Below are 116,762 nucleotides of genomic sequence, written 5' to 3' on the forward strand. Positions count from 1 at the left end.
TTGGATGATATACAAATGTATTTACATATGTTTTAGCCTAAGGCCAGACAAAATTGATTCACTGTTTAACGGATTTTCCCCTCAGAAAAGTGTGGCGGGCAAGCAACAAAACAAAACAATTGTTAAGGTGATAATGAATAACAGTACTTTACCACATTGTGGTAGTCTAACAAATTCCAGAGTGGTTAACAATAAATCATTGTAATAAAATTAAAATGTTGATGCATAATAATGAGTTCATTACCTGAATGCATCTCTATAGCCTATAGGTGTTATCAAAATATTCATACAAATATGATTAGGCCTCTCATAGACTAGGCCTTGTAGAAAGAGGGTCAATCAAGTTAGGTCTGCCAAATGAATGTAGCATTGGAAATGTATACATAAATCCAGCTATAGAGTATAACCTATCATCAAAGAAAATGTTGTTTATAACATGCACAATTGGAAGCATCAATCTATATAGATCAAGCGTGAATAAATTTGAGCCCAGTAACTTCTCACCGCATCCTCCTTCAATTGTCTCGTCTGGTGGCCACGAAAAGCCCCCACCTGCTGATTTGTGTGCGTGCCACTGGCGATGTACTTTACTGGACATGCTAGCTGTTCTTGGCGGTGCATCATCACTTCAAACGCATTCCGTCGCGATATTATCGGTTGGCCTGCGTCTTTGCTGATGAATGCCCTAATCTCTGGCCAGCCAATTGGTTAAATTACATTGTTTCATCTATTAATCGCTTCCAATAGATCTGAAAATGATGCAATAACCATGGATTTAATTGACTGTTTGTTTATAATGAGGGACGTCCCACGTTTAACCTGGACACATAAGTAGTAGGACTTTGCGCTGACTTCCGTCATGAGAGAGAAATGAAACATCTGCACGTTGCCTGCAGGTGCCAGCGTGTGTTTCACTGTCCAATCCGAGGCTCAAAACATGATCTGAGGCTGTTTGGTCTCTTGGGCATCAACTTGGGAAAGCCTCAAGGGAGAACGGACAGTGCATTATAAACAAAGTGCCGCATACAGTTGAAGTCAGAAGTTTACATACACTTAGGTTGGAGTCATTAGTTTTCAACCACTCCACTAATTTCTTGTTAACAAACTATAGTTTTGGCAAGGTTAGGACATCTACTTTGTGCATGACACAAGTAATTTTTCCAACAATTGTTTACAGTCAGATTATTTAACTTATAATTCACTGTATCACAATTCCAGTGGGTCAGAAGTTTACATGCACTAAGTTGACTGTGCCTTTAAACAGCTTGGAAAATTCCAGAAAATAATGTCATGGCTTTAGAAGCTTCTGATAAGCTAATTGACATAATTTGAGTCAATTGGAGGTGTACCTGTGGATATATTTCAAGGCCTACCTTCAAACTCAGTGCCTCTTTGCTTATTATTTTTCTATTTTGGGGGGGTGGAGAAAAGTGAGGCGGGGCATCCGTTGAACAGTAATTCAACTTTGTCCGGCCTAAGTTTATTATGAAACATAAACAGGTTTGTATTGTCTTGACCTTTTTATTAGGTCATTCTATTTTTAAATCATGCTCAGTCTCTATGCAAAACATATGTTTTTGTTTTGATCTACTCAAGTATATGCTATCTTGACTGGGTTATTGATTAGGCTTTTATTACAATGTTCAATGAATAACATAAGTTGAAGTGAAAATACAGCGCATTGTTTGAGTGTGACTGTCAGTTAATCCCCTTTCTTTCTGTTCAAATTCAGAGGAAGAGTCTAGACCTCAACCTTCAAACTGCCACAGCTCCTTCCAGAGGCAAAACTCTCCCCACGCCGGTACAGCATCAATTTACCCATTCTACACAGCCATGATTAAGACCTGTTTGGTCCACAAAGTCAGAATGGGTTCATAGCTACACTTGAATAGTAACGACAACAAACACATTTATGTAAGAACTCCTACAGTTGTATAATTGTAAAATCAAGGAGAAACATCTTAAAGTAGATGATTTCCAAGTAAGTGATATTGATAACTGTGTGGGGGGGTTTGTCCCGGACCTAGTATATGACTGTTTGGTAATGTAAAATATAGCTAGAACACCTGTTATGTCTGTGGTGTGGTTGGGATTTGAAATCCCATCAACATAATCTTTAAATATTCATTATTTTCAGTTGCTCCAGAGCTTTTTCTCATGTCTGCCCATGTCTCATCTCTCATACAGAAGAGGAAAGCAGAGTCTGTGTCCCTGGCAACACAAGTGTCCCCGGCAACCCCCGTGCCATCCTTGCCAGGTTTGGCTGAAGCCTCCCAGGCATCTGTTTACCCTGCTGTAAGGGACACCAACACCTTCAACCTCAAATCCAACGCCCGCGATGACCATGAGCAGCTTACCTCTCTCACCACGGTAAACCAACATTTGATAACTTTGCGTTCCAGTAATGATCAATCGCTAGTCTCCCACTATTACTCTGTTGGTGTTTGGTTTCTTATCTCCCCCCTTTTCAAATGATCCCAGAATGGTACTGCCCGTCGCCCCATGCCCAATCAGCCAGGCAGGAAGAGGAAGCAGCCTCCCAACTGCGGGGGAACCGATGAGGTATGGAACACTTTAGGGATTATGGGAATTGCTTCTTTAACCAAGTCATTATTTGCCCTCATTTCAACTGTAGACCTCCGTATCTGCTCCCATCAGTCACATTTGTAGAGTAACACACTTTAGCAACATACTGGCATAAACAAGTCATTCTTCTGTTTTCAGACATTACGTCAGCATCCTTTTAGCTTGAATAGGTCAAAAAGAAAACAGATTTTAATACAGGACAAACTTCTTATGGATGTCACTAATACCCAGTTAGCGATAGAGCCCTTACTATGCTAGACTAGAATGAGCCGGGATACTAGATTAGCGTTGACTAACAGGATCGTACTTTCCTAGTCCTATACGTTTACCTTTCATGGTTATATGCTTTCAGTTAGACAGTAATCTGAGCAAGCCGAGTCAATTCAATGTTGGTATCAGCACAAGCACATTTTCAACAATGTTACTTGCAGCATTGTAGCTAGTGATGGTGTGAGAAGGCGGAACTGCATTTTACATAATTATGTGTGAATTCTGGAATTATTGACCATTGTGAATTATTGCCTTCCCCTTTCTGTTTTAATGTTAAGATATCCCTCCCAAATTAACAAGGAAATAAAGAACAGGTCAATATAATATATGCAGAAATATCCCTGGTGACCTTTAACTCCTGAATCTTCCCACATTGATAAAATTAGTATAAACAATAATAATTTTCCTTCCCTTTCTAAATCAGTGTCCAAAAGCCCTCGTCCGCTTGTGTTTTTCTGCTAGATAATAAAGGTTTTCCAGTATAACAACAGCCCTCGATGTGCCAATGTCTATCTGCAGCCAGGAGAGGTCCGTCTCATTTCCTTCTCATTGCCTGTTGGCCTGTCTCTTTGTTTATGGAATTATTTTAAAGGTTATGGCCTTCAATCAGACCTTTGGTATCTCATGTGAGAGCTTTGTAAGGAATGCTCCCTATTTTTAATCAGTTATTTCATCTTTATTAGTTCCCTTTTATTTTGACAAGATTCTAAGCGATGTATCAGACAATGTAATAATATCGTTCTCTTCCTTTCCGCTGCTCCCTTCCTACCATCTTGCATCAGGACTCGCAGGACAGCTCTGATGGCATCCCCTCCACCCCTCGCATGACTGGCAGTCTGGTGTCGGACCGTAGCCATGACGACATTGTCACGCGTATGAAGAACATTGACTGCATTGAACTGGGCCGCCACAGGCTGAAGCCCTGGTACTTCTCGCCCTACCCACAGGAACTGACCACATTGCCTATTCTCTACCTCTGTGAGTTCTGCTTGAAGTACCTCAAGAGCCTCAAGTGTCTGCAGAGGCATCTGGTGAGATACTAGATTGGAATATCTCAATGAAATGTATGTAACACCAATACAAGAGCCAGAGGGGAGAGGGTTGCTGTGCAGTCGTAGTATTGCGTTTGAACTGCAGAACATGTTGTCACATATTATTGTCCTCTCTCATTCAGACCAAGTGTAATCTTCGGCATCCACCTGGCAATGAGATCTACCGCAAGGGCACCATCTCCTTTTTTGAAATAGATGGCAGAAAAAACAAAGTGAGTAATGTCCATGATCCTCCCTGCTGCCTGGTCACACCTCATCACTGTAATGAGTTTCTCGCTTAACAACTCTTGTTTCTTCCATGTTTGCCAGACATACTCTCAGAACCTGTGTTTACTGGCCAAGTGTTTCCTGGACCACAAGACGCTGTACTATGACACAGACCCCTTCCTCTTCTACGTCATGACAGAGTACGACTCCAAGGGCTTCCACATAGTGGGCTACTTCTCCAAGGTACATGAAAGGCTTCTTATCACCTGCACCTTGCAGTTAAACCCGTTGCTCATGAAGATCAGCAATAATACTGTGTAATACTTGACATTACAACCAAACCCTTAGACATGTTGAAAATGTAGCCGACTTAGTCTTTTCTTCTTTTTTTTTCTGTGCACAGGAGAAAGAGTCAACGGAAGATTACAACGTGGCCTGTATCCTCACCTTACCTCCCTACCAGCGGAGAGGCTACGGCAAATTGCTCATTGAGTTCAGTAAGTGAACCAGAAAGAAGTTACTGACTTTAAACCGTGGATTTTAATAATAATTTTGGATCTAGGGCGTACAAACCCACTGGCTCCAGGTCATCTATAAGTCTTTGCTAGGTAAAGCCTCGCCTTATCTCAGCTCACTGGTCACCATAGCAACAACCACCCGTAGCATGCACTCCAGCAGGTATATTGCACTTGTCATCCCCAAAGCCAAAACTTCCTTTGGCCGCCTTTCCTTCCAGTTCTCTGCTGCCAATGACTGGAACAAATAGCAAAAATCTCTGAAGCTGGAGACTTATATCTCCCTCTCTAACTTTAAGCATCAGCTTATTGATCACTGTACCTGTACACAGCCAATCTGTAATAGCACACCCAACTACCTCATCCCCATATTATTACACCCTCATGTTCTTTTGCACCCCATAATCTCTACTTGCACATCAACATCTGCATATCTATCACTACAGTATTAATGCTACATTTGAATTATTTTCGCCTCTAGGGCCTATTTATTGCCTACCTCCCTACTCGTCTACATTTGCACACACTGTACATAGATTTTTCTATTTTTCTTTTCTTTTGTGTTATTGACTGTGCGTTTGTTTATGTGTAACTCTGTGTTGTTTTTGTCACACTGCTTTGCTTTATCTTGGCCAGGTCGCAGTTGTAAATGAGAACTTGTTCTCAACTGGCCTACCTGGTTAAATAAAGGTGAAATAAACATTTTAAATCAAACAGTCTACACAGTGTTCTACCTGTGTGGGAGTGTGTTGAAATGTGGCCATTCAGTATGCCATAACTGAAGGTGTTCGTCTTTTGGTCATCAGGTTATGAGCTGTCTAAGGTAGAGGGGAAGACGGGCACACCAGAGAAGCCTCTGTCTGACCTGGGGCTGCTCTCCTACCGCTCCTACTGGTCCCAGACCATCCTGGAGATACTCATGGACCTCAAGCCTGACAACGGGGAGCGGCCGCAGATCACCATCAAGTACGCCTCTGTCCTGTTCTCCCAGCTTGTTCTCTCTTACAGCTCAATCTGCTGTTATTTCTGTAACCTAATATCATGCATCTTGTGTATTTCCAGTGACATCAGCGAGATCACCAGTGTGAAGAAAGAGGATGTCATATCTACACTTCAGTACCTTAACCTAATTAACTACTATAAGGTGAGAAATACTAGTGCAGGGAACAGCACTTCACTTTTTATTTTTATTTTTTATTTTTTAATGAAAGGGCAATCTTGATCAGCATATTTGAACCTCTTCTCTCCCTGTGGCTTCTCAGGGCCAGTATATCCTGACTCTTTCGGAGGACATAGTGGAGGGGCATGAGAGGGCAATGCAGAAGCGTCACCTGCGCATTGACTCCAAATGCCTTCACTTCACCCCCAAGGACTGGAGCAAGAGGGGCAAGTGGTAGGACCCTATCTGGTTCTCCTGGTCTCTCTTTCTCTTTTACCGCATACTTTCCTGAAGCACTCCGGGTGAAGAGCACCACGCAGGTCTCCCCAGAGAGGATCAAAGATTTAAAAATGAACAAGAACTGTGTTTATATACAGCATCATTTTTTTGAATCATGTCCATCCTCCTATTGCCCTCACCAGATTCTCTGTCATTAGCAACAGTAGATCCATTTGCTTAGTCTCAGTTGTAGGAATTGTCATCTATTAATGTTGGATAGATGACTCCTACCGTCTGTTTCTTTGCCCTCCTGGCATTTGTTTTACTCCGCTTTCAACACTCTTGGACTAGTCAGTAATTAGTTAGTTATTTTTCACCTACATAAGCACATAATACTATTATTGTTTTGGATGTGATCTTGAATAATGACTGCACATATCCACAGTCTCATTGATCCAACGCACTATGAGAATTACAGATCTAACCCCTAACTGCTTGTGACCAGTAGTAATTGTATATACTGTGATATACTGTTTTATAAAGGATTTTTTTTAAGGTGTGATGCATTTCTGTATGTTAAAAGAGATGTGCGGGGATGCTCAGTACAGAAAATAAGCCATGTTGAACTCTTACAAGAATGTATATTTGGATACCTCTACAGTTGTTTGTCCTTTAAAAAAATGGAATGTAAACTTAACACGTTTGGCACAATAGCGTGTCATTTAATTTAATGAGACTATTTACTGTACATTTGTGTGTGTTCATTTGTAACAAGTGATTCATACTTTATTGTGTTCAATGGTTAGACAGCTATTCTATTTCCCTTCATATTTAAGTGTAAATTCTACATGGAGTCATCTTCTCTTTGTAAGTAGTTTAGAGTTAAGGAATGGGTGAATCAAATTGTTGAATTAGATGTTTGGCTATATATTGAAAAAGACTAAATCTGACCATCAGATGGGATTTGATATAAGAGCCTTACAGAGAGATGGCTTTACACATCTAATAAACCAGGACACTTTTACTGTGTTTCATGGCTTTAAAGAGTTCTCAAAGGATAAAATCTGACTGAGTTGTCATCACTCACATGGAGAAATATGTTGTTTTTTAAAGTTTCGTCCATGTCATTCCCCTGAATGTCCTCATTTGACTGAAAAGGAGGTCAAAACAACATAGTTTAGGAACTGAATCAAAGATCTATTCCTGGGCTGTTTAGACATTCTTAGGCAGCAGACACGTACATTTATATGGAAGTAAAATGTATCTAGTGTGCTCTGCTGTCTTTGTATACAAAGAAAAGAAGCTTAGTCTCTTACCTCCTTTCCATACTTCTTGTCACTTTAGGTAAATTTGAGGAACTCAATTTCATAGAATGAACTCCTCTCGTCTGTGGTTTACTGAAGCTCTACAGGCAGGTAACGTGAAGGGGAGTCAGTTCGGTCTTATGCCTATTGGTTGCATTTAGCCTCGCCCACGTGCTATGTGGGAGCCTTTTGAAATTGTAGGACCAACCTAACTTCTTCATTGACCGCATATCGTCCACATATAAGCTCAGAAAAAAAAGAAACGTCCTCTCACTGTCGACTGCGTTTATTTTCAGCAAACGTCACGTAAATATTTGTATAAACATAAGATTCAACAACTGAGACATAAAAAGAACAAGTTCCACAGACGTGGGACTAACATAAATTGAATAATGTGTCCCTGAACAAAGGAGGGGTCAAAATCAAAAGTAATAGTATCTGGTGTGGCCACCAGCTGCATTAAGTACTGCAGTGCATCTCCTCATGGACTGCACCAGATTTGCCAGTTCTTGCTGTGAGATGTTACCCCACTCTTCCACCAAGGTATCTGCAAGTTCCCGGACATTTCTGGGGGGGGAATGGCCCTAGCCCTCACCCTCCGATCCAATAGGTCCCAGGCGTGCTCAATAGGATTGAGATCCAGGCTCTTCGCTGGCCATGGCAGAGCACTGACATTCCTGTCTTGCAGGAAATCTCACAAAACAAGCAGTATGGCTGGTGGCATTGTCATGCTGGAGGGTCATATCAGGGTGAGCCTGCAGGAAGGGTACCGCATGAGGGAGGAGGATGTCTTACCTGTAACTCACAGCGTTGAGATTGCCTGCAATGACAACAAGCTCAGTCCGATGATGCTGTGACACACCGCCCCAGACCATGACGGACCCTCCAAATCGATCCCGCTCCGGAGTACAGGCCTCAGTGTAATGCTCATTCCTTCTACGATAAACGCAAATCCGACCATCACCCCTGGTGAGGCAAAACCGCAACTCGTCAGTGAAGAGCACTTCTTGCCAGTCCTGTCTGGTCCAACGACGGTGGGTTTGTGCCCATAGGCAACATTGTTGCCTGTAATGTCTGGTGAGGACCTGCCTTACAACAGGCCTACAAGCCCTTAGGCGTCTCACAGTACGGACGTTGCAATATATTGCCCTGGTCACATCTGCAGTCCTCATGCCTCCTTGCAGCATGCCTAAGGCAAGTTTACGCAGATGAGCAGGGACCCTGGGCATCTTTCTTTTTGTGTTTTTCAGAGTAAGTAGAAAGGCCTCTTTAGTGTCCTAAGTTTTCTTAACTGTGACCTTAATTGCCTACCGTCTGTAAGCTGTTGGTGTGTTAACGACCGTTCCACAGGTGCATGTTCATTAGTTGTTTATGGTTCATTGAACAAGCATGGGAAACAGTGTTTAAACCCTTTACAATGAAGATCTGTGAAGTTATTTGGATTTTTATGAATTATCTTTGAAAGACAGGGTCCTGAAATAGGGACGTTTCCTTTTTTGCTGAGTTTATGTCCTCTAAAGTAGAAAAGAATAGAGAAAGAATGTAATGTTCAGCTAAATCTACTCCAGTATCTGTCTTGCCCTATTGTTTGTCATGGTCTGAATAGCTTTTGGATCTTTTGACGTTATCCGTTTCTTGATTGTCAGTTGGAAGTTGTCGACAAGGACAGCAATGAATAGACTATGCAGGGAAAATCACAATGTAAAATAAACATACTGTAGTGTCTTTGTTGCAACATTTCTAAGCTTACTCACTTGAGGAAAGTGAAGTATTCCACCACAATGTACAGGACAGGGCAGATTAGAATGTGGGTGCACCTTTCATAAAAATTCAAGAAAATGTACATAATGAGGTATTTACATGGTGATGATGACTGATGATGCCCAACTTCTAGACCATGCTTCACACAAACAGTAGTGTTTCCTCACCGAGGTCTTGGCGGGTAGAGGAGATGAAAACCCAGTCATCCAGCGTGAGCAGCTGGAACAGGGTGCGAAGCTCTCCGGGTCAGGCTCATTGAACATCTCTCGGAAAATGGCAGCAAACATGAAAAGGAATGTGAACATGAGGATGATGGACTGGAGGCAGGTGGACATGATGGACTGGAGACAGGTGGACATGATGGACTGGAGATTTTGGAGAAAGATGTCAAGGAAAGGATGACGTTACTGAACTGTGATGAAAGATTTACAGAACACAAGGTTACATTCTGAAAGTATTCAGACTCCTTGACTTTTTGCACATTTTGTTATGTTACAGCCTTATTATAAAATTGATAAAAAAAATCATCAGTCAATCTACACACATTACCCCATAATGACAGAGCGAAAACCGGTTTTTAGACATTTTTGCAAATGTATTCAAAATGAAAACAGAAATACTTTATTTACACAAGTATTCAGCCCATTTGCTATGAGACTTGAAATTGAACTCAGGTGCATCCTGTTTTGATTGGTCATCATTGAGATGTTTCTACAACTTGATTGGAGTCCATCTGTAGTAAATTAACATGATTTGGAAAGGCACACACCTGTCTATGTAAGGTCCCACAGTTGACAGTGCATGTTAGAGCAAGAACCAAGCCATGACCTCGAAGGAATTGTGACGAGGCACAGATCTGGGGAAGGGTACCAAAAATGTCTGCAGCATTGAAGGTCCCCAAGAACACAGTGGCTTCCATCATTCTTAAATGGAAGAAGTTCCGAACCACCAAACCCCTCCTAGAGCTGGCCGCCCGGCCAAATTGAGCAATCGGGAGAAGGGCCTTGGTCAGGGAGGTGACCAAGAACCCGATGATCACTCTGACAGAGCTCCAGAGTTCCTCTGTGGAGTTGGGAGGCCACCAATCAGGCCTTTATGGTAGGGTGGCCAGACAGAAGCCACTCCTCAGTAAAAGGCACATGACAGCCCACTTGGGAGTTTGCCAAAAAGGCACCTAAAGGACTCTCAGTCCATTAGAAACAAGATTCTCTGGTCTGATGAAACCAAGAACGAACTATTGTGCCTGAATGCCAAGCATCATATCTGGAGGAAACTTGGCACATCCCTATGGTGAAGCATGGTGATGGCAGCATCATGCTGCGGGGATGTTTTTCAGTGGCGGGAACTGGGAGACTAGTCAGGATCGAGGGAAAGATGAATGGAGCAAAGAACAGAGAGATCCTTGATGAAAACCTACTCCAGAGCGCTCAGGACCTCAGAATGGGGCGAAGGTTCACCTTCCAACAAGACAACGACCCTAAACACACAGCTAAGACAATGCAGGAGTGGCTTCAGGACAAGTCTCTGAATGTCTTTGAGTGGCCCAGCCGGAGCCCGGACTTGAACCCGATCTAAACATCTCTGGAGAGACCTGAAAATAGCTGTGCAGCGACACTCCCCATCCAACCTGACAGAGCTTGTGAGGATCAGCAGAGAAGAATGGGAGAAACATTTCTAAAAATCTGTTTTTGCTTTGTCATTATGGGGTATTGTGATGTCATTATGGGGTATTGTGATGCCATTATGTGGTATTGTGTGTAGATTGATGAGGGAAAAAATGATTTAATCCATTTTAGAATAAGGCTGTAACGTAACAAAATGTGGAAGAAGTCAAGGGGTCTGAATTCTTGTACATTGTAAAATTTCAAATATTTTGCTGAATTACAGTTCATATAAGGATATCAGTCAATTGAAATGAATTCATTAGGCCCTAATCTATAGATTTCACGTGACTGGGCAGGGATGCAGCCATGGGTGGTACTGGGAGTGCATAGGCCAAACAACTTGGGAGCCAGGCCCACCCAGAATCAGGATGAGATTTTCCCCCACAAAAGGGCCAAATTCTCTGACAACAGCTCTGGTGGACACTCCTGCAGTCAGCATGCCAATTCCATGCTCCCTCAAAACTTGAGATATCTGTGGCATTGTGTTATGTGATAAAACGGCACATTTTAGTGTCCATTTATTGTCTCCAGCACAAGTTGCACCTGTGGAATGATCATGCTGTTTAATCAGCATCTTGATAGGCCACACCTGTCAGGTGGATGGAGTATCTTATTTTTTATTTAACCTTTATTTAATTAGGCATGTCAGTTAAGAACAAATTATTATTTAAAATGATGACCTACCTCGGCCAAACCTTCCCCTAACCCGGACAATGCTGGGGTGCCCTATTGGACTCCCGATCACAGCCGGTTGTGATACAGCCCGGGATCGAACGCTGTTCTGTAGTGACAACTCTAGCACCGCAGTACCTTAGACCGCTGTGCCACTCAGGATCGCCCCATGATTGCCATCCCAAAGGATAAAATGCTCACCAACAGGGCTGTAAACAAATTGAGAGAAATAAGCTGTTTGTGAGTATGGAACATTTCTGGGATCATTTATTTCAGCTCATGAAACATGGGACCAGCGCTTTACGTGTTGCATTTATATTTTTGTTCAGTATAGATAGGGATGTATTCATACAGTTGAAGTCGGAAGTTTACATACACTTAGGTTGGAGTCATTAAAACTCATTTTTGAACCACTCCACAAATTTCTTGTTAACAAACTATAGTTTTGGCAAGTCGGTTAGGCCATCTACTTTGTGCATGACACAAGTCATTTTTCCAGCCATTGTTTACAGACAGATTATTTTACTTAAAAGTCACTGTATCACAATTCCAGTGGGTCAGAAGTTTACATACACCAAGTTGACTGTGCCTTTAAACTGCTTGGAAAATTCCAGAAAATTATGTCATGGCTTTAGAAGCTTCTGATAGGCTAATTGACATAATTTTAGTCAATTGTAGGTGTACCTGTGGATGTATTTCAAGACCTACCTTCAAACTCAGTGCCTCTTTTCTTGACATCATGGGAAAATCAAAAGAAATCATCCAAAACCTCAGAAACCAAATTGTAGACCTCCACAAGTCTAGTTCATCCTTGGGAGATTTTTCCAAACACCTGAAGGTACCACCTTCATCTGTACAAACAATAGTACGCAAGTATAAACATCATGGGATCACACAGACGTCATGCCGCTCAGGAAGGAGACGGGTTTTGTCTCCTACAGATGAACGTACTTTGGTGCGAAAAGTGCAAATCAATCACAGTACAACAGCATAGGACCTTGTGAAGATACTGGAGGGAACGGGTACAAAAGTATCTGTATCCACAGTAAAATGAGTACTATATCGACATAACCTGAAAGGCTGCTCAGCAAGGAAGAAGCCACTGCTCCAAAACTGCCATAAAAAGGCCAGACTACGGTTTGCAACTGCACATGGAGACAAAGATCGTACTTTTTGGAGAAATGTCCTCTGGTCTGATGAAACAAAAATAGAACTGTTTGGCCATAATGACCATAGTCATGTTTGGAGGAAAAAGGGGGAGGCTTGCAAGCCGAAGAACACCATCCCAACCGTGAAGCACAGGGATGGCAGCATCATGTTGTGGGGGTGCTTTGCTGTAGGAGGGACTGGTGCACTTCACAAAATAGATCAAATCATGAGGAGGGAACATTATGTGTATATATTGAAGCAACATCTCAAGACATCAGTCAGGAAGTTAAAGCTTGGTCACAAATGGGTCTTCCAAATGGACAATGACCCCAAGCATCCTTCCAAGGTTATGGCAAAATGGCTGAAGGACAACAAAGTCAAGGTATTGGAGTGGCCATAACAAAGCCCTGACCTCAATCCTAAAATTTGTTGGCAGAACTGAAAAAGCGTGTACGAGCAAGGAGGCCTACAAACCTGACTCAGTTAAACCAGCTCTGTCAGGAGGAATGGGCCAAAATTCACCCAACTTATCGTGGGAAGTTTGTGGAAGGCTACCTGAAACGTTTGACCCAAGTTAAACAATTTAAAAGCAATTCTACCAAATACTAATTGAGTGTATGTAAACTTCTGACCCACTGGAAATGTGATGAAAGAAATAAAAGCTGAAATAAATCATTATCTACTATTATTCTGACATTTCACATTCTTAAAATAAAGTGGTGATCCTAACTGACCTAAAACAGGGAATTTTTACTCGGATTGAATGTCAGGAATTGTGAAAAACTGAGTTTAAATGTATTTGGCTAAGGCATATGTAAACTTTCAACTTCAACTCTAGGTTATGTACTATAGGTTATTTACATCCATTGAAGTGCTATGATGAGAAATCAAGCAGGGGTGGTCGGCCTGAGTAATGAGTTAAGGCTGGAAGACACCTACCGGATGGTACGCAGGACCCAGGACGCTCAGATGGTCTAAACCTCTGAAGATTTTGAGGATGCAGGAGACTGGATGCCTGGCCTCCACTGGAGCTCCCTACTCAGACTCAATGAGTGGCAGCAGTAAGTCAACAAGGCTCATGATAATGATGAAAAAGTGGGAGGGAGAAAGAGAAAGATGGGGAGAGTACAGAGGAGAAAAATAGAAAGTAGGTGACACAGTGGGACACTCTTGTTGTAAAACATTGGAGAGGGTTTTGTGACTGCCCCCAATGCAAACAGGGGGGGGGGGGTTGAAGTAGAGTCGACCCCAGACAAGCATTTTCAAGCTTCCAGCACACATTCCATGAAATAGATTACCAGGAAAGCAGGAACTGGCTTGTTGAGCCTGCATAACAGATCATGAATGATGATGGTCGTACAGTAGACATGCAAACACAACAGTGTGAGAGGTTTTATGACCGTGTGGATTGTAAATACTGGATTCTGAAGTCATTCTTCCATGTAAAAGTAAAATATTGTAGGTGAGTATGTAGGCTAAGTGAGTGCTCATAGGGTTATGGGGAGTCTTGACCTTTCCAGTCACTGCCTGTATGTTAGTGATGGTTGACGTTCCATCTTGCACTCCAGGCTAAACACACACACACCGCAGAGAAGAGTACCAGAGTATCATGAAAACATGATCAAACCAGTAATCTCTTATTGTAACAACCTCTAATGCTACTGATGCCGTGGCCACCAAAAGGGTCATAGTGGGGAACCTTGAGCACTTTCTGATGGCGGCACAATTATATATTGTATTGCTAGACTTAGAGGAACTTCCTTTTTCCCAGGGGAACATTACTTCATGCCATTACTACTTTATCTTCACAACAATTACCAGTTTCATTACAAACACTTGTAATTAAGGCATCTGTCAAATATTCATGAATACAAACAAGTAGCTAAGCATTTACCCGATTGTCTCTGGAAAGAAATGAAACCTTCAGCATGGAGGTAATGGTACAGAAAGCTACTGGAAAACATCAGTGCTTCATCAGGATTTATTTATTCTCAACACTTCTTTGACCATTCATTTGATTCCATGCATTCAATTCTACTCCACTATGCTCAAGGAGTAGTCTTTGCTTTTGGCAAATGACAGGAGTGGAATGTTAGCTAAAAAGACTGGTATCCAGGCTACTCAGGGAGAGGGGGAATTCCCTTTTTTGGGGCGTAAAGCAAGCAGCAGCAATTATTTGTTGTACCACAAGGGCGCGGGATGATACCAGTGTAGCTTACAACAATTGTTTTCAGTTGATATGAGAGGATCTCTTGTGGCCAAAATGGATGAAGGACTCTTCCCTGGCTTTTTATAAAGAGCCATTTTAATTCCAACCATTTACATTTATTTTGGAATAGCGTTAAAAAAGTAGGACCTACTTATGTGCCAGATTTCCAACATATTTGAAATGGTAATGTGGCTACATTTTCAAATGGATAATAGGCTAATCACTACGTTTTATGAAAACATGCGTATTTTCGTAAATATAGCCAAAATACTTATTCCTGACTTTTTTTTTTACCATAAGAATGCCCCTTCTGTCTGTAGAACGCTGCAACCTGGTCTCAGAGCATTTCGTATTATTCTGTTCGTAAATACGAGACACTCCATTTAGTATGATACAGTATCATATACATTTTAGTGTCCAGGATTACGTTTACTATGTTGTTTCTAGTCTATAAGACTAGGCTGAACTAAAGACAAACCTTTATCATATTGCACCTTACCCCGCTTCCCCTGAACTTGAACCTAATGACCACTGTCAAGGTCGATGCTTAAAGTTGGAAATGGATTTGTCGGTTGGGCCCATTCTATATCAAATGGGGACATGGGCATTGACCATGTTATTCAATTGTCTATCTATCATATCACAAGTAGACCTGATCCATCAACTCTAAATCAAGGGCATATTTGGTGTTGGCATGTATGGAAAGTAGATGTTGCAGAAATGGATGTAGCCTAACAAAAAGTAAACACAATAAGATATTTTATATAATAAATAGACAATTGCAGAGTAGATTTATACTTTATTATTTTAGGAAGAAGTTGGCATGATAGTATTGTGTTTCAAGGAAAAGTATACACATTTGGTCAGAGGTCATTTGAGGCAATGCGTAATTGTTTTTTATGTCATTGCTCACATCAACCTAGTCAAAAGCAACATGATTAATACAAATCTGGGCAGATAAATAAATAAACAAGCACATTATTAAATTAACAAATCAATAAATATCAAATAAATAATCGACTATAGATAAATATACATTTGTAAAAAAAGAAAAAGAGAAAACATTTACACAAAAGTAGACTATTCAGGAGGAACAAATGTTTACAATAACTCTTTCCAAACGGAATGAAGTCATTAATGCCGAAGCAAAAGCCTGAGGTCATTAAATAGTTTGGGACAAAACTATCACCTGTCTGCACTCCGTTGGGTGATACTTGTTGATGTGTCTGGTGAGGCCAGGGGAGGAGAAGAAATTATCCCCACAAAATCGACACGGAAACACCTCTCCTGTCACCTTTGTGATACGCTCGGTCCCTGCGTATTTTGCGGAGGGCTGGGGTGATTCCCGGCCGGACTCGAGCTGGCAGCTGTGTTGTTGGTCTGTGACTATGGCCAAAGGAGAGGAAGGAGTCTGATTCTGGGGATGACTAGCTGCTTTCCTGTTGTGCAAGGCCAGGTGTTTCCTAAGGTACGCTTGTTTTCTGAATTTCTTTGAGCACTGAGGGCAGCTGAACATCATTTCTTCATCCGAGCCCGAGTCTGAGGGTGGCGTGGAGGGTGGGAGTGTATATCTGGCTGTTGGTGTATGAGGTCGGCTCTCCTCTCTTTGTGACGAGACTCTCTCCACTTGGAAACCCTTTGGCTTGTGCCAACGTCGGTGGGAGGCCAGGTTAGCGGGACAACTAAACACTTTGTCACACTCGTCGCAGCGATATTCGACTCGGACGATGCGAGAGCACTTGTGGAAGGCCAAAGTTAGAGGGTCCGCGTACCGCTCCTTGCAAAGCTGACAGATAAACTCTCCGAGCGGACTACTGGTGTTGGAGCGCTGCTTCACCTCATCCTCTGCCTCCTCCGTAATGCGCAACCCGAGGACGGGAGATGTGGTTACCTCATGTCGGACGCTGGACTTCTTCTCTTGGTTTGGGGAGCTTGAGGACTTGCGCTTTTTAGAATTAGTATTTGGAGATCTGGCGTTGGAGAAGGCAGGCCGCTTCACTGCTGCATATTTAGCATTCCCGCACATGGTGTCCAGTCTGGTGGTCATCTCCGGAAGAGACGGCGACACTGGGGAGCCATCAATGGCAAAGCTTCCCAAATTTGCCTCTGGAAAGGTATCTGCTGGAGCAGGAGAAAGAGAGCTGAGCATTTGATGAGCGGAGTCCGCTGGCGGGTACTGATATCCCTCGCTGTCAGGTCGGGTCGGGCTCAGCGAGGGCGCGCAGTGAGACTCTGACATTCCACCAAAAATAACCCGGCTCTGAACTCTGATAAAGTTGTGGCACACCGAGGGCTGTGCATGAGCCGGGGCATTCTCGACTAGCGGTGAACAGTTGGCGACCAGCGCCAAGTCCTCCTCGCGCATCCTGTATGAAACAGGACCAGCCTTTTTAGAACGTTTTATAAGGAAACCCTTTGGCATGGTGACTGTCAGAAAGCACACTCGACGCGTTATCTTCAACCTCAATACGTCTTCACTGTTAAAGTCGAGGCCAGGGATTGTAAAGAGGCGTGCGTAATCGTAATGCGTCCTCTTCTCTCTGCAGTACTTGTCCACACTGGCCCTCTTTCGTTTGTCTTGGTCTTTATAAAGCCCCCAAGCTGTCATTGTGCGTCAGTTAGGACGCAGATGGCAGCAATCCAGCCGTCAATAGAAAGGCCCGGCAACATGATCCACCGGGAGTCTCTGAGGAGCACAGCGGCAGATGTCAGCCTCCCCCATTGCCTAGCCCCCCCCGACCACTTGCCCCGTCCTTGACGGTTCCTAGCCATTATGTAGATTACACAGAGCCATACCACCCTTATCCAGCCTTTATCTTCCCATGTCCTCTGAGACTCTATTCAACACACACGTGCCACAGCCGTCCGTCCATTCATCGAAACGCACGAATCAAAAGGAGGGGAAAAGTGCCTGTGGGGAGTCAGGTTTGTGTCAGTTTGGAGGAAAAGAAGCAGAGCAGACGAGGCACAGCACCAGTGAATCTAAGCAGATCAGTGTTCAATGCTCTGCCCAAATGCACCTTAGCCTACACTTAGGCGTCATGGGGCATTCAACTATTTGAACATGTTAATTTCATAAAAAAATGTGTGATTCAACAATATGAGAAAAAAACGCCAAATAACTCCACACAAAATAACTCCATATGATTTGTTCAGTCCCTGGTGTGAAGGGTATCCTAATTATTTTAATAGTCGTCATCAACTCTGCTTCATCGTTGTGGCAAACTGCCCAGAACCAATACCCCCACTATCAAACGTCTCGACTCAACAATAGAAACAGTCTGTCATGTCACTGTCAGCGAAATTAACCATTTCCATCACATGCCCACAATCTGGCGCAAAAGCACATCACATATACAGACCCACCCCACCCCCACCCTTCTAAAACTAAATATTATTAGTGATACATTGGGAATAGCAGCAGGGCTATCTGCATCAGGGTTATATTGTAAAGGCCAACAAAAACGGTTGAAATCAATCAACGGCAACGGTCACAGACCAATCATCTTCCTGACCAATCATCTTCCTGTAAACTATGGAGAGAGGTAAAGGTTGGCTCTTAAACAATGCACATAAATCTAAGAAGTCAGTTGCATTGATTAATGTTTTGTAGCCTCTTTTGGACTTAACACCAACATTTTGTGTATGCATATTGTCGCAATTCTATACGTTCCTGAAATAAAAGTCAATAGGATATGTTATTGCAACGTCCCCATTTCCAGCTTTGATATAGATATTAGGCCTGTCAACTCAGGCAAAATAATAATTTTTGACCTGTTTTCTTATAGGTCTTCTTTTCTTTAGCCTATAACTTGTCACCGCTGATTTAAAATAGACATCAGATAATATCGTTATGAAAAATAAGCATGTCCCATGCAGAAACAGACATTGTCTTGTACTCCGCAGCAAACTCATTTGGAATATGCTCAAGGCGCACACCCACAAACGCACGCACGCACGCATGCACGCACGAACACACACATCCCCCAGCCGTTGTGCGGTGTCGCCCAACCGGTCTGTTGTCTCCGGGGAGCGTTGATTGTTATTGGATTTTTTTTCGTCCTTTGGGGATAGGAGACAAAAAAAAGTTAGAGCGCGAGAAGGATTGCGGTATGGAGGGGCGAGGGGCGTGTATTTGTATATGTGTTGGGGGTCGAAGGGGGACATTCCCAATTCTTTTACTTTCTGCCTTTGTTGGAATTGGAAGTTTGAAGCGTGTGCCTTTGGAGGCACAAGCCACGCGCCCGCCCTGACCTCTGTGACACCCTATTTGCATAAAGCTGGAGAATTGATTTCGGTCCTATTCTTTGACGTGACCTGCCTGACTTACCCCATTACTGGCGGCTCAGACGCACAATTCAGCAGCGGCATAATTAAACGGAATCACAAATGTGGCGCTTTTAAACTAACGGAATACCTATCTCCACTGAGGCATATGAAGAATAACACGTTTTAAAAAGGCGCCATGGTCACGCACAATATAGCCTATAGACTCGTCAACCTGTTCAAACTAATTCCGTTAATTTAAATTAAATACTTCTGATACAACTAGACAATGTTCCACAATGTTGTTTTGAACATGTAGCCTAATCAAAAACAGCAATGCGCTGCATGGCCCCTCAGGTTGTGTTTATGAGCCATATCTTGAGCTACATTAGACACGTGAATTCAGCCCCAGTAGGTAAAGGTCATAAGAATAATATAGAAACTTGTTTGAACATTCAGGCTAATAAGAACACAATCACAACCAGGGAATTAAACGTCTCAGACATGAGTCACAAAGAGATGAGAGCAGCACCTTTTGAGAAACAGAAGTCATGAAGATAATGGCTAACCACCTCTGGAATGTTAATCGTGGTCAGAACCTGCTCCATATTAGGCTACCGACTAGACCTGTAATAGCAGGTTGACGTTTATTGTCATGAATCTTGCCCTGAGGGCAGATCTGAGCGATTTCCACTTGATGGGCCAGCTGCAAGTCAAAATAGGCTATTCCGTCAAAATTAATGAAAACAAAAATGTACTTTTTAGTCTTAATTTAAGGTTAGGTTTAGGCATTAGGGTTAGCAGTGTGGTTAAGGTTAGGGTTAGGTTAAAAAAAATCAGATTGTATGCCTTTGTGGCTGTGCCAGCTAGTGACCACCATGCAGAACTACCTACACGAGTCGTCCCAATAAATGCCACCTAGCATCATGCTCACGCACATCACTGATGATTCGACATAATAATCTTAGCAATTGCATGGAAACGTATTTCGAAGAAAATCCATTGCCTGACCTACAGTAGCCTTACAAGAGAGACACGTCACCCTATAGGACTACCCTCCCTTTGTTCAGTGCGCAGCCTGGGCAGGAGGATTTCGGAATGTGTAATCTTGTTGCTACGGGGAAGGATGCAGGAACGTCAGCGATTGGCCCGTATCGCTCGTTCCTCGGCCATGTGCAGTTCGTGCTGTCTTATTTACATACAGCTGTACAGTATTTGCTGAGGACATGAAAACACAGCCTCCCAGTCCCCAATAACAATAGAATAAACAAACATGCAGCTACAGCGCCATGGTTCTCCAATCCCTTTTCAACCAGATTAAATTGGGTAAAGGCGGGGTGTATAGGGTGAGTATTGGTAAAGTGGGACACTTTCTGAAAAGTCGTTTTCCGGAACACCTTACGCAGAAGCATCTCATTGTCTTAACCCCCAAAATGATACAATTCTAAATAGCTTAAGAACTCTACTACACTATACATACAAATTATAATATTAAACACAGAGGACTCTTCAAACACAAACCGTCCTGAGCCCAAATGTTTTAAGTCAATACTGGTAAATTGCGACACCTTGATTGGCAAAGTGAGACACAAATCTTTCTCGTAAAGAATAATAAATTAAAGAGTATATGAGTAATTTCAAAATGTTATTCATACTAATGAAATGTATTAAAACATTATTTATGTAATTTTGTGGAACATTAAGAAGGATAATTTACTTGATGATAATTATATGATGTAGCCTATATGTAATTGTGTAGCCTATTCATAAAATAAAATGAACTTCATTTAGGCCTATCAGCTCAACATCACACTCTAATGGACATTTCGTAGAACGAAACCAGAAAGACCTTACCTATCAAACATTTCAAGGACTGTTTTATTGTTACCATAGTCAAATACAGCAAAATAAAAAATTTTAGTCATCATATACCTTTATAGTTATGAATATAGCTTGCTAGGATGTTTAATGTAATTTTTTTTAGCAAGCTAGCTGATTTGCAGATTTGAGGAAAATGAAATTGAACATTTGATCCTATTTAGAAAATAGATTTCTGTTAAGAAAACATGTAATTCATAATCCCCGGAAATATTTTTTTCTGCATCAAAATGGCCTAGAGGGGTGTCCCATTTTGACAGTAGGCGATTGGCATACTGGCACACTGTCACAATATCACTATTCTAAAACGTGAGAGTAGTAAGAAAACCATTTACAGTCATTTGGATTTACAATTACATCCCATTACAACATACGTCTTAATGAGACACTGAAAATCCTTTCTTAGTGTTTTATAACCTTAACATTATTTACCTCAGAACCCTATGTCAATTTACTTACCATTATGCCTCGAGACACGTGTCATTACACGGGATGCCACGCCCACAACGATGACGCCATACCCATTTTTTAATCATCACATACTTCCTCACTAACACACAGGCGTTATGTTATAGTACACATTTAAACATATCAATTACAAAGCTTAAGTGTCCCACTTTGCCAGGTGTTCCACTAACCAATGCTCTCCCTACTCTAAAGCCACAAATTGCATAAATTAGGAGGAGTAGGTCACATCTATAACACCCAGGCCTTCTCCCCTGTTGTTTTTTAAAATGTTTATTTTTTATTTAACTAGGCAAGTCAGTTAAGAACAAATTCTTATTTACAATGACGGCCTACTAAAAGGCAAAAGGCCTCCTGCGGGGACGGGGGCTGGGAGTACAAATAAAAATACATTTAATTAAAAATATAGGACAAAACACACATCACGACAAGAGAGACACCACAACACTACATAAAGAGAGACCTAAGACGACAACATAGCATGGCAGCAACACATGACAACACAGCATGGTAGCAACACAACAACAACATGGCAGCAGCACATGGTAGCACCACAAAACAGGGTACAAACATTGTTGGGCACAGACAACAGCACAAAGGGCAAGAAGGTAGAGACAACAATACATCACACAAAGCAGCCACAACTGTCAGTAAGAGTGTCCATGATTGAGTCTTTGAATGAAGAGACTGAGATAAAACGGTCCAGTTTGAGTGTTTGTTGCTGCAGCGAACTGAAAAAACGAGTGACCCAGGGATGTGTGTGCTTTGGGGACCCGACTGGCAGAACAGGTGTTGTTTGTGGAGGATGAGGTGTGCAGTAGGTATCTCAGATAGGGGTAGTGAGGCCTAAGAGGGTTTTTATGAATAAGCAACAACCAGTGGGTCTTGCGACAGGTATACAGAGATGACCAGTTTACAGAGAAGTATAGAGTGCAGTGATGTGTATAGAGTGCAGTGCAATGATGTGTCCTATAAGGAGCATTGGTGTCAAATCTGATAGCGCTCTCTTTCCCAGCAATCTGTTGAATATCAAGGTAAGAAGAAATGATATAAAGTTAAAAAAACAAAACATGTACCATAGTTTCAATGTGCAGGGATACTGGAGTAGTGAGGTACAGTGCCTTGCGAAAGTATTCGGCCCCCTTGAACTTTGCGACCTTTTGCCACATTTCAGGCTTCAAACATAAAGATATAAAACTGTATTTTTTTGTGAAGAATCAACAACAAGTGGGACACAATTATGAAGTGGAACGACATTTATTGGATATTTCAAACTTTTTTAACAAATCAAAAACTGAAAAATTGGGCGTGCAAAATTATTCAGCCCCCTTAAGTTAATACTTTGTAGCGCCACCTTTTGCTGCGATTACAGCTGTAAGTCGCTTGGGGTATGTCTCTATCAGTTTTGCACATCGAGAGCCTGAATTTTTTTCCCATTCCTCCTTGCAAAACAGCTCAAGCGAGGTTAGTGAGGTTGGATGGAGAGCATTTGTGAACAGCAGTTTTCAGTTCTTTCCACAGATTCTCGATTGGATTCAGGTCTGGACTTTGACTTGGCCATTCTAACACCTGGATATGTTTATTTTTGAACCATTCCATTGTAGATTTTGCTTTATGTTTTGGATCATTGTCTTGTTGGAAGACAAATCTCCGTCCCAGTCTCAGGTCTTTTGCAGACTCCATCAGGTTTTCTTCCAGAATGGTCCTGTATTTGGCTCCATCCATCGTCCCATCAATTTTAACCATCTTCCCTGTCCCTGCTGAAGAAAAGCAGGCCCAAACCATGATGCTGCCACCACCATGTTTGACAGTGGGGATGGTGTGTTCAGGGTGTTGCTTTTATGCCAAACATAACATTTTGCATTGTTGCCAAAAAGTTCAATTTTGGTTTCATCTGACCAGAGCACCTTCTTCCACATGTTTGGTGTGTCTCCCAGGTGGCTTGTGGCAAACTTTCAACAACACTTTTTATGGATATCTTTAAGAAATGGCTTTCTTCTTGCCACTCTTCCATAAAGGCCAGATTTGTGCAATATACGACTGATTGTTGTCCTATGGACAGAGTCTCCCACCTCAGCTGTAGATCTCTGCAGTTCATCCAGAGTGATCATGGGCCTCTTGGCTGCATCTCTGATCAGTCTTCTCCTTGTATGAGCTGAAAGTTTAGAGGGACGGCCAGGTCTTGGTAGATTTGCAGTGGTCTGATACTCCTTCCATTTCAATATTATCGCTTGCACAGTGCTCCTTGGGATGTTTAAAGCTTGGGAAATCTTTTTGTATCCAAATCCGGCTTTAAACTTCTTCACAACAGTATCTCGGACCTGCCTGGTGTGTTCCTTGTTCTTCATGATGCTCTCTGCGCTTTTAACGGACCTCTGAGACTATCACAGTGCAGGTGCATTTATACGGAGACTTGATTACACACAGGTGGATTGTATTTATCATCATTAGTCATTTAGGTCAACATTGGATCATTCAGAGATCCTCACTGAACTTCTGGAGAGAGTTTGCTGCACTGAAAGTAAAGGGGCTGAATAATTTTGCACGCCCAATTTTTCAGTTTTTGATTTGTTAAAAAGGTTTGAAATATCCAATAAATGTCGTTCCACTTCATGATTGTGTCCCACTTGTTGTTGATTCCTCACAAAAAAATACAGTTTTATATCTTTATGTTTGAAGCCTGAAATGTGGCAAAAGGTCGCAAAGTTCAAGGGGGCCCTCACTGGCCAATCAGAACATGCTCCATGCATGGCTAAATATATGGTCAACTCCAAATCAAATGTTAGTCCATTACGGACTAGTTTGTTAAATAGCCTACAGAAACAAAATAACAAGGTGTAGGTAGGCATATCCTATCTTTGCTAAATATCTTGGAACATGTTTGCAGTCCACATTGTAAGAAGCCTAATTGCATGGCTTCAATATAGAAATATATTGTTAAACAAAGCCTTCACACTGATATAGGGACTACGGCTACTTTAAATTGCATTATGTCTGCCATGTCTGAGCCATGGACAAGCCAGAAGTTGTCAATAAGCAAGATTAAATTAATTAAAAAGAGAATGGATAATTTGAATACAATTGTAAATTAAACTAAACAAAAACTTGTTTTAAATAGGCGTTTGTCTAAATACAGTTACAGGCACCATACTTGCTCCCCGTGGGCATATAATATTAATGTAGACTATGGATGCTTTTACGTACATCCAAAATAACAACAGGAGCACGCTGTTTTGCTGCTCCCAAACTCTTTTAATCAAGCTTTGGTGATTAATATTTATTTCAAAGCAGTCAAACCCTTCATTGATAGGCTGCTATTTGGCGAATGCATTGGGCATTGGACAAAAAAAAACTACCTTCGTTAATCCTTAAAAGTCTATTGACACATCCGTGCTTCAATCTAAGTAACATAATTCAAAAATCCCTATAAAAATCTGTCAGTTTAAGCTAGAGATATCAGGTGTTTTGTATGGGCTGCGTCTCAATCCACCTCATCCGCTTATGTCGGCCTTCCGCATCTGCAATGGGAGTCATCTGAAGGTAACCCATACAAACAAATGGAAGTATGGAGGTAGTTTCAGGCTAACAAAAATAATGGGTTAAATATGTGTCCAAAAAAACAAAAATATTTCCTGAGCTTTCTTATATCTCCTAGATATACAGTGCCTTGCGAAAGTATTCGGCCCCCTTGAACTTTGCGACCTTTTGCCACATTTCAGGCTTCAAACATAAAGATATAAAACTGTATTTTTTTGTGAAGAATCAACAACAAGTGGGACACAATCATGACGTGGAACGACATTTATTGGATATTTCAAACTTTTTTAACAAATCAAAAACTGAAAAATTGGGCGTGCAAAATTATTCAGCCCCTTTACTTTCAGTGCAGCAAACTCTCTCCAGAAGTTCAGTGAGGATCTCTGAATGATCCAATGTTGACCTAAATGACTAATGATGATAAATACAATCCACCTGTGTGTAATCAAGTCTCCGTATAAATGCACCTGAGATTTGTCTTCCAACAAGACAATGATCCAAAACATAAAGCAAAATCTACAATGGAATGGTTAAAAAATAAACATATCCAGGTGTTAGAATGGCCAAGTCAAAGTCCAGACCTGAATCCAATCGAGAATCTGTGGAAAGAACTGAAAACTGCTGTTCACAAATGCTCTCCATCCAACCTCACTGAGCTCGAGCTGTTTTGCAAGGAGGAATGGGAAAAAATGTCAGTCTCTCGATGTGCAAAACTGATAGAGACATACCCCAAGCGACTTACAGCTGTAATCGCAGCAAAAGGTGGCGCTACAAAGTATTAACTTAAGGGGGCTGAATAATTTTGCACGCCCAATTTTTCAGTTTTTGATTTGTTAAAAAAGTTTGAAATATCCAATAAATGTTGTTCCACGTCATGATTGTGTCCCACTTGTTGTTGATTCTTCACAAAAAAATACAGTTTTATATCTTTATGTTTGAAGCCTGAAATGTGGCAAAAGGTCGCAAAGTTCAAGGGGGCCGAATACTTTCGCAAGGCACTGTATGATAGACACATCAAAACCTTATTCCTTACGATACTTTTTTTGACTGTCTTTATTTAGCATTTACAAATGTGTTGTAATTCCATGCATTTATATGGGCTATAGTAGTAAATGCCAAATTCAATACCTTTTTTTTTATACCTAAAGGGGTCCTAAAATTCTAAATCAAATAGCTAAGAATTTTAGAGGTTCATTCAGAAGAGGGGAGGCTATGCAATATTTCTAAATCGGATGGGGTCAGAAGCATGATCTCAAAACTCCCATCTCTAGAGTTAGGATTAGGTTTATTGCTAGGGTTAGGGTTGAACCAGGATGTGGACATGAAGCTCGGGTAAGGATTAGGAATATTGCTAGGGTTAGTGTTGAACCAGAATGTGGACATGAAGCTAGAGTTAGGATTAGGTTTATTGCTAGGATTAGGGTTGAACCAGGATGTGGACATGAAGCTCGGGTAAGGATGGAAGTTATGGTTGAGAGGTAGAGTTGAGCCTTTAAAAAAAGAAAGAAAAACAGCTAAATTGGATGTTGTAAGTCCACAACAATGTTTAAACCCCATCAGGAGGGCCACTTTTGAGGTCTGGGAATGTTTTATTTTATGTTTGTGTGTAGTTACCCTTTAATTCAAGTGGCACATAGCAATAGGCTGTTGTTTAGTGGTGTTTTTGTAGCGCACTTGCTTGATAGTACAGTTTGCAAAACAAATACCCACTGGATTGATTCAAATACTTCTGACATCATTCTGCCAGGTAAGCATAGGCTACTTTGTAGTTAACGTTTAATTGACAAGGTTTTGGGGAAAGACTTTCCACTTTTTATTAGCATCGTCGCTACTGCCTACACAAAGTGGTAGACGCACAAACACAGACAAGGGGAATTCTCATTGTCTCTTCAGCAAGTTGCAGGAAATACGAATCACCAATTCATTCTGTTAATGTTTTATGATAAACGTGTACCAACGAATTCATTTTCAAAACATTTAGTTGATCCCATACTAAGTTCAATACATTTTCAATATTGTTGAATTCCGTTTTGATGTCTGGATTCCGTGATTCTGTAAGTGTTCTCCGTATCGCGGATTTTATAGGGCTCTACAGATGCAAAGTCTGGGACCTGGTCACAATTGCACACAAGGTTGTCTACGATGCAGTTTACCACTAGATGTCGCTGTATTACTGACTATTGCTGTGAGCTAGTATTGACAATTCACCAGTACGCATAACGTGATATATGACAGCGCAAAGGACGTGAAAACCTCGTGTTAACATGTATTCACATAAAATGGGTAACGACAAACCTATGCCCTTTAGTTCAGTTCCAGAGCTGACTTTGTTTGGGCCTATAAGATCATTTGTATTCAGCATTCGGTGGAGTGTAATTATGTTAGGCCTCTATCAATGCTACAGCAACCCATCTACCTTTTCTTGTTCACGAAACACACTGACCAGGGTGGGTATAATGTGTGGAACGTTCCAACGGGAATCTGTTCCAAAAACTTCGTAAATAACAAGGTTGCCAACAAACAACGCATACAACGTTGGATAGCGGCCGAATAAGATACCGGGTAGGGGGTGGGCTATTTCATTAGGTTTTCACTCATCACGTTTATTCCGAAAAATGTCTCTGGTAGCCTATGGAAAAACATTAAGAATAAGCTACGTGGTGAGTTGATGCCTATTCGGCTGCTAGTTAGCTAGGTGAATTGATCATGCTACTTTGTATGCGTTGTTTGTTGGCAACCTTGTACTTTACATAGTTTTTGGAACAGATTCCTGTTGGAGCGTTCGACAAATTCTACCCACCCAACTGGCCAGGCAGCTAGACTTGGTAAAGCTGATAGATGCAGTAGGTTCTGTCTAGCGTCATGGTCTTAGGTTGGATAATGTGACAGCAGTTAGAATTCCATTCAACCATTTTTTATAATAGAGGTATAAAGTGAAGCATTCAGCTTCTCAGGCAGTTCATGGTTCTCTTACAAAATAGGAAGGAGAAGTAGTGCTTAGAATAAATGAACTGGGGATAGCTAGGCTGGTCTTTGACAATGAAAACCAATCATACCAAGGAATAATAGGAACTAGAAAAAAATCTGTGTCTGATCCACAATCACTGCTTACAAACTATTTTCTGTTTAACTGATTGGACTTATGTATGGTAACAGTTATTTGAAATATATATTTAATCTACATTATGTAAAATATAGGAATTACTGAGGAAAAAGTTTGCATTGCCAAAATAGTAGTTTGAACATATCTCAAATGCAAAATAATTATGAATGATGAAAAAAATTAACATCAGGGGTCATTTGATGTATCAGCAATGTCATTCTAATCTTAGACTATACCCCATGACCTAAACTGCTATCACATACATCTATTGTCTTGTGCATCCAAAACTATTATCATTGTTTCCTTGTTTTAATTGATTTTAGACTCACTACCCCCAACCCGTCCTCCTAGCCCCCACCCCCACACCCAGCTCTGTTGTGGGTTTGACCAGAGCTGGTGACCTATCAGGGCCATATGGTCAGGCGGGGGGTGACTTCATACAGTAATTAGTGGATGGAGTCGGGCCCCAGCTCCAGTGCCACATTAGCCAAAGGGTTGTTTAAAGCGGAACTGGTAAGGCTAGTAGTCAAAACAGACAGTCTCAGGCAAAACAGGCAGTCTCAGCACATAACTGAGTATAGAAACCATGTACCAATGTCTACAATATACAACTATTTATTGTGCTATTACACACACATGGGATATGCCTATAATGTTATGAATCATGCAGCATACACTTCCACGGTGTTGTACTGTGCTTTCAACATAAGGATGCATTTGAGCGTGATGAGAGGTGGAGAACCTGGGATTAGGTGCCCAGTCTTGTTCTAGATTGAGGTCCAAAATACTGTTGTTTGTGACTCTCTGTAACCCCTAGTGAGAAAATCCATCTGAAAACCATCTGAAAAAATAGATAAATATTACTGTGCTGGCACAACAAAGACACATCGAAAGGACCATAATCCTTAATGATAATGCTTTAATTTGCCACAGTAAAAGGCTCACAAAGAGCAGCATAATTCCCATCTTTCTCATAAACATCTCCGGTGTTCAGTCTGTGACTGACACCTGTGCTTTTGTAGGGTGTCATAATCACACCACGCCATGGCTGGACTTAGGGAGCCAAGGTAATGTCTATGGAAATGCAAGAATGGCTCATAATAATGCCTGGAACGGCGCAAATGGAATGGCATCAAACACATGGAAACCATTTTGGAAGGTCAGGTGGCAGAGAACCTACTGGGCAGGGAGGGAATGGGATGAGAGGGGGAGGGGAACAGTGATGATGGCCCTCTTTTAAAAAAAATGTAACCTTTATTTAACTAGGCAAGTCAGTTAAAAACAAATTCTTATTTACAATGCCGGCCAATCCTGGCCAAACCCGGACAATGCTGGGCCAATTGTGCGCCTCTCTACGGGACTCCCAATCACGGCCGGATTTGATACAGCCTGGATTCAAACCAGGGACCGTAGTGACACCTCTTCACTGAGATGCAGTGCCTTAGACCGCTGCGCCACTCGGGAGCCCTCTGAATGTTTAGAGTCTAGTAAACAATGTACCCTCCTTGTTGGGGAACCATTTAATTGTTTAGTGTGGCCCCCACCCATTGGTCCATGTTTGGGGAGAACACTACACATGCTCCTTTCCCCCCCAACCTTTCCTCCAACCAAACACGTAGAATGGCACATTGTGGCTGACAGGCTAGATGCACTCATTGGTTGCTTAATCTAGTCACCCTAATCATCCAACCATTAGTCTTGAATACGGATTAGAGAGAGGGAGAGAAAGAGAGCACATCCTGCCTAGTTTGCTGTCTATTGCTGCCTCAGCCTCTCTTTGACAGAGAGAGAAAGAGAGAGAGAGAGAGAGAGAGGAGGGGGAGGAGAGAGATTGGGGATGTGCCGTGTGCGAGGGGAGGAGAAGGAGGGGTTTGGCTTCAGTGTGATGTGAATGAAATAGAATCAGCGTGAGGGAGGGAGACAGAACAAATCAACCTGCCTCTTTTGACTGAACAACGGAATGGAAGAGCTGAGCTCCTAGGCACACTGACCAGAGAGGAGTTTTATTTTCGGAGAGGGGAAGAAGGGAGCAGACAAGGGAAATCGAAGAGGGACGAGGAGGAGAAAAAGCCTCAGCGTGGGGATAGATAGCAGAAAAATGCTGTCATGGGGAGAGGGGGGAGGGAGGCTACAGAAAGGAACAGGATGATACCAGGCAGGGTGGAGCGGAGCTGAGATGTGGAGGTAAGCACTGTCTTTCTTTACTCAAAGCCTTCAGAATGCACACATTCCTAATTCCCTATATCCTATGTCTGGTGATAATGAATGTGATTGATTTGTTCAGGACACCCCCTATGTGAGCATGCATATGCTCTTATTTCCTGTCGATTTCACCAGAGATTCAGATCATTCTACCGTACAGAAGTGAGAGAGCAAAGGATGTGTCAACACAATGAACGGACGCTTTGTCAGGGGTAGAAAATTATGTCTGAGCGGCATTCTGCTATCTTCACGCCCCCCCCCCCCCCCAACCCCCCACCCCTCTGGTGTTCTGTGCTCGTTTAAAAACGGTGTAATGACATTGACATGAAGTCACTGCAGACCTTGCTATAGGGCGCTCGGGGCTGCAGGACCCAGAGATGTGGGCCAGGTGGAGGAATGGAGGGAGGGATGAAGAGACAGAGAGCACGCCAAAGACAGGGAGAATGAAAGAGGTGAATAGACAGGAACTATAGTGACACAGAAACAAAAAGGTAAGAGAAATAGGATATACATATAAATGTACATTTTTATTTACAGACTAAGGTCTGCAGCCCCTGCCTGTTTTTGTGTGGGGGATGATAAAGAGGACTGAGAGGGTACTGCATGTAACGTGCACAGACAATGATGGAATGGAGAACCAGAGCTGGGATCAGGGTGTTGTTTTCAAGGTGGCAAAGAAAAGGAGGGATGCGGGATATCATTTTTTTTCTCATTTTGGCAGTGAGGGGGGTTGTGCTTTTTGGGGGTTGGGGATGCAAGGGATTGAGAGGGCTGGTGTAGAAGAGAAAGGGGGAACAAGGAGGGAGATGAAGAGGAGAGGGATGAGGGACAGCTTACATAAGCTAGTGCACTATAAGGACTGGCCATTGAATTTATTTTGCGCCAGATGAATCCTCCTATGTGGTGTTCACTGTGGTTGTCATTAATGGACAATGGTATTCCTTATGATGATGAATGCATCGGGACTTGGCATGGTGAAGTCCTTGCACTCTTTCCCGAGGAGTGTGGTAGGCCGTGTGCTTGTCTAAATTTGATGACAGGGACTTAGTCATGGTCTTTGTGCGTTCCTGGCCAGATTGGCAGAGGGTGTGACGTTATCGGTCCTAGACTGTTAACCTAGATGGTTGGCCAGATGTGCTCATGGATATGTGTGTGTGTGTGTGTGTGTGTGTGTGTGTGTGTGTCTGTGTGTATGTATGAAAATCAATCTTCTGAAATCCAGCTCTGAGAATGAATATACTGTATATGTGATCGGGGGTAACTGAAGCCGGATGATAACATCAGATTTGTTGGTGCCACCATGACACACAACCACTATCATTGCACACATAGCACATGGGTACAAGAGTCTGGTGACGCTTTGAGGTCACACTGCCAATGATGGGGACAGAAGCCGGTTTTATTGAGGGAAACGGACCCTACCACAGTGCTTCAATTTTCATGAAATGCTTCTAAAATATTCCAAATAATTGATAATGTAATAATATCACAATAATAACAAAGTAATTACAAAATAGGATTGCAAAAGGGCATTCAACTTGGGATCAAATGTATTGTTATTTTGAGTGTTCTTTGAGAAGGTTAGGCCAGATAAAATGTCCACTCTTAACAGACATTCAACTATTTAATGCAGCAATCTCAACCCAACAGTTATTTACTTGTCAGTCAAATGTAGGTTCATGGATATACCCGCCAGTATTTTAGGGTTAAATAAACTCCCATGTACTCAAACTACGAGAAAAAAAAGGTATATTCTCTATTATTTGACAACATAACAGGAAAAAACTTTGCCCCTCAGACTTTTATAGTTTGTGGACAGTAGGGAGATCGTTATATTATTGTAGGTATAGAACAACCAGATGTGTGTCTGTGTGTGTCTGTGACAGAAATATGCCTGTTCTAGTTAAAGTAGTGAAGCACTCGGGCGCTCTCAAAAAGAACACTTTTTCTTCGAACATGTTAAAAATGTGGCGCTTTAAATATGCTGTTTTGACCCAAATGATGGGAACTAGCCGTTGGCGTCAGAGCATGTACGTGTCTATATTTGTTCATCTAGCTAGGACTAGTATTGTCACAGTAGGGGGCTACAAAAACCTGTGGGTGTCTGGGACTCTTTTTAAATATTAGAGGCTCTCTGTCAGTCAGCAGGGACCTGTGGCACAAATTCTTCAGCTGAGTGGGAGGAAAGGAGAGGCTGAACAGCTCGTCTCTGTGATCGATCAGGCCCACTTGTATTTCCTGCACAATCAAATTGCTACATCACTGTCCATTCCTACACCAGCCCCTGACCACAGAGGACAGATCTATTAAACAACATTGTGTTCCATAGTAAGAGGCATCTGATGAATCAAGGGTGTACGTACAGGACCACTTGACGTCTTAAATGTATAGATGAAATGTAAAGGAACTGTTGCATGTTTGTCCTTTGCCAGTTTAATAAGTGGAGATCCTTAAAACATTGAAGGCCAAAATGACTTATATGATGTTGATGGAAATAATAGTGAGAGCAGCGGTAGTACACGTTTGTGCCGCAGGATGCTAGCAGAGCCCCGGAGCTAACAGACCCTGCTTGTCTCAGAGGTACTAAAGCTGCGTGTCACCCAGGATTTCAACCCCAGATCACACCGCTGCACTCTTTGCATACCAAATTGTATTTCAATGCCAAAAGCAACTCCTCTCTGTTGGACCGCTGCAGCGTATAGCCTCTCAACAGTCAACCAACCGTCTTCACATAGCACGACATAGACAGGCGCCTGTCCGACAACAACCTGAGGCTTGTAAAAATGCTATTCAATCTACGTTGAGGCCTACTGTGCTCCACGAGAGAGGAAAGTCACAATGGTGCTCCCACTGTGCCGTGACAAACTGACCTATTTCTACTCTCATCTTTTATGCAAGGACAAATGACAAATATGAGCGAAAATGACTAAGACTATAGTTAAATAGATTTCCCTGGTGTCTTAGGAGAAATAATCAATATGTTCAATCAACATGGATCAATGTTACCGGGCAGATTATTCTCTCCTCTAAAACTGTCAGCACCAGACCATCTCCCTCATTTGGAGCCATTTTGGGTGACTAGGCCCCGTCTCTCTATCCCTCCTAGTGAGCAGTATGTCTGTGTGACCGAGGTAGGCTGGTGGCCCAGCAGTGCCACCCCCTCTGAGCAGAGCATAGGATGGTAGAATGGTGGATGACAGTGTAAGCCACTGGGTGGATCCTCTAATCGGCTTGTGCTCTCTTTTGTCACCTGTCCTCTGTGGCCATGCTCTTAATGGGAGCTCAGCCCTCTCTGGAGTGGAGTCACCCTCAGATTTCTGTCCCTGGGCTCTGGCCGGCCTATAGCTCTGCTCTGCTGCACAGGACCTGACTGCACAATGAGCAGGACAGGAGAGGAGAGAAAAAGGAGAAAGTGATGGGAGGGAGGGAATGAAGGAAAGGAGAGAGAGGCAGAGAGGAGGATTAGAAAGAGAGATGGTGAGAAGTAAATCAAGTACTGTGTTTGTGCAACTGGAAGGAGCATGTTTCAACCTGTATTGGCTTGTTGTTTTACTTCTCTAAATTAACATGTTTCAACTCATATTGGTTTTGTTGTTTAACTTCTCTATATTAGGTCTTAATGCAGGTCGAAACGTGTTCTTTCCAGTCCCACAAATGTTTGCGTTTTTATTTATAATTAGGATTATGATAAAGATTATTTTGAGATGGCATAAGTTGAATGAAAGCATGACTTCTGTAAATTTGAATAAATTCACTCTAGTGGTGGTTGGTCATGTCACATGTTGATCCCTTGATACAGATTTGCATACTGTAAATAACCCACTAGTCAGAAATACTGTAGGCAGTGTGTGTGTGGAGTTTGCTGTCGTCAGTATTATTAATCAACCAGTTATATCATACATACACTAAAAAACACACACAAACACCTACTGTCTTCGTTGTTCCAATTCCCATTATAGGAGAAGTGCACTCAGTGACATTCAGTGGTGCTGAAAAGAGATCTAACTCAATACACTCCCACGACGTCACTACTTCCCCATCCTGAGCAAAGATAGATCAAAAAGGTAGAAAACAACCCTGCACAGAGAATCTGTCAGGGGAAAACACCTCAGGAACATTACCACAATATCACATCAATGGGTAGATACATACAATATAGTGAAAATCATTACTGCTCTAGCCATGTGGAAAAAGCACTTCATAGTATGTCATGCTACAGTCAAGAAGAGGGGAAGAGTCATTGTGAAACTGGCTGTGTTTGCATGTTAATGGCATTGGCAGTAAAGAGAGAGAGAAAGAAACAGGGTTACCAATGAGAATCGGTTAGCTGTGGCACTGGCAGATCTGCTTCACGCCTGTCTGTCCTGCCCTTGTGTGTGCCCCTGAGGCTCGGCTCAGACAGCCACCGCACAGGAAACACACAGACGGGATGTGACCTCACAGACTGAGGTGGGGGGCCTCATAGCTAGGTCAGAAACACTGAGCATAGTGCACTAGCAAGCTCCGATACTATCCTTTAGTCGTTATCAGGACTTATCATCACTTAGTTACTACACCGATCCTCTCCTTTAGTCATTATAGTGACTTATCATCACTTAGTTACTACACTGATCCTCTCCTTTAGACATTATCATGACTTATCAACACTTAGTTACTATAATGATCCTCTCCTTTAGTCATGATAATGACTTATCATCACCTAGTTACTACACTGATCCTCTCCTTTAGTAATTATTATGACTTATCATCACTTAGTTACTACACTGATCCTCTCCTTTAGTTAGTCATTATCATTACTTATCATCACTTAGTTACTACACTGATCCTCTCTTTAGACATTATCATTACTTATCAACACTTAGTTACTACACTGATCCCCTACTTTAGTCATTATCATGACTTATCATCACTTAGTTACTACACTGATTCTCTCCTTTGGGTAGTCATTATCATGACTTATCATCACTTAGTTACTACACTGATCCCCTCCTTTAGTCATTATTACGACTTATCATCACTTAGTTACTACACTGATCCTCTCCTTTAGTCATTATCATGACTTATCATCACTTAGTTACTACACTGATCCTCTCCTTTAGTCATTATTATGACTTATCATCACTTAGTTACTACACTGATTCTCTCCTTTAGGTAGTCATTATCATGACTTATCATCACTTAGTTACTACACTGATCCTCTCCTTTAGTCATTATTATGACTTATCATCACTTAGTTACTACACTGATCCTCTCCTTTAGTCATTATCATGACTTATCATCACTTAGTTACTACACTGATCCTCTCCTTTAGTTAGTCATTATCATGACTTGTCATCACTTAGTTACTACACCGATCCTCTCCTTTATTCATTATCATGACTTATCATCACTTAGTTACTACACTGATCCTCTCCTTTAGTCATTATCATGACTTATCATCACTTAGTTACTACACTGATCCTCTCCTTTAGTTAGTCATTATCATTACTTATCATCACTTAGTTACTACACTGATACTCATCTTTAGTTAGTCATTAACGTTACTTATAATCACTTAGTTACTACACTGACACTCATCTTTAGTCATTATTATGACTTGTCATCACTTAGTTACTACACTGATCCTCGGCTCAGACAGCCACCGCACAGGAAATACACAGACGGGATGTGACCTCACAGACTGAGGTGGGGGGCCTCATAACTATGTCAGAAACACTGAGCATAGTGCACTAGCAAGCTCCGATACTCTCCTTTAGTCATTATCATGACTTATCATCACTTAGTTACTACACTGATCCTGTCCTTTAGTTAGTCATTATCATGACTTGTCATCACTTAGTTACTACACTGATCCTCTCCTTTAGTCATTATTATGACTTGTCATCACTTAGTTACTACACTGATCCTCTCCTTAGTCATTATCACAACTTATCATCACTTAGTTACTACACTGATCCTCTCCTTTAGTCAGTCATTATCATTACTTATCAACACTTAGTTACTGCACTGATCCTCTCCTTTTGTCATTATCATGACTTATCATCACTTAGTTACTACACTGATCCTCTCCTTTAGTCATAATCATGACTTATCATCACTTAGTTACTACACTGATCCTCTCCTTTAGTTAGTCATTATCATGACTTATCATCACTTAGTTACTCCACCGATCCTCTCCTTTAGTTAGTCATTATCATGACTTATCATCACTTAGTTACTACACTGATCCTCTCCTTTAGTCATTATCATTACTTATCATCCTTTAGTTACTACACTGATCCTCTCCTTTAGTCATTATCATTACTTATCATCACTTAGTTACTACACTGATCCTCTCCTTTAGTCATTATCATTACTTATCATCCTTTTGTTATTACACTGATCCTCTCCTTTAGTCATTATCATTACTTATCATCACTTAGTTACTACACTGATACTCATATTTAGTCATTATCATGACTTAGTTACTACACTGATCCTCTCATTTAGTCATTATCATTACTTATCATCACTTAGTTACTACACTGATACTCATATTTAGTCATTATCATGACTTATCATGACTTAGTTACTACACTGATCCTCTCATTTAGTCATTATCATGACTTATCATCACTTAGTTACTACATTGATCCTCTCCTTTAGGTAGTCATTATCATGACTTATCATCACTTAGTTACTACACTGATCCTTTCCTTTAGGTAGTCATTATCATGACTTATCATCCCTTAGTTACTACACTGATATTCAGCTCCAGTTCCACCCCCAATATGATTCCAAATCCAACCAGACAGTAGCTTTTGTGTCTGTTTACTTTACTATCATACCTTACAAAAGCTCATGCCATTGATTTCAACTAAATCAATGTGCTTGGGTTACAGTCTCTTTCTCGCCCTCCACTTCCTTAAAGAGGCATTAATGGCTTGGTTACACTCTGATGGTTGAACTATGAAGCATGACACACACAAGCAGATGTAGCCTGCACACGGAAAGGAGCAAAATTAGCTTGTGTCATCAAGCACAGTTCGCATATTGGCATGTAGTTCCAGGGCAATGTACAGAGTACATAGGGGAGACGGAGCCATAACTTGATGTTGAGGCTAGAGAGAGCAGCAGGATGGCTTGTCTGATGCCAGGTATCTACCTATGAGGTGGAAGACAAGCAACCGTGACCACTGTCCTCTCAGTCAGTCACCAGGGTAGCTGTTTAGGCCTCTTGCTTTTCTCAAACTTTACTAACGACATGCCACTGGCTTTGAGTAAGGCCAGTGTGTCTATGTATGCAGATGACTCAACACTATACACATCAGCTACTACACCGAGTGAAATTACCGCAACACTTAACAAAGAGCTGCAGTTAGTTTCAGAATGGGTGGCAGGGAATAAGTTAGTCTTAAATATTTCCAAAACTAAAAACATTGTATTTGGGACAAATCATTCACTGAACCCTAAACCTCAACTACATCTCGTAATGAATAATGTGGAAATTGAGCAAGTTGAGGTGACTAAACTGCTCTGAGTAACCCTGGTTTGTAAACTGTCATGGTCAAACATGTTGATACTACAGTAGCTAAGATGGGGAGAAGTTTGTCCATAATAAAGCACAGCCTTTTTAACAACACTATCAACAAGGAAGGTCGTACAGGCCCTAGTTTTGTCACACCTTGACACCTGTTCAGTAGTGTGGTCAGATGCCACAAAGAGGGACTTGAGAAAATTACAGTTGGCTCAGAACAGGGCAGCACGACTGGCCCTTAAACATACACGGAGAGCTAACATTAATAACATGTATGTACGTCTCTCATGGCTCAAAGTGGAGGAGAGATTGACTTCATCACTACTTGTTTTTGTAAGAAGTGTTGACAAGCTGAATGCACCCAGCTGTCTGTTTAAACTACTAGCACACAGCTCGGACACTCATGCATACCCCACAAGACACACCAAAGGTCTCTTCACTGTCCCCAAGTCCAGAACAGACTATGGGAGGCGCACAGTACTACATAGAGCTATGACTTCTTCTACATAGAGCCAACCCTTCTTTTACGCTGCTGCTACTGTCTGTTTATCTTATATGCATAGTCACTTTAACTATACATTCATGTACATACTACTTAAATTGGCCCGACCAACCAGTGCTCCCGCACATTGGCTAACCGGGCTATTTGCATTGTGTCCTACCACCCGCCAACCCCTCTTTTTACGCTTCTGCTACTCTCTGTTCATATATGCATAGTCACTTTAACGATATCTACATGTACACACTAACTCAATAAGCCTGACTAACAGGTGTCTGAATATAGCCTTGCTACTCATTTTTCAAATGTCTTTTTACTGTTGTTTTATTTCTTCACTTACCTACACATGCCTTTTTTTCCCTGCACCATTGGTTAGAGCCTGTAAGTAAGCATTTCACTGTAAGGTTTACACCTGTGGTATTCGGCACACGTGACAAATAAACTTTGATTTGATTACATAGAACTCTATTCCACATCAGGCAACTGATGCAAGCAGTAGAATCAGATTTAAAACGCAGGTACAAATACACCTGATGGAACAACGGGGACTGTGAAGAGACACGCACACATTGTCACGGCCGTTGAAAGAACTGGACCGAGGTGCAGCGTGGTGAGCTTTCTTTATTAGAATGAAAAGACGCCAAACAAAACAATAAACACTACAAAACAAACGGTGAAGCTAAAGGCTATGTGCCATAAACAAAGTCAACTTCCCACAAAGACAGGTGGGAAAAAGACAGCTAGACAGCTGTCCCTGGTTGAGAACCCTACCCAGCCAAACATAGAAATACAAATAATAGAACATAGAATACCCACCCCAAATCACACCCTGACCAAACCAAATAGAGACATAAAAAGGATCTGACACTGGAGGCTGCGTGCCATGGATCATCACTGGAGGCTGCGTGCCTTGGATCATCACTGGAGGCTTCGTGCCATGGATCATCACTGGAGGCTTCGTGCCATGGATCATCACTGGAGGCTTCGTGCCACGGATCATCACTGGAGGCTTCGTGCCATGGATCACTGGAGGCTGCTTGCCATGGATCATCACTGGAGGCTGCGTGCCATGGATCATCACTGGAGGCTGCGTGCTATGGATCATCACTGGAGGCTTCCTGCCATGGATCATCACTGGAGGCTTCGTGCCATGGATCATCACTGGAGGCTTCGTGCCATGGATCATCACTGGAGGCTTCTTGCCATGGATCATCACTGGAGTGAGGAGACGTATGGGCAGTCTGGTACGTGGAGCTGCCACAGGACTCACCAGGCTGGGGAGACATACAGGAGGCCCTGTCCTTGGCAGAGGCACCAGATACCCTAGGCCGTGGAGGCTCACTGGAGGTCTCGAACTTGGAGCCTGCACAACCCGTCCTTGCTGGGTGGTTATCTTCACCCTGCAAATGCGGGGCGCTGGCACAGGACGCACTGGGCTGTGCAGACGTACCAGAGACACAATGTGCTGAGCCAGCGCAGGATATACTGGGCCGAGGAGACGCACTGGAGGTCTGGAGAGCAGGGCTGGCACAACCCGTCCTGGCTGGATGCTCACCTTAGCCCGGCAGATGTGGGGAGCTGGAATGTAGCGCACCGGGCTAAGAACGCGTACACCATGCGCTCCACCGCATAACACGGTGCCTGACCAGTATGACGGCACGGTAAGCACGGGGAGTTTGCTCAGGTCTCCAACCTGACTCAGCCAAACTCCCTGTGTGCCCCCCCACACTGCCTCTCGGGCTTCCCTGCTAGCTCCTCATAGCGTCGCCTCTCAGCTTTAGCTGCTTCCAGTTCCTCTTTCGGACGGCGATATTCCCCAGCCTGCCTCCAGGGTCCTTTCCCGTCCAGGATTTCCTCCCAAGTCCATGAATCCTGAACACGCTGCTCCTCCTTACCACGCTGCTTGGTCCGTTTGTGGTGGGAAGTTCTGTCACGGCCGTTGAAAGAACTGGACCAAGGAGCGTACATTTTCTTTATTAGAATGAAAAGACACCGAACAAAACAATAAACACTACAAAACAAACCGTGAAGCTAAAGGCTGTGTGCCATAAACAAAGTCAACTTCCCACAAAGACAGGTGGGAAAAAGGGCTACCTCAGTATGGTTCTCAATCAGAGACAACGATAGACAGCTGTCCCTGATTGAGAACATAGAAATACAAATAATAGAACATAGAATACCCACCCCAAATCACACCCTGACCAAAACAAGTAGAGACATAAAAAGGATCTCTAAGGTCAGGGCGTGACACACATTGTGATATTGTTGAATGGAGGTATTGTTGTATGGTGAACATTTTGTGTTGAGGATATGTGGTGGTGTAGAGATGTTACATGATGTACTGTTTTATCTTTTATCTTTATTTCATTCAGTACAAACATAGTTCACTGTTTTATATGTAATGTGGATGCTTTGGTGTGTTTGGACCCCCGGAAGAGTAGCTTCTGCCTTGGATCCCTAATATACACAAATACAATGTCATGCAGAACATTGGTTACAAGAGAATAGACCCTGGTGCAGCTGGTGTTGTTTAAGGGACAAAACACAAGTTAAATTTAACCAATCAACATTAGGTCTCATAGGGGTGGTTAGAGTGGAGACTCATAATTAAAGAATTTGTGGTCATACGCAGAGCTTAGCTGGGTAGGTGTGTGTGTGTGAGTGAGAGAGTGAGAGAGTGAGAGAGAGAGAGAGAGAGAGAAATAGAGAGAGAGAGAGAGAGAGAGAGAGAAATAGAGAGAGAGAGAGAGAGAGAGAGAGAGAGAGAGAGTGTAGGCGGTGCAGCCGTTTCAGGAGGACCAGGCTTAATTTCGAAGCACAATAGCGGGGATAGTGAGGAAGTGAGGGAGGCCAGTGTCTCTTCCTCTCTGAAAGGACAGGGTAGGGGTGACAGTTCAGACTGCTAGAAATGCTATTGGTGGACAGTCTCTCGGCCTCAGAGCCAGCTGCACAGATAGGAGAGGAAGAACAGTGTGCAGTTCAGCTTCACATAATAGCAGCAGTGATGACGTGAGGGTCAGTTCCCCTCTCATTTTTGTCACACACATACACCCCCCCACACACACACAAGTGCACACCCCCCCACACACGCACAGAGATAGAAAGTCACGGGCAGAATCACACAGTGCAGTTGCAGAGGGACAGCTGTTCTTCCTGCCACTGTGGCTTTTACACTCTTTCAGAGTCAGCAAAGGCACACAAAGAACGACACAGACACATTCACTCCGACCGACTCTTGCACGCATGCCATGCACTCCCATATACCCACACAATAAAGTCCTTTGAGCATGCGAATGACCAATACCATAGTGAAAATGTTCAAATGCTTTATCACAGTGGTGATTGATGGACATACTAATGTAAGATGGCATGGAGTGAGAGGGACAAAGATGTATCATCCCCAAGGGCGTAGGAGCCGGGGGGGGGGGGGGGGCATGTCTACCCCACCCCCCAATGTTAGAAGCAGGTAAAACACGCGAGAGAGTCACCACATTCATTGAGGGATTTTTATTTTTAAATGGCCTCCACTGCTGGAACGTGAGTCACTTGCCCCGCCCCCACTGACTGCTTCATTCTCACTCTCGGTTTGTTACAAGCAGTGTGGCAGTGCGTATGAGTGATAGAAACAGCACTGTGCAGCACCACCATCATTACTCAATGCACCGGGTAAAGTAACTTTGAAATCTACTTTGAAACAAAAGTATATACCTCACACACATGGTCAAGGGCTTAAGAAAAAAGAAGACACCTGTACCATGTCAGTTATAGAGTTGAAATGTATTACATTTTGTGTTTGCATCCCAATATTACACGTGACATACAACAAAACTGTTTGACATAGATACACCAGATTTTCAGTGTTTTGTTTGAAATGATGAGGCTACGAGGTCATTTTACTGCAGGAAAGGGCTACGATTTGTCTGTATCCTTTTCTCAAAAGTGACTAGAAATTACCATTTAAAACCTTTTTATTTAATTTTTTATTTATATCCTGGACTGTGCCTCTTTTTTTAAGCCCATAACCATGTGTGTGAGGTGTAAACTTATGTTTCGCTAAATGTGTCCCCTTGTCAGAGTTGCTTCTACGCCCCTGATCATAATTCTTTTAGTTGGTAGTTTCAGTAAAAGAGGAAGTCAGGGTTAGATGCACAGACAATGTTATGGAAAGAGCCATTTCTGAACCAACTTCCTCTTTCTGCCTTTCTTTCACTGAAATAGGAGGTAACATCAGATTTAAACATGCTTAGTTCATGACATATTGTACATATATGTGTTTCAATAAGCATGGAAAAACACAGATGCAATATGTTTTATCAATGGTCAGAATAATACTTTTGTTTCCACACACACACACACACACACACACACACACACACACACACACACACACACACACACACACACACACACACACACACACACACACACACACACACACTTACTTCTTTGGTATCAGAGATTTCCAAAGAGGAAGGGACTTATAAAAACTGAGACTGTTTTACAGTATCGAATCCAAAACTTCAGATGACTTCAACTGTGAGATGACTAAATTGGAGCTTTCTCACACACATATTTTTAGAAGTCACACACACATACACACACGATATGGCAGTACACATTTCTGTGTACAGTTCTTTGTGACAATAAAGCTAAGGGTATAGGTGATGTTTTGGACGACCCAGGCCCAAGTCCCATGGTCAGAGAGTGGGCTTGGGGGGGCTGCCTCATGAATTATTCAACACTGTCTAACTCTAGCCCCATCTTTTCCCCCTCATTAATAATTGATAGCACGACAGACATATGTTCCATTTCTGAAGGACGTATTTGCGGGAGGACAGCCTCCTCTCAAAATGAATCTGTTTTTAGTTGTCTTCAGCAGATGCTAACATCAGCACAGCCTGAAGGTGGGCTTGACCTCCACAGACCAACAGCAGAAACAGATGCCCAGTACACTCTGTCACAAGGTCCCCCACTGGAGGACACAGGCAGACAGCAGCCAAACACACTCTGCAAGGTGACATTAAAGGCTTAGTAAAATGACATTGGAAATGAGAGGTGACAATCTTTTTTGAATTGTTTTACTTCCTTTGTAGTGTCCAGTGTGACATATACTTTAAACTCACGAGGGTAGGAAGGTAAAAGGTTGGGAAGTGATAAGAAGCATGTGTGGAAGGCAGGGAGGTTCGTGTAAATGCACTCCCACTGACTGCTCTGACTCAGCCTGGAGACGTGCCAGAAGCAGTCAGGGAGACTACCTGTTGTCCTCATTACCATCATGGTATCATCTGTCAATTTCCACTCCTCAGATCAACATCTGACCTCTGAGAAGCGATCATGTGATCCTGTACAGGGTGGTCCTAAGAACCTTTCCACTTCCCTCCTTCCCCTCTGCCACCTTGACAGCTAACCTCTACTCTAAAGTCAATCTATTGAGTAGACGAACTATGTGTCTTTGGAGACCAACAACTCAGACAGACATCTGCTAACTCTAAGTAATATATCAAAACCGAGATAAAATGTGGGACAAAAGGAGTGTGCCAGAACCAATCACTTAGCAGTCTCTGGACCTGGCCCAGACCCTACTCAGCGGGCAGAAGCAAAGGGGAAGGATGAAGGGTGATTGGAGGAAGTGTGAGGGAGTAGCAGCATTGGGATTACTTTATTTCCTGAAACCAATTTTGTGTGCAATAACACACCCACTGGCTGTTTTTAGTCTTTGAAACCCGTTTTGTGTTTCCAATGACATGGTAGTTATGCAGTGTGAATCCAAATGTATCAGGCAGAGCTGGGATCAATAACAGGCCCTGGGATTGGCTGCTGGGCACAGTGAGAACACACGGTTAATTAGCTCAATCTTCCGAAATCAATCATCCCTAATAGTCGATTTAGGCCCTAACGTATCGTAAGCACCAATCACTGTCATTTGGAGGACAGAGGTTGCGTTGCTGGTGGCAGTACTGTGATTTGGAGGTCAGAGGTTGCGTAGCTGGTGGCAGTACTGTTATTTGGAGGTCAGAGGTTGCGTAGCTGTCAGTACTGTGTTTTGGAGGACAGAGGTTGCGTAGCAGTCAGTACTGTGTTTTGGAGGACAGAGATTGCGTAGCAGTCAGTACTGTGTTTTGGAGGACAGAGATTGCGTAGCAGTCAGTACTGTGTTTTGGAGGACAGAGGTTGCGTAGCAGTCAGTACTGTGTTTTGGAGGACAGAGGTTGCGTAGCAGTCAGTACTGTGTTTTGGAGGACAGAGGTTGCGTAGCAGTCAGTACTGTGTTTTGGAGGACAGAGGTTGCGTAGCAGTCAGTACTGTGTTTTGGAGGACAGAGGTTGCGTAGCAGTCAGTACTGTGTTTTGGAGGACAGAGATTGCGTAGCAGTCAGTTCTGTGTTTTGGAGGACAGAGGTTGCAGAGCTGGTGGCAGTACTGTGATTTGGAGGACAGAGGTTGCGTAGCAGTCAGTACTGTGTTTTGGAGGACAGAGGTTGCATAGCAGTCAGTACTGTGATTTGGAGGACAGAGGTTGCGTAGCAGTCAGTACTGTGATATGGAGGACAGAGATTGCGTAGCAGTCAGTACTGTGTTTTGGAGGACAGAGGTTGCGTAGCAGTCAGTACTGTGATTTGGAGGACAGAGATTGTGTAGCAGTCAGTACTGTGATATGGAGGACAGAGATTGCGTAGCAGTCAGTACTGTGTTTTGGAGGACAGAGATTGCGTAGCAGTCAGTACTGTGTTTTGGAGGACAGAGATTGCGTAGCAGTCAGTACTGTGTTTTGGAGGACAGAGGTTGCAGAGCTGGTGGCAGTACTGTGATTCAGCATAGAATACTAGTATGCAATGAGGAAAATTGTATAACACACGATGTTGCTCTGAGGTCTAGTGACACGTATGCTTGGAATCCTTGTTATCGTAGCGCACTTCTCTGCAGTTCTAATGAGGGTTTTTGAAATCATTCCAGAAGTACAGAAATACATACTCTTGATGGCCTTTGGTTTGAGTTATGATAGTAATCTGTCCTGCTCCCAATTTCAAGAGATCATTTTAATCCCACATGTGCGTGGAGAACCATGAGCCAGAAACAGAAACAGGTCAGGGGAGTCAGATATTTTCAATGGCAGATTGCATCGTCAGTAATGGCACATAGCTGTTTAATAACACAGGAACCCGTTTCTATCTTATACAGACATAGTAACTATGAGCCCATCAAGGATTTGTTAACCTAGACGCCTACTGAAACCTTCCATAAAGAACCAGTTTGTCACCTGATAGGTCTGATATGGCCATGGGGCGGATACCAATCCTGGTCATTGATCACATTGAATGGCTGCCTATGGTGAGCTTTTTTTCCCCCAGAGCTGGGCCTGAAGGAAATACATTTCAAGCATGTACCCTACTGTAGGCTACACCAAATACAATATATAATTTATTCATACATGCTTTTGTTGTTGCTGTTTTTCCCCCTCAAAACGATTTGCTGATGAGAAGGAGCTTAATAAAACCGCATCAGATGTAATCTTCATGTGAGATGTAGGTCAGGAGTTGAACAGAGACTTATGGTTGGTAGGCTGAAGTCAGCCTGGTCTCCTCTATCTGATACAACAATCCAGTTAGCCATGATGGGAGGGGGAGATATGATGATGACACCCTTCCTCTGAGGGTTAGTAAGGTCAGGATGCCGGTGACATCACAGGACGCAGTCTCAAAAGGGAGGAGGGGTCAGAGATGGTGCAAAAAGAAAAGTGTTCCTGGAAACACGGCTTCCCTAAAGTGGGCGTAGGGTCACCATGGCAGCCCTATGACTCCCCTTTCACAGTAACATCCGGACAGCACACACCCTGGAGCCTTGTCCTGGGTCTAGCATGTACACCAAACAGGATGGCGACCCCACTGCGCTGAACACTCATGCCTCCGAAGCACTGAGGTCAGAGCAGCGCTTGTGAAAAACACTAGAAAACATGAGCCCAACACAGACCAGACCTGTGTTCAAATAAATGATTTAAAATACCATGAACGAGGGTGAATTTGAGTCAGTATATTTAAGTATTTCAAGTAACTACTTGAAAAATATCTTAATTCTTACTTCCAAATGTCTTTGAAAGTAATTGAAATACCTGAAATAGTATTGAAACCCACATCTGACACAGGCATACTGTAGTACCTGTAAATGAAGTCTGTTAAAGTACCAAGGGGCTGACAGCACAGTCCTGTTGTAAAGACTGGTTCAACACCGGTCACACAGAGAGCCAAGATACTCGGGATAGAGGCTGAGATCTGAGGTCATTAGCAGCCACTCACTGCTAGCAGTGTTCTGTCAGCATGGTTAGACACAGCACCAAACACCAGTGTCCTAGCTTAATGATGTAGTGAGGCAGTGCCTGCCTGGTTTGACTTCTGAGGCACTGAGACTGCTCTGCTCTCTGGTTTCATGAGAGGATGTGTGGACTGTGAAATGGGCCCGCTGAACTGTCATGATGAACGCTCCCGATCTTCAGAAAGTCCCGGAGAGCCTTTTAATCCCTTGGCTGCATGTTTCGGGTAATCCCTCTTTGCTTCATCTTTTGATAGAAGAGGAAAAATACTGTAATTTGTAGGTTATTGTGATGTACTGTAATATGAACTTTATGCGTACAACATAGTGAAGCATGCGTATTGATCTCTTAAAGGGACATTTCACAATTTTACAACTTCAAATGTATCATCTCCAGCACCACCCCAACATCAACATTTGTGAAATGTGCACGTTTCTAGGTTTTGTAATAAAATATATAGAGGAAGATAAGTGTTGTTGGGTTGGTGTTGGAAATTATGAATATGAAGTTTTTTACTTTTTTTAAAATGTCCCTTTAAGCTTTCCTTCCTAGGTGTTTCAAATGAAAAACATTAACCCATTTTCTATAAAGTTGCAAAGCTTACAACCTGTGCTCTACCTTTTTGTTTGAACGAAAACCCAAATGCAGATCTAACAAAAAAATATATTGAATTTGGTTCAGAGGAAGTGACAGATGTGACCGAAGAACTAGGTTAGCTCACATGGCCTTTAGTGTGGGGAAACATTCTCCCTAGAACTTTGATACAGTCAACAGAGTCACTCGTTACCCTGTTAGACACAGAAACCACCAGGCATGTTGGATAGTAGTCTGTGGAGGATGGAGAAGTGAACCTCTGCAGCTATGCACAGAAGTGACACGAGGAGGAAGCTGTGGTCACCGTAGACCCCTATTGCGTAGTTGAACCAGAAGTCTCACTGGGGCAGTTAGAGAACATCACATACAGTACTGGACTAGTTAAAGCTTCCCTTTATCAGTCTGACTCCTTACTTTAGTATATCGTATGTCCTGCTCTTTGTCAACCCACAGAACTTGGGAGTAGAATGATTTGACTGTAGGGCAGGTTCCTCTGCATGCCTTTATATGGGTTTGATGAACTAAACCACTGGATATCCAGCTTTACTCTAAACTGGCAATCCATTTATAATGCATGAGACTGAAAACAGAGACTGGATTGATCAAATATTTAGCATGTGTTATTGTGTTGTTAAAATAGATGAATTAAATGAATGGCCACTTGTTGTGGATGCATGCAGCTTTTGGTATTGTTGATTGTGTGCTAACAATCTGCCATTGGGTCACTAAAAGCACCAGGGAACTATCGAGTGGCCCCAGGGGGAACGCATGGCCATACAGTGGATGTACAGCCACTCCATATATGCTCAGTGTATGCTCAAAGAACACACAAATGCTGTAGTCCTTTTTCTCATTTCAGAAAAAATACAGTAATGCGCATGTTTCAAAGAATTCTATCCTAAACTATTTTGCAAACCCAGCTATCACCTTCAGAGTACACATTGTTTCATCTTGACTCCCACAAGTCAGGGCACTCTGCTGGGAGACTCAGAGACCTTGGATGGAAAGTAAGTGGCTGGGCTTGGTACCAGCAGGGAGATGGAAGCTGCTGCTCTGTCATCGAACAAGTCTCTTAACCTGATTTGCTTCAGTAAAAAAAAAAACTTTCAAAGAACTGAAGAAATTGATATTATCCAGAAAATATATCAGAGTGAGTTGCTGTGGTTAAGGGCATCCAGTACATAGCTAGAGAAATGTCAGAAAGGATGTCCAAACATGTTATCATGCTTACATGTCATCATGGTCTAAAATATTCTATCTATGCAACCAGGCACAATGTGATTGTTCCTTCATGGGGACAGAAGGTGAATTGCAAATCTCCAATATTCAGTCAATATCTGGAGTAACTATTTGCATTCAGTTGTGCAGAGGCAGAGAGAGAGCGAGAGAGAGAGGGAGATGACTCCCTCTCTCACCAGTCACCATCAACATCTCTGCAGCATTCTGTGCTAACGCGCACCGCGCACACATGAGTGTGAGCTGCGTCGCTGCACCTGCTCTCGAGGCTGCAAATCATCTCGAGACAGGAGATGCATGAGAAATAGCGAGACAGGAAGCAGCCTTTAGAATGTAGAAGAATCTAATATTTGGATTAAAGAGAAACTGGTTTCCGATATTGTATGATTGACGTCAATTTGACCAGAGAGAAGGGAACAAAGAATGGGGATGCCAGGAACCGAGGAAATTCATTTGAAAACAACCTATTTTCGCCTGTGAGTTGACCTGAAACAAATTGTCTGTAATGAGAAAGACTAAGGATGTTTAGAATAAGTGTAGATAATGAAAATCCACTTATGAATAGTGGCCCTCATTTAAGCAATAGACTGGCCTGTCACCTATTGACGGAAGTCTTACTCTATCATTTACTGTAGAGTACCTTGGTTAATTTCGAGACAGAAAAAAATGTAGATATTTACATACTGGCTATCCTTAGGCAAACAATTGTTTTGTTATGTTATTCAGTAAAAAAGCCTCCCTCAATGGGTCTAAATGGCCCCTGAAGATTAGTATGTTAAAATCCAATTTATACGTTTCATTTGGGCATTTTTATTTAATTGACTCTTACAAGCTAAAGTCTATGTTTCATATTTTAATTAAATAAATCAAATATCCGAACAAAATTACATTGGACATCTCACTATTAATATCCTCACTATATTGAGGTTTTGATGTACAGACTCTCGTTTTATTTGTGCCCTTCTGGTCCAAATCATCCTAAAGTATCTCAACATTGATTGTGTAACTCAAAGGAGTTGCTTCTAGATGATTTGGACATGATTTTGAAAATGCTAATATAGGTACCATTGACTTGCATTGATTGAGAGAGAGAGAGAGAGAGAGAGAGTTGGTGGGATATGACAATTTATGAGCAAATGTGACCATAAAATAAAATGAACAAGCAAGGCCCGTGTTACATTTGGGATGTCAGATAATGTGTGGGGTTGTGTGGATTTAGAAGTCCGGTGGAGTTTAATGTTTCTGCTTTCTCTGGGGATTGTATATGATAGGAGAGGATGAACTGTAATGTCTCAGAGGGGAATATTGTCTTAGACACACAGCAGGCTACTGTATTCAAAATAGACACTGTATGAGATAGATAGAGGGAGTCTTATTCTGTTGGCAGGCTGGCCAGCATTGTTATGTTTATTACTATTTTATTCTTAACTTGTTTGAGGACAGGAAGGCCACCTCCCCCTTCCTGCAGTGTTCTATTGTGCCTGTCCATAGAGGGGATGTGGTGGGCCACATACGACTACTTGGCAGCTATTTTTGCAAAGGAAAAAAAAATCATAATGCAAGTATTGAGAGGTTAAACAATACAGAACAAAACACACGTCAGAGCTGCTTGTTTGCCTATTTCGATTTCTATGCGTCATTGTTGAAAAGAAATGCATTCGAATTTCAGCATAATGTTTTGACAGAGTGGCTTAAAAAACACTGGTGCATAGTTTGATTTGCAACCATTGAACAAAACCTCAGTGACTGAATGACATCTGAGGCGTCAGGAAGGATAATAGCAGTATGGATGGGAGACGGGTGTCTGTGGTCAATGACCGTAGCTTTGTCTCTGTGCACAGGTGACCAGTGGAAGAGACCAAAGAGAATGGATGACAGAGTATAAAGAGCTGGGCTCTTCTCATGGTTAACTCTCCTCTCCTCTGTACATTTTTACCAGCAGGACCAAACCAAAACTGGACCAAACCAAAACTGGACCAAACCAAAACTGGGGCACACCAGAATCGTAGTCATCTGCAGAGCTGGCGAGCGTCCTAAAATAACTTGGAATGGGTGTACGCTTTCCAGACTTAAAACATATAATTGTATCTGACTGTGGGACATAACTGTCATCTAATAGTCCTCTGCATTTTGTTATTGAATGTGGATGAGGAACACGTGTAGTACCTTTACTCATCTGGTTTGGGAAAGTGAGGAGGGACAGTTGGAGGATTGGAGTCAGAGTCTGAGGCACCATGCAGTCTGACGACCTCTTCCTCCGCAAGTTCTGCCGGCAAAGGCCGCGACCCCCTCTGGCAACGGTCAACTTTGACTCTAAGCGGGACGGTGGGGTACGGGCGCGGGTGCTGGCAGGGGAGTGGCCCCCGAGGAGGGACGGGGAGGGGGCAGATGGGGATAGCCTTACTAACCCGAACCATGTGAGTCTGAACCTGAGGTCCGTGGGCCGAGGACACATCATGCAGAGAAGCAACAGTGACGTGACTCTGGGTGACCTGGACTCTTCTGGTAAGGTGGGAGGGAAGGCCACACGGGCATTGGGGGAGAAGGCAGGTGCCGGGGCTCAGGGGGACTCAGGGGTGGTGCTGCACAGGGAGTATGGCAGCCTCTCCTCACTGGAGAGACAGACAGGTCTGTCAGGAACACAGGAGCTCAGTGCAGACGACCAGGGAGCTCTGAGCCCCAACGCCCTCCGCTTCAAAGACCCCTTCCTGTTGCTGGGTCTGCATGCAACACCCCCAGAACCAGACGGTTTCTTCAGGGCTCTTTCCGCCCCCACAGGAGAAACTCCAAAACCAGCCAAGCCCCCCAAGCCTGAGGGGCTGAGCAAGAAGGCCAAGCCTTCACCCCCACAGATCCCCCAACCAGGTCCTTATGACAACCTGGGAGGCGGAGCCTGGGTCAGGAACTTTGCCCACTATGATGTTCAGAGCATTCTGTTTGACCTCTTGGAAGCAGCCAGCAATCGGGACAGCATCGGCCGCAAAAAGAACATCACCTCAGGGGCATCGGCTGCCTCAACGATGCGCCCCCTCACCCAGGCCACACCCTCCTCCCCCTCGCAGGGTGGGGGTAGTGGTGGGGGGGCTGTGGAGGACCCTGACCAGTGTCTGCTGGACGAGGGAGATGGGAACGACAACGAGCTGCTGCTCAGCTGCCCCCACTTCCGAAACGAGATGGGGGGTGAGGAGCGGGCGGGCCTGGGGAATACACAGGGAAGAGGGTGCCTGTGGCTGAGCCTGAGGAACCCCAACGATGCAGTGTCAGTACTGGAGGAACCCAGAGAGAGCCACGTCCAACAGCAGGGCAAGAGCAACTACTTCATAGAACATGCAGACCTGGGAGCCCACTACTACCGCAAATACTTCTACATGAAAGGTGAGTGCTGCGTCGTTGTGTGTGAAAGATCATGTTTGCTTTACCTCATTAAATGATTGAGACTGTTTGTGTTCGTCAACAACGGTGTTACAGGGATATTTCTTTCCACTCCTCAGATCATCAGAACTTCTTTGGTATAGATGACCGCCTGGGTCCAGTGGCCATCAGCTTCCGTAGAGAGGAGAAGGAGGGGTCCAGTGGAGCTCAGTATAACTACAGAATCATCTTCAGAACCACTGAGGTCAGTCTACAATACACACTCAAGGTCAATATGAGTATACAGTATTGACAGACTTCTAGATCCTTTTCTGAATACATACCGCCATTCACACATACCCATACTTACTATTGTTGCACACATTTGTCCATCTACTCACACCCCTCGGGACTGTCCCTGCCTCCCAGCTGAAGACTCTGCGAGGCTCCATCCTGGAGGAGTCCGTGCCGTCAGCGGCCCGCCACACCACCCCGCGCGGCCTGTCTCCCAAGAGGCTCCTGGAGTTCATCATCCCTGAGCTCAACCTCCACTGCTTGCGTCTGGCCTCCACCTCGCCCAAGGTCCGAGATACCCTGCTCAAGCTGGACGAACAGGGGGTGAGTAGGACCCACCCTGGGTTGACCCCACTCAGTGTCCTGCTCATGGCCAATAAGATGTCAGATCCATCAGGATACTCTTTTAGATGGTTCATGTCAACCTCCTATGGAGCAGTCTACAGAGAAATGTGTCTGATCTGTCCATTCTGATACTATCACTTGAACTTGAACAGACATTCAAAGAGATACAGTACATCTATTCTAAAAGTTTTGGGCTGCCACGGTTATTAGAAAAAACACAATAGTTGATAAAAATCTCTCTTCCCCCCCAGCTGAACTTCCAGAGGAAGGTGGGGGTGATGTACTGCCGTGCAGGCCAGAGCTCTGAGGAGGACATGTACAACAACGAGAGCTCCGGGCCGGCTTTCGAGGAGTTTCTGGACCTGCTGGGGGAGCGAGTGAAGCTTAAAGGCTGGGAGAAGTACCGCGCTCAGCTGGACACCAAGAGTGAGCCCTGCACATACATACTATCTACACGTTATCTACAGGCAGGATATATACTGAACAAAAATATAAACGCAACATGTAAAGTGTTGGTCCCATGTTTCATGAGTTGAAATAAAATAACCCCCAAATTGTTCAGGTGCACAAAAAGCTTATTTCTCTCAAATGTTGTATACAAATTTGTTTACATCCCTGTTAGTGAGCATTTCTCCTTTGCCAAGATAATCCACCTGACAGGTGTGGCGTATCAAGAAGCTGATTAAACAGCATGATCATTACCCAGGTGCACCTTGTGCTGGGGACAATATAAGGCAACTCTAAAATGTACATTTTTGTCACACAACACAATGCCACAGATGTCTCAAGTTTTGAGGGAGTGTGCAATTGGCATGCTGACTGCAGGAATGTCCACCAGGGTTGTTGCCAGAGAATGTAATGTTAATTTCTCTACCATAAGCCGCCTTCAACGTTGTTTTAGAGAATTTGGCAGTATGTCCAACCGGCCTCACAACCGCAGACCACATGTAACCACGCCAGCCCAGGACTTCCACATCTGGTTTTTTCACCTGCGGGATGGTCTGAGAATTTCTGCACAAACTACCAGAAACTGTCTCAGGGAAGCTCATCTGCGTGCTTGTCGTCCTCCCCAGGGTCTTGACCTGGCTGCAGTTTGGCTTCTTAACCGACTTCAGTGAGCAAATGCTCACCTTCGATGGCCACTGGCACGCTGGAGAATTGTGCTCTTTACAGATGAATCCTAGTTCAAACTGTTCCGAGCAGATGGCAGACAGGGTAGCGTGTATGGCGTTGTGTGGGCGAACGGTTTGCTGATGTCAACTTTGTGAACAGAGTGCCCCATGGTGGCGGTGGGGTTATGGTATGGGCAGGCATAAGATAATGACAACAAACACAATTGCATTTCATTGATAGTAATTTGAATGCACAGGCTCATTGTCGTGCCATTCATCAGCACGGCTCCATGTCGCAAGGATCTGTACACAATTCCTGGAAGCTGAAAATGTCCCAGTTCTTCCATGACCTGCATACTCACTAGACATGTCACCCATTGAGCATGTTTGGAATGCTCTGGATCGACGTGTACGACAGTGTGTTCCAGTTCCCACCGATATCCAGTAACTTCGCTCAACCATTGAAGAGGAGTGGGACAACATTCCACAGCCTGATCAACTCTATGCAAAGGGAGATGTGTAATGCAAATGGTGGACACACCAGATACGGACTCTTTTTCTGATTCAGGTCCCTACCTTTTTTTTGAAGGTATCTGTGACCAACAGTTGCAAATCTGTATTCCCAGTCGTGAAATCCATATATTAGTGCCTAATAAATTTATTTCAATTGACTGATTTCCCTATATGAACTGTAACTCAGTAAAATCGTTGAAATTGTTGCGTGTTGCATTACATTGTTTGTTCACTGTATATATTGAATCACAGGGCATCAGGGGTTAGCAAACACATAAGATTAACACTATCTAACACTGTGTAATTGTAGCAGTATTGGGAGAAGCTGTATAGTCACTGTGTGTGTCCTCTATCTTAATACTGTCTATCACTGTGTAATCTCAGCACCTAAAGTCAGACTGATGTTTTTTTTAGTCTGTGTTTACACTATCTGTAGACTGTCTCTCACTCTGTTAGCTACGAGGCTGATAGCGACGTGTTTAAACCTTTCTGTGCGCGTGTGTGTGTGTGTGTGTGTGCTTGTGCGCGCGTGTGCACACAGCGGACTCCACGGGGATCCAGTCCCTCTACACGCGCTACCAGGACTATGAGGTCATGTTCCACGTGTCCACCATGCTGCCCTACACGGCCAACAACACACAACAGGTAACAAACAACCCACAACACATACACACTACACACTGCTTTACAGGACGCTAAGGAAACCCAGTCAGACAACTTGAAGCCGTGGTAGTGATAATGTGATAACGAGGTTGTTTAGAAAGTCCTTTTTAATCGAAAACGATTAGAAATGGAGATTCCGTTCTTTTATACAAGCATAGTTAGGTCTTTTTTGGGGCAAATATTGAAGAGAATAAGCAGCATTCCTCGCAAAAATTTATGAAAAATAATCTTCTTGATTCTGTGTTTATGATAACATTATTCTTTGGTTTTAAAACCTACACATTTCCCCATATTCAAATGAAGGCGTCCCCGCCTGAGGAATGTCGCACAACAAGCACGGCAGGCAAATGACTTGTTCCTCTGCGTCTCTATGTCCAACTCCCACTCTAAAAGCATGCTGTGTCTGCCCATACACTATAGATACTGAGCTACTGCCACTCTGTCTGTTTGGCTGGCAGTCAGGCTGGAGAGCCGCTCACATCTGCCAGCTCTTTGGTTGGAGTGATTTGGAAACACTACACCATACAAATAAGGAACACCGAATAGCTAACTGCACATGATTAGTTGATCAAATAACCAAAATGTATTAACAGCTCTCTTGACTACCTCTAACCCCCCCCCCCCTCTCTCTCTCTCTGGTACTGTAGTTGCTGAGGAAGAGGCACATTGGGAATGACATAGTGACCATAGTGTTCCAGGAGCCAGGGGCTTTGCCCTTCACTCCTAAGGCCATTCGCTCCCATTTCCAACATGTCTTCATCATCATCCAGGTGGAAAAGTCCTGCTCTGACCACACCTACTACAGGTGAGATGAGAGCCTTCTCTCCTGCTGTACCGCTGTCCCTGGCTGCTCTACAACTGTCTCTGTTTGTCTCGAGCTGTACCGCTGTCCCTGGCTGCTCCACAACTGTCTCTGTTTGTCTCGAGCTGTACCACTGTCCCTGGCTGCTCCACAACTGTCTCTGTTTGTCTCGAGCTGTACCGCTGTCCCTGGCTGCTCCACAACTGTCTCTGTTTGTCTCGAGCTGTACCGCTGTCCCTGGCTGCTCCACAACTGTCTCTGTTTGTCTCGAGCTGTACCACTGTCCCTGGCTGCTCCACAACTGTCTCTGTTTGTCTCGAGCTGTACCACTGTCCCTGGCTGCTCCACAACTGTCTTTGTATGTTTATCTGCTTTCAGCATTATCAATCAGAAATGACAGGTGTAACAACATGTTTACTGTTGTCACATTGTATTTACAAGGGTATCAAAACTAGGAGTGTGCTGCAAGACTCTGATTATGGGGTTGGATTTCTGATTTTTTTACCCTGACAATCTCTCTCGCCCCCAGGGTGGCGGTAACACGCTCCAAAGACATCCCGTTATTCGGGCCTCTGTTCCCTAAGGGTGCTCGATTCCCCCGTTCCCCTGCCTTCAGAGACTTCCTGCTGGCCAAGGCGGTGAACGCTGAGAACGCTGCCGAGAAGGCGGAGAAGTTCCGCTCCATGGCCACGCGTACACGGCAGGAGTACCTGAAAGACCTGGCAGAGAACTACGTGACCACCACGCCAATCGACTCCTCCACCAAGTTCCCCCTGCTGTCCTTGGGGGGCAAGCGCAAAGACAAACTGAAGGGGGCCAAGGGGGCAGAGCTGCACAGTGCTGGGGCGCTAGTCTGGGCTGTCAGGGCCACCAGTGGGAATGAGGAGGAGACAGGAGGACAAAAGCTGCCCTGTCTACTGGGGGTCTCAGCTGAATCAGTGGTGCTGATTGAGAGATACACACGGAGGGTGGTGTTCAACTGCTGCTGCCGCGACGTGATTGGCTGGAAGGCGGTGACAGACAGCAGGGCCATAGGTGGGCCTTGCCTGGATATCTTCTATGAGAGGGGGGAGGCAGTGTCAATCAGTGTGATTGACAGCCAGGCAGAGGAGATACGGGAGATGGTGCAGAGACTAGAGGTGAGTGGGAAGGCTTTCGAACACCACTGCTCATATTGTGTTATCGCATCATGGTTTCCGTTCCGATGTTACATAACTGTATTCAACTCACTGGGTCCTGTTGTTGTCCTCAGCTGGTGACGCGGGGCTGTGAGGCGCGGGAGGTGACCCCGCTGCGTGACGGGGTGGGCCAGCCAGGCTTCCTGATGAGCGAGGAGGGCTTTGTGACAGACCTGCAGCGATTCGGCTATGCGGAGAGTGGGGGTCTGCAGCTGGGGGCGCGGGTGGTGCGACTGTGTGGTCACGCCCTGGTGCACCTGGGGCCGGAGGAGAGGGCCAGACTGCTCCGCACTGCCCACAAGATCCACATCACCGTCATCCCTCCAGACGAGAACGGCAAGCCCCGCAGGTCAGAGAGGGGGGAGAGGGGGAGTGAGAGATGGATGGGGATAGAGGAGAGTGGGGAGGGTAGGGTAACATGGCAAGGATTAGGGTAGAGGCAGATATGGAGAGAGGGATGGGCGTCAGGGTTGTAAAGTGTTTTAGTAGTGTGGTAGGTGAAGAGTAATGTTGATGAGTGGAGGAGGGGTTAAAGGAGGAGGAGGAGGGAGGGCTGAGGGGAACAGATTCATTCAGGAGGCCAGGGAGGCACCATGCCAGGGTCACAGCTCACTCTGTTGTTTATGGCGTGCTGTCGTCAGTGTCCCACCAACTGGCTAACCACCAATCAATGGCTCTAATGGCCTCTAATGATAGTGGCCCAGGTAGTGGCTGTTAGCAGAACCCTCTACATCCTTTTAATGTCAGCCAGATCGCCAGTGTTCCAGTGTTACTGCAGCCTGGTGAAGGAGGAACTGCTCAGATAGAGGAAAGGGAACACTTAACAGGATATTAGCTTCACAACTTTGCTTACCACATACCTGTCAAACTGGCTAGTGGAAATATCTAGAGAGATAGCGGATGCTGCTTTGACAGTCATGTTTAAAAAAGTGTGGCGGCTGTTACAATGTTGTCACATCCTGTGATAGGGAATGACACGTCTTTGATTTCAAAGAGATTCCATGTTTCTTCAGAAGTATTTCTTTTTTTATCCTCCTCATCCGTCTGGCTCAGAGGTACTGCTCTAGAATACTCCCACTAAAAGCACGGACCGACGCAGACGTGTTTTTACATTTTTAAAAACTTTTTTCTTGGTGTGAGCCGGACCGTCATTGATTTCAACAACCACAGACTACAGTATGGCACAGAAGAGTATAGTACAGTATAATGTACTGTATTGTACCCTATTTTACTCTTATGTACTCTACTGAACTAAACTGTACTTTACTTAACTGTACCCTACTGCATTAAACTTCACTCTGCTCTACTCTACTGAGTTAAACTCTACTGTCCTGTACCATACCGTGCCGTACTCTACTCTACTGTACTCTACTGTGCTCTACAGCAGTGCTTCCCAAACTGTGGGAACCACTGTCATTCAGCAGACGCTCTTATCCAGAGGGACTTTTCTTGTACCCACTTTCATTTAATCTTGTATTTTGATTATGGAGTTTTGTCAAGTCTTAAACGACTCCATTTATACCAAGTTTGATTCTCCTGCGCCTGACTTCCCTGCCACCTACACACACGACATTACAGAACCACTGTCGTCCAGAGGGACTTACAGTCAGTGCATTCGACTAAGGTATATAAAACGACAACATATCGCAGTCATAACAAGAAAAATAACATTTCTGTATCCGTTACTGAGAATGATATTGTAGTTGAAGTGGTCTGTTGGTTCATTATAATATTGGACTACCTTGAACATCATCTTTGCCAGATTTAAAGTTTCTGAAAAAGCTAACATTAGTGCGTGTGACAGAAAGAAAAAAAATTGCAATATTCTTGTGATATAACGCTTCCTTTATGTATGTATGTGTATGTGCAGTTGAAATTTGGCCATACATATTTTCAACGTCTGTAAATCACGCGGTTTCTACGTTCATTCAAAACAGAAAATGAACCTGAGTTCAACGTCTGGGAAAAGTCGTAATTTCAACGTCGGGAAAATACGTATTTTCAACGTCCGGAAAATATGAATTTTCACCTTTCATTCAGCACCTAAAATGAACCTAACTTCAACGTCTGGCGAAGACGTCTTTACAATGTAATTTTGCTTACTGGATTGTATCATTCCTGAACAACCTGAATGCTTAAAGAGGGAAGTATGAATATTTCCTCAGTAATAACATGTTGTCGGTGTGTATTCTGTCTCTGATGGCTCCAGGAGTTTCTCCGAGTTGTACCAGAAAGCCATCCAGGATGCAGAACGTAAGCCTGGGGAGGGCCAGTCTGGAGAGGCCTGGGTACTGGACGAGAGGGAGGAGGAGGAGGAGATGGAGGAAGAGGAGCGTGAACAGGGAGAGGGAAAGGAGGCGGAGACGATGGAGGGACCAGCTGAGGGAGGAGAGGCTGAGGACAGGCCGTCAGAGATGGGACAGGGTGAGGAGGACCAGGGGGACCAGGGCTCCCTTTTCTCCACACCCAGCCTGCCTATTTTACGGGCCACCTCCCTGCATGACCACCCCCCCAACCAGACCATGGAGGCGATCAGCCACTCCCAGCTAACACGCAGCTACTCCTTAGAGTACTCCCGGGACATATGTGACGGGTACGTGACCTCCACCCTCAGTCTCATCATACTCCTCAGGTTATCTCTGCTTTACTCTGAGGATTTTCTGACATCCGGGGGCTTGACATTAACGCGTGTTGGACTGAGTGTACAAAACATTAGGTACACCAATCTTTCCATGACGTAGACTAACCAGGTGAATCCAGGTGAAGGCAATGATCCCTTATGGATGTCACCTGTTAAATCCACTTCAATCAGTGTAGATGAAGGGGAAGAGACGGGTTAAAGAAAGATGTTTAAGCCTTGAGACAATTGAGACATGGATTGTGTATGTGTGCCATTCAGAGGGTGAACGGGCAAGACAAAAGATTTAAGTGCATTTTAACTGGGTATGGTAGAAGGTGCCAGGCGCACCGGTTTGAGTGTGTCAAGAACTGCAACACTGCAACACAGCCAACTTGACAACTGTGGGAAGCATTGGAGTCAACAGCAGCATCCCTGTGGAACGCTTTCTACACCTTGTAGTCCATTCCCCGAGGATTTGAGGCTGTTCTGAGAGCAAAAGGGCGTGCAATTAAATATTAGGAAGGTGTTCCTAATGTTTTATACACTCAGTGTAGATATAAGTTGTCCCAATGGACTAGTAAAAAAAACACATAAAAATCACAATATCAAACAATTTATCCGATCAGAGAGTCCAATAATATTCAAATATATTTATTTTTCATGTACATAAATAACAAAGCCTACAGGTCAAAGTGTAGGTGAAACGCATATTGGCTACAGCCTCATGTCCAAACCGATAATGACATGAGGGAGGCCTTAGAAAATGTAGCCAAACTTTAATGAGCCTTTTAATTCCATAAATATAGGCTAAACGCCAGTCATGTTTGACAAGTAAAATTAACATGAACCTTTAAGGGCTTGATTCTGTACTCAAGGCACCGGCAAACCGGAGAGTCGGAGGGGTCAGCATTTTGAAACTATTTAAAAATAAACGTAATTGTTTAAAACCTGGACGTTTCGTGTCATTTTATGATGCATGTTTTACCTTGTTTCAATGTAGCCTAGCCAAAATAGGACCATAGAAATGTTGAGAGAATTATTTTATAAACACTTAATATGACATAGAAACCAGCATTTCTCTCATGTTCTATTGGTTTTCAAATCCACATGATTTTATTGTCAGGCAGCCAAAAGCATTATCCTAGTCATATTGGTAACTCATGCTAGTTGAAGCATCTTTAGATCTCCCCTCTTACTTTCTAACAAATATTTTCATCTCTGTCACATAGAGCCACATGTGGTGTGCTTTGTGGTGCGCTTTGTGGTGCGCTTAGTGGTGTGCTTAGTGGTGTGCTTTGTGGTGTGCTTTGTGGTGTGCTTTGTGGTGTGCTTTGTGGTGCGCTTAGTGGTGTGCTTAGTGGTGTGCTTTGTGGTGTGCTTTGTGGTGTGCATGGTGGTGTGCTTAGTGGTGCGCTTAGTGGTGTGCTTAGTGGTGTGCTTTGTGGTGTGCTTTGTGGTGCGCTTAGTGGTGTGCTTAGTGGTGTGCTTTGTGGTGTGCTTAGTGGTGTGCTTAGTGGTGTGCTTTGTGGTGTGCTTTGTGGTGCGCTTAGTGGTGTGCTTTGTGGTGCGCTTTGTGGTGTGCTTTGTGGTGCGCTTAGTGGTGTGCTTTGTGGTGTGCTTAGTGGTGTGCTTAGTGGTGTGCTTTGTGGTGCGCTTAGTGGTGTGCTTAGTGGTGTGCTTTGTGGTGTGCTTTGTGGTGTGCTTTTGAGAAAGGTGTTTTTACATTTTGAAACATTCACACGTAGCCTACAGCCACGTGTGCATTGTTGAGCTTTATAATATAGAAACTTTATCGAAATGTTAAGCTTAATGGTCTGGTCTGTTGCATCAGCCTCATTGCTTTTTAAAATGTTTTATAAATATTTATACAAACATATTTTGGCTGTATAATTTTTGGGGCTGTATTTGGGGTCTCTCGCCCCAGAACTGTCCCAGAGTTTTTAACTTTCAACATATTTTTTATTGTCTCAGGGACAATGGGACCACATAAATGTATAGAGCCGTGGAGAGAATTTATTTTATAAAGACATAAAATGTATTTGGTTGTAATTGTAATGTTTCAATATTTTATAGGCGACCAAGGGTGGTCAACCATCCTCCACGAGAGCCTTAAAAAGGCCATTTTGAGACAGGCTTGAATATGCAAAGACGGTAGCCTATATTTTTGTCTGATTCTCTATCGTAAAAAAAGATAGGAATGCATTTTATTTTGTAAAGTGGTTCCTTGCATCATACAATGACGTAAACATGGTGTTACAGACCTTTTTTTTAGGGGGGGGGGGGCAAATGACTTCAGCTTTTGGACAAGTAAAAAATCTGTTCTGCTTGTCGCAAGGATAAATTGGAAAAAAGCCCTGCATCCTAGTCATCCTGCGTTAAGACATAATGGTTTTACGAGGTATTATTTTGTGCATGTGTATTTATGGTTTCACAGTAAGCAGAAGCAGACTGCTAAACTCAAATCTTAGCCCAAATTTGAGCTATCCTGAAGATTACTAGGTTAACCAGTTTGCCCTCCAGATTGGATTGGAAAGTCATTAGTATAAACAGCGGATTTATGATGTATGTCTCAATCTCCTCGTGTGTCTCTGTGACAGGCATGTGTATGACAACGTGGGTGTGAAGATGGAACGTCACATCTATGAGAACCCAGGGGAGCTGAGAGACGCCACGCCTGACCTCATCCTGGCTGTTAAACCCAAGGTGCCCCTGGACGAGGAGCAGGTACAGAGACACACACGGACAGACACCTGGTGAGTGATCTGATGAAGGTCCCCTATTCGATAAATCTCTCTCTCTCTCTCTCTCTCTCTCTCTCTCTCTCTCTCTCTCTCTCTCTCTCTCTCTCTCTAGTTTGTAGGGGCTGAGTTGGGTGAGGAGAGGACGTTAGCGAGGGACCCTTCCCTGTCCTCCGCCCGGTTGTCGTGTCTGGACAGAACAGAGAGGAACTCCCGAGCTTTGAGCCTACACAACTCCATCACCAAGAGTGGGTGTTCCACCACACCACTCACTCTGTCCTCCATAACCATCCCATTCCTCTCAAATGTCCTCGCACACCTCTAAACCATCAACATATCCTCAAATGTCAAGTTCTAGCTAGACTTCCTTTGTCGAGATGAGGTTGGTGTTGTGTTATGAATCCCACTTCCTATGTATTTCTCCTGTATAAAACAGCATGCATGGGCGATAGCGAAGAGGGATCTCCTCAATGATCTTGATAACGCTCATAATCGATAAGGAACACACCGTTGTTCTTCTGCCACAGCAACCAACAGCTTGAGAGGGAGAGCAGTCAAACAAAAGAGAGAAGCTGTAAAGAGTGAGAGATGAGTCGCTATGATAAGAGGAGGAGTGTGAAGGCATGGCTAGGAGGCTGATCGGACGGACAGGCAGCTGTCTGAAACAAAAGTCCTCTGCGCAGACCCTGTGCCAGCTGATAAGGCCAGGCGGAATGGTGCTGAAATTGAACAATTACAACTGTTCAAAAATGCTCTCCGCTTTAATTGAGCCTCAAATCCGTTTTTTAGCCTCCGGACCCTTTCTCCCCTAAACCCCTCTCCTCATTATCCTCATTTAGCCCTGCCTTCCATCCCCTTTGTCCCTCTTCTTTCATCTTGGCTGCCCCCTATCCCCCTAACCCAATATGCCCCCCGCCCCTCTACCACCCCCTACCAGCTCCAGTCTAAAGGAGGGACAGATGGAGGGTGGGAGGGGTGGGCTTTAGGCTGCTTCAAATCAGGGATCCCTTTTGGACCATCTGCTCTCTCTCTCTCTCTGCCGTGAGGCTATGCAACTCATATTTCTATAAGAGCACACACACTCATCCTCTCAGCAAATACTTTGTTTTTTTCGGAGGAGATTATCTCTGTTTCCCTCCCCACACTCCAGAAGTCAGTCACACACAGAGATGGAAAGAACCCACTTCTCCCTCTCGCGCTGCAGCTAGTCGGCCAGTGCCACCGAGGCGGCAAAGCATCATGATACCACCCCCTGGTGGTGGCTCTTTGTCATTGTTAAACCAGAGAATTTGCCTGCTCATAAATCCCACAATTCTATTGTGTTGTCAAACAGTATTGTCCTACACACATTCATGGTCTGCTACTCCCCTCAGAGATATGCTTTTGTGATGAAAGCACATTGAAACCCTGTTTTCTCTCTCAGTCCTGTCCGAGAACACAGATTCCTCAGAGGAGGAGTGGCAGTCGATAGCTGATCTAGCCGCCGCCTGTCGCGGCATCCTGGAGGCCTTGTCACAGGAAGGTAAGAAAACATCTGCGGGGGATTACAACAGATGATTTATATTTTATTTCACTAAATACATCTACATCTGTTATATTTTACACATTATCACTGGAAATGGCAATCGTGGCAGTGTTGAAAATGAAACATGGTACATTTTCTATTCAGTCTATATGACTGTGTGGTTGAGCTCAGTGACTAACACGGTCGAGTGATGTGTCATGTTTCAGATCGTAAAGCAGGAGATGGGACCCAAGGAGCAGACTCCCTGACAGATGGCAAGCTAAAGGACATGAAGGACAGGTGGGTTTGAGTCTCCAGCTATACACACACACACACACACACACACACAGTGGGTCCCTGTAGACCTCTGCATATTTCTCTCTGTATGTGAACTCCAAATGGTGTCTGACTCATTGTGTGGATCTGTGGCTGTGGGAGTTTCTGATTCAGAGATGGACTGTTGAACAGTTCTCATAGTTCAGCCTCTGTTGCTCATCATGATGCTGGCTCATTGGCATGTTGCCTGTCCTTATCTCGCTCTTCATCGTCTCTCACGCTTTTTTTCTCTTTCTTGAGGAACTGACTAACACTCGTTCTCTGATGTATTGTCTTTCTGATTTAGTCAGTGTATCAGCCTCCCTCCTTGATTCCGTGTGGTGGCGTTTCCCCGGCAGCCCATTCCCTCCTTATTGTCTCTCCCATTCTGACCCCATGTCTCTCTTGCTTACATACATACATGTATTTACTCACGGTCTTCTCATACACACACCAAACCAAAAGAAAGGATCCCTACTGGTAACACATACAGACACTACCTAACTACAGGTAACTGACTAAATCTAAATAATGGAAACGCTTGAGTAAATGAGCGATACAAAGAATACAAAGGTGCTTCCACACAGGGGTGGTTATTGAGTTAATTAAGCAATGAACATCCCATCATGCTTAGGGTCATGTATACAAATGAACAGTTGCCCATTATTTTGGCTACCATGGCTAGAAGAAGAGATCTCAGTGACTTTAAAAGAGGGGACTCACAGGGGCATGTGGGGTTAAAAGTGTGTGTGTGTGTGTGTGTGTCTCACGTCACCAGATCTCAACCCAATTGAACACTAATGGGAGATTCTGGAGTAGATCTTGAGACTGTGCTATCCACCGTCCTCAACAAAACACCAATTTAGGGAATTTCTTGTGGAAGAATGGTGTCACATCCCTCCAATAGATTTCCAGACATCTTAGAATCTATTCCAAGGCGCATCTGAGCGCATTTGAGCTCTTCTGGCAGCTCAGGGTGGCCCAATGCACTATTAAGACACTTTATGTTGGTGTTTCCTGTATTTTGGCAGTTACCTGTCTGTGCATTATGCTGAGTGTGTCTTTCTCCCATGTCCCTGTAGCGACTCCCCTGGCCACATGGAGAAGGTTTCCCAGCTGGAGGACATGCTGAAGAGGCTGCAGGACGACCTGCAAAAGGTACTCCCCATTCAGATGGCCAACCACAGCCCCTCCCCAGACCCCCCTCACAGCATCCTGCCCACACAGTGACCCTCCCCTCCCCAGACACACACACACCCCCTCCCTCCGCCTCCCCCAACCCCCTGACTCCTACTGCAAACACACAAACACACAGAGGGAATGTAGAGGTAGGGCGGGCAGCAGGCGGGACAAGCAAAAGAAACCTGTCTTGTCATTGGGCAGGGTGAACAGAGGAGATGAGAAGATTGGCTGGAGTGACATTGGGCAACCATGCTCACTCTCTCAACACTAAGCGACCAAATGGCAGCAGAGGCAAGTAAAAGCACGAGATGTGTCCTCTGTTGTTGTGTTAAGACAACAGAACAATAACAATTGGAAATAGAACTACTAAAAAACGGGCCCAGAGTTCATGAACCCAATAACCCAAATCCACCACTAGGGTCCTTCATGGATGTGAAACATTGGAAGTGAAGTTCCTCCTCACAACCCTGAAAGTCTGACAGTCTGTCAGTCATCCCTGTGTGCAGCCTCTGGATCTCGTAGCACCATGTTCCTCACCCCGTTTACCGCCTCTTCTCTGGGAAGCACGGGGACTTGGGGATACCTTTTGAAGTCCTCACAACTGCTGAATGACTGGTTACTCTTGTAATGTAAAAGGGAGAAGCACATTGGAGAAAGGGAGAGAGAGAGAGAGCGAAAGAAGGAGGGGGGAGGGGAGAGAGAGAGAGAGAGAGAGTTTGGAAGCCTCTCGAGCGTCCTTAAACACATTCTCAATTGGGAGAAACATGATTCCTGTGTTACAGTAACGAGAGTGTTTAGTCTCGAAGGTCAAATGAAACCCTGTGGTATGCAGTGTGCTATATCCCCTCCAACCAAGTCCTTTTCACCACTCATATATCCAAGAGACGCCACACTGCCAGAGTTTTAAGCTGGCATCCGACTAAGTGAATGACATTCCAAGGATTTTTTTGTGCAAATGCTATTCGCTCAACTTGGTTCTTGAAACACGTGAGACATAAAGCACACAAAAGAATCAAACTCAAAAGAATCAAACTCAAAAGAATCAAACTCAAAAGAATCAAACTCTGCAGACTTTCTGGTCACAAACCCTGTGGTTATAACAACAACATAACCAAAGTCTTACCCTCTGTTTTTGTCTGTAACTCCCTACGCTTCCTGGGAAAACTCACCATTAACACAGTATTATCATCAATTTACACAACACAGAGACATTGACAGTCAGGGACAATGAACCAAGGAGGACGACCTAACAGAGAACTACCACATCAGATGACCCCTTTCCACTTTTCTCTGTTGTTTACCCTCTGCCCTGGGAGAGTGAGTGAGTGAGCATGGTTGGTTCTAGGCTCTCCCAGTCCCACAGTAGGGCCAGTAGAAATAGGACTCACCGAAGACTGTGGGAGGAGCTAGTTGGGTTCCATTCAGAAGTGTGCTGTGTCACCTAGACTACTTTTGGTTAGTCTTTGGTTTCTGTCCATGACTGCCAAGAAGGGGAGGGTTTACAGCTGAGCTAGTACAGATTTGAGCAAAACCATCTGATGTGGCGATGAGAATGTGTTCCTTTGCTTTCTGTGTGAGTTACAATCTCATCCGTTTATTTTCCAATTATAAAGCTGAGTACTGGTTATTTCAGGTTAATTGATTTGCTTTAGGGCACAGTTGCACTATGGCCCACTAGGGAGTTGAACCAGCAAGGCCATATAGTACTGCTGCTACCAAAGAGAATTCCTATTGACCCAGATTGATGATAATACCTAACTGGTTTCAGCTATCATTCATTGTTATTGTCAATGTGTTGTGAGTCCCACGACTCACAACACAGCAGACAGACAGACAACACTGGAGTCAGTCAGGATAGAACCCACTCTCCGTATAGACAATCACATAAATCAACACCATCACACAAGGCAATGGTGTGTGGAGGAAATATTACATTGCATTCATTCCATTTTTTTTTTTTTTTTTTGAGATTGAGTTTGAATAAATCCAATCACCAAGCTAATTGGCCCAAGCTAAGTATAGCTCGCTCACTCATGGCACGCTGTACTTATCGAAGATTAGGTTACAATGAGCTTACATTTCATACCATTGCTCAAACCCCTTATCCATTGCGGCGAATCCCTTGCAGAAACACCACATGATTTCACAAAATCACATGATCGGAAACATTTCACACGTGATCACATTTTCACATGTGTAGTTTCGTGTTGTCACATGTCGCTTAACATGTCGTCACGTTGTCACATTGTCACATTCACTTCACATAAGAGCATGTGGTCACATGAGAACATGTCATTTCGTAACACTTCACGTGAAATTCATGTGTTTTCTTCCGTAAAGGGATCTGGCATATTACTCTGCACTCAGTGTTGCCAATTTTCTGCAATGAAGCAATCTTTCTTTATTGATCAATGACTTTGTTCTGCAAGTGAACAGAAGATGTGGCAATGCACATCTCTTTTGGAGGGTTACAAAAAGTCAGTTAAAGGTGGTGGGATAGGAATACAGTTGGCAAAACTGGTTGTAGTGGTAGTTGCCCCTGTCTGTTTGTCTACCCTGAGTCTCTGGTTTCCCGTCTCTGTTGCTACCGTGTATGACATAGCAAACAGGAAGCATTTACTATGGCAAATCACTGCTCTGAAAGTTGCAGTAGCTGATTTCAAACTCAGCTCCAAGTAGTGAGGGATTAGGGTGACCCCTGCTGTTTGCTAGATTAGGAATGCCTGTCATTTTGGAGTTTTGACTCTTTAGAGGCATTTCACTTGTATAACAATCATCTACATTAAACATGTTATGGCAATTCCTCTGCTCTCGTTTAAAGGTCCAATGCAGCTGTTTTACTGTGATTGTTTTCAAATAAAAGGGTCAAAAAGGGGCCTCCCGAGTGGCGCAGTGGTCTAAGGCTCTGCAGTGCTAGTTGTGCCACTAGAGAACCTGGTTTGAGTCCAGGCTCTGTCGCAGCCGGCCACGACTGGGAGACCCATGGGGCGGTGCACAAAAGGGCCCAGCGTTGTCCAGGTTAGGGGAGGGTTTGGCCAGCAGGGATGTTCCTGTCCCATCGCGCCCTAGCAACTCCTGTGGCAGGCCAGACGAAATGCACTGACACGGTCATCAGGTGTACAGTGCTTCCTCCGACACATTGGTGTGGCTGGCTGGCTGGCTTCTGGGCTAAGCGGGCATTGTGTCAAGAAGCAGCTGGGTTGTGTTTTGGAGGACGCACAGCTCTCGACCTTCGCCTCTCCCGAGTCCGTACGGGAGTTGCAACGATGGGACAGGACTGTAACTACCAATTGGATACCATGAAAAAGGGGTAAAATAATAAAATCAAAAATAATGGTCATAAAGAAATAAAAATAGCTTCTTGGCAAAGAGCAATTCCTCAAGCAATAATTTTGCTATGACTGTCTGGGTGTGGTCTGGGAGTGGGGAGAACTAAAAAGTAGCTGTTATTGGCAGAGAGGTTTGGAACTCTCTTTCTTACTGGTCTATTAACTGTGATGTCACCGGGCAGGCCAAAACTCCATACCACCAAAACAGGCTGACATTTCAGGCAGTCTTTTCAAACAGCTCTCTAAAAGGGCATTATCATACTTTTCACAGTATTATTCCTACCTCAGAGTGTGGAAATATATATAAAACACAGGAAAGTCTAGTTGTTGACTGCACTGGGTCTTTAATAAGAGATTGATTTATTAATTGGTTGTATGGTCTCAAACAAGTGGTTGCCATAGTAAATCCGTTTGAACATTTCCTCCATACGCCACCTCTCCCCATGGAGTGATTTTATGGAAGGTAATTGGTTTGTATTTGCGTGTATGTGCGTGCGTGCAAGCATCTGGTATGTGTGTGTGCTTCTCCAGTACCCAGTCTTGCACTGCCTCCACCACTATAAGGCTTGTATGTTTGTGAACCCCTCTGTCTGTGTGTGCCTGCAGTCTTGTCCACTCAATGCAGCCACCCCTCACCTACCTCCACCCATACCCAGCCCCCTCTCACCCCTCCATCCATCCCAGCCATGGTGGTCTGACAGACGGGTGTTGTTGTGTGCCGCTCCCTGGCAGGAGAAGGAGGACAAGGCGGTGCTGCAGGCCGAGGTGCAGAGCCTCAGGCAGAATAACCAGCGGCTGCAGGAGGAATCCCAGAGCACCGTGTCCCGCCTCATCAAAGTCACCGAGCTGCTGTGCAATGTCAACAAGCCCTGTTAGCTCCACCACAGTACACACTGTGTACACACACACACACACACACACACACACACACACACACACACACAAACACACACAAACAAACACACACAGATGATCGCACACAGATCACAAACACACTGCGCATTCAATATTGTATAAAAACACACCAGCACAGTACATCAACCTGCTCTACACCACACATGCATAATACTCCGCATTCTGTAGGATGACATTTTACCTCTGGGCAAGCCCATGAGGGCAGAGTCAACTCAAAAAACAACTCTGAAACATTTCTCACCATCTGATAGTCCTCCCAATAGATTGACTAATGGTTGTGCTTTACCCAAGAGTGTGTTTTGTACCTTGAGTGTGCGCAAGTGAGTGTGTGTGTGTGTGCCGTCACTATGGTTCTTTTATCTTGCTTCACATACTTGACAAGTTGGGCAGAATAGCAATTGCTTAAAACAACCCAGTTGATTTAGATGAAGAGGCACGTGTGCAGCATGTTTGGTGGCTGTTTATTTCAATTGACACAAAGCGTGTGTGTATGTCTCATGAGGTACGTATGTAAACAGTAGTCTCCCTCCCCTCTCTGCTCAACCCACGCCATGATATGCAGCGTCTCGGACCGAGAGCAGTTCAGCTGGGCACCCTTAGAGTGGAGGGCCTTGGAGCTACATATTACACAGGGAAAAGGGAACATGACAATTGCATGCCTGCAGGCAGCCTGCTGGAAAAGATGGAATGATGCATACTGACCCTGCCTCTCTCTGCCAACATTCTCACGGAATGGTTCATTCATTGGGTAGAGACACCATTCTCTCCTCTCCATACCTCCTCAGCTTAATTTCAAGGGTGGTGGACTTGAGTATTCCACGTCTGCTTCCAGTGAATTCTGATTGAGTTGAAACAGATATTCAAGTGGATAATACCTCTGCTGAGGATGAAACAATGGGGGAGATCCTCATCATCCCTGAAAGACTGGCTGTAGAAGCTATGCTGTAGAAAGTGCACCTCCTGCTGGACTGAACCATGCATTGTCATAAGGCAGCTCTCCTTTTAGACAAAACTATTGTAGGGATTTAATGTGAACTGGACAGGATTTCTTTCGTGAACACAGCCTTCTGTGTTACAATATATGTTGTGTTTGATGGCCACAATGACAATTCAGTGTATTTGAAATGAATCCAGAATGGAGTGGTTACCTGTGGGTGAGGGATTCCCCCATTTCACCCTAATGTTTTTGTCTGTGTACCTACTGTATGTGTGTTTCTGTGTCGTTCTTGCACTTTTAGCATCACCTATATCGGCATGGGACAGGGCACATATTTAACCTCCTGCCCAGGTTCATGCCTTGCTTGAAACATTTAAGTGGATTTGATCTCACCACTTCACCTCACCCCACCTCACCTTCAGGTCCACTGCTGATGACGCCAATAACAATGTGAGATCAGAGGAGAACGGGATTATTCCTCCTCCAAGACTGTTCTGCCAAAAGATGCCAAGGCAGCTCTCCTACACCCAACTCAAACCACTGGACCCAGCTGTGTTGTACAGCTCTGTAAGGGATGCCAAACAAAAAGCTCTTGTTTGTTGTATATACTATTTTACTTCCTCTTGTAATTTTATTTTAGAGTCACTGTGATTACCAGGTACCAGCAGATAATGATATATTCAAATTAAATTATAAATCTAAACTTTATCTATATGTGAAGACAACATGTACAGCTGAACTGCTCAGTGCTACTTAGTTCATTTGGTTGTGTATGCCCTCAATTGCAGGATGGTTTAATATGGAGACTAGTGTAAATGTGCCCAAACAGGCAGTTTGAGCCAGGCTGTTTAAAATGGTGATGCCTTGTTGTTGGAAATGATTAGCAGAGTGGAGAAGTGTAAGAATATCTGATGTTTTACTGTGTTCTTCTGTATAGTTCTGTAGATTGTAGGAAGTTGATGAAGCATGATAATGCACCAGGTCACTTCCTAGCTCCCCTCTCTGTGTGTGTGTGTATGTAAAAAAAAGAAAAAAAGACAAAAAAAAATGTAATAACTTATTAATCTCGCAAATGTGGAATTCCCTGTTAGATGTGTCAATACAAGGGGAGGGAGGCAGCAATTAGATGTGCTATAAAGTTCAAATGGTATGATAGGGGTTGGTTTTAAGGAAGAATCTGTTTTTATATATACATTCAAATACAAGAAGACAAGAGGTCAAATATGTCTGCAGTGTTATAGTATTTCTTGGGGAAACGATAATGGCTATCGTTATCATTCTAGTATTGAGCTATTCATTCAGAGCTCCTACGTTCACGTTCAATAAGGTCTCTAATGCCACTAGGTGCGCCTTAAAGAGTGACTCTGGGACTCTCCAGAGAGGACAGGACAGACAACATGGTCAGACTGGGTCATTTGAAGGCTTCTTTCTCAGACATTGTGCCTACCTGAAATTGTAATGTATGGTAACTCAGCTTGGTGTCTTCATTTCTGTTCTTCATGGTCATTGTTTTCAGACAGTGTCGGGTTGTCCTGTATCCTGCAGGATAGACAGGTGTGTCTGCCACATGACAGTGGTAGATGTAGGGTTGGTTGGTATGGGGTCTCTCCAGGGTCTGCTCGTCAATCCTCCCAGAGGATCTGTGGCCATTAAATCAAAAAGATGGGTTTAGGGACCCCAGGAAAGTGTCATAAAGGTTATATGAAGACGATATGAAGTGTGTTTGCTTTTGTTAGGTTAAAGGAAATGATCCGTATAGCGCTGGTTTAAGACCAGCATCTACAACCTTATTGAATCACAATCATTCGATGCATAAAAACATAACTTTCCACAATCATTTGGACATGAACCATCCAGTGCACTTTGAACCCCCATTTATGTATCACAAAAAGTATCCCTGAGTGACTCCTAACAACACCTTGTATGCCTGAGTGACCCCTAACAACACCTTGTATGCCTGAGTGACCCCTAACAACACCTTGTATGCCTGAGTGACCCTAACAACACCTTGTATGCCTGAGTGACCCCTAACAACACCTTGTATGCCTGAGTGACCCCTAACAACACCTTGTATGCCCGAGTGACCCCTAACAACACCTTGTATGCCCGAGTGACCCCTAACAACACCTTGTATGCCCGAGTGACCCCTAACAACACCTTGTATGCCCGAGTGACTCCTAACAACACCTTGTATGCCTGAGTGACCCCTAACAACACATTGTATGCCTGAGTGACCCATAACAACACATTGCAGATGGTAACAATGCAGTAGTCCTTTCACTCACCTGCTCTAGGCTACATCAGCTGGCAAACGATCTCCACCCAGCCAATAGTAAATCTGTGAGAATGATCCCTGGTAGAGACATTGTGGTTGTTGCCTCCTCCCATCCATGCTGTAGGAGAGGAAACCAATGACCAGTTGTTTTTCTTTTATCCTCTTATTTGTTTGCCTTATATGTCATTGCATCATCCTTACAGGAACCCAACGCTCTCCGTACAGTGTGTGCCCTACTTCCACCTTGTCATCTCTTTGCTGCTGTTGTAGGAGGGGATGTATTCATGTGGCCATACAGTAAGGATGATAGAATACAGTACATTATTACCAGTGGAACCACACACAACATCACATCCCCAGTGTAGGTTTATGGGAGGCCTGGCCACACATCGCTCATGTCACAACGGTAGCACGCACTATGCACTCTGCTCAGCCAGTTAAAGAGCTGACGTTACCATAGCCAGGCAGTGGCACACTGAGGGAATGTGCTGTCACAAAACATGCTTTCAGTATGATGCCACCTTCACCTGTTGTGTCATCCACGAGAAGAGTAAATTGACTAAATGTTGTTCATGTACTGTGAACTGGAGGGCTCATGGCAATAAAGATTCCTCTGTACCTTTGGAAGTGGTTGGTGTATCAATGCTATGATTGTCAATGTCTCTTCCTTTGTGAGGCCTGAGAAGTGGCAGTGTCGGGAACGTCCAACGGAGGATTGTTCTGTTGATGCGACTCAGACTTGTAAAAAAAAAACACCTGTTGACAATAATGTCACAACAACATGATCACTCCAGATGAGCCCTGACACCTTTACTGCAGCGGCTAACAGAGGTTGTGTGTTACAACCTCGACATCATTTCACTCCCCCGGGTTATTCAAACACAACACAACCCCGACTGCAGTCATCCAATAACTGGACCGTTCACAGTTGAATAGCCTACATTACGTTTGCATGTGATCAGCATCATCAGAAGTAGATGTAGGACTTTCTATAGGTGAATGTACAGACTAGACACGGAGAGCATCACCATCAGGTCTGAGCCGTTTTGCTGCACGCGAAACACAAGTCACAGAGTGAGTAATGACAACATGACTAAATAAAGAACGGGAAGTGTTTATTTAACGGAACTCCTCTGGAATTTACTATATAGTGCATGCACACTCTCCTCGTGCATATGCATGCACATGCACATACTAAACACTACAGAACACCGAGCCCTGTGTGGGACTGTGCTAAATGTCTTCCTGAGTGCATACAGTATACAGAAAGGCAAAACACATGTTTCCAGTCTCGTTCCACACAAGCATGGTCCATAACAAGTCGAGACAACATAACACAAACACTTCCCTGAACTGTGTCCCCTGGAAAGCTCTCCTAAACACCAGCCGCGGTGAGGCACTTTATCTTCCCTGGCCTGACACCTGGAGAAGGGCTGACGACAACAATACCGTGGCTTTATGTCTTTATTTGGGGTTGGATCAGCGGGCAGAATCTTCACTAGGGGCCAGAGGAAAACGTGTGCCAGACATACCGTAGCTCAAGGACTTAATGCAGGTTGTACTCATCGATGTTCTGTAAACATAGGCAGCATGCACTGGTGTCTGTCTCTGGATGAGCGCGTGTGTGTGGAGAAGGGGGAAGAAACGGCCTCTCTCCTGTTCAGATATAATGTCTGTGAAATTTTTTAACCCGGGCCAATTTTACACTTCGCCAACCACATCACTTTTGTTGTTTGACTACGGTAGTACATTCGTAAGTCTACTACTGTCTATTATACATCCAGAGCTGATGAAGAATTCCTTCCACTATGTTCAGGTGTCAAATTGTCACACTGGTTGCTTGAGGACATCGACTTGTCTTTGAAAATCGTCTTGAGCACTGTTTTCTATGTTGTTTTGTTGCTCTATGTATTGCATGTCGCCGCCTAGTGGTTCCCACTTTTAACGGAGCGCACAACACGACGACGGACACGACTTCAGAGCCACTCGTTTGCCACCGCCTCAACTCTTTGGTTTAAACCTGCTTCTGCTGTCACCGACCTTTCAATCTATCTACCGATCTGAATGCTGTAAGTGCTGTCGTTACTTCTACACCCACCCACTCCCCATTTGTAATCTTGTGTGATCTCAAGGCATGGATGTCACGGTGCGCCTTGGCATAATACAATATTGTAATCCGAATTGAGCACAGTCTGCGAGGGTTTAGCCCTGGTTTACACAATCCGCTAATTTGACATTCAAGTTGTTGTAGGGGAAAGTGTAGCCTAGTGCAAGCTGCTTGTCGCGAAAGTGGAAACCGACCTGATCGCAAACAGATATGTTTTGACCGGTGAGGGACCGACTCCGGAATGAAGACGGCAGTACAGACTGGGAGACCGCGGCCGTTCCAGCGGTTCTGCTGCTGTGGAGTTGGGCTTCTCGCGGTCATTTGGCTCTCACAGTTCGCGCACGTGATAGGTGAGTTGTTCACAAGGATTAATGATGAGGGCAATTTTGCAGAATGTCAATGTGTTAATATTCCTTGTGTGTTTTGGGGTGTTTTTAGTATCACACATTTTAAACTCATTTTTAGAATTTTAGCACATTTTCATGTCATAGATTTAATTATAGTAGGCTACCTAAGGGGGGAAAGGCATCTGTCAGTCAACTCATTCTGTGTCACATTCTTCATTCATTACATACTCAATTAAATACTGCCCTCACTAAATATGTCTGATTACCTAATTTCTTGGAGGAGATCATTATGTAACCATATTGATAAAAGGCTGTATGGGATGAAAGAGAGAGATTTGTAACCAACAGATTGGAGGATCCCCTCCCCTGTCCCCTCCCCCAATATTAGCACCTTGAGTGTGACACCTGCTACACATTGGGAGCATACTTTCAGCATCACCTCTCTGATTCAGAGGGGTTGGGGGTTAATTGCGGAAGACACATTTCAGTTGAATGCATTCAGTTGTACAACTGACTAGGCATCCCCCTTTCCCTGCTCCAACCTGGCACACTCTCGGCCAATAACCTGCACAGAACCCCAGAGAATCGCCCGAGGGAACTCAGAGATTACGTCTCCATCAAGTAACACTGAAGACAGATGGCGGAAATTGCACTGCAGTCAGAAAAGGGATATGCATGTAAACTGTGCTAAAGGATGCGTGTGTGAACAGAAGAGGACATTGGGATGCAATTATTCATATCCTTTGTATGAACATCATATGGTCAACATTCACCCTATAGGGGCCTTATTCTTTACAGAGCTGGGTCTACGGTTTCCTCTTGGAGGATGGATTCACATATTCAGCTAGGAAGCAACCGAGGATCAGGCTAAAGCATTCAATCATGAGGTGTGCGTGTGTACGTGCGTGAGATTGTGTGGGCCGGTCCCGTGATTTGGAGGTCGAGAGAGTACGAGTTAAAGTAATGATTTTCATAGCTATGTCCCACGCTCCACGCTCTTCTCAATTTACATCGACAACATAGCTCAGGCAGTACGAAGCTCTCATCCAGTTATATGAAGATGATGCAGTCTTATACTCAGCTGGCCCCTTCCTGGCTTTTGTGTTAAATGCTCTACAACAAAGCTTTCTTAGTCTCCAACAAGCTTTCTCTACCCTTAACCTTGTTCTGAACACCTCCAAAACAAAGGTCATGTGGTTTGGTAAGAAGAATGCCCCTCTCTCCACAGGTGTGACTACTACCACCTGAGGGTTTAGAGCTTGAGGTAGTCACCTCATACAAGTACTTGGGAGTATGGCTAGATGGTACACTGTCCTTCTCTCAGCACATATCAAAGTTGCAGGCTAAGGTTAAATCTAGACTTGGTTTCCTCTATCGTAATCGCTCCTCTTTCAACCCAGCTGCCAAACTAACACTGATTCAGATGACCATCCTACCCATGCTAGATTACGGAGACGTAATTTATAGATCGGCGGGTAAGGGTGCTCTCGAACGGCTAGATATTCTTTACCATTCGGCCATCAGATTTGCCACCAATGCACCTTATAGGACACTCTATACTCCTCTGTAAACTAGTCATCTCTGTAAACCTGTCGCAAGACCCACTGGTTGATGCTTATTTATAAAACCCTCTTAGGTCTCACTCCCTCCTATCTGAGATATCTACTGCAGCCCTCATCCTCCACATACAACACCCATTCTGCCAATCACATTCTGTTAAAGGTCCCCAAAGCACACACATCCCTGGGTCACTTCTCTTTTCAGTTCGCTGCAGCTAGCAATGGAACGAGTTGCAACAAACACTCAAACGGGACAGTTTTATCTCAGTCTCTTCATTCAAAGACTCAATCATGGACACTCTTACTGACAGTTGTGGCTGCTTTGTGTGATGTATTGTTGTCTCTACCTTCTTGCCCTTTGTGCTGTTGTCTGTGTCCAATAATGTTTGTACCATGTTTTGTGCTGCTACCATGTTGTTGCCATGTCGTGTTGCTACCATGTTGTTGTCATGTTGTGTTGCTACCATGCTGTGTTGTCATGTGTTGCTGCCATGCTGTGTTGTCGTCTTGGGTCTCTCTTTATGTAGTGTTGTGGTGTCTCTCTTGTCGTGATGTGTTTTTTGTCCTATATTTTAATTAAATGTATTTTATTTTTTACTCCCAGCCCCCGTCCCCGTAGGAGGCCTTTTGCCTTTTAGTAGGCCGTCATTGTAAATAAGAATTTGTTCTTAACTGACTTGTCTAGTTAAATTTAAATAATGACACCAACGTTCTGACAACCAGTGTTCTGATACTGTTAATATTCTGCTTTAATAGCTGTCATATCTGTTGAAGTATTCTTCAGTTTTCCCCACTATTTATACCTTCACTATCTTATAACAGCCGTCATGTTATTTACCCCATAGCTTCGTTAATAAGTCTAATCTTGGGAAATACAATGAGTAATTACTTAATGTATCTTTCTAATGGCAACATATTTGTATTACTCTATAAATGCATTCATTTGGCATATTCATCACACAGTATCATTCTAGTGGTAGGGCATTGGAAAAGATTAAAATGCCCCAGTGCAGTGATTGGGGATATTGCCCTGTGAAGGATGCTGTCTTTCGGATAGGACAATAAATGGGTGTCCTAACTCTCTGTGGTCAGTGAAGGTCCCATGGTACTTTATAGTAAGAGTAGGGGTGTTAACCCCGTGTCCTGGCCCTCATACCATCATGACCTTCATACCACCATGACCTTCATACCAATCTGGCCCTCATACCACCATGGCCCTCATACCACCATGGCCTTCATACCATTCTGGCCCTCATACCACCATGGCCTTCACACCAATCTGGCCCTTATACCACCATGGCCTTCATACCAATCTGGCCCTCATACCACCATGGCCTTCATACCAATCTGGCCCTCATACCAATCTGGCCCTCATACCAATCTGGCCCTCATACCACCATGGCCTTCACACCAATCTGGCCCTCATACCACCATGGCCTTCATACCATTCTGGCCCTCATACCACCATGGCCTTCACACCAATCTGGCCCTTATACCACCATGGCCTTCATACCAATCTGGCCCTCACACCACCATGGCCCTCATACCACCATGGCCTTCATACCAATCTGGCCCTCATACCACCATGGCCCTCATACCAATCTGGCCCTCATACAAATCTGTCCCTCATACCAATCTGGCCCTCATACCACCATGGCCTTCACACCAATCTGGCCCTCATACCACCATGGCCTTCATACCATTCTGGCCCTCATACCACCATGGCCTTCACACCAATCTGGCCCTTATACCACCATGGCCTTCATACCAATCTGGCCCTCACACCACCATGGCCCTCATACCACCATGGCCTTCATACCAATCTGGCCCTCATACCAATCTGGCCCTCATAACAATCTGGCCTTCATACCAATCTGGCCCTCATACCACCATGGCCACATAATCATCCCAAGCTTCCAATTGGCTCATTCATTCCCCCTCCTCTCCCCTGTAACTATTCCCCAGGTCGTTGCTGTAAATAACAATGTGTTTTCAGTCAACCTACCTGGTAAAATAAGGGTAAAATAAAAAATCCTAGTCACTATAGGGTGGCAGGTAGCCTAGCGATTAAGAGCTTTGGGCCAGTAACCGAAAGTTTGCTGGTTCAAATCCCTGAGACGGCAAGGTGGAAAAATCTGCCCCATCAACAACTGGGTGCTGTGATGTTGATTAAGGCAGCCCCCTGCAACCCCTCTGATTTAGAGGGGTTGGGTTAAAGGCAGAAGACACATTTTGGTTGAATGCATTCAGTTGTGGAACTGACTAGGTATTCCCTTCCCAGTTGTTTTTGAAGGCTGTTTAATTTATTGCTGATTCCAGTCTAGTACGAGATGGACCATAGCACCAATGCCTACAATGCAGCAGACAGCTCATCCCAAGGAGTGAGGGAAGGATGTACCCATATCTGAACCCCACATCTTTGAATCTTCCCTCCTCAAAAGGACATGACCTGATGTGACAAAGTGTCTCAAAGAGACTCGACTTAGATCAGAGTGTGGTCTCAGTCTGGGTTAAAGCCCTGTGTTCTGTGGTCTCAGTCTGGGTTAAATCCCTGTGTTCTGTGGTCTCAGTCTGGGTTAAAGCCCTGTGTTCTGTGGTCTCAGTCTGGGTTAAAGCCCTGTGTTCTGTGGTCTCAGTCTGGGTTAAAGCCCTGTGTTCTGTGATCTCAGTCTGGGTTAAAGCCCTGTGTTCTGTGGTCTCAGTCTGGGTTAAAGCCCTGTGTTCTGTGGTCTCAGTCTGGGTTAAAGCCCTGTGTTCTGTGGTCTCAGTCTGGGTTAAAGCCCTGTGTTCTGTGCTCTCAGTCTGGGTTAAAGCCCTGTGTTCTGTGATGTGTGGTCTCAGTCTGGGTATGGGTTAAAGCCCTGTGTTCTGTTGTCTCAGGCTGGGTATGGGTTAAAGCCCTGTGTTCTGTGATGTGTAATCTCAGTCTGGGTTAAAGCCCTGTGTTCTGTGGTCTCAGTCTGGGTTAAAGCCCTGTGTTCTGTGGTCTCAATCTGGGTTAAAGCCCTATGTTCTGTGATGTGTAGTCTCAGTCTGGGTCTGGGTTAAAGCCCTGTGTTCTGTTGTCTCAGGCTGGGTATGGGTTAAAGCCCTGTGTTCTGTGATGTGTAATCTCAGTCTGGGTTAAAGCCCTGTGTTCTGTGATGTGTGATCTCAGTCTGGGTTAAAGCCCTGTGTTCTGTGATGTGTGATCTCAGTCTGGGTTAAAACCCTGTGTTTTGTGGTCTCAGTCTGGGTCTGGGTTAAAACCCTGTGTTTTGTGGTCTCAGTCTGGGTTTGGGTTAAAGCCCTGTGTTCTGTGATGTGTGATCTCAGTCTAGGTTAAAGCCCTGTGTTCTGTGATGTGTGATCTCAGTCTGGGTTAAAACCCTGTATTTTGTGGTCTCAGTCTGGGTCTGGGTTAAAACCCTGTGTTTTGTGGTCTCAGTTTGGGTTTGGGTTACAGCCCTGTGTTCTGTGATGTGTGATCTCAGTCTGGGTTAAAGCCCTGTGTTCTGTGATGTGTGATCTCAGTCTGGGCTAAAACCCTGTGTTTTGTGGTCTCAGTCTGGGTCTGGGTTAAAACCCTGTGTTTTGTGGTCTCAGTCTGGGTTTGGGTTAAAGCCCCGTGTTCTGTGATGTGTGGTCGTGCTGTGAGAGTGTAATAATGATGGCGGCAGCGGCGCCATCTGTGACGGGCCCATTTTAGAATTTCACATTACCCAGGCTCCTCTTGACGCCTCCACATGAAAGCTGCCACACCCCCATGCTCAGGCCTAGAGCAAAGAGCTTGTGAAACACGTTGATTGGACTGTAATGTAAAACAAAGCGGACAGTGATCGTGAAACAGACTGGACACAGAGAGAGAACAAGCAGTCTCATAACAACCGAGGGTAATGGCCCCCATTGGCTGGCTCTGCTCGGCTCTGGACAGTAGTTGATAGTGGCTACCTCTATGTGTTTCCATAGGAGACAATCACTTAGATATACACTATATATATTTTTTTTGAAGTATGTGGACACCCCTTCAAATGAGTGGATTTGGCTATTTCAGCCATAGCCATTGCTGACAGGTGTATAAAATCTAGCACACAGCTCCATAGACAAACATTGGCAGTAGAATGACCTGTTCCTGTTTAGGATGCCACCTTTCCAACAAGTCAGTTTGTCAAATTTCTGCCCTGCTAGAACTTCCCCAGTCAACTGTAAGTGCTGTTATTGTGAAGTGGAAAACTCTAGGAGCAACAGCAGCTCAGCCGTGAAGTGGTAGGTAACACCAGCTCACAGAACGGGACCGCCGAATGCTGAAGCGCATAGTGCGCAACAGTCACTACTCTGTTCCAAACTGCCTCTGGAAGCAACGTCGGCACAAGAACTGTTTGTTGGGAGCTTCATGACATGGGTTTCCATGGCCGAGCAGCCGCACACAATCCTAAGATCACCATGCACAATGCCAAGCGTCGGCTGGAGTGGTGTAAAGCTCTCTGCCATTGGAGCCTGGAGCAGTGAAAACTCGTTCTCTGGAGTGATGAATCACACTTAGCCATCTGGCAGTCCGACAGACGAGTCTGGGTTCGGCGGATGCCAGGAAAACGCTACCTGCCCGAATGCACAGTGCCAACTGTAAAGTATTGGGGCTGATTTTCAGTTCCAGTGAAGATAAATCTTAAGGCTACAGCATACAATGACATTCTAGATGATTCCAATTTTGTAGCAAAATGTTAGGGAAGGCCCTTCCTTGTTTCAGCATGACACAAAGAGAGGTCTCACAAAGAGAGGTTTCACCGTGCACAAAGAGAGGTCCATACAGAAATTGTTTGTCGAGATCGGTGTGGAAGAAATTGACTGGCCTGCACAGAGCCCTGACCTCAACCCCATCGAACACCTTTTGGATGAATTGGAATACCAACTGTGACCCAGGCCTAATCGCCCAACAGCAGTGCCCAACCTCTCTAGCTCTTGTGGCTGAATGGAAGCAAGTCCCCGCAGCAATGTTCCAACATTTAAGTGGAAAGCAGCAAAGGGGGGACCAACTCCATTTTAATGCCCATGATTTTGGAATGAGATGTTTGACGAGCAGGTGTCCACATAAAGTTAAATAAAGGTCCAATCAAATAGATCATGTAGTGTAGCAGTGGAGATCCTCACTGTGGATGCTGCCCTTCCTTATATAGTGGTGCAAAGCTGAAGCCCAAATACAGAGATTGGCTATCAGCAGAGGGATATAGAACAGGGATTTACACCGTGAAGAGATTACAGAGATGAACGGTTTATGAGCGTTCACTCATAAAAGATTACATCATGATCTCCTCTGCTGACCCGCTCCGGTTTCTTTCTCCAGCCTCCATAGGAAGGTGTCCAAATTTCTCTTCATCTTCTGTCGGATCTGCGTTAGAACACAAGCCTTGGAATGTTGTGTCCAACAGTGTCTTTTGATCAGTCTTTTGAGGAGCCTCAGTGCAACACAATACTCAAATTACAAGCCAAATGTCTTCTATTTCAACAGAGCCGGAGTCATCCGGGTCTCATTCTGGAGAGGATGGCGTTCCAGTCCGTTCCAGACGCAGGCTGATGCAGGAGGAGTGGACAGAAGACAACCAGACCCTGGACCTTTCTAGACCAGGTGAGTCAGCCTCTCAGCCCCAAATCTTTCTCACTTCCACCTTGCCGCTGATGCTAACTGACCTCCCTGCTAGCCAAAAGTTTGTTCCCAGCCATGTCCTCTGGCACACAGATTTAGATTTCCTCAGAGAATTACAACTGATGCAGACCACCTTCAAACTCAATAGTCTCTTTGTACTCATTTTACATGACATGTTTAGTCATTTAGCAGATGCTCTTATACAGAGCAACTTAATAGTGCTCCACTATGGATTCAATTATTAATGAGATTCCATAGGAGCCCTACAAGTCCTGAAGACACACGTGATGCACAAACTGTCTGTCGACTAAAGATTTATTTTCCAAACTTTGTGGGACACTTGAGGGGGCTCCAAGTGTGTCTTAGCTGTGTAGATGTGACTGAGTGTGTGTTTATGTTTGTGTGTTTGGGGTAGGCAGTGGAGTCTGTGTGTGTGCTGGTGAACCCTGGCTCTCCCTCTCCTCTGCGGGTTAACTGAAAAGGTCATGTGGGCCGAGGCTGCAGTGCAGTGGTTGTCAGGAATCTCTGCTCTGTAAACTGTGTCTCAAACTTGGCTGCCGGGCCAGAGGAAAGGTTCTGTCTGGAGGGGTTAGAGCACCATGCCAGACTTGTGCAATGGAAGAATCAAGGCAATAGATAAACCGTTAGTAAACACAGTGGAGGACATGGGGGGGGGGGGGGGGGGGGGGGCAGCTTGGGAGAAGAGCTCTGCAGCAGGACAACAGGACTGAGCAACACACAGTGCTTTGACTTCAATCTGCAGCATGAAAAATAATGAGCTGCATTGGATACTACTATGTCCCTGAGGACACCTGCCAGGCTGCCACAATCATTATATTTTTACGCTTGGCAAAGGAGAGCCATCAATGCAAGATGTGTACCTACTACACCAGTATATCAAGCACCAGATGTGTTGTCTTTCTGTTACAAACAGACCTTGGTATCTTTGACAACGACACATCTCCCATATAGATGGGGTGATAAAGTCAGGGACGCAGCTTTGGTTTTAGAAGTGGGCGGGACAAAATTATTATTATTATACTTTTTTTGGTCAGATAAACACTCCGAACAGCCTACCCGACCGCTCGGAGTCTTCCGCATGGTCCTAAAGCACACCATTGTCTTGTTTGTATCACATTCCAATGATAAAACTGGGGGGGGGGGGCAAAAATGCAACTTCAGAATGTGTGTGTGGGGGGTTTACATTAAAGTTGCACCCCTGTATAAAGTAAATACAGGTTGTAAAACAAGAGGCTGATGGATCTGCCCTAAAGAAAAAAGATTGCAGTCAGAGTGCAGTATAACTGCAGTACACTGCAGTTTAACTGCATTATGCTGCTAATACTGTGTCCAAAAGAACAGTTTTTTTCACTACAGTAAGTTCAGTGTAATTGCAGTTACTGTGCAGTATACCACAGTCGACTGCAGTTACTGCACTTTTACTACAGTTTCAAAACTACATTTATTTTGGTAAGGGTGTGGGCAAGTATGAGAAACTGATCAGGTGGGCTGCACTAGGCTACTCCTTTATAATACAGGCTCAGGGCAGGCTACTCCCCTTTATCTGCATGTCAGCCCCTGCTTACTGTTACTGGTAATAATTACATAATCCATAGTGGGATCAAACGGCCAGCTCGGAACTCAATAAATATTATCTTTGGGATAGCGTAAAGGAGGTCTCGCTCTCCATCCCCCCCTGCTTAACAAGACCAAGACGGCAACGTCTGCCTTCCGTCGTCAACCCTTTGAGGCCAGCGTTGCTAAGCAACTGAATGCTAAATGTTGAAACCCAGAAAATTCTGTCTTTCAAGCATTCAAAGTGCCGAGACAGAATTAACAACCACAACGAGCTAAAAATAAACCAGCAGGAGAAGATAAGCTCGTGGATTTTTATAAGTGTCGATAACGATCGCTCATGTGTTTTTTTATTCATACGTTTGTTGGTTTTGGCAAACAACAGAGCCAGACGTTTGAGGATGATTTTTCCACAGATATATTTTAGTGGTTGACTGAAAAAGAGAATCTGGCAGAAAGAGAATCTGAGTTTTGTCAGGGGAGTAATGTATTATGGCTGTCAAATAAAGCAAATGGCTATTAATGCAACCATTAAACATGGGAGTAGTTTTCTTTTTGTCTGAAGTCTTTGGGAATTGGGGGAAATATTCTTAGCTTTCCATCACTCCCTCCCGTCTCTCTAGAACCTTTGTCCTCTCTGCGTTCACATTGGTTTCTGATGGTAATTTAAAGATCAGAGGTTAAGGATGGAGGTCAGACTCACACTCACAGACAGATCTTTGTGTGTTTGAACATAAAAACAACTTTTCAGTATATGGCTCACGTATACCGTCTAAATGTATGTAGAACGGCGCTGCAATGGATATCTGCTGTTTTATGGGTTCCTGACCAATTCTGCTATTTTGATAGGTTTTTTGAGCTGATCATAATTTGTTTTGTACATAAAGGTTTCAGCCATCTCTTCCTTTGACCAAAAAAAAAGCTTCTGTACATTAGAACAGCGGTCACTAACCTCCCTTTAGATGAAGATTTCTACTTCAGCGAGTCGGCGGCGCGGGACATACTGCTCACCCCGGGCCAGGCCCTGATCCCCGAGCCACGGGAAAGGAAAAGATGCCGACGGCGAGCACCCTGACAAAACTATGTTCGCAAATAAAAGCTGGTGAGCGATCTCTAATATTGTAATGGTTTTCTTCTTCCTCTGACGAGGAGTATGAAAGATTGGACCAATACGCAGCGTGGTAAGTGTCCATATTTTAATGAAATATAACTGAACACTGAAATACAAACGAACAAGAGAAATAAATGAAAACCGAAACGGTTCTGTATGGAAGACACAGACACAGAAAACAACTACCCACAACCCATAGTGGGAAAACAGGCTGCCTAAGTATGGTTCTCAATCAGAGACAACGATCGACAGTTTGTTTTACTTCAGTAGCGTCCTGTGTTTCCCAACCCACCAACATAGCATTGAGTCTGACTCTTTGAGATGATGGATGGTACCATGTTACGTGTCTGAAGAGGTGGGGGAGTGAAGTTTATCGATTGCACTCCCACTGTAGGTCTTCTGAGGATTTCTCAAATGATTACAGCCACTGTTTTGTTGGATGAAGGATGGTTATTGAGTGTTGGTGGGATTTGTATGGCTGGATTGGCTTTGTTCAGAACCGGGTCAGTAACTTGTCAGCGCATTTTTGCGTTCCAGTTAAACATTGATCTGCTGTGTTGTAGTCTTACCATTGAAAACCATTGAAGACTGGACGCAGAAAATGTGTGCTGTTTGTATTTGAGCAATATGATTGGCCGTTTATTCAAGCACCGCTATGCATTCCCGAGTCGAAACTTCTCGAGCACTCGAGCAGTACAGACGTTGGTAGCTACGTTCACACAGCACACGCAAACTGTCCTGAGCAAAAAGAAGCGCAGAGCTTATTTATTTTAGGGATAGTAATTAACAAAAGTAAACGTTCAATAGTGAATATACTAGCAATATATGCTGGCTAATGTTAATAGTCTGGAAAAAGAAAGCTACAAAAATACACTTTACATTCACCTTTATTTCTACTTGTCGCCCACAAAAGAATGGTCTGTAACCATTTTTACATCATTGTAAGGAACCACTTACAAGATATATTATTATCTCTTTTTACCATAGAGAATTGGTAGTGGAAGCCTATAAAATATTACAACATTACAATAAATGACAACAAACTACTTTGTATATCTTTATAAAATAATTCCCTCTAGGGCTCGAAATGAAGGATGTCCCATTCCCTCAACATTTATATGGTCATATTTTGGCTAGGCTACTTTGAAACAAGGCAAGTTAACCCACTGTTCCCCGGGCTCGGAAGACGTGGATGTCGGTTATGGCAGCCACCACCCCCCCCCCCCCCCCCCCCCACCTCTTTGATTCAGAGGGGTTGGGTTAAATGCGGAAGTCACATTTCTTTTGAATGCATTCAGTTGTACAACTGACTAGGTATCCCCCTTTCCCTTTCATGAAATTACATAAAACGTCCAGGTTAGAACTATCAGTCCTGAGATCCCAGCAAAAATCTACTTTTCATTTATCTGACTTGATCTCCATGTCCCTTATATTTAGCCCCAATAAAAGGTTTTACCCTTTTATTTTCAGGACAACCAGGGCTAAAAGTAGAACACAAAACAATTTGACATAAACAGTTACATTCCGACCAACGCAAAAACCTGCGCATAAAAATGAATTTATATGAATCCTGTACATTTTAATTGTTTGCTCACTGGGAAAGGAATATCCAACTAGTCAGTGACAACTGTGTGGAGTTTGCAACGGCAACTATGTGAGCTTATTACAGTATTATAGACTCTGTGTCCTGGGATTTCAAATGGTATTCTATGTAGAGGAATCCCTTACCTTCTAACGACGCTTGTGTAGCTTGTGAGTGTCATGTGTGTTCGTGAGAGTCTCAGCATTTCATAGATAGCTTTTAATAGTTTGTAGCTGAAACTATTCTGTTTTTGTATTAAAGACTGGGACCCGGACCCCTTCACAAACACCACTCTAGCTCAGCCCTCACTAATCCCAAAGACTAATAGGCGAATCCAATGGTACAAGAAGTCTGTAACTCAAACACATCATGTTTAAAAGGGGTTAGAATTCCAAAACACGCCGGTGATACGGTGGGACTCATTGGGTTAAACAATTTGTTTCAAAATGCGTTGCGCAACAGACATTGTCCTTTACTCTCCGGACTTTTGGCCCTTTGTGCTTTGAGTATGTCGACAGAATCAAGCCTTTAGAGTATAATGTTGATTATCCTACATTATAGGTGACTTGCATACTGGCTACCGCCTCATGTCCAGACCGATGCTGACACGAGGGACGCAACATAAAATGTAGCCAAACTTTAATGAGACTTTTAATTTCATAAATATGGGCTCAACGCCAGATAATCAACATTAGCCTCTAAAGGCTTGATTCTTTGTCCTGTAGGCTTTGTATGTACGTGAAAATAGATTGGAATATTATTCCAATGTTGGCCTCTCTGATCCAATTCTGATCAGAGTAATTGTGATTTTCTGATTTCTGTTTTGTGATTTCTGTTTTTTTTTAAAAACTTGTCCGGGACAAGAGGACACGCATTAATGTCAAGCCCTGCTTTAGCATTCCTTGGCTAGCCTACAGTAGCCAGGTTGATATCTCGTTTGAAGCCATTATGTAGCCATTATGGGCAGCGTCCTATTTAGAAACAAAAACTAAAGATATTAATACAATGCAATTCTAAAGAATAGAGTAATGACTTACTGTGTTAATTTATATTGAAAAGCTTTGTAATAAATATCATAATAACCAAATATAACTTATTAATAGCTGCATATAGAGAGAAAGCATGCCAACCTATAGTCCCTGCATAACCCCAATGCAATTAAAAACTACACCATGTCCGGAACTGTAGAAGTTTTCGTTCAGTCGATTTTTGGCCAACTGAGTCCGGTCAGGCAAGTGAGAAAAATGTTTAATGTTGGACTCAGAGTTTTACCTGACCAGGTAATGAGGTAAAACTACAGGCCCCAGAAAAGGCACTTACAAATTTTGACACACCAGTTTCGAACCTGTCTTGCCACCTTTGGGTTTGCTCTTATCTGCCTTTCTAAGAGATGACTGACTATGTCATCAAATCAAAGAATGAAAAATATTTCCATATTGAATTTTCATTACATGGATGAAAGCAAATGTTTGGATTCTTCATTTTAAAAAAATGCAAAAGGTTGTTGCAGTGGTTTATTCTATGTAGTGGTGCTGTTTCTGTTGGTGTGTGGAACTGCTTTCGTTTTCTGTGTTTCACTCAATACCTTAGCTTGACTCCAAGATACCCTGCAGAATCAATAACATATCTTTCTCTCCTTCCCTCTGCCTGCCATTTGGTCACAATTGCAGTCCATTTGAGTCCCCTGCAGCAGAGTGACTCAAATGGATATCTCAACTGTTCACAGCTTTAGTGGTTTCATTTAGTAGGGGTTTCCCTTTTAATCAGGACTGATATGGCATTAAACACACACTCAAGCATGCTCATTGGTGTACACACACACACACACACACACACACACACACACACACACACACACACACACACACACACACACACACACAGGATGATTACATCACATGTCCATTTTGACCCCTTCCCCAGATTCTTGATGGGATCAGCGGTGAAATGAAATTAGATCAAGCCTCAGACAGTGTGAATATAAAAGGAGATCTACTGTATCTATAGGAGACCAGGCGATAGATGTAATTAGAGCAGGGAGATGTGCCTGGCTGGCTGGGGCAGCCTGTGATGCCAGAGGAGCAACACGTGAATGCTGCTGTAGCCTCCCCCAAGGCTAGAGTGGATGGAGTCACTCAGTCCCCAGGCAGGCTGAGGCTGACGTGAGCACTCACTGTCACTGCTAAGGGCACACACTGAATCTGTGATCAGAATGCTGTCAACTTCATGAGAGCTGATTATGTCCCATGTCCTGTCCAGAATTGAAAGCCAAATCAGCTTACAGCTGGTCTAGTCAATAAGCAAAATCATGCTGCATGCAGTGACAAAAGCCTGGTATATGGGAATAGAGGAAGGGCATCCTCACAAAGAAAATTCCCGGCCAACACTCTCTTGTATGCTCTCTCTCGGGCTTTCTCTCAAAGAACCTCTCCTGAGCTTTGGCAAGGAAATATAAATATTTTTAGAAATTTCGCTCCAGAGCTGCTTGTCAAATCTCTTTTTTCATATTTCATAAGCCAAGACCATGGGAAACACACATTCCCCTCCCCCTTTCTCACCATTCACGCAGCCGTCATTGGCTTCCCACTGCCGCCTGTCAACAAACCGCTGCCCCCAGGGAGAGGGTTTCCGTGGCAACTGCTTTTCACCGAAGCAACTTGTCAATACGTTCATCTGAGCCATGTGTTTCAGGACTGCATTTACATTTGCATTTAGTGCCTTCAGAAAGTATTCATACCCCTTGAATTATTCCACATTTGGTTGTATTATGGCCTGAATTCAACATGGATTAAGTATATACACTGCTCAAAAAAATAAAGGGAACACTAAAATAACACATCCTAGATCTGAATGAATGAAATATTCTTATTAAATACTTTTTTCTTTACATAGTTGAATGTGCTGACAACAAAATCACACAAAAATTATCAATGGGAATCAAATTTATCAACCCACGGAGGTCTGGATTTGGAGTCACACTCAAAATTAAAGTGGAAAACCACACTACAGGCTGATCCAACTTTGATGTAATGTCCTTAAACAAGTCAAAATGAGGCTCAGTAGTGTGTGGCCTCCACGTGCCTGTATGACCTCCCTACAACGCCTGGGCATGCTCCTGATGAGGTGGCGGATGGTCTCCTGAGGGATCTCCTCCCAGACCTGGACTAAAGCATCCGCCAACTCCTTGATAGTCTGTGGTGCAACGTTAGTTGGTGGATGGAGCGAGACATGATGTCCCAGATGTGCTCAATTGGATTCAGGTCTGGGGAACGGGCGGGCCAGTCCATAGCATCAATGCCTTCCTCTTGCAGGAACTTGCAGGAACTGCTGACACACTCCAGCCACACGAGGTCTAGCATTGTCTTGCATTAGGAGGAACCCAGGGCCAACCGCACCAGCATATGGTCTCACAAGGGGTCTGAGGATCTCATCTCGGTATCTAATGGCAGTCAGGCTACCTCTGGCGAGCACATGGAGGGCTGTGCGGCCCCCAAAGAAATGCCACCCCACACCATGACTGACCCACCGCCAAACCGGTCATGCTGGAGGATGTTGCAGGCAGCAGGACGTTCTCCACGGCGTCTCCAGACTCTGTCACGTGCTCAGTGTGAACCTGCTTTCATCTGTGAAGAGCACAGGGCGCCAGTGGCGAATTTGCCAATCTTGGTGTTCTCTGGCAAATGCCAAACGTCCTGCACGGTGTTGGGCTGTAAGCACAACCCCTACCTGTGGACGTCGGGCCCTCATACCACCCTCATGGAGTCTGTTTCTGACCGTTTGAGCATACACATGCACATTTGTGGCCTGCTGGAGGTCATTTTGCAGGGCTCTGGCAGTGCTCTTCCTGTTCCTCCTTGCACAAAGGCGGAGGTAGCGGTCCTGCTGCTGGGTTGATGCCCACCTATGGCCTCCTCCACGTCTCCTGATGTACTGGCCTGTCTCCTGGTAGCGCCTCCATGCTCTGGACACTACGCTGACAGACACAGCAAACCTTCCTGCCACAGCTCGCATTGATGTGTCATCCTGGATGAGCTGCACTACCTGAGCCACTTGTGTAGGTTGTAGACTCCGTCTCATGCTACCACTAGAGTGAAAGCACCTCCAGCATTCAAAAGTGACCAAAACATCAGCCAGGAAGCATAGGAACTGAGAAGTGGTCAGGTCACCACCTGCAGAACCACTCCTTTATTGGGGGTGTCTTGCTAAATGCCTATAATTTCCACCTGTTGTCTATTCCATTTGCACAACAGCATGTGAAATTTATTGTCAATCAGTGTTGCTTCCTAAATGGACAGTTTGATTTCACAGAAGTGTGATTGACTTGGAGTTACATTGAGCAGTGTATTTTTTTCTCACACACCTACACTCAATACCCCATAATGACAAAGTGAAAACATGTTTTTAGAAATATTTGCAAATTTATTGAAAATGAAATACAAAAATATCTATTTTCAAAGTATTCACACCCCTGAGTCAATACATGTTACAGTCACCTATGGTAGTGGTTACAACTGCTAGTCTTTCTGGGTAAGTCTCTAAGAGCTTCGCACACATGGATTGTAGAATATTTGCACACTATTATTTTTTTAATTCTTCAAACTCAAGTTTTTTTGCCGTAGATTTTAGGTCTCCAATTGTCTGGTGGAAAGCAGACCTGAACCAGGTTTTTGCCTGTGCTTCTCTAAAAAAAATTAAAAAATATCCCTAGTGCTTGCCGATGACAAGCATACCAGTAACATGATGCAGCCACAACCATGCTTGAAAATATGAAGAGTGGTACTCAGTGATGTGTTTTGTTGTATTTGTCCCAAACACACTTTGTATTAAGGACATAAATGTAATTTCTTTGCCACATTTTTTTGCAGTTTTACTTTAGTGCCTTGTTGCAAGCAGGATGCATGTTTTGGAAAAACGACAATGTTGTTCTCCTATCACAGCCATTAAACTCTGTAACTATTTTAAAGTCACCATTGGCCTCATGGGGAAATCCCTGGGTGTCTTCCTTCCTCTCCGGCAGCTGAGTTAGGAAGGACGCCTGTATCTTTGTAGTGACTGGGTGTATTGATACACCATTCAAAGTGTAATTAATAACTTCACCATGCTCAAAGAGATCTACCAATAGGTGCCCTTCTTTGCGAGGCATTGGAAAACCTCCCTGGTCTTTGTGGTTGAATCTGTTTGAAATTCACTGCTTGACTGCGGGACCTTACAATTATCTTTATGTGTGTGGTACAGAGATGAGGTAGTCATTCAAAAATCATGTTTAACACTATTATTGCACACAGAGTGAGTCCATGCAACTTATTATGTGACTTGTTAAGCACATTTTTACTCCTGAACTTATTTAGGCTTGCCATAACAACGGGGTTGAATAGTTATTGACTCAAGACATTTCAGATGTTCATTTTCTATTAATTTGTAAACATTTCTAAAAACATAATTCCACTTTGACATGATTGGGTATTGTGTGTAGGCCAGTGACACAAAATCTAAATTTAATCCATTTGAAATTCATGTGGAAAAGTCAAGGGATGTGAATGCTTTCTGAAGGCACTGTACATAGAAACTGGGGCATTTTGTATTGGGGCTAAATATCTTGGGGACCTGGGGCAGATTCCGGATCTGGCCTGCTTTCCAGATCCCAGCTATAGGATAACGAAAACAGGAAATAATAGAACTACCACATCTAGAGAGCAGGTGTCCTGACCCTGATAGGATGCAGATGTCTACCCACCTTCTTTAGTGAGATTCTGCCTCACTCTTTCTTATGATAATCTGACAGAAAATGGACATGCTACCCTGAGATGGTTTCGTGAACAGGTCCTGCAACAGCTGTCCAGAAATTAAATAATCTCCTTTCTCACACAGTCTCCACAGTTCTCTGGGAGGCGGGAATATTAAACAACCAGAGACTGAGACCCTCACCCTCTAAGTCTCAGATTCAGGATGTTGATTACACAGTATAGAAGGGCATGGCCAAGCATACTCTCAACTTCCAGCCATCTAGAGTAGACCATATGGCCCCCTGTCCTCTCCGGTTCACACTACAGATTCAAGGGTCAAAATCGAATATCCTTGATCACATGGGAGGCGTGCTCTCTTAATCCACAGGGAGACGGTTCAGAATGCTGCCGTAGGTTTACTGCGCCGGACATGGCATGCAGTGTGCGTACTGTGTTGTGTAGAAAGTGTCATGAAACCTGTGTTTGGTAGCGTGTGTCGTCCACCACGTGATGTGTAACATGTGCATTATAGAAAGAGCGTGTGGTGTGGAATAAGTCGTGCAGCATGTGTTGTGCGGCGTCCGACAGTCTGCATTGTGGGACTGACTGTGTAGGCTTCCCAGCGCTGCCTCATCGCAACAGCGCTATTAATAGGGTTGAGCTCCCCAGTCGTTAAAGTTCATTTTCCCCTGCGTCTGAGTACTGATTTAGCAGCGCTGCATTGTGCTCTCCAGGCTGCAGCCTCCTCTCCTCTTCTCATCACGCCGGGGGGAAACGAGGGGAAGCTGGGCTCTCATTAACACGCTCATTCACACCTGAGGACCGGAGGAGCAGGAAGCAGCTGTTCCACACACCTCCTCCTCAGTGCTCTGCTCCTCTGCTCCTCTCTCTCGACCCGGCCCAGGGGGCTAGAATCTGCTAGCCTGTGCAGGTGTGTGGCTGCTTGGAGGAAAAACCCTCAAGGTGCCTCCTTCAGTTATATATATATATATATATATATATATATATATATATTCTTTCAGAAGGACTACTATGCCAATTCTGTGTTTTGCACCTGTCCTTTAATATACGGAGGATGATGAGATGGAGACAGGAAAGGAATGGTATTCCTCCTAGTGTGAGGAATATAGCGTCTGTTTGTTGCCCAGTGATCGACTGCTTGTGTCCAAACCATTGTGGCAGTTTGATGTTTGTGCTCTACTTTTCTAGTTCTGATCGTTGGGCAGCATTAGTGCAAGACTCTGATTTTCTTCCCTCTCTGCTGTTGTTGAATATCCTTTTCCACCTCTCTCTCTCTCTCTCTCTCTCTCTCTGTCTCTCTCTGTCTCTCTCTCTGTGTGTGTGTGTAGACAGAGGTAAGACCTGTGTCTAACTGCGATGTTTTACTGTTCTCTCTCTCCCTCAGCCATCCATGAGTTTCCAGAAGATATATTTACCAAGGAGGAGCTGAAAAGAGGAGCAGTGCTGTTACATGTGCTGTGTGTAAGTGTCCACCTCACAAAAACATCTGCGATACCCTGATTCCGCAGTTTTGCAGCTACATTCTTCGTGCAATGCCGCCTGTTCAGATGCGACAGGACTTCATAATAGAATTGATCTGCCGACCACACTCTCGTATTAATGTCCGTCCTGCCCGAATGACCTCTGAATTACTTAAACACTTCCTTATCAAATCCTTTACGGACCGTGTCTCTGTTGTCGTCTCTCACTGTACCTCTTAGGCTATCTACATGTTCTACGCTCTTGCTATTGTCTGCGATGACTACTTTGTTCCTTCCCTGGAGAAGATATCAGAGGTGAGAGAACCAACAGCACCAATTTCACTTTGAATACAGGAAGACAGTGGCACCATAATCTGCTTTTTAACACTCTATTAGTTGAGTCATTCCAAATATAAACTGTTCCTGTATCACGCATTTCTACAAAGACGTAGTGCTTCTTGATCATGTATTATGATTGTGTGAGAAGGTTCCCGCTTTGCTCTGGCCCTCTCAGAACCTGCAGCTCAGTGAGGATGTGGCAGGGGCAACCTTCATGGCTGCAGGAAGCTCAGCCCCAGAGCTCTTCACCTCTCTCATTGGTCAGTTCTTAATCCCTCTGTATTTCCCTTCTCTTAAAACAGTAGTGTTAGCAGTGGCCAATAAATTGGGTCAGTGAACGCTATACATATGCCCAACACTGACTGATACATATGACACACATCTTTCACCATCTTGCTATTGATCTTTCAATCCATCCCAATGACCATGTTTGCGTATCATGTAATGCCACAAATATCCATCAGATGTCAGCAGAGTCAATATGAATAGTCTTTAAGTCTTTTGACATAGCCATTGGTTTCATCCTCTAAAATGGAATTGTCACTACAACTCTATCTCGTGCAGGTGTGTTTATCACTAAAGGAGACGTGGGGGTCGGCACCATCGTGGGCTCAGCGGTCTTCAACATCCTGGTCATCATTGGTGTGTGTGGCATCTTTGCGGGCCAGGTATAGACCTCTGGCACTACACGCCTTTATGGCCTTAACAGTGTGGCTATGGCTGAAGACCTCATGAGTACATGGAAACATGTTTCCCTATACACACACTGGCTGAGTGAACATGAGGAGGCAGCTATGTGTTGCTTGTCTATTAGTAGTGTCTCTCTGTTACTCTCTCTCTCTTTCTCTCTCTCTCGCTCGCTCTCTCTCTCTCTCTCTCTGTCTCCCCTCTGCAGACGGTGGTTCTAACGTGGTGGTCTCTGTTCAGGGACTCCACCTACTACATCTTCTCTGTGCTGGCTCTCATCCTGGTGAGGCAGACAAAGGAGAGAGGAGGGGAAATGAAGACCATACAATCACATGCTTTTAAATACAGTCACTTACTTGTGCTCTACGATTACAGTGCTGAATAAACTGCAAGCCGCAGTGACTAGTTTAACGCGTTAGCTTTCTCTTTGTAGGTTATCTTTGATGCAAAAGTTGTCTGGTGAGTTTTATCCCAATTATTTTGAATGAACCTACACATCATTTACTTTTGTGACAACAGTCTCAATGTTACTTATGTCAGAATTGTAAAAGTACAGTAAAATAGCAGTTTAGTGGTTTTAGGTGGTAGTTGACCGGTGTATTTCTCTGATTGTAGGTGGGAGGCCGTGCTTCTAATGACTATGTATGGAGTTTACATTGTTATCATGAAGTGAGTATTCTGCTTAGCCCCATCTCACAGGAGCCCTCAATCCACAGAGCATGTACAGCAGTGTCTGATTGTGCTTGTGTTCCTCATGTGAAAGCTGTTTTGTGGTTTCAGGTTCAACTCACAGCTCTTGGGGTGTGTGACTCGTTGTTTTGGTGGTCCGGGTCAGTGTTGCCTGGGTAGTGAGGGACACCGAGATGAGGAGATGGCAGAGGACGGACCCACCTGCAACACCAACATGGTGCTGCTCAGGAAAGGTCTGTCTGGAGCTCATTACAGGCCTGCCTGCCTGCCTGCCTGCCTTCATTCATTCATTCATTCATAGATTTTTTTTTTTTTAGCTCATCAAAAGTCTCACAGTTAATTAGAACCGCATCATAATGCATTATACCTGCCTGCCGGCTTTAGGTAAAGTGTTACCCCTATTTCTATCACTCTCTGATCCTGCAGGCCAACCCCAGGGTCAGGAGTTTCCTCCGGTGATGATGGTGGATGAACTCCTCATCCTCAACCCCCACCAGTTGTCCTTTTCCGAGGCTGGCCTGCGCATCATGATTACCCCCCACTTCTCCCCTCGCACCAGGCTCAGAATGGCGGGCCGCATGCTCATTAGTGAGGTAGTTGACTCAGGTTGGAGGAACATCAGCAACGTTAGCCACTATGAGGCACTCATTTATTTTCTCCCACACAGAGACAGAGGTTGATCAGGAGTCCCAACAGCCAGCTGGATGGAGAGACCAGCGCAGGGGCAGGGGGCACCCCTCTGAAGGGTTCTGGAGGCCTGGAGAATGGGGGCAGTGTGGAGAGACAGACCCCCGAGGGGGCAGGGCTAAGGGACGCAGGGGAAAAGCCAGGGGCGGAGGGTTGTCAGGCTGAGGAAGAGGAGGATGATGATGGGCCGTTCAGGCCTCTTCACTGGCCAGGTGAGGATGTTTTTTTTCTTGCCATGTGCTATGTGCCTGACTAAGGTCGGGATTTAAAAAAAACACACTGTACAAACATCGCACTGCACTTGACCTTTTAAAGGCAATTTTCGCTGAAATTGCATTCGAGGGAAACACTGCATGTCAACTCTGGTATATTCTTGTTATTGTGTGTGTGGCAGATGGTTGCTGTGCGCGGGTCAAGTGGCTGATCTCGTGGCCCCTGGGCCTGCTGCTGTACTGCACTGTGCCTAACTGTGTGTTCCCCCGCTGGCACCGCTGGTTCATGGTCACCTTCTTGGCCTCCACCCTGTGGATAGCCATCTTCTCCTACCTCATGGTGTGGATGGTAAGGACTAACAGCAGAGCCATAAAGGCCATATCGGAACTGCAAAGCCAGGCTTTCTACAACGTTGTAATGTCTGTTGCCTTCCAGAAGTGATAGGATGGCATTTAAAGATGCACTATGCAGAAATCGCTCCTCCATTCCCTGGTTGCTAAAATTCTAATATTTAGCCTAATTTCCGTTTGTGACAAAATAAGCAAGTATAGTGTAGAGAATCATTGTAAATCAAATCAAATGTATTTATATAGCCCTTCGTACATCAGCTGATATCTCAAAGTGCTGTACAGAAACCCAGCCTAAAACCCCAAACAGCAAGCAATGCAGGTGTAGAATCACAGTGGCTAGGAAAAACTCCCTGGAAAGGCCAAAACCAGGAACCAGGCTATGAGGGGTGGCCAGTCCTCTTCTGGCTGTGCCGGGTGGAGGTTATAACAGAACATGGCCAAGATGTTCAAATGTTCATAAATGACCAGCATGGTCAAATAATAATAATCACGGTAGTTGTCGAGGGTGCAACAAGTCAGCACCTCAGGAGTAAATGTCAGTTGGCTTTTCATAGCCGATCATTAAGAGTATCCCTACCACTCCTGCAGTGTCTAGAGAGTTGAAAACAGCAGGTCTGGGACAGGTAGCACGTCCGGTGAACAGGTCAGGATTCCATAGTCGCAGGCAGAACAGTTGTACCATCTAAACCGCTGTGAAATGTATTTTCCATAACCAAAAATCTAGTATTTTCAGCTGTTTGAAGCTGGTGTACAAAACCCAAAGCAAAAGACGCAAAAACAAATCTTAAGAACGGGAAGCATAGAAATAGCGCACATAGAACAGATCTACCGCTTCTTAGACCTGCGTTCAGTGTGACTGGCAGATCTATAACCCACATTTCTATGTGCATTTGGTCGGGTCTCCCCAAAAAAGTGACATGTTGCAGCTTTAAGAAGGTGAGTGTGTGTGTGTGTGGTGTCTCTGAACTAGCTGTGTGTCCCCACCAGGTCACCATCGTCAGCTACACACTAGACATCCCAGACTACATCATGGGTATCACCTTCCTGGCAGCGGGCACCAGCGTGCCAGACTGCATGGCCAGCCTCATTGTAGCTCGGCAAGGTACCCGTCACCCTCTCTCCTCAGGCTCCTGACTCCTGACCAGCCTTTCAACGTCCTGGTGGTGTAGTGTAGACTGTTTCAGTTTGACTTTACTCTCCCTCTCTCCTCAGGTATGGGGGACATGGCTGTGTCTAACTCCATTGGCAGTAATATCTTTGACATCCTGTTGGGGCTGGGTTTCCCCTGGGCTCTGCGCACTCTGGTGGTGGACAACGGATCGTCGGTGGGCACTTATTTATTACAACTATCCCTATGGACATTTAACAACCCTCAGCATATTATTAAGGCGACAGGTAGCCTTGCAGGTTAGAGCGTTGGGCCTGTAACTGAAAATCTGTCCATTTGTCCTTGAGCAAGGCACTTAACCCTAAATTGCTCTCAGGGTTGCCGTTGATAATGGCAGACCCTGGCCGTGACCAGGGTCTGCGAGGGTGTCTCAAGGAGAGTTTGGATATGCAACAAACAAAAAACAAAAATTCCAATTCACTCATGCCTGTTAATACATAATAGCCGCGTGAGATATAATATAAGCCCAGCATCTGACCCCCTCACCCTCTTCTTCCTCACAGGTCTACATTAACAACAAGGGCCTGGTGTATTCTGTTGTCCTGCTGCTGGCCTCTGTCTTCCTCACAGTAAGTGTGTGTGTGCGTGCCTGCATGCATGTATCGTGCCACAATGGAGTTCACCATGAGTGACTGTTGTGCTACACATCTGGTTCCGAGCGTCATTCAAGCACGTAACAGGCCTTGCTGTATGCATGTTACAATTTTATTGCCGTTTCACTTTTTACAAGTCTTTTGTTATGGACCACAAACACACAGGGCGATTACAGTTTTATTGGTATTGCACTTTTTACAATACATTTGTTATGGACCATAAGCAGGGTGACGGAAGGCAGGGCAAGTATAGTACAGTCTTTCTGGAAGGGTTTTGGTCCATCTACATCTTCAGTTCGAGACACGTTTAGTTGTGCGGTTCCACCAACCATCCAGTCATAGCAAAGCTATTCCTTTTTACCTCTTACACCCCCCCCCCGTTCCCTTTCCGCTGAACCCCTCTCCATCTGGTCATCCCGCTCTCTCTCTCCACCTCCCTTTCTGCCCCTTCTCACCTCCTCTCCCTCCAGGTGATGAGTGTTCATCTGAACCACTGGAAGCTGGACCGCCGGCTGGGCCTGGGGCTGATATTCCTCTATGCCATCTTCCTGCTCTGCTCCATCTTCTTTGGGCAGATGTGAGGCTGACACTGGGGGTCAAAGGTCAACCCTGATTCGCTTTCCTGTAAGCTGCCACGTCCAGGAGTCCTCTGTCTCCCAGAGGTCCTCGCCCCTAAAACTAAACAACAGTCTCGGCTACATTGTGCTAAAAGTTAACGTGATGTAGCACAGACGGAATATGCTCGGATGACGTTGCACGCGCACACACACACACACACACACACACACACACACACACACACACACACACACACACACACACACATAATATCCAAACACTCACTGTAGTGCAGTGTTTTAATACACAGAAACACATAATGTTCAGCTGTCACCATGGAGAAATAATACAATAGACTAGTACTCTTGTTTCTTTAACCTTAAGTTTGGAACAGCCATGTTTGTTTTGAATGTACGCCCTAGCTGATGTTACCTTGTTGTGTGGGGATTCAGTATGTACGTTTGTGCTAATGTGTAGCAGTGCTGGGGTACAGTGGAGCATAGAACTGTCAGTCAGGAACTAGGGACATAGCAATAGGACAAATGGGCAACAGACTTATGATGGAGAAAATAATAATAAGAGATGCAGATTATTGTGACTATAACTGACCGAGTTCCTCCAAAATGAGGTTTTATGAATGATTTTTTTGTTTGTTGCCTCACTGCTTTTAAACAAGTATTGTTTCAAACGAAGTAAATAATAGGCTACCGTGAAATCTATGATTTGTAGCGTTTTTAGAAGTGTTACTACTATTGGCGACATGTTTCTATGAGTGTCATAACCTGATTAAATGTGTACGGGTCTGTTGTAATAGTTCACTATGCTAAAGTATGATCAATGTTTGTAAAAAAAAAAATAATAATCTTTCTGTACATTTTTGTTTTTCAGTATTACTGTATAACAATTATTAAGTCAACAAGACCATACTTTTTACTGTTTCTAAATGTTTACTAAATATTTTACATAGTTTTTCAAAAAATGAATGTCAGACAGAGACTAGATTTGTGATGTTTTTGATATTTGTAAGAACTAGATAATATTCTTCCTATGATATTTGTGAGAATACCGTATGTTGTAACTGAAAGACGATGTATATTTTTTGTCACTTTGGTAAAGTGATGGTAAAAAAAGACTGACGCGTCAGATCAGCACACTCCACCTAGATCTAATGAAAGGAGAATAGGGTTATATTGAATGTCCCTTTCTATTCCACTATTAGGTTAATTAACCCAGATTAGATCCTTTTTCAGCACCTGACCCCCTTGATTTAGTATCGTTATTTATTATTTCCGAGATTTTGCATATTTCGTTTATCAAGTGCTTGTGATGAAAATAAGCATTGGTTTGCTCCTCAAAATAGTATATTCTCAAAACCTGTTATTTATTTTGAAAATGGTTTCTTTCATTACCACAATGGTAACTTCTATTAAATATAATTTAGATTTTAGATCTGATCAAATGACTCAAACATTTTTGCCAAATGAAAGGACTGCAGAAAATACTCTGTGTGTGATAGAACTATTAGTTATGCTGTTTGCTCTCAGCCACTCATAAGCATTTTTTAACATTTTAAAAGAGGCTCACACAGAACCAGTCAAGTTTGGACACACCTACTCATCTTTATTTTTGTTATTGTCTACATTGTAGAATAGCAGCGAAGACATCGAAACTATGAAATAACACATGGAATCGTGTAGTAACCAAAAAAGTGGGAAACAAATCAAAATATATTTATATTTGAGATTCTTCAAAGTCGCCACCCTTTGCCTTGATGACAGCTTTGCACACTCTTGGCATTCTCTCAACCAGCTTCATGAGGTAATCACTTGGAATGCATTTCAATTAACAGATGTGCCTTGTTTATTTGTGGAATTTATTTCCTTCGTAATGCGTTTGAGCCAATCAGTTTTGATGTGACAAGGTAGGGGTGGTATACAGAAGATAACCTTATTTGGTAAAAGGCCACGTCCATATTATGGCAAGAACAGCTCAAATAAGCAAGGAGAAATTACAGTCCATCATTACTTTAAGACATGAAGGTCAGTCAATTCTGAAAATGTTAAGACATCTCAACATCAACTGTTCAGAGGCGACTGCTTGAATCAGGCCTTCATGGTCGAATTGCTGCAAAGAAACCACTACTAAAGGACACCAATAAGAAGAAGAGACTTGCTTGGGCCAAGAAACACAAGCAATGAACATTAGACTGGTGAGACTGGTGTCCTTTGGTCTGATGAGTCCAAACTTGAGATTTTTGGTTCCACCTGCCGTGTCTTGTGAGACTCAGTAGGTGAGTGGAGGATCTCTGCACATGTAGTTCCCACCGTGAAGCATGGAAGAGGAGGTGTGATGGTGTGGGGGTGCTTTGCTAGTGACACTGTCTGTCTTATTTAGAATTCAAGGCACACTTAGCCAGCATGGCTACCACAGCATTCGGCAGCAATACGCCATCCCATCTGGTTTGCGCTTAGAGGGACTATAATTTGTTTTTCAACAGGACAATGACCCAACACACCTCCAGGCTGTGTAAGGACTATTTTACCAAGACGGAGAGTGATGGGGTGCTGCATCAGATGACCTGGCCTCCACAATCACCCGACCTCAACCAAATTGAGATGGTTAGGGATGAGTTGGACCACAGAGTGAAGGAAAAGCAGCCAACAAGTGCTCAGCATATGTGGAAACTCCTTCAAGACTGTTGCATTCCAGGTGAAGTTGGTTGAGAGAATGCTAAGAGTGTGAAAAGCTGTCATCAAAGCCAAGATTTGCTACTTTAAAGAATCTCAAATATAAAATATATTTTGATTTGTTTAACACTTTTTTGGTCAGTACATGACCAATAAGTGTTATTTCATAGTTTGGATGTCTTCACTATAATTATACAATGTAGAAAATAGTCAAACTAAAGAAAAACCCTTGAATGAGTAGGTGTGTCAAAACTATTGACTGGTACAGTACAGTGGGGCAAAAAAGTATTTCTAAATACTTTTTTGCCCCACTGTATGTTGAAGAGGAGTGGGCAGACTGTTGAGTGTTGTACACACTGGTTGCTGGAGCTGCTAATTATCCCAGGTATAGTTATAGTTCGTTACCTGTCGTATTTTCAGTGTAGGCCTTTAATAAGTACCTACTTCGATAGGAAGACCACCAAGGAGTCCCCACTACCAACCAACCTCTCATAAATCCTGACTCTGTTAACAGAGCAGGTCAGAGCACCAAATAGAAGCCTGATTTAGTTCTGTCATGAAGCAGTTGTGTTTGAAGTGTGTTCTTCCTCAATGTTTTGTTCTGTTAGGTTGGAGCCACCAGCTATTCTAGCACTGAGATTAGTTTCTTTACAGATGACCTCTGATCATTGAGAACTTTTGTATGTTGTTGAATGCAATAAATACAATTTGTGCAATAACAATCCATGTCTCTCTCCTTAAGTCCTTAAAGTAAGTATAGCTGTAAAGATCTGAGAAGTGATGGGTGGATGAGGACAGGGGAAACAGTCCCAGTGTTTTTTTCCTCATCAAAGGGATTGTAGTCTCACAGTGGAAATGAAAAAAACACTCAAAAGGGAAGTGAGAGCCAAGTCTGTCTACGAGGCAACAAAAAAATGGCTCTAGGAGAAGCTACACAGACACTCACTGATCTTGTCCAGAATTGCATAGTTCTCTCTCTGTCTGCCTCATCGGGTCTCTGTCTCCTTTGCTGACTCCAGACCTGTCGTTTACTCATTAACCCGTGAAGAGCTGCAGTAAGCTTTTAAGGCTGCTTACACGCTCCACTCTGTTGATCTACATGCGTGCGTGCACATCGGTGGAGTTTTTTTTGGGGGGGCCAGTGGACTTTTCGTTGCGTTCCACCCAGAGAGGAAGTCCGCCTTCTGTAGTGTATATCCACTAGTGGTCTTGGGATCTGAGCCTCTCAAAGCAAGCACCTCCTTCTGATTAGAGTCCAGAGGGAGCCATGTAGACAACAACCCATCTCTGCTTACCATATGCTACACACTGCAATTGCCACACACACACAGAATTTCCAGTCACAGTCATAATGATGAGCATAGTGGGGACTAAAAACCCCATTTCTTTATCTTAATTCGGATCCACAGATGAGAGGTCATGGGTAGACAAAGGAAATTGAAAAGGAGTAAATGAAGTTATCCCTTGTATAACAATAGATGTTTAACGACATGTGATGTGTGATATGGCATCATCCAATATGATACAGTGTTCCTGCCTGCTGCTGTCAGTTTTTTTGTGGCAATTTCCTAAATTACTGTGTACATTACAAATACTCGACAGTCGACAGAGATGCATTTAATAGAATCATGCAGGGAGAAACATTTTCAATTAGGGGAAATTCCGACCCGAGTTAAGCGTGTGTAAATGGAACGTAATTCCCTATGCGCCTTTCTCTCTCTCGCATATTCTGACCTTGAACTGCTGAGGAATATTTTTGGCCGCTGATACCGGAACAATAACGGCCTAGTTATATACAGTGTGTGTGTATATATATATATATATATATATATATATATATATATATATATATATATATATATATATATATATATATATATACTTTAAAAAATATATATTTGTATTTTATTTATATCACCCTCAGCTCCACAACTTCCCTCGGCTATGTAACAGCTAGGTAAATGAGTAAATCCTTTGGATAAGGGGATTGTGTTTTATGTGTATATTACCTTATGATCCCTGGAGACAAATGTGAAACCAGTCACATGGCAGCAAACCGAAGCATATCAACATATCACCTTTTCCCCAGTGAAGTTTATGAAATGCTGGCCTTGCAGATATGAAATGTGCCAAGCACAAATGACAGTATAGCGCCAAACTTACAGAGTTGATTTATGATTTCTATAATGTTGTAATTATATGCCTGGACTTTTCACAGTATTTTTTACAATTTGTATGTTGTTAAATATTAGCCACTATCGATAGCCATCATCAGTTATAGGGTACTAGGTGGTAACTAGCAATGTCTAATCGCTGACACAAAAAAGCAATGTTTGGGAAAGAATTGGTATGTGGATGAAGGTCATGCTTAGGTGAATAAACCATAAAGATAAATAAATGGCTACAGTTTATACTTGTGTAGGTATTTCATGACTCACTGCGCTCTAGCAAATCCTTGTGGAGGCCGGGCGCCTGCAGGCTGACTTCGGTCGTGAGTTGAACGGTGTACCCTCCCACATATTGATGCAGCTGGCAGGTGTTGTTAAGGAGCGTGGTTTGGTGGGTCATGTTTCGGAGGATGCATGGATTGACCTTCGCCCCTCAGTGATGAGACAAGATCGAAATTGGGTCTCATGAAAAAGGAGGTAAAATACCTCAAAATGTATTAACATGTAATAACAGTAACTCAACTAATTAGTCAGTCATCCAACATATTACACCTTTACAACAAAACAATCTAAATGTTTCTCTCTAAACAAGTTGATTATTTATCTTAAGGCGTTCCTACTTGTATATTTAAAAAACTAATTATTATTATTATTATTATTTTTTAAATCAATTTAACACAATTGTTTTGTTTAAATATCTCCAAAAGTTGTGATGACACAGAAAACATTTTTTGTTGAGCAAAGAGCAGTGGCAGCCAGGGAAGTGTTGGTAAAATAATTTGGTGAAACCCAGACCCAATTGCATAAAGCATCTTAAGTCTTTCCCTTAAATATCTTAAGTCTTTCCCTTAAGGAATAATTTCCCCTTACCTAAAGGAATTGTTTTAAGGGTCTTTTCACTTTTTCTCAACTTGTTTATATTACTATCTATTACGTCAAGGTAGTTTACAGTGTAGCTACAGCTAACTAGCCAGCCATGGATTGTGCACCTTCCATTGTTTAGTTAAGTAGCTACAGTTGAAGTTGGAAGTTTACATACACTTAGGTTGGAGTCATTAAACTTGTTTTTCAACCACTCCACAAATGTCTTGTTAACAAACTATAGTTTTGGCAAGTCGGTTAGGACATCTCCCTTGTGCATGACCCAAGTAATTTTTCACTTATAATTCACTGTATCACAATTCCAGTGGGTCAGAAGTATACATACACTAAGTTGACAGTGCCATTAAACAGCTTGGAAAATTCCAGAAAATGATATCATGGCTTTAGAAGCTTCTGATAGGCTAATTGACATAATTTGAGTCAATTGGAGGTGTACCTGTGGATTAATTTCAAGGCCTAACTTCAAACTCAGTGCCTCTTTACTTGACATCATGGGAAAATCAAAAGAAATCAGCCAAGACCTCAGAAACAAATTGTAGACCTCCACAAGTCTGATTCATCCTTGGGATTCATTTCCAAATGCCTGAAGGTTCCACGTTCATCTGTACAAACAATAGTACACAAGTATAAACACCATTGGACCACACAGCCTTCATACACTTCGCTCCAAGATGGCATAGCAGTTCAGACGTCTTTTGTCCTCGTCTTGTCGTGTCCCGTATATATATATATATATTTACAACTTTCTTCGCATACCTTTTTATATACAGTGGGGCAAAAAAGTATTTAGTCAGCCACCAATTGTGCAAGTTCTCCCACTTAAAAAGATGAGAGGCCTGTAATTGTCATCATAGGTACACTTCAACTATGACAGACAAAATGAGAAAAAAAATCCAGAAAATCACGTTGTAGGATTTTTAATGAATTTATTTGCAAATTATGGTGGAAAATAAGTATGAGATTCCCAAAGATTGGAAAGCAGCTGCGGTCATCCCCCTCTTCAAAGGGGGGGACACTCTTGACCCAAACTGCTACAGACCTATATCTATCCTACCCTGCCTTTCTAAGGTCTTCGAAAGCCAAGTCAACAAACAGATTACCGACCATTTCGAATCTCACCATACCTTCTCTGCTATGCAGTCTGGTTTCAGAGCTGGTCATGGGTGCACCTCAGCCACACTCAAGGTCCTAAACGATATCTTAACCGCCATCGATAAGAAACATTACTGTGCAGCCGTATTCATTGATCTGAGCAAGGCTTTCGACTCTGTCAATCACCACATCCTCATCGGCAGACTGGACAGCCTTGGTTTCTCAAATGATTGCCTCGCCTGGTTCACCAACTACTTCTCTGATAGAGTTCAGTGTGTCAAATCGGAGGGTCTGCTGTCCGGACCCCTAGCAGTCTCTATGGGGGTGCCACAGGGTTCAATTCTTGGACCGACTCTCTTCTCTGTATACATCAATGATGTCGCTCTTGCTGCTGGTGAGTCTCTGATCCACCTCTATGCAGACGACACCATTCTGTATACTTCTGGCCCTTCTTTGGACACTGTGTTAACAACCCTCCAGGCAAGCTTCAATGCCATACAATTCTCCTTCTGTGGCCTCCAATTACTCTTAAATACAAGTAAAACTAAATGCATGCTCTTCAACCGATCGCTGCCTGCACCTGCCCGCCTGTCCAACATCACTACTCTGGACGGCTTTGACTTAGAATACGTGGACACCTACAAATACCTAGGTGTCTGGTTATACTGTAAACTCTCCTTCCAGATCCACATCAAACATCTCCAATTCAAAGTTAAATCTAGAATTGGCTTCCTATTTCGCAACAAAGCATCCTTCACTCATGCTGCCAAACATACCCTTGTAAAACTGACCATCCTACCAATCCTCGACTTCGGCGATGTCATTTACAAAATAGCCTCCAATACCCTACTCAACAAATTGGACGCAGTCTATCACAGTGCAATCCGTTTTGTCACCAAAGCCCCATATACTACCCACCATTGCGACCTGTACGCTCTCGTTGGCTGGCCCTCGCTTCATACTCGTCGCCAAACCTACTGGCTCCATGTCATCTACAAGACCCTGCTAGGTAAAGTCCCCAATTATCTCAGCTCGCTGGTCACCATAGCATCACCCACCTGTAGCACGCGCTCCAGCAGGTATATCTCTCTGGTCACCCCCAAAACCAATTCTTTCTTTGGCCGCCTCTCCTTCCAGTTCTCTGCTGCCAATGACTGGAACAAACTACAAAAATCTCTGAAACTGGAAACACATCTCCCTCACTAGCTTTAAGCACCAGCTGTCAGAGCAGCTCACAGATTACTGCACCTGTACATAGCCCACCTATAATTTAGCCCAAACAACTACCTCTTTCCCTACTGTATTTATTTATTTATTTATTTTGCTCCTTTGCACCCCATTATTTGTATTTCTACTTTGCACATTCTTCCACTGCAAATTTACCATTCCAGTGTTTTACTTGCTATATTGTATTTACTTTGCCACCATGGCCTTTTTTTTGCCTTTACCTCCCTTATCTCACCTCATTTGCTCACATCGTATATAGACTTGTTCATACTGTATTATTGACTGTATGTTTGTTTTACTCCATGTGTAACGCTTGTCGTTGTATGTGTCGAACTGCTTTGCTTTATCTTGGCCAGGTCGCAATTGTAAATGAGAACTTGTTCTCAACTTGCCTACCTGGTTAAATAAAGGTGAAATAAAAATAAAATAAATAAAAATACCACTCAGGAAGGAGACGCGTTCTGTCTCCTAGAGATGAACGTACTTTGGTGCGAAAAGTGCAAATCAATCCCAAAACAACAGCAAAGGACCTTGTGAAGATGCTGGAGGAAACAGGTACAAAAGTGTCTATATCCATAGTAAATCGAGTCATATATCAACATAACCTGAAAGACTGCTCAGCAAGGAGGAAGCCACAGCTCCAAAACCGCCATAAAAAAGCCAGACTACGGTTTGCAACTGCACATGTGGACAAAGATCGTACTTTTTGGAGAAATGTCCTCTGGTCAGATGAAACAAAAATAGAACTGTTTGGCCACCATCGTTATGTTTGGAGGAAAAAGGGGGATGCTTGCAAGCCGAAGAACACCTTCCCAAACGTGAAGCATGAGGGTGGCAGAATCAAGTCATCTATAAAATTGCCTCCAACACTCTACTCAACAAACTGGATGCAGTCTATCACAGTGCCATCCGTTTTGTCACCAAAGCCCCATACACTACCCACCATTGCAACCTGTACGCCCTCGTTGGTTGGCCCTCGCTTCATACTCATCGCCAAACCCACTGGCTACAGGTTATCTACAAGTCTCTGCTAGGTGAAGCCCCACCTTATCTCTTATCTTATCTCAGCTCACTGGTCACCATAGTAGCACCCACTCATAGCACACGCTCCAGCAGGTATATCTCACTGGTCACCCCCAAAGCCAATTCCTCCTTTGGTCGTCTTTCTTTCCAGTTCTCTGCTGCCAATGACTGGAACGAACTGCAAAAATCTCTGAAGCTGGAGACTCATATCTCCCTCACTAGCTTTAAGCACCAGCTGTCAGAGCAGCTTACCGATCACTGCACCTGTACATAGCCCATCTGTAAACAGCCCATCTGTAAACAGCCCATCTATCTACCTACCTCATCCCCATACTGTATTTGTTTATTTATCTTGCTCCTTTGCACCCCTGTATCTCTACTTGCACATTCATCTTCTGCACATCTACCATTCCAGTGTTTTAATTGCTATATTGTAATTACTTCGCCACCATGGCCTATTTATTGCCTTAACTCCCTTATCTCACCTCATTTGCACTCACTGTATTTACCCTTTTTTCTCTTCTTCTTTTCTACTGTAATATTGCCTATGTTTGGTTTATTACATGTGTAACTGTGTTGTTGTTCGTGTCGAATTGCTATGCTTCATCTTGGCCAGGTCGCAGTTGCAAATGAGAACTTGTTCTCAACTAGCCTACCTGGTTAAATAAAGGTGAAATAAAAATGAAATTAAATGTTGCGGGGGTGCTTTGCTGCAAGAGGGACTGGTGCACTGCACAAAATAGATGGCATTATGAGGGAGAAAAATTATGTGGATATATTGAAGCAACATCTCAAGACATCAGTCAGGAAGTTAAACAAATGGGTCTTCCAAATGGACAATGACCCCAAGCATACTTCCAAAGTTGTGGCAAAATGGCTGAAGGACAACAAAGTAAAAGTATTGGAGTGGCCATCACAAAGCCTTGACCTCAATCCTATAGAAAATTTGTGGGCAGAAGTGAAAAAGCGTGTGTGAGCAAGGAGGCCTACAAACCTGACTCAGTTACACCAGCTCTGTCAGGAGGAATGGGCCAAAATTCACCCAAATTATTGTGGGAAGCTTGTGGAAGGCTACCCGAAATGTTTGACCCAAGTTAAACAATTTAAAGGCAATGCTACCAAATACTAATTGAGTGTATGTAAACTTCTGACCCACTGGGAATGTGATGAAAGAAATAAAAGCTTAAATAAATCATTCTCTCTACTATTATTCTGACATTTCACATTCTTAAAGTAAAATGGTGCTCCTAACTGACCTAAGACAGGGAATTTTTACTAGGATTAAATGTCAGGAATTGTGAAAAACTGAGTTTAATGTATTTGCAAAAAAAGTGGCAAAGGAATTCACTTTTTGTCCTGCATACAGTATTTCCAAGCATAGTGATGGCTGCATCATGTTATGGGTATGCTTGTAATCGTTAAGGACTGGGGAGTTTTTAAGGATAAAAAATAAACGTAATAGAGCTAAGCACAGGCAAAATCCTAGAGAAAAACCTGGTTCTATTCACCAGACACCCTGAGATGAATTTACCTTCAGCAGGACAATAACCTAAAACACAAGGCCAAATCTACACTGGAGTTGCTTACCAAGAAGACAGTGAACGTTCCTCAGTGTTCAAATTACAGCTTTGACTTAATAAATCTACTTGAAAATCTATGACAAGACCTGAAAATGGATGTCTAGCAATGGTCATCAACCGAATTGACAGAGCTTGAAGAATTTTGAACAGAATAACGAACACATGTTGCACACTCCAGGTGTGGAAAGCTCTTAGAGACTTATCCAGAAAGACTAACAGATTTAATCGCTGCCAAAGGTGATTCTACAAAGTATTTACTCAGGGGTGTGACTACTTATGTACGTGTGGAAAAAGTCAAGGGGCATGAATACCTTCTAAAGGCACTGTACTTTCCTAACCCTAAATAATATACAAGATCAGAGTATTTTTTATTCCACCAATTGGTGATGAAAAGGAGACGAATAAATGTGTAGTTACATGGCTTCTGTCACTGATCCCTAATATTATGAACATTATTTTTATATATTTTAGACTGTCGAGAAATTTCTATTTAAAAGGTACACCAAATGAAAAGGAATGGCTTTAGATAAATGTACTGAAAACACTATTGAATGAAAACTCCACGAGGAACTATGTTGGCCAGCAAGAGGGAGGGTTTTCAGTGGTTGAATTCAATTTATTCAGAGCATGCAAGGGAACCATGCCTGCAATGCCCGTAACGCACTAGCATAAGGTACACTACATGACCAAAAGTATGTTGACACCTGCTCATGGGCATTAATGTGGAGTTGGTCCCGCATCTGCTGCTATAACAGCCTCCACTCTTCTGGGAAGGCTTTCCTCTAGATATTGGAACATTGCTGCGGGGACTTGCTTCCATTCAGCCTAGCCCAAACCATGAAAAACAGCCCCAGACCATTATTCCTCATCCACCAAACTTTACAGTTGGCACTATGCATTGGGGCATCTGCCAAACCCAGATTTGCCAGATGGTGAACGGTGATTCATCACTCCAGAAAACGCATTTCAAGTGCTCCAATGGCGGCAAGAGTTACATCACCCCAGCCAACAATTGGCATGGTGATTTTAGGATTTTGTGCGGCTGCCTGGCCATGGAAACTAATTTCATGAAGCTTCCGATGAACAGTTATTGTGCTGATGTTGTTTCCAGAGGCAGTTTGGAACTGAGTGTTGCAATCAAGGACAGAAGCTGTCCCATTCTGTGAACTTGTGTGGCCTACCACTTCGCAGCTGAGCCGTTGTTGCTCCTAGACGTTTCCACTTCACAGTGGCATGTTGTTCCTAGATGTTTCCACTTCACAATAACAGCGGTTACAGTTGACCGGGGCAACTCTAACAGGGCAGACATTTGATCGAACTGACTTGTTGGAAAGGTGGCATTCTGTGACAGTGCCACATTGAAAGTCACTGGGCTCTTCAGTAAGACCATTCTACCGCCAGTTGTTGTCTATGGAGATAGCGTGGCTGTGTGCTCAATTTTATACACCTATCAGCAATGGGCGTGGCTGAAATAGCCGAATCCACTAATTTGAAGGGGTGTCCACATACTTTTGTATGTATTGTGTAAGTCTGAATAGGATAGATAGATTTCCTAAGTCTGAAGAGAAATGTGAGAATATATTGTGTTAATCTATTGTAGGACAGGCCTACTGTACAACAATACAACTCACTGTTCAGTGTTATCAAAGTACAAGACTAAACAATCCCGTGCAGGTACGAAACAGTAGCTGAAAGTGTTGTAAACGTCATTCCATCTCTGTCATAAGGGCCAGTCCCTGCTGTGGCTCAGTTATATAACAGTCAATCCGTGCCCACTGTGCCAGCACTCACAGCTCTCAAATACTGTATAACAACTGTAAAAATATGGTGTTGCAAACCACACTGTAAAAGACAAGGAGAAATAGGTGGTTTTGGAATGAAATTCTGAATGACTGATACTCAGGCAGGTGGACAGGCAGAGAGTGTGTGTGCTTGTGTGTGAGGGAGAACATAACTATGTAGACCTACAGTTTAACCCAAATATACTAAAGATTCTAAATATAATTCTCTGTTTGTTCTCATGTTGTGTGTCAGTGTGCGAACCCAATCAAGATGTCCTGGGTGATTACTTTGCCCTTCAGCTTTATTAACGCCTTATTGCCATCTGTAAACATTGAGAAATGTTTATCTAAATGTGTTCAATTACTGGAGTATAGGACAGGAAATAAGTTGAAGGAATGATTGGGGAGATGGTAGCCGAATGTCAGCTGCTTGAGTTTGTACAGTAGTCTGCCTGACACATTATTTACACCAGTTATGGCAGGAGCCCTGGTTTCATTTGTTTCTGTCCTCCTATTGCGTTTTTCTCTTCGAAGAACACACCATGTCGCACCTTATGACCAAGCCATATGAGGAGCAATAATTAATGTGCATAATAAATTAAACTACACGCACGAACAGCGGACACTGTAGTAAGTTTGAACAAAAGAGACACCAGCGGCGAAGTTTCTCTCATTGGATGGACCATGACGAGTAACTATTTTTCTTACTGTAACTTTACGACTTCAGCTACATGAATGGACCATCGCATTGACTTTTCATTGCCACGAGAATGTACCGTTAAGGATGGGGAAACCTGCTGTTTTCTTGTGGGCATATGGACAGCATCCAAGACAATTTGGTAAGTGTTGAAGCATGTACTATAAACAGTTGTTTCAAGCAGTGTCGTAAATGCTATTACTTATTGTGGCAGCAATCGTGACCATAAATAGTTTCTTAACAAGGTGTGTTGTTGCATAAAGGGTATATTATTAGAGCGTGCAGTTGAGCAGCAGCCCACGAAGTATTTGACGTCAGGCGACATCTTTTGGACTTATTTTTTTTTGCGAACCCGCCTTGATTTCACCTTCCACAGGAGTTGATTTTTGGTGCGGACCGAACCAAATCTGAACCAATCATAGACGTTAACAGACATCAGGTCCGGACCACCCGATTTTTGGCCCAAACATAGGCCGAACCGGACCAAATCTGAACCAATCATAGACATCTATGTTTCACAAGTTTGGACATCACAGTACAGCAGAGTACAGTACAATATAGGACAGTAGAGTACAGTACATTACAGTACACAGTGCAGTAAAGAAAAGTAGAGTAGTGTACTGCATTGTACTCAACTTTACTCAAATGTACTATACCCTACGGAACTAAACTGTACCTCTACTGAATCAAACTATACTGTACTTTACTGTAGTCTAATGTACTCTACTCTAATTAATTACATTTTACTGTACCATACTCTACTCTACTGACTGTACTCTACTGAATTAAACTCGACTGTACTCTACTGAATTAAACTATACTGTGCTGTACTCTACTGCATTAAACTATACTGTGCTGTGGTGTACTCTACTGCATTAAACTATACTGTACTCTACTGAATTAAACTCGACTGTACTCTACTGAATTAAACTATACTGTGCTGTACTCTACTGAATTCAACTCGACTGTACTCTACTGAATTAAACTATACTGTGCTGTGGTGTACTCTACTGCATTAAACTATACTGCACTCTACTGAATTAAACTATACTGTTCTGTTCATTACTATAATTAAACGGTACTGTACCATACTGTAGTGTACTCTACTGACTACTCCACTGAATTAAACTCTACTGTACTGTCATGTACTGTACTCTACTGAATAACATCCTACTGTACTGTAATGTACTGTACTCTACTGAATAACACTCTACTGTATTGTACCCCACCTTACCATATTATACTGTACTCTTCTGTTATCCAGAGCGACTTACAGTCACTGCATTCACTGTAGGTAGATAAACAACAACATATCACAGTCATAGCAAGAAAAAAATATCTGTAACAGTTACTCAGAATGTTATTGTAGTTGTGGTCTATTGGTTTATTCTGTATGTTGGACTACTTAAAAAATCATCACTGCCAGTGTTAAAGCTTTTGAAAAAGCTAACATAAGTCCATGTGATAGATGGGAGCAATAAAACATATTTTGTTGTAATCTAAAATCAAAATGGTATTGGTTGCGTACACATATTATGCAGATGTTATCGCAGGTGCAGTGAAATGCTTGTTTCTAGCTCCAACAGTGCAGTAATACCTTACAACACACAAAAAAATACACACAAATCCCCAAAAATAAAAAGAAAGGAATTAAGAGCAAATAATGTAAGAAACTACACACGAAAACAAATACTGCAGTATGCTAAGAACAGGGCGACAATGTCTGTTGGCGCCATCTTGTAATCTTCAGTTGGCTCCTCTTTCCTATTAAGAGGTGTGACAAAGTATTATTGTGATATAATGCTTTCTTAGTTGAGAAGGTATAGCAGTTGAAATTTCGCCATATAATCAATGACTGAACTATACAGTACCAGTCAAAAGTTGACACACCTACTCATTCCAGAGTTTTTCTTTATCGGTACTATTTTCTATATGATAGAATAATACTGTAGACATCAAAAGTATGAAATAACACATGAAATCATGTAGTAACCAAAAAAAAGTGTAAAACAAATCAAAATATATTTTATATTTGAGATTCTTCAAAGGAGCCACCCTTGGCCTTGATGACAACTTGGCACACACTTTCCATTCTCTCAAACAGCTTCATGAGGTAGTCACATGGAATGCATTCCAATTAACAGGTGTGCCTTGTTAAACGTTAATGTGCGCAATTCCTTTCCTTCTTAATACGATTGAGCCAATCAGGTGTATTGTGACAAGGTATGGGTGGTATACAGAAGAGAGCCCTATTTGGTAAAAGACCAAGTCCATATTATTGCAAGAACAGCTCAAATAAGCAAAGAGAAATGAGTCCATCATTACTTTAAGACATGAAGGTCAGTCAATAGGGAAAATTTCAAAAACGTTGAAAGTTTTTTCAAAATGCAGTCGCAAGAACCATCAAGCGCTATGATGAAACTGGCTCTCATGAGGACCGCCACAGGAAAGGAAGACCCAGAGTTACCTCTGCTGCAGAGGATAAGTTAATTAGAGTACCAGCCTCAGAAACTGCAGCCCAAATAAATGCTTCACAAAGTTCAAGTAACAAACACCTCAACGGTTCAGAGGAGACTGCGTGAATCAGGCCTTCATGGTCAAATTGCTGCAAAGAAACGACTACAAAAGGACACCAATAAGAAGAAGAGACTTGCTGTGGGCAAGAACCTCGAGCAATGGACATTAGACTAGTAGAAATCTATCCTTTGGTCTGATGAGTCCAAATGTGCGATTTTTGTGTCCAACCGCCGTGTCTTTGTGAGACGCAGTGTAGGTGAACGGATGATCTCTGCATGTGGTTCCCACCGTGATGCATGGAGGAGGAGGTGGGATGGTGTGGGGGTGCTTTGCTGGTGACACTGACTGTGATTTATTTAGAATTCAATGCACACTTAACCAGCATGGCTACCACAGCATTCTGGTTTGCGCTTAGTGGGACTATCATTTGTTTTTCAACAGGACAATGACCCAACACACCTCCAGGCTGTGTAAGGGCTATTTGACCAAGAACGAGAGTGATGCAGTGCTGCATCAGATGACCTGGCCTCCACAATCACCCGACCTAAACCAAATCGAGATGAGATGAGTTGGACCACAGAGTGAAGGAAAAGCAGCCAACAAGTGCTCAGCATATGTGGGAACTCCTTCAAGACTGTTGGAAAAGCATTCCAGGTGAAGCTGGTTGAGAGAATGCCATGAGTGTACAAAGCTATCATCAAGGCAAAGGGTGGCTACTTTGAAGAATCTCAGATATAAAATATATTTTGATAGGTTTAACACTTTTTTTTGGTTACTACACGATTCCATGTGTGTTATTTCATAGTTTTGATGTCTTCACTATTATTCTACAATGCAGTAAATAGTAAAATAATGAGAAACCCTTGAATGAGTAGGTGTGTCCAAACTTTCGACTGGTACTGTATGTTCAACGCCTGGAAAATACCTATTTTCGACATCCGTATAAGATGTATTTTTCACATCCGGAAAAGACGTCTTCTAACTTTCATTCAGCACCTGAAATGCACATGATGTTGTCTGGAAAAGACGTCTAAAGTCTTTTCAACATCATTTTGCTTACTGGGAGATTTCACACTATCGAGTTTACTACGAGAGTTGCAGTAGCCCTATCTACAATCAATGCAACTCAAAGTAGCCAAAACTATGACAACTGCCCCCATACCTGCACTATTTACAAAAATTATGTAAACTGATTTTCAATTTCAACACATTTCTCTCCCTTTGAATCTACAATGAACAAAAATATAAACACAACATGTAAAGTGTTGGTCCCATGTTTCATGACCTGAAATAAAACATCCCAGAAATGTTCTATATCAACAAAAAGCTTATTTCTCTCAAATATTGTGCACACATTTGTTTACATCCCTGTTAGTGAGTATTTATCCTTTGCCAAGATAATCCATCCACCTGACAGGTGTGGCATATCAAGAAGCTGATTAAACAGCATGGTCATTCCACAGGTGCACCTTGTGCTGGGGGACAATAAAAGGCCACTCTAAAATGTGCAGTTTTGTCACACAACACAATGGCCACAGACGTCTCAAGTTGGGGGAGCATGCAATTGGCATGCTGACTGCAGGAATGACCACCAGAGCTGGTACTAGAGAATTTAAGGTTCATTTCTCTACCACAAGCCACCTCGAACGTTGTTTTTGAGAATTTGGCAGTATGTCTAACCGGCCTCACAACCGCAGACCACATGTGGGCAAGTGGTTTGCGGATGTCAACGCTGTGACCAGTGCCCCATGGTGGCGGTAGGGTTATGGTATGGGCAGGCATAAGTTACGGACAATGAACACAATTGTATTTTATTGAAGGCCTATTTTGAATGCACAGAGATACCGTAACGAAATCCTGAAGCCCATTGTCGTGTCATTCATCCGCCGTCATCACCTCATGTTTCAGCATGCTAATGCACAGCCCCATGTCACAAGGATTTGTACACAATTCCTGGAAGCTGAAAATGTCCCAGTTCTTCCATGGCCTGCATACTCACCAGGCATATCACCCATTGATCATGTTTGGGACACTCTGGATTGAAGTGTACGACAGAGCATTCCAGTTCCCACCAATATCCAGCAACTTCGCAAAGCCATTGAAGAGGAGTGGGACCACATTCCACAGGCCACAATCAACAGCCTGGTCAACTCTATGCAAATGAGATGTGTCACATTGCAGATACTGACTGGTTTTCTCTACCTTTTTGTTTTTAAAGGTATCTGTGACCAACAGATGCATATCTGTATTCCCAGTCATGTGAAATCCATAGATTAGG

At 43.6% G+C, this 116,762-nt stretch overlaps 3 protein-coding genes and 1 pseudogene across 11 annotated transcripts in view; 3 read left to right on the forward strand and 1 right to left on the reverse strand.

Moving 5' to 3' along the window:
• LOC139418538 (histone acetyltransferase KAT5-like) overlaps positions 1-7,032 on the forward strand; it is a 10,693-nt gene extending 3,661 nt beyond the window's left edge. For 3 of the 4 annotated variants that reach the window (XM_071168084.1, XM_071168081.1, XM_071168083.1), the window contains exons 5-15: positions 1,733-1,801; positions 2,188-2,370; positions 2,482-2,562; positions 3,319-3,384; positions 3,639-3,887; positions 4,031-4,120; positions 4,218-4,358; positions 4,519-4,612; positions 5,437-5,596; positions 5,693-5,774; positions 5,893-7,032. In XM_071168084.1, coding sequence (XP_071024185.1) covers positions 1,733-1,801; positions 2,188-2,370; positions 2,482-2,562; positions 3,319-3,384; positions 3,639-3,887; positions 4,031-4,120; positions 4,218-4,358; positions 4,519-4,612; positions 5,437-5,596; positions 5,693-5,774; positions 5,893-6,027 — 1,350 coding nt within the window. In that variant the 3' untranslated portion in view covers positions 6,028-7,032. The remainder of the gene's footprint in view (positions 1-1,732; positions 1,802-2,187; positions 2,371-2,481; positions 2,563-3,318; positions 3,385-3,638; positions 3,888-4,030; positions 4,121-4,217; positions 4,359-4,518; positions 4,613-5,436; positions 5,597-5,692; positions 5,775-5,892) is intronic. The other variant, XM_071168082.1, reaches the window with a different exon arrangement.
• Positions 7,033-15,867: 8,835 nt separating this feature from the next.
• Positions 15,868-17,375, reverse strand: LOC139419582 (insulinoma-associated protein 1a pseudogene; annotated as a pseudogene).
• A 12,596-nt stretch (positions 17,376-29,971) lies between these two features.
• LOC139418540 (signal-induced proliferation-associated protein 1-like) lies at positions 29,972-73,063 on the forward strand. 5 transcript variants are annotated; one of them, XM_071168089.1, is made up of 16 exons: positions 29,972-30,200; positions 50,307-51,742; positions 51,859-51,983; positions 52,148-52,336; positions 52,609-52,783; positions 54,524-54,627; positions 55,293-55,450; positions 55,977-56,586; positions 56,700-56,974; positions 58,835-59,218; positions 61,843-61,969; positions 62,099-62,231; positions 63,407-63,505; positions 63,715-63,787; positions 64,885-64,960; positions 70,588-73,063. In XM_071168089.1, exons 2-16 carry the CDS (start codon positions 50,602-50,604, stop codon positions 70,597-70,599), a joined length of 3,681 nt encoding a protein of 1,226 aa, XP_071024190.1. In that variant the 5' UTR covers positions 29,972-30,200; positions 50,307-50,601; the 3' UTR covers positions 70,600-73,063. The 5 variants fall into 5 exon arrangements, with proteins under 5 accessions (XP_071024190.1, XP_071024186.1, XP_071024187.1 ...); XM_071168085.1 differs by having other exon boundaries at positions 50,310-51,742; positions 68,920-73,063; XM_071168086.1 differs by having other exon boundaries at positions 30,169-30,200; positions 50,209-51,742; positions 68,920-73,063.
• Positions 73,064-74,395: 1,332 nt separating this feature from the next.
• Positions 74,396-99,686, forward strand: LOC139418541 (sodium/potassium/calcium exchanger 3-like). Of its 2 annotated transcripts, none has more exons than XM_071168090.1 (17): positions 74,396-74,897; positions 81,939-82,055; positions 93,470-93,546; positions 93,786-93,860; positions 94,060-94,144; positions 94,449-94,552; positions 94,780-94,854; positions 95,005-95,030; positions 95,187-95,240; positions 95,352-95,494; positions 95,688-95,854; positions 95,929-96,160; positions 96,343-96,509; positions 97,499-97,613; positions 97,724-97,836; positions 98,183-98,248; positions 98,743-99,686. In XM_071168090.1, exons 1-17 carry the CDS (start codon positions 74,789-74,791, stop codon positions 98,851-98,853), a joined length of 1,836 nt encoding a protein of 611 aa, XP_071024191.1. In that variant the 5' UTR covers positions 74,396-74,788; the 3' UTR covers positions 98,854-99,686. The 2 variants fall into 2 exon arrangements, with proteins under 2 accessions (XP_071024191.1, XP_071024192.1); XM_071168091.1 differs by having other exon boundaries at positions 74,410-74,509.
• Positions 99,687-116,762: the final 17,076 nt, after the last annotated feature.

This window comes from Oncorhynchus clarkii, chromosome 10, assembly GCF_045791955.1.
Source record: "Oncorhynchus clarkii lewisi isolate Uvic-CL-2024 chromosome 10, UVic_Ocla_1.0, whole genome shotgun sequence".
NCBI lineage: Eukaryota > Metazoa > Chordata > Actinopteri > Salmoniformes > Salmonidae > Oncorhynchus > Oncorhynchus clarkii.

Bases quoted from the DNA above. Each gene is read 5' to 3' on its own strand.
- LOC139418541 (XM_071168090.1), top strand. From the start codon at position 74,789: ATGAAGACGGCAGTACAGACTGGGAGACCGCGGCCGTTCCAGCGGTTC. The intron at 82,056-93,469 runs GTGAGTCAGCCT...TCTCTCCCTCAG, and splicing joins CCTGGACCTTTCTAGACCAG to CCATCCATGAGTTTCCAGAA. The intron at 96,510-97,498 runs GTAAGGACTAAC...TGTCCCCACCAG, and splicing joins CCTACCTCATGGTGTGGATG to GTCACCATCGTCAGCTACAC.
- LOC139418540 (XM_071168085.1), top strand. From the start codon at position 50,602: ATGCAGTCTGACGACCTCTTCCTCCGCAAGTTCTGCCGGCAAAGGCCG. The intron at 55,451-55,976 runs GTGAGATGAGAG...TCTCGCCCCCAG, and splicing joins TCTGACCACACCTACTACAG to GGTGGCGGTAACACGCTCCA. The intron at 62,232-63,406 runs GTGGGTGTTCCA...TTTCTCTCTCAG, and splicing joins ACACAACTCCATCACCAAGA to TCCTGTCCGAGAACACAGAT.